At 41.2% G+C, this 118,185-nt stretch overlaps 5 protein-coding genes and 1 long non-coding RNA gene across 7 annotated transcripts; 2 read left to right on the forward strand and 4 right to left on the reverse strand.

The window, feature by feature from the left end:
* Positions 1-321: 321 nt before the first annotated feature.
* Positions 322-7,429, reverse strand: LOC117474590. The gene is made up of 2 exons (XR_004555108.1): positions 7,052-7,429; positions 322-2,060 (listed from the first exon to the last, which is right to left on the reverse strand). It is a non-coding gene; the product is annotated as an uncharacterized LOC117474590 (long non-coding RNA).
* Positions 7,430-7,888: 459 nt separating this feature from the next.
* LOC117474468 (DNA polymerase lambda-like) lies at positions 7,889-15,892 on the reverse strand. 2 transcript variants are annotated; one of them, XM_034120265.1, is made up of 9 exons: positions 15,839-15,892; positions 14,536-14,680; positions 13,819-14,116; positions 12,996-13,113; positions 11,811-12,149; positions 11,506-11,679; positions 10,257-10,385; positions 9,504-9,672; positions 7,889-8,903 (listed from the first exon to the last, which is right to left on the reverse strand). In XM_034120265.1, the coding sequence occupies exons 2-9, from the start codon at positions 14,648-14,650 to the stop codon at positions 8,548-8,550; spliced, it is 1,698 nt and encodes a 565-aa protein (XP_033976156.1). In that variant the 5' UTR covers positions 14,651-14,680; positions 15,839-15,892; the 3' UTR covers positions 7,889-8,547. The 2 variants fall into 2 exon arrangements, with proteins under 2 accessions (XP_033976156.1, XP_033976157.1); XM_034120266.1 differs by having other exon boundaries at positions 14,635-14,680; positions 15,839-15,864.
* A 209-nt stretch (positions 15,893-16,101) lies between these two features.
* Positions 16,102-18,531, forward strand: dpcd (deleted in primary ciliary dyskinesia homolog (mouse)). The gene is made up of 6 exons (XM_034120644.1): positions 16,102-16,198; positions 16,826-16,906; positions 17,013-17,137; positions 17,267-17,400; positions 17,563-17,665; positions 18,072-18,531. Exons 1-6 carry the CDS (start codon positions 16,135-16,137, stop codon positions 18,174-18,176), a joined length of 612 nt encoding a protein of 203 aa, XP_033976535.1. The 5' UTR covers positions 16,102-16,134; the 3' UTR covers positions 18,177-18,531.
* A 2,204-nt stretch (positions 18,532-20,735) lies between these two features.
* Positions 20,736-24,237, reverse strand: fgf8b (fibroblast growth factor 8 b). Its single transcript, XM_034120719.1, has 5 exons — positions 24,053-24,237; positions 23,925-23,961; positions 23,151-23,331; positions 21,307-21,413; positions 20,736-21,032 (listed from the first exon to the last, which is right to left on the reverse strand). Exons 1-5 carry the CDS (start codon positions 24,109-24,111, stop codon positions 20,736-20,738), a joined length of 681 nt encoding a protein of 226 aa, XP_033976610.1. The 5' UTR covers positions 24,112-24,237.
* Positions 24,238-50,028: 25,791 nt separating this feature from the next.
* Positions 50,029-65,562, reverse strand: slc2a15b (solute carrier family 2 member 15b). Its single transcript, XM_034120736.1, has 12 exons — positions 65,518-65,562; positions 63,561-63,659; positions 60,103-60,263; positions 59,847-59,971; positions 58,569-58,714; positions 57,968-58,100; positions 57,554-57,741; positions 55,444-55,554; positions 54,392-54,493; positions 53,531-53,606; positions 52,277-52,404; positions 50,029-50,250 (listed from the first exon to the last, which is right to left on the reverse strand). Exons 1-12 carry the CDS (start codon positions 65,560-65,562, stop codon positions 50,029-50,031), a joined length of 1,536 nt encoding a protein of 511 aa, XP_033976627.1.
* A 14,940-nt stretch (positions 65,563-80,502) lies between these two features.
* Positions 80,503-82,996, forward strand: LOC117474779 (zinc finger BED domain-containing protein 4-like). The gene is made up of 6 exons (XM_034120784.1): positions 80,503-80,833; positions 80,923-81,049; positions 81,185-81,333; positions 81,423-81,893; positions 82,003-82,594; positions 82,671-82,996. Exons 1-6 carry the CDS (start codon positions 80,666-80,668, stop codon positions 82,994-82,996), a joined length of 1,833 nt encoding a protein of 610 aa, XP_033976675.1. The 5' UTR covers positions 80,503-80,665.
* Positions 82,997-118,185: the final 35,189 nt, after the last annotated feature.

A 118,185-nucleotide genomic window follows, 5' to 3' on the forward strand; every position in this document is an offset into this window, starting at 1 on the left:
GTACAGTAAATACATGTATGCCATATTTGTGTTAACTAAGCACATAAACCCATGGTGACTTTTAAAGCAACAGGAACGTATGAAATAATCTGCGTTAAATCATCACAAGTGCATTTCTCACGCCCTTTTTTTAAAAGTCTTATCTAATAAGGTAAGTAGGGTTATCTTGTAGAAAACATGTTTCTGTAGTGTGTGTAAACAAGGATTCCAGCCCTTAAGTTAAAACCATTATATCCTGACTGCAAGTACTGCCCATATGCCATCATTAATGCCTGTTCCTAAGCCTCATGACATCAATGAAAGCCAGAAGAAACTGTCATGGAAGATTTGGAGCAGACGATTTAAAAAGGTTACAGGGTCAGGTCAGAAACATGGATGGAGCCCAGACAGACATCATGTCTGAGCATATCAAACATCTTATGTCATGCCCACCTTGTGGAAATAATGCGGCTACATTATCACAGACATTTATTGAATATTTTCCAAGCAGAATCTGTGTAAAGTAATACATTTAATACTGCATATACACGTATCATTACATTATATCACATGTAAACATTTTTCAGAGTGGAAAGGAGGTTTAGCTGAAACATAACATACCTTGAATCAAAAAGTACATTTAACATGTTTCAAAAAATGTAATAATTTCATTTACGTTACATTTTTTGTGTTTCAATAACCCAGGGACTCCTACCATCACTATTTTATGGTAATCCCAAGAAAGATATCTTTACATTATTAATTATTTTAAACTTAAGGTTCTTTACTTTTTGCACAAAAAAAACTCCAATCTAAGAAGAATTTGTAAAAAAATGAACATTTTTGGACATTTTCTACGTAGTCTTTGTCAAATTCCGGAAGCTCTGATGCTCTATCAGCTGAATCTGAAAAAAGGTAATATGACATAGCTTACAAATGGTTTAGAATGCAGGTTCACAAAATGTTGTCAAATTAGTTTGAATGTTACTAATTTATGGTTGGTATGTATTTTTCACCCGCCTGAAGGCAGTCCCCGCTGTGAGGAACATCCTGCCCTTCAGTCGAGCGTCTGATATCACCCTTTTGCCGTCTGAGAAATGTGACATTTGATCTAAAGGAGCAGTGTTGAGTCCAAATGTCCATCTGAGCTGGCCTTTAAGCGAGCGCCTTTCCAAAGTCTGCCCTTGAACCTCAGGGAAATGTTGCCAGTGAAGGTGGGGACACAAGTGTTCATTCAGAATTTTGTTAGTAGATCAGTAGTGCAGTTACTTGTTGTGCTGGCAGTCAGTCACGCCCCAGTTCTCGGCAGTCAGACTCTTGAACATCGAACATGACACCTCTCACAGGTTGGTGTTGTGGAGTCATGTAGATGACACTGGCCCGGAGAGGACTCCCTGATCTCAACATGTACTCTGTAACACAGACCAGTGTCCTGCAGGGGATGGGGTACCACAGGCACATGGGTTGTGGAATGAGGGGGAAAAAAAGAATTCCTAGAAACTGACCAATGTTGTCCAGATGAGATTTGTCCCAATGTCGGTTTGGTGAACTGGACCGATGCTTGGCTGTAACTTTTGCTGCTGCTAATATATTACACTTTTTTTCCTGGAATTTATGGATATGTTACCCTTATAATGCTAAAATGTTGTTATATTGGCCAATCCATGCCTTATCTATTCCATGTGTTTCTTTTTTTAATTATATGTACCATTTGAGGCTGTCCCAACTCCAATGTGGTTGTGCTTTCATAATAACAATAAAGTTCTTGAAAAATGTTGGAGAATCCAAAACACGCCCATACTTAAAATAAATCTAAATGTATTTGTTATTACTAATAATCCTCAGGGGTGCTGAGATGTTTCGGCAACAACAGAATTATTGAGGTAGCTAAATATCCCAGGCCTGTCAATCCCTCAATAGTGGAGGGGTTTTGCGAGAAAGTGACAAGGGGTATGTATATCTTAAGCAGGATACTTACACCAGAGCTCATAGTAGTAGCTGCAGCACAGGGACTCCCCGCAGCAGTGTCCGGACTCACAGACGTAGCTCTGGTTGTTCACACCTTCACAGTGCAGTAGGCTCTGCAAGAGAGGAGCAGTGTCCCTTTAAAAGGAAAGTGTTATCAAAATCTCTACTAAAGAAAACAACCTTAAAGAAACATAATCTTAAGTAATCTGGTTACAGTGAGCTGTGCCAATAAATTAAAAATAACAGAACCCCCCCACAATGATTCATGTTTGTATTCCTTGACACACAGTGTGAAATTACATTTGTGCCATGTTTTGCTCTGTTTGGAAAACTATTTATTGCCGAAACAAAAAGATAAAATGATCTGCATTAAGCAAGCAAAAATAAAAGATAATCTGCAGAACATTTCACCTGCTCAGAAGCTACATAAGAAGTCATGTTTGTACGTTTTTGTTGTTTGTTCTGAACTTTAAAGATACATTTCCGTTTTTTTAGACAATTTTAGAATATAGCTTCATGCAATTATATTGAAATGTGTATTCTAAGTCAAATACCTAAACCCTTGTTGCTAAGCAGCCCATGTTCCAGTTGTATAAAGAGAATGCACATTTCTAAACAGGTTTTAGGTAGTATGATGTATTTGCATACTTTCTTTTGATGTACAACACTTTCCCACACAACAATTCACTAAGGGAAAGAGAAGCAGGACTCAAAGCTGAAAGAAAGAACACAAATATTTGGGAACGGTGGTGAAAAGAACCCTGGAAAAAGCATGTCTTACATGCCTAGCCCTGATATTTGATTTAGAATGATAACACTGCAGACATATCTTGTAGCCACATTTAAACTTAGCTCTGGAGTAAACAAGGTGCTTGAATTTCACCAGTGTTTAAGATACATATCAAGTGCAAACTTCTGAACGGCAGCCAGTGAAAACCTCTCAGTATGTTGCCCAAGATCTGAGACACAAACTCAACTTGAAAAGATTTAGCTGAGGCCTAAAAGAGGCACAAGAGTCAACTTTAATCCAAAACCAATAAGGTATTTGTCTAGTGTCAATGAAATGATCAAAAGCGAACCTGACTGAGGAGGATAATCAGATCCGATGATTCCCATAGTGCCAGAAGACAAGGGAGTAATCAAAATCCGTTCAAATGGGGTTTTCCAGCTAGATCCCTCAGATGTTTTCTTCTAAATGAGCTTAATGATTAGCTAGCCCAAGATCTAGAGAAGGATAGGTTTGATCCCTGCAGATTACCAGTGCAGGTCCCAGATTGCGATGCATGCCGATGAGGATCCAGGTTCCAAAAATCCCAGACAAGTCCCTCCAACCTCATGGGTCATTATCCCTCAAAAGAAACTCACACACATACTCTCATTCTCCCAGTCCCTGCCTCCCTCTCTATCTTTTTTTCTTCCCTCTGTCCACCCCACACACACACTCCCTCACCCCAAACAATGGACAAGGATTGCTCTACGGAAATTTCCAAGCAGCAGCGGAGGGCGAGCTCCTAGCTGGGCATGATAATAAGGCGTACAGGGTGCTGAGAGGTGTGTGTTTTAAAGTGTGAGGCCTGGGGAGAACGGGCGAGAGAAAAGCAGAGTGAAATCCAGACACAGAGCGGTAGGTAACGCGGGAATGATTCGTCACACGCTGGATCAGCACAATCTAAACTGCTGACATTAAATGTGGACGCAACCTTCAAAAGTTCTCTCAACAGCTGTTTCAACCTTATCAACATGACATTTTATCAAAAAAAACACCCCCAACACGGAGGGATTTAATTGTCTGTGTAATAAACACATAATGTTCTGTTCCTCTGATAACTTCAGCTGTTTCCACTGACTCACTACTCCCCACCATATGCTCCCCACTTGGCAGGCTGAGCCCTTTTTGGAATTGGATACAGATCTAGTTTGTTTGGGTCTTCAGCCTGTGCCGCATAAAGATAGCAGAGCACTGAAGTGGGTCGGGGGGGGCTTCGTAAACAGGCCTTTCGTGGAGAAAAAGTGCTCCATCTAATCTTTGACATGCATGTCACTCAGCGCGTTAAATTGCGGGATGGGACGTCAATCAAGCCTTAACCTGAAAAAAATGCGGCTCATCTGAGACTATCCCTGTAACCTTTATCTTATAGGAGACAGTGACTGAGCAAAGAATCTGGAGAGACTAGATTCCTCTGTCTATCATCCAAACAGGCAACAATCCACTCTCTCATGCTACGCTACGCTACAAGATTAAAGTTGGATTTGGTTTCCGTCCCAGAAATGATCGCTGCGTTAGAAAATAATAATCCTTATTAATGAGAAGCTGCTGAAATGAGCAGACAGTGAGAACGGCTATCGATTACAGTCACTGGAGTTAAGAGGGTACAGTTCTGAGTTAATTCTGAGTTGATCCACTTAATACAGGCCTGTAGGGACTTGGCAAGTTAGCTGATGCACATAAAGACCTTGCCGACCCCTTATTTATTATTCTGTCTTGCAACAAAGAAATGCGCTTTTTATAGTCATCAAGGTCATGGATGTAACAACACCACTGATACGTTCCAAACAGCCTTTAAAGGGCTAGTTCAACCCAAAAATGTAAAACACCTATTTTCCCTCTTACTTAAAGAGCTATTTATCAATCTAAATTGTTTTGGAGGTATTAGTCGTAGACATTTTTACCTTCTCTAAAAGAAAAGGGAGAAAAAGGAAGTAGTACTCGACAGCAATGTCTCTTAGAAATTAAGGCCCGGTTACTCAGATAATCCAAAAGGCATGTTGTGCACAGGTTCATAGAGGAACTACTTTCTCTCTAACGAACAACACCGGCCAATGTATCAACGCGGAGAATGAAGCTAATGCTAGCTCACCTAGCCCTACTGAGTTGGCTAACGTTACAGCTGTTTACATCTGGCACTGTCACCAGCAAGAGCCTAGTTGGGAGATTTCTCAAATCCCTAAATTCTAAAAACAATCTAGATTGACAGGTAAAAGAAAAAAGTATGCATTTGTTTGTGTGAACTGTCCCTGAAATGCAATACTATCCCACATAGCTGAGGAGTTCAGTTGAACAAACAAGTAGCTACATTCTACCTACAAGTCAGAACATACTTTGCCAGGACTTTAGAATACAAGATTACACTTACTGTAGCTGGTACTATTCAAGGACTATAATCAAACTGGGACACAAACATGTTGCCGTCAACTAGAGGTGTCTCTAAGGAACATTGTTAGAAATGCACTGATGTAAAAACATGACATTTGACAATGGCTTCAGAAATGATGGTAGTATCATGATTATAAGTCTTATTTTGGTTACACAGTTAATATATTAAAGTGGCAGGTATGATAAAGTTCATGAGATTGATAACTTGCTATGTTAATACCTGCAAGTAAGTAATAATAAAAAAAGAAATTAATAACGGTCCTTTTCCCCCCAAAACAAAACACTGTATTTATACATTTAAGATGTGTGTGTGGAGGATGCTGACAAGACCCCAGCTTTTTTTTACCCCATGATGTCATGTGAAAAAAGTAACTGACAACTTTTGTTTCTTATTCTAGGTGCTATGATAAGCTGTGTAAAGAAACAAAAACACTTGTAAAGCTTTTGAGACTCCAGCTCTTGAATACATCACGTTTCAAATCGATCAGTGGAAGGTACACATTTTTGACAGATTACAGAAATGATGCAAACTAGAAGAAATCGTTTGCCTTTTTGCTGTAAACTGGTGATGAAAACAGATCTGAGTGTTAATCATAATAACTGACGATAACAGGTTACCAAAATACTGTGACAGAAAAAATATAGCTGCCTCTGTTTTTGGATGAATTCAAATAGAAGATATAGCTCAGGGCCATGTGATTGAAATGGTCTCCTAAGGGCCATGAGTCTTTCATACATGAACAAATAACATACTTCTTGAAGGCATCATTTGTACTAATGTTTGTCCTGAAATAACACTACAAATCAAACTGCTTCTCTCAGAGCAATGTCAACGCCTTTAAAATGTTTACTGAAAAGTCACAAGACCAAGGACAATTGCATGACTAAATATACTCTATGTTATATATATTGTGCATGCACAAGGGACGCCATAAGAAACACAACAATGTGTATTATTGCAACCACAGCATTTCTCCAAAACAAAAGCAGGGTAAGACTGCAAAAATTGAGAATGTAAAACAAATATCCCTCTTGGCAGGTAGGTTTGTTTTTGACAATAATCTGAAGCTCACTACTAATGTCTACCTCCTCAGAAGTTGCAATGTGAATGTACTAAACAGGAAATAACACCAGGTTACAATACAAGTTTAGCTGTAAGGAAGAAACCCTAAGAATATCGATTCAGAAGTTTAAAAAAGGTAACTCTTATCCCCTATTAATCAACATGAATTATTTAACAGCATATCATTATCTGCCTAGGTGACTATTATAATAAAAAAGACAGGAGAATGTATGGAGACTGTACTTCAAATTATGTTCTACATACGATAACACTAACACATAATAATACAGTTATTCTTGTATTTAAAACAGTTGTATAAATAATAAATCTGCTTGATGACATGACTGGGTCAACTTATTTTAACAACGTCATTGTCAACACACTGCCAATAACATATTTTATTATCTTATAAAATAAATTGCTATAATATTAGAACTATTTTCTTTTTAGATGGCAGTAATCAATACATGTACCAGTCAATGCTATTTGTTATGTCTACCTGTGTGGCCACTTCCATACCTGTAGAACTGCTTTTATTTTTATTTGGAACACACTTCTGACTGAAATGTCAAACCCTGCCTTTACCATAAACAAGACACAGCAGGGCCCTGACTCGAGCGTCCCTTCACTTTAACTATGCTAACTGGGTTAGCTATCGCAGCTAGCAGACGAAGTCAACAAGCATGCGAATATCTTTCTTGACAGCACACTATAAGTGAAAGAAAGTCAATATAGAATGAAAACAGAAACACTATGTTGCTATACTGACTTGACATGTTGTTTTATAAGCCAGTTAATATAAAGTTTTCCAGTTTGCTAAGTTAGCCGGATAACTAGCTAGCTAACAGCCCTGAGAGAGAGCCTTGTTTTTGACTGCTCAGTCTTACCCTGTCTGCTGCGGACTCGGTGGGGGTGACAGAGCCAACAGCGTGCAAAAACAATCCCATGTTGAGAGCCGGACATACGCCTCTCATTCCTCCAAAAAAAGTGGCTACAGCTCCGACAAAAATATACGCACGCAAACAGTGTTGTTCGCAAACTATGCCCGAATATGTTCAACTGTTTCGCGGCCCCTGTGGCGCTGAGAGGCCGCTGGACGCGCCGCCTCCTCTGGACATCTCACTCGGAGCTGGCGCTGGCTGTGTGGGTGCTACTGGCGGATACAGTTCAGCACAGCCACTCCGCCTCGGTCCGCTGGGTGTGGCGTGGTAACCTCGACCCGATCCATGTGCAGTGCACAACGTGATGCGCGTGCGGTTGCGTGGATCGCCACCGGTTTTGCGGACTGAATCGTGATTGGACAGCAAAGGCCAGCTGGGGAGAGACTGACCAATCAGGGACCGGTGCGTCTCCAGTGCATGGCCTTGTTGTCTTTCTGGGTGCCCCTTCTCCAGTTTATGGGGAAAGTTATTTATTTCCTCATGACTTTTTAAATGTGGTATCCCCCCTTATGAGGCCATATTCAATGTAAAAATGACTAGAGAAGTTTTTGATTGTACCAAACGCCGGTCAAGTTACATAGAATGTCACAAAAGTACAAGCCAGTAAATACTGCAGCTAGAACTGTCTTGTCGTTTCAGACTAAAGCTTGTAAACATAAAACATTCTATTGTGCAGTTCTGAAAGCAAGACACAGGAAGATATTTTCAATTCCCTTTTTTTTATTACCATAACCCACTTTTTTTATTTTTTTAAATACAAAGTATCAAGCATATATGTTAAAATGACTTTAAAAGACACATTTAATCAACTTGCAAAATCATATATATATACATTTATATTCACCTCAAGTTGTATCCAGGCCTGCACACAGCTTTTTGATTAACCTGTTGAATTGCTTATATATTCACCTTTAAAACCTTTGATGTCAGCCTTGAATAATAGAAGTTTTACAATTTAACATTGATTAAACTTCAAAGCAACATTTATTTTTCATAGTGTTCCTGTTTAGTCAGCTTAATTCAGCTACCTTCTACACTGTGAATAATACACGTAAGAAACCTTCCTTAAGAATACAATTAAAAATATTTTGGACTTTTTCTGGACCCTACAGCAAAATTCCCAATATTTGTTTGTAATGGCGTGTCAGTAGGAGTTTCAGAGATGGATATCTCAAAACTTTGGTACACATCCCTTAAACAATCTGGAAGAAAAGATACAATTAGGGTTGAGTGTAAGAAAAAAGGTAGTTCTTATGATTAAATGGTACGTATCAATTCAATTGTAGAATAAAATGGTATTTAAGTAAAACAGGGCTCATGCATGATAAGTTCAGCAGTAAAACATTCTTAAAAATAGTTGTTTGGCCATAATTGCAGTTTGTCATCATTCATCATCATGATTATTCTTTAAAAACAGACAAAACAGTGTGATTGGGGAAACCTCACCAGTCCCTTTCATGGGGCTCTCTGTATGGTATGCCTAAAATACTAAAAACATCCTTCTCTGTCTTTGTAGTGAACGGAGTGCCGCCAAACACCTTTAAGCTACCCTGACGCACCACATCTTTGTTCAGCGAGTGTTCCGATAAGCTCATTCTTTTTGTCTTTGCCATGGCTCTCATTGAGCGGTTGAAGTGTGCCGACCCGGTGAAATACATGATAGCACACGCAAACTCGTTGTAGGGCACGACGATGATGTCCAGCCTGCGATGGCGGTGGTCTGGCAAACGGCACACGCCCATGTACTTCTTCTGCTCTCCGTTGTCCTCGTGGCTCACCAGGTCGTCCGTCAAAAACCCTTAGAAATAACGTTTATTATTAAGGTTTCTCTTTAGGAAAGAAAACATCTTAGAAAGACATCAGGCGGTTTTTGAAGGTCACCTATTATGCAAAGTCCTCTTTTTCATGTCTTTTATACATAAACATGCGTCCCCTCTGCGTTAAGAGATTCTGAAAGTTTCAGGAAAAAAAGATTCTCTCTTTTTGTCCTGATCCATTTATATAAAAACCTGTCTGAAAATGAGCTGATTAGATTTTGGCCACTTTATGATGTCATAACGTTTATTTGGCTTGTGTAACCATTAGCCAATCACCAACCAAGGTAACCCCCCCCCACCTTATCACCTGAATCTCCTCCTAGAGCACCATTGTGTTTTCTTTAACCAAATATCTCTCAGAGGGGCGTGGGGAGGGGCTCCTTATTTTCATCTAAAGTAACAGACACAGAATCAGCACTTTTGAAACAGAGGGGATTATGGGATGCTACAATGCATGAACTGTTTGGTATTTGGAGCCAAACACTTCAGAGACATGTTTTGTATATATCTGAGACCTATAATATATTGATGAAAAACAGTGTAATAGGGGACCTTTAACACCTAAAGAAGATGGAGCTTACCACTGTCACGGAGGCTCTGCAACAGTTTGCTGAAAACCCCTTTGTGAGATTTGCCATCAGGGTGAGTTATAAGTACGTCAACATCTCCACACGTGGCTTTTCCCCGACGGTAGGAGCCACACGCCATCGATAACAGGCCTGGGTCTACTGCATGGACAGCATCCTTCACCTGCACATTAAAAGACAGAGAATATAGGCTATCGTCTTTCCGAGTATGATGGAGGATTTTTTTCAAATATTTGGATATGTTCTTTACTCTTACAAGTACGCTTTTTAGCCTTATCCTGGGAGGTAGGTTTGCTGAACCAGCACATCATTTTTTTGACAAGCCGGAGGGAATACACCTGCTTTAGTCATCTATCTAATGTGCACTTTCTATCTGGCAGCTTTCAAGGAAAAATAAGTAATACAATATGAAAACAACTAGTCTTGTACTCAGCGCCCTGGAGTGAACAGGTATCTGGCTAACGTAAGATGCGGCTACTTTTAAGGAGTAGTTTTCCCCTTTGGGATGCTCCACTCTGTGAGAGCACAGTCTGGTTTTCCCATTATCAAGCAGTCAAGGAAAGCTGACACAACCGTTTTTCTACTTCCAGCATCTCCTTCCAAATTACTGAGGGCTAGAGGGGGAATCTTTTTTCAGAGATATCTCACCTCATGTTACATATTCAAAGTGGTGAAAGATGCAGGCATATTTGAGTCTTTTATACAGAATGATATATGTAAATATTGCGACAGATGAAGATGCATTACCACTTTCTCTATGGCAGCTGCTTCTTCTCTGGGCATTCGGTCCAGAAAATCATCGTAGTGCTTGAGTCCTATTTTCTGAGTGGTGCTCAGGTGGGCTTTTGTGCGGATGTCCACCAGTGTGCGAAATCCCTAAAAGGAAAAAACATTTTAAATAAATCTTAAAAGAAAAAAGCATGTTATATAATAGAAATGTGTCTCCTGTGTCGTTCTTTTCTCTATTATGCACTTAATTATGATAACATATTTTAGTTCACAGCCTAACTACAATTCCTTGATGATTTTGATGAAGAACGCAAATGTTTTTCATAGTTTCTTTGTTTTTTTATAGGGATTCACAGCCCAACAAATTATATTTTTAAGGATGATACTTCAGTTGATATGTGAGAAAATCAGATAATTATATTAACATATATATTAACATATTATTCAATGCATCCGACATGTATAAACAAACATTTTAGAAAGGATAACTTATATTTTATTTAAGGTTCTCTTATGGGCGCTTTCACAAGCCATGGTCTGTTTGTCTACTCCAAATCTGAAGGAAATTGATACTCAAGGGGCATGTACATAGGAGGCGGACCAGGACATGTACTTTCAGAAGCCTTTCTTATTGGTTGAAAATGTTGCATTAGAAAATTATACACAGAAACAGTGAAAACCCTGCGTCTACAAACGTCACTATTTTTATGGAATTCATTTAGTATATTCTACATGTTATCTTCAGGCGAGATGTCAAACAAGCATTGGTTGTTAATCTGTCTTGATCTCAACAAATGCCTGCGTAGGCAGCCTATAATCCCTATGTTTTGGCAGAACCAAAAACATTGGGTCGGTGTATATTCTCATTGCATTTTAACTGCACTAGGGATTGCTTCGAAATGATGTTAAACAACTCTCACAAGGGGTTTCTAATCGGTTGGGGTTGGTCTGCTCTGGACAACGATTACTGTGTCTAAAACTGCACAAACGCAGCACACAATACAGCAACTGATTATTTATTTCAACAGACAACATTTTGGCCTGTAACAATGCCCTTGAACATTTAAGCAAGATTAGCACTAAGGGGACTTTTTAGTTAGAAAATAAACGTTTCTATTAATCCTTCATGTATGGTTTCCCTGCAGTGCAGTTTCTTGTTAATTGTCAGACAGCAGATACGCGACAAAATATGCAATAAAGTAATTTCAATATAGGGAATATAAATCAGCAAGAAGATTTTCTAAATCAGGTTATATGTCTGTCTTACCAGTTGGTACCACAGCTGTGCAGTTTTAGTCCCTGCACCCCAGATGTTAGTAAAAAGCTCCAACACTGGCACAGCATCCCCGAGGTGGTCTAGCTTCCGCAGGTGACCGCTTTCCATGATCTCATCGATTTTGTCGGCCATGCGTTTTCCAATTCCTTGGATCTGGCAAGCCTCCTAAAACAAATTAAAAAAGGTCAATCTTCCTATTGTGCATTAGAATAATATTTATACTTGCCCGTCATCAAATTAAAAGCACTTGCTACACACACAGTCCAGACACTACCAACAAAAGGCTTTCAGGCTACCTGATGGGATGTTATGGGCTTGTGGTAACTCTTCAGAGCGTTGACAGCCTTGGAGTAGCTCAGTGCCCTCCACTTGTCCCCCTGGTGAGTGTAGGCCTTGGCCAGCACTTCCAGTTTGTCCGTGATGTCCTTGTTGAAGTTATTACTTTTGGACTGAGAAGACTGGGCACAGACCCACTTCCCTGGGACGACGCTCTGAGCAGCAGAGTCTGTAGCGGGCTCCAGGCTGGGGCCAGGAGTCTCCTCTTGGGGGGTCTGACCAGTGATAAGAGCTTCCAGGTCACTCTGAGAGACCCCGTCTTCTTCTCCGCGCACTTCCTCTTGAGTGCCTAGGACTGCCTGAGAGTAAAATATGAAGGTTATGTTATCAAAATTGCAATATGGAATAGTGCAATATCCAAATGGCAATTGGTGCAATATTTGGTAAATGCTAAATATGTGAAAAATACATTCTTAATAAAGTATTGTGGTGCTGCAGAGAGGTCAATGCTAAACAGTATTCTACAGACTTAAATAGACCCTATTATACTCATTTTTAAGTTCATATTTAGTGTCTCTACTGTGACATGTCTCCATGCTTTAATGCTGCCTGTGCTGCAGCACCTCTTTTTACCCTCTGTCTGAAACCAGAGCCCAGTCTGCTCTGATTGGTTAGCTGGCTGGCTCTTTTGTACTTGGTCAATCGCTTAGAGATGACCCGCACATTAGCCCATCACGTAGAATGTGTTGGAGCCCTAGTCTATAGAAGCTTGAGTGTTACCTAGTGATGTCACTATGTTGCGGAAGAAATGAAGGACAATACTAGAGGCGTTTTCATGCCTCTGGAGGGAACTTTGGTAGTTTAGCCATTGCAGACCATTTACATGCACAAAAACTTATATAATACACTACAGGAAAGGGAAAAACCTAAAAACCATAAAATGGCCCTTTTAATAAAAAAGAATCTGTGTTTGGTAGAGATCATCTTAAAAGAAAATCACAAGATGATCTTTTTTATAATACTGAATGAAAATGAGAAAATGTTTTCAAATAAATATAATTTACTCAAAATCGTGCAGCCCTAACTATAACAAACACAGACGTGTTGTTTTTATGTATTCAATGTCAAGCTTTTGTTCCCTATGGTACAAAATGATTACAGACTGCAAAACCTGCAAAAGCTGTACACAGGAGCAGGATACCTACCATGTCTAAGGTCTCCTCTTGCTTGCTGTGATCAGACGTTGGCTCAACAATAGCGTTTGCAGTCGGCTGGACATCTGGCAGCTCTTCTTCAATGTTTTCATTCTTTGTTTCAGATTGCCTAAGTGGGGAGAACATTAAAAGAGATTTTATGACTGACAACTCGTTGCATTTTCAAACATATGTATGGCGTTTCATTTCAAAGGACTTGTGGAAATGCTTCGTTTTGAAAGGGACAGCCGAACAGTAGTAGTAGAGTAGGTCAATAGAAAGAAAATAGTTCCTATATAAAACTGCTCGCAACAAGATCTGTGGATTATCTTGAGTAAAACACTCAGAATTAATGAAATGACAAATTGTTGTTGAGTTTTCCAAATGTATTTTTTGGGCGCTTTGAAAACCACAAGCCAAATGCCAATTAATTCCATTTTATTCGAGAGAAGGCAGACATCTTTATGGCTGGAATTTAAGACTCTGCAACTTAACATATTACAATTTAGATTGATACAAAGCACTACAAGCTAAATAAAATATATGTACTTTAGAATTCTGCGCTTAATTTTCCCTTTAAGTAGTTTCAACATCTGTCCATCTGTCCAGGGACTACAGATGAAAAATAGCCTGTTGGCGCGTTTACAGTAATGTCAATCAATGTGCACTGTCCCGGTCAAATAAATAAATAAATAAATAACTGTGACGTACAATTCAAAAGTGGATTCACATTTATGGCTTTCTCTTCTGCAAAAAACGATGTATGTGATAAACTGGAAACATAGTAAAATCAAGATGCAGTTAAGCATTAAAAAAGTTCAATAAGATTATTTACCTCTTGGGTAAAAGAAGGCTGTAGCTGTCAACATCCAGCAGTTGTTTCTGAGTGATGCACGAGCTCAACCAAATGCATTTCACCAGTTGGACTCCAGAGGGCATACAATCCACTTTAAGTAATCGCAACGCCCTGTCACTGTCCATGCTGTCATCCACAACAACATGGGTGACACCGGGAGACAGCGCTCTCTCTGTCTGTCCTCCATTCTGCTCAATTTGCCTTTCAAAGATCTGGCATCTGGCATTTCCTATTCCAGCAGGCAGAATGTACACTGTGACGCCTTTAAAACTGTTTCCTGGGACAGAAAGAGGAACATGTTTCAAAGAGGGAATATGTTGAATATGTTTTTTTGGCTTCAACTTTGAGGTTTCGTCTCCTAATACATCCGTGATCACACACACACACACACACACACACACACACACACACACACACACACACACACACACACACACACACACACACACACACACACACACACACACACACACACACACACACACACACACACACACACACACACACACACACACACACACACACACACACACACACACACACACACACACACACACACACACACACACACACACACACACACACACACACACACACACACACACACACACACACACACACACACACACACACACACACACACACACACACACACACACACACACACACACACACACACACACACACACAAATAACCTTTGACATCATGTTCTTCAGGTTTCTTCTTCACTGGGGGAGCATCCTTTCCCTGTAACACTCGGGCTCTTTTAACTTTGGGAAAGGCTTTCATAATACCGTGACGAGGCTCCATTGTGTCTCTTGAAGGAGGGGTGCCAGAGGCCTGTGAAATGGTAAACAGATGTATTTATTTATTATTTAGAATTTCGTTCAGTAAAATTCATCCACAAACCTATAATAATGTCTGTGTGATACCATAAAGAGCAACCATTTTAACTATGTCTGAGTTGGCAGTAGTTACACATTGAAATATTGACTGAATACAAGTATTAAACCTTTGCAAAACGCTCCTTTTGCCTGCTAAATGTGTGATACTTATGCCATAGTTTTTACTATTTGACAGTAGCGATGTTACACTGGAAGAATGCTATATTAAAATGTAGTGCATTCTTATTTACATAATGAAGTAATGCAAGTATCCTAATCTAAATGTACTAAGCACATTTATCTTCATCTTAATTAACTAGGTAGCAAAGGTATATGCAGACTGTGTATGCAGACTGATTGCCACCTGTTAATGTTAAATTATGTAATACTACAATACATCCATAAATGTATGTGCAGCATTTTATGTTAAATCTGGTCATTGTGGAAGTAATTTTGTCTGGAGTCGGTGGAGTAGTTACATTTATATTAACAAAACGTTGTAATTATTAACATGATCAGTTATGTTGAAAGCATGAAAGTATTCATCTTCAAAGTAATATATATAATTTTAAAATCGCATTAGTAGGTCCTTAAATGTGTTTGAAGTACTTAAGTAAATGAATGAGTAAATGCTATTGCAGGACTGCCTTTTCATTGATGCCTGTTGATCTCGAATTACTTTCATTTATCTATGACAGAACAGTACACTTCTTGTACACTTGTTGCATAACATTGCTCTGCATTGTCAACATTATATATTGATTTAAACCATATACAGTCTATGATTTAAACACACTGGAATAGAAAACAGTGGGATCAGTTTTAGCTTGTACTCAGTACAGATATCCAGCTAGCTGACACAGCAGTTAATACAAAAGGCTTAATTATCAATCTGTGATAACAATATAATGTCTCACGAGATTTTTTTTAACGATAAAATCGTGTTAGCTAACTTTCTTTAGCTTGTGCTATCGGGCTCTAACCCTAAACAATCGATATTAAAACTGTTTAAACTGTTATTTTTACTCAATGTTTAATTCACTACAATACATACAAAATACAACTGTACTTTTATTTCCAAAACGCTTTTAAAAACTAATATTTGGGCTCTTACCCATTGTCAGATGGAACCATACGAACAGAACAACAGCCAAATCAATTGCTTCACTTCCGGGTCATTTACGAATATATATATTTTTTAATCTATTTCAATAATGCTTTGATGTCTTTATATTACACCATGGATTTTTAAAATTACTTTTACCACTAAACAGTTGAATTAAATTATTTTATATAGTTGAATACAATTTCTCGTTTACGTCTTTAGTTTATCAGTTGCTGTGGTTACGACCCGTAACTTACGGGTCGTGTCCGGAAGTGGCCCTTTGCACGAGAAACCTCTTTAGAAACATGGCTGTGCAAAACTGGACTGATATCCTGAAATCATCAAAGAAAACAGCTTTAATAAGCGATGGTGAGGGACTTCAAAAGAAAACGACGCTACACAAGTGTTAGATATGCTTTTGCCAACATTGCTATATTTTTGCTTATCTTTATTCATTTTCATGAACTTAGTCTGCTAGCTAGCTCTCAAGCTAACAACAATGTCACTTTGCGACAACCAGGTGGCACAACTAGCCTTGTAGCAGATTACACATGTTGTTAACAGAAATAGACCGTTAAACTCATGCTGTAAAATATGTTTTGACAATTTATTAAGCTCTTCGCCAGGAGCATGTAGCAACATTTCAGAAAAAGTTGTGTCTGACTAAAGAAGTACACTTTGACTCGCTTTTCTAAGTGCCTGTAGAGAGAAGTTATGCATTTCTACTTTTAGCATCTAGCTAATTTTGAGTCTGGTCCTGCTTCCTGTTAGCATCTCTGCTCGCTTTACATTACTCCCTGAAGTACCTTTTATTCATCCATGTTGTTGTTTTTTTACAGCTATACAAAATTAACCAATAATGCCATGTGATGTTGTGTTAGTACAGACTGTAGTTGTATAGGTTGTGCTAAACTAACATTATAGTATTCTGGTGTGTTTTGTTTTGTTGTTAAATGGTAATTTTATATGAAAAATCGTTTCAAATTCCGCCTCCAGGCAAAAGGAAAATCCACTACCTCTTTACAGATGGAAAAGAAATGTCAGAAGAGTACGACTTGAAAACAGATGAGCTCATTGGTGAGAAATACATCTTGAGTTTTGAACAGAAGCATGTAGCTACTGCCCTTCTGGTTTTTAATGGCATAAGTTTATGTATGTTATAAAAACTTTCGGTTCTTTACAGTACGAAAGTGGCGCCATAAAAGTACACTCGGAGATCAGAGCCCATGGCAGGTGGAGGTCGGGGAGCCTCTAGCGGGCCCTGACACTTCTTTGGATTCGGAGGTGATCAAGGAGAACTGCTCCAACGTAGGTTTTCTTTCTTCTACAGTTAATCCTCTTCCTTCTTTACTTTATAAGTTCTCTTTAATCTTTCAAGAGAAAACACTAGTGAATGTCATGTCTGCAACATGGATTTGAATGTTTCTGTTTCCACAGCCTGTGCTAATGCGTAAAGACACAAAGAACAGCTTTCAGTGGAGAATCCGCAACCTTCCCTTCCCTAAAGATGTTTTCAGTGTTTCTGCAGAGCCGTCTGACCGATGCATCGTCGTTAAAACGTCAAACAAAAAGTGAAAACACTGGGTTTCCCATTCTATATGTTCTTATAATTCCTGTGTTGTACACTTGTTGCATGTAATCCTCGTATCCTCCCTATAGATGGCACTGTTTACAATGCATTTGTTTACACGGGAGCGTGATAAACCTTTGACATCCTCTCTATATCTCCCCAGGTATTATAAGAAGTTCAATATTCCTGATTTGGATCGCAATGAGCTGCCATTGGATAACTCTGCCCTCAACTTCTCTCACGCAAACAACACTTTAATTATCAGCGTAAGTTCTACACAACAATCACAAATACATGAATCTTTACCAATAATGTTGTGTTACCAATTGCTTTAAATGTAAAGATGTAAGAACTAAAGGTTGATTCTTATTATTCTGACCTAAAATCTTGAGTGCAGGGAACCAATTATTTTATTCTCAGCAGTAATTTGCAAAAGTTTAATTGTGTTTTATTTAAAGCTTTTTATGGAATTATACAGTATTTGATACCAATTTTTAAACTCAAGCCTTCCCTTGGAACATCAATAACTGAAGTTTTTGACATAAATATTTTCTTTGTTTATGATTTCTTTATGTTTTGCAGGCTCTTGCAAAAAGATTTACAGTGAAGGATTTGCAGGAGGGAAATGGAGCGAATGTTTAAGTAATTTATTTTTTCTTCTCTCTCGTCCAGTACAAGAAACCCAAGGAGATCTTAACCCTGGAACAGGAGCTACTGAAGGAGCTGAAGAAACTGAAGGGGACCGACGAAGGGGATGTGGACTGCAAAACTCAGTGAATTCGGACTGTGGGAGCGAGGGGATAAATTCTGCGTTGAATTTAAAGCAGAACCTCACTGCGTCATGTTCAAGTCACATGTGAGCCCACGTTTATTTATTCCTTCTACTCGGATCCCTTCATTAAGAAAGCATTTGCACAGTGCCTTGTCAATCTGTTCCTAATTGGGATTCATTTATTACAGTTTTCAATGTTAACATTTTCTCCTTCTGGATATATTTGATACAGACATTCCAGATATTGGTGTTTCAAACCCTCACAACTAGATGTATTACCTTTTCTAGGTGAACCATAAGTGTTTTCTCTAATTATTCTTTTTGCAAAAAATAATTTACATAAAAAATTGTATCACAACAGTGTCTATTTTTTTCGCTTCTCGTTACCAAAACTACTAGGGAGCAAGTTTGATGAGGATCACATAACCTACCATCCTCCTTTCATTGATGTCCTTGTAAAACACACAATGCCTCATCCCTGTTCGTTCTGGGGTCACCGTTACCAGCACATCCCATTTGTGTTAACTGAATACCCTCATGTTCTTTGCATGTAGTAGCCCACCCTGAAAGCCATTACTGAAAGTCTGGTCAGAGAGCGAGCTTGTGTTACTGTTCCCCCTTTACAACAGAGGGTCACTCTGACTCTGTGGTCTGCAGCTCAAACTACATGCACAAAAGTTAGGAATGTTGCAGGGCTTTGTTCCATCAAATTTGATATTACTAACAAATATAAACACGGCATTACAAGCTTTTTGGATTTTTTTTATTGCTATTTATAATACAGCATGTACCAAAGATAACAAATCCTTCAGATAGAATATTTTTTGATTTGTTTACTTATTTCAGTGGACCAGACAAACACTGTCCAGTCAAAAAATACTTAGACAGTGGATACAATTTTTTGCAGAGCTGTTCAAAAGAGACAATAGCATTTAAGTATAGCTTGTTTCAACCGTGTGATTCCTAGCATTTTTTTTACCACTTGTCCAAACCCAGAGAGCAAGTGCAAAAAGCAGAGACAAAACCACAGGTCTCTCACTAGTGCTTTGTCTTCTTCCAGATGGAAAGAACAAGAGTACAAAAAAAACATAGCCTGTCTTGTTGTTTTGCAAATTCCTTTGAGGGATCTAATTTTAGAAAAAGAAATGCATACTTGATTCGTTTGTTCTCTTTTAAAATAGGTGCTGTGTTGATACTACTTTGTGCGGATAAATAGCAAGCATTCATTCAGAAGTTTAGTTATGTACTTCAATGCTTTAGTTTTGGGAGCTTGAACTGCTGTCAAAACAAATTCCTGCAGCAACAAACACCAACTAACAAATTGGACATCCAGCTCATGCACTGTGAAAGCAGCCGGGTCCCTGTGTTCGGGGTCTTCTTCCTCCCCTGTCGTTTGGCCTCTGATGGTCATGCTCAACTGCTTCTGGGAAGAGGGTTTCTTTTCTGCCTCCCTTTCATTGCCGAATGCCTCTTCCCAGCCATTCCCCCTCTTTCAGCCGATGCCACATTTTGCCACACAGGCCCCGATGCTTTTGCTGCAACCCTTCAACTCCCTCTCCGCAACCCCCCCCCCCCCCCCCCTTCAACCCCTCCCTGTGTGACTGGCTTCTTTTTGATAACTGACCCCTCCTCGTGTTATTATTCGAACCCACTATTGTATAACATGCCCTTTTATATGAGGTTTCACAAAGGGCCCATTTGATCAGAGGGTTACGGTGTGCGATCGTGAGAAATGCAACTACATGGTGGTAACCTTTGTTTGGGCCAAAATGGTGGGCTGACCTCATCGCTTTTAATGCATAGCTCGGGCCATTCAGGCCCAAGTCTCACTTGCTGAGCACATTGAATTCAGTAGCCTGTCACAGATATTGCCCCTCAGTTATCTGGGTCTCTAGCTTGAAGAAGAAGAAGAAGAAGAAACAACAGTTTTTTCGGGGGGGCAACCAACAACTTATGCTTTCCATCCCAAAACACTCAAGAGAAAAGCAGCACAGCTTGTGAATTGATTCTTTAGTGGTTTTAATATACACTCTACAATAAATATTTCCATCATTTGACGTCATTTACATTTTTACAGTAAAAATATATTCATATATGTAGAAAAAAAAAACAGGTTAAAGATTCTCCAGAATGGCCTCCTTAAGGCAGGATAGCATGTCGACTGAGACTCAGATGCTATAACCACAAGTAAATCCACAGATAGCTGCCGTGTCTAGCTTCATTGTACTAATTTCTCTTTTAAAACATTCTTTGTTGCTGAGCTGGTTTTACTTCTAACCAGAGGTTTTCATTCAAGACAATATTGTTGAGCACTTCGGTACCTTTCCTGCCCATTGATTTTATAAGTAAAAATCTGTCCTAAAATCTGTCTGCATTGGAAATAACTAACAGATTAGATAGTCAATGGTTACATACAATCCAGTACAAAGAATTACACAAAGTCCACAAAATGAGGCAAAAAGTGTATGGGCACTTGACTGTAAAAGTTAATTTCTCTGGGAGCACTTCTTTTTCCCCTTGTAGTGGTTCTTTTGTGCGGGTTCGTCCCTCAGTGGTTTCAGTCCTCAGCGGCCCCCTGAGCGCTGGTGATGCGAATGCTTAGTCCGCTTGCCTAAAGGGTTCGCAGGGACACGGAGAGGAAGGTCATCAAACGGCCTCCTTTCGCTGAGCAAGTGGCCCCTGGGTAGACGCTTCATGAAGTGGGCCTCCCTCTGGTGCTGCTTGGTCTTGGAGGCCTTCCTCGGACGGCCCTTGCGTGTGAAAGCCATGTACCAGCCCTCGTACTTGGCGTTCTGCAGCGCCGTGTAGTTGTTTTCCAGAACAATCTCGGTGAAGATGCAGTCCTTGCCTCGTCCTTTCCGCTGAGAGAGAAAAAAGACGGGGGAGAGAAGTTGAGGTATGTTGGAACACATCCAGAATGAGAAAATCGTCTTTATTTCCAGACAATCAAATACTCTTTGAAACCATGAGAGGGCTGTTAAGAAAAACTCAAAATCCAATTTGTTCTGGCTTTTGAATGCTTCTCAACAATGTGTTGCCATAAGCTGCAAATCTGGAAATGTCTAAGAAACAAAACATACTTCAAGGTGTTGCTGTAGCCATATTCAGCCACACAAACTATGAATTCCAGATTACCTTGCCGATCAGCTTCCCCCTCTTGTTCATGCATATGTAGTATCCCGTCTTCACCCCTTTGATGCGAACACGACTTCCAAAAGAGTCCGTCTCCACTTCCAGTTTAGCTGCGCAGACAAACACATCACAACTAATGAGATGACACAGTCCTGACATGGTGCAGGCATGCAGATAATGATGTTACGGTGTGTGAGACAAATGAATTCTTTATGTACGGTGGGTACTGTAATGAACTGGAATTACATCACTTCAACATTTAATGTCAACACTTAATGGTTTTTCAGGAGCAGTGAACCAGTATCATGAAGATGACATATAAATTCCCTCTCTTTACCCTTTTATGGTCCAGTAGCCACCTTTAACAAAGCATGTAAGCCTGCCAAAAAAGCACCAAATGATAGTTATTTCGCACGGGGCGATTGTTGTCGAACGTCAGTAAATGCTGTGCTGTGATGCAGCTCAGACTGTGGAGAAAGGAGAGTGAGAATACTGCGGTCAGGGACACAGCCACAAGCACAGAGCAGCGGTCAGATTTGGGCCACTTACAAAAGTGACACCCACTTAGGATGTGCAGCCAATGTGTGCATGACTGACTCTCTCTGTGTGTGTGTGTGTGTGTGTGTGTGTGTGTGTGTGTGTGTGTGTGTGTGTGTGTGTGTGTGTGTGTGTGTGTGTGTGTGTGTGTGTGTGTGTGTGTGTGTGTGTGTGTGTGTGTGTGTGTGTGTGTGTGTGTGTGTGTGTGTGTGTGTGTGTGTGTGTGTGTGTGTGTGTGTGTGTGTGTGTGTGTGTGTGTGTGTGTGTGTGTGTGTGTGTGTGTGTGCTGAAAGGTTTAAAAGACAAAAGAGCACACAGGAGAGGCAAGGAGAGGAAAAGGTATAAAGTGAAGATGCTGACTTCACCGCTCCTAATAAATTGAGTCATACATTGAGTTGTAAAGCAATGAAAATTCCTCATAAAATGAACCTCCAGAAACCAGGCAGCAGGCATAGAGAAGGGGATGGATCTTGGTGGTGGCTGGGGTGGAAAGATGGCTAGACACACCAAACTCCTTTGGTGACAAGATTTCTAGTCCCTTTAGGTTTAAGCTAGTTGTTCTGCTTGAAGCAAACTTAAGTCCATCGTTACATGTAGATGTACCGAGGACTTTATAGACTGCCAAACACACAACAATGTAGGCCTATATATCATATATATATATATATCATCTTCAAAGGCTTTAAAAGGTTGCAACACTAATGCCACTAACGATGTTTACAATTGCAAACGGTTTCTCCTGGCTCTAACATTTTCCAGCAGCCTGCCAAGAACGACATAATTTATACTTATTTTCAACAACACCCCGCGCACCATTGCATTTAAACTATTCCCGTGTTTGTAATGTGAACACGTTCACTTTTTTTATTGCTTTTCTGAGGTTTAAAATAATTGAAATGTAACAAAAGATGGCGTTTAGCTGTCAACGGTTTTGTTAATCTCGCTGTGACACACCGGGGCTTCAAGTAAAGTTTCTGCATCATTGTAAAGACAGCAAAAAAGATCTCACATTTAAAAGAAAGAAACGTGTGACATTTTTTTTTAGCTTTATATAATTGGCATAAGAGATGTTTGAATATGTATTTGTTCGCCACTTAAGGTAAGAGTTTTGCTAGGCTATAATGCTTAAAGCTAAATATTATTGTTCTCGCGATATTTTGAAAACTTCTCTCGCAAATTCACTGTCCATGTCCTGCCTATTACTAAAACGTAACATCTTTAAATAGACACTGAATTGTGTTTTTTGTAATTTGTTGTTGTATTATTATCTCTTTTAATAGTTTCTAATATACATTAGTCTTTTTTCTTACCGTGCACCGCTCCGTCGTCTCCGTTGGCGTTGACCCTCTTGTTGGCCAGGACCTGGACGTGTTTCCCGCTGGTTCGGCTGTACAGCTGGTAGGTTCGGGTCAACCTGCGACTCATCCGGTCCGACAGCCGGCTCTGCTCGGTGACATGGTGCTTGAAATTAGGTGGGGACTGCACAGTGTTCTGTCGAACAATAGAAAACACATGTCACTACATGTAAAATTACTTTTTAATGTTTTTTACTTAACAACTCGGGAAAAAAGTCAACTATGAGTGAGGAGACTAAAGCTTGCCAGTCAAAAAGCCGAGTCCCAGGCCCACAGTTCATTATGTCATTCATCACATTTAAAATAATGCCTCCTTCTTTTTTCTTCTTTCATGTAGGCCTATTTGTACATGGACATGTAGGTCTATCTTCCTTTTCGAGATGCTTTCATGGACCCTCGGGGATGACAATTCCCTCTGATAGGTTGTTTTTACCACCGATGATCTTTCACCCCTTCTTGACTTCTTTTTTTCTCCTTTCAGCCCTTCTCCATCCACATATGTTTTAACAATTACTTTATGGGCCAGAGCTTACCTCTTTTCAAGATGTTTGAATTGTTGCCAATTGCCATAGCACTCATAATAAAATGTTTTCATTGTTATTGCAGCCTATTGCAGATGTAGAGACGCTAAAGTGCGGCGCCTGCATACCTGTGTTAACTGTTATCTACTTAATTATAAAACTTCACGCAACATTAATGATTTTTTATTGAAGTGCAAATTTGAGTTACCTGTGCGTAAAAGCAAAGCGCCGTGAACTGAAGTAACCTGGGAAAAGAAAAAGCAATTAGAATATTAGACTTTATGTTCAAATTTAAATGAAGTTACAATTACAATATGATGGCAAATGTTTACTTACAGATAACCTAACCTCGATGTTCTCAGCCTCATCTTGTAATAGTTCAAATATTGCTTCATGAATACTCCACAGATTCGGTGCTGGGAGCTCTCGGAAATAAAGTTCCTCCTGGTGGGGATTTCAGGTCCGTTTTTATCCCCCTCTTGTGACACATAGAAGATGATAACCGGGACAATTAAGAGATCCAAAAACTGTCAACGTCCCATGCAGGATACAGGATCCCCTCTCCTCTCTAGTGAAATATGAATAAAGTCCAGAAGATTTAAATGCGCCTCGGTTCCAATCCAAACTGAAAGTCCGGAGAAGTGTCGCTGTCACCGAGCCACCTCCATTAAATCCTCTCCGTGTCAATCACTTGTTTTCAGTAAAGAAGCTCTTGATTAAGGTATCAAGTCGAAATAAATCCTCTCTGACATTCAATGGCAGAGCAGTGGCGATTATTTGTAGTTTTACGCACGGATCTTTACGCATCAGCGGTCAGATGCGCGCCCTGAGTTTCCTTAAAACAAGCGGTTACATTAAAAATGTTCAATGCATCCCACAAGTACCAACAAGGCTTTAATGATCTGCTGTGCAGTTGCAGCTAATTGTGTTACAGCTGTCCCTCTATAAGATGCACGGATAGTGAAAAAAACTCGAACGTCAACCTTCTTCCCACACGTGTGTTTCTTGTGGTCGCCTCTAGTCCACATACAGCATCTGTCTCCCTCTACATTTAAATACTTTAACTTGCGGGAAAGTCAATATCCTCTGCGAGAGCAGGCGGAGCGTCCGAGCTGGAGCCAATTTGAAACTGAATACTTATTAAAACGCTTTGCCTGCACGTATTTGCGCACAAATCCACAAGCACAGAATTCACCAATGAGCTGAATGTATATTTTTCAATAATATGAACATATGACAACTTCCAATTTTATATATATAAAAAAAAAAAAGACATATCAAGAGAAAAGATACCAACACACAAACACATTTAAAATCTACTTTCGGCTTCTTCCAAATGTTGAATGTATTCACAATTATACACATTCATCTAAATCATGCACATGCCATGTATCTTCATCCATGTTAAATCACAGTGTACGTCTATAAGCAGACATGTACACATGGAAAAATTCCCTGGCATGTACTTAAGAAAATCTACAGTTACATTAACTTATTCCCTGGCTGCAGGTTAGAGGTTGTTTGGTGGTCCCTCAGGACGGACCTTGATGTACTTTTTCATCCTACATATGTAAGTAATATGTATTCCATGTGAACACATGACACAGAATGGTTTTCACATAACATCTAAAGCCTTCGCCTTGGATACAAATGTTCTCCTGCTTGCAGTCACTCTTCCATAACTTTTTACAAACCTGGGTTGATTTTCAAAAGTGTCTCTGGCCTAGGTCTGCTTTACTTTCACAGCAAGACATACTGCACTATATCATGCAATTATAAGGTGATTATTCTTTACAAGTTATACTATGAACTCTGGCCTGTCACAAACTACATTGATCAATTGTGTTGACACTTTTTTTGATCAAACACAAGCAGACATTAATTATAAATGAAGATTTTGAAGTAGCTTCATTCTCTGAATGAATTATAGGTTTGATCTACACTCTCACTGCTAATAAAATAGATGAAGTACTGCCTTTGAAGTACTGGTTGTATAACTTCAGTTAATGAGGGCTTTGGTTATTCTAATTATCAATTAATTGGCCAATTGTTTTCTAGAGTAATCAATCTATTTGGTCTATAAAGTGTCAGCTAATAGTGGAAAATGTCCATCCCTGTTTCTCAATGTCTTTAAATATATGTGAAACTCCAAAACCCAAAGATATTCAGTTTAAAATGAAATAAAACAGATAAGGAGGACATCTTAACATTTGAGGGGCTGAAAACACTATTTTCTGCTTTTTTAATTCACAAATATTTACTTTAAACGATGAATTGACTATCAAAATAGTCCAAGTTAATCGATTGAATAATAATTAAAGCTCTTATCCAGATTATGTGTTACTCAAAGATGCTAAAGTTCTGTCATAAACCAGTTATATATGTATGACTAATGGATGGAACATCTTATATTGATCCCCACTGTATTCCACCTCTACTATTCTGGTTTATGCTTATGAAATCATTCACCATGTCTTTCATATGCATGAAAAAACTGTGACTGTAGGGCCAGGGACACATCAAAACTTTAGGCAACAAGATCATATGTACACGATTTGAGTCGGATAGAAGAGCCACTCTGCAGTAACTGAATTCAAGCCTCAAATCAGATTATTTGAGAAAGAATACAGTTTCTTGACGTTGACCTGTGATTGTTCTCATAAAACAGGCCGGCTTTCTCTGGATGGTCGGAAACCTTTGCACCTTTTCCAGAGCACAGCTGTACAAGAGTGGAGTATAACATATAGTATATAATTGTTATAATTTGGTCCATGTCTTAGCTGTAAATCAGTCATTTCAGCCAATGCAGGGGATTTAGAGGGTGAAAATGGACCTGCCTTATTAGTTCCAGCGGGACACTGTAACAAGTCATTTTGCCACCTGGAACAATTCAGCTCTTTGTTCTCTTATAGTTTGACCCCATATGAAGCAATGATCACACATCTTAAAGCTAATATCCACATGCATGATAATGAAAGTGATTCACTTTTTATGAAGACCACACAATGACGCATCATGTTTGACCTACGGATCAGTTCTGTCACAAATCATTTAAAGAAAATTCGATTAGGAAGAGGAAACCTGGAGAGATGGAAGGTCTCTTTTTATGTTTTGTAACAATCAACTGTTCATAACCCAACATTATATATACATACATTACAATACATTATTTTAGAGAGAAATAATGTATTTTTATTTTCTAAAGCAAATCCAAATTCCTTCAGATAAAAACATGAAACCCCTCCTCTCCATTGTTTATATCGGTCAACATGCCTTCTTCAAGCACATAGCTGAGTCTATGCAGAGAGCATGACACTACTTCATTTCAAAATGTATGTTCTCTCTGAGATTCTTAGCCTACTTCATACTCTTGTCATGGCCTTGGGTCAGTTAAGACCAGACAGAGACAAAAGTCCTATGATTGCTATGAAGCTGTCTTTCCCACATGTTCATTAATATAGTGACAGCCAGAAAGAAAAGAAAAGAAAGAAAAATCTATAGGATTTTATTGCAATAGCTGTGTGAAGATGAAAACCTGTCTACCTAAGCATTTTAATCAGTTCTTGTTTTAGACTAGATTTGCACAGAACAGTCAGCGTTTGTCAGTAAGCAGCCTTAAGAATAACATCCGTTTGTTAATTTATAGTTCTGTTAAATCATTTTTTCTTAGCAATATTTGTTGTTTACAGGGTGCCACTTGTACTGACACAGAATTTTGACATACCTTTTTGGATTTTTACGTCTTAAAGTGGACATTTCAGACAACGCTTATTTGCTTTCTTGCTGAGAGTGCAGTCAACATGTCAAAGTATCCTTGGGCAAGATACTTAACCCTGAGTGGCTCCCAATGGCATGGCCAATGGTGAATGAATGTGTGTGAATGTTATTATCCAAGAGCAATTGGCACTGCTCTGTATGAATGACTTCGCTTCGAGGGGTCGTAAAGACCTGATAAAGCGCTATATAAGTACAGTCCATTTACCATTGATCCCATCTCATTTGTCTCGCACAAATATAACAGTGAATCTAAGCACTCACTGCACCCAGCTAAGAAAGTGTCAGAAATGTTCATAACCACAAAGAGTATAATTTGTATGAATTAAAGAAACGAGGTATAACAAGTTAACTAGTGAGTTTTAAAAAAACGTGAGTTTACCCATGGCCTGTTAGCAGTTTCCCAAATGTTTCCAATCGTTATGCTAAGCTAACTGACTGTAGCGTTTCTTTCCTGAGATACATTTGCACACCAATACATTTTTTCAAACTGTTGTTTTTGTAATGATTACTTTCACACATCATTTGAATGTTGAGCAGCATAAGAGCAACAGAATGAGGTCAATTTTTCGAATAAAGGCCTCAACAAATCAAGTTTTGCGGAACGGCTTGAGTTGAGCCTATATTTATATGCATTATAAAAACAAAAACCTGCAGGCTCCGTGGTCCCAACCAAGGCATCAAACTGTATTACTCATTTCAACCCTCATATAAGCAGTGTATACTTGATCCAATGGTTCTGTGTCTTCTTAAATAAAAGGCCTATGGACATGTCATATTTTCAAGTATTTCGCATTTTTGTGTCATTATTTGTCATGTAATGCCTTCAAGTGTACACAAGAATATTTCAATCTGAGTCTCAACTAAGAAGTGTTGGACTATTCCTTTAATTTAACTATACACAACATTTGAGCTACTAATGCTTACATGCAGTATCTTCCCCACAGTTTTAACTTCTTAACAAAACTTGAGTAAGAACATTTGGTCTTGTACAGTACAGTCGATACTTCTCTTTGAGTTCACCACAGTCTACAACAGCCACTTACAATTTAGAAAGAACTCTGTCTCTGCCAATGTAAATGGCATTTGGTAAAGGTGACCTGTCAGACAGTTTGGCTACAATTCTCCAGACTGTACATGAAAGGTTCCCCTGAAACCCGATCAAAAGCTATCATTTTTTACTCTCGCTTTTACATACCTAACTGGCTGCTGCCTCACTCCTGAGATTCTCTAGTGACTAGCTTTTCTGGCCTCTTAATGAGTTTGAGAAGAGTTGACACAGGTCCAAGTTTTGCCCCAGATCCTGACTCCTTTTGTCTTTTCTCCCAGTCTCCCAATGCTGCTTTTCTCATTTGGATCACAGTTTGCTAACTAATACAAAGCCCCGGTATCAGCGAATGAGGCACAAAAACAGCAATCACGAAAAAGAGGAACTTTCTGGCAAAGACGTACATTGGTTATTCTTAGAAGAAGAGTGACTGAATGTCTGAAAAGGCCCCAGAGCAGACTACCATTCAGTGAGAGGTATTATTCCCCCTAGCTAATGTGAGACATAAAAATACACACTCTTGCACAAGGCAGAGCCAATGGAAAGGTAGACACCATAGAGGAAGAGAAACAAAAACGGAGCCAGAGAGAAAGACGGACAGAATATGAGAGGGTGTGTGTATGTTCGAGTGTGGAAAGAAAATGTGGGATGTTGGGATTCCCACTGTCATCTGGTAGCAGTGTCGCTCACCGCCCAAACCTCAGCGGCTTTTTAGAAGGAATAAACTCTTCAATCACCTGTTGTAATTATGCACTGCTGCTTTGTTGCAACAACGGGAACCACATAATATGCCAGGAACCACTTCACAACACTTACCTTGAACTGGTTCGAGAGTGTACAGTCGTTTGTTCCTGGGGCATTTTCAGGATGACATGGAGCATTAAAGGCATTTAAGCACTAATAGAATGGAACCGTTTAATTCTTTAATATATTAAAAAAATAACTGAAAGGAAAATGGAAACCCCCTTAGTAGGTTATCCTGGATAGGATTCATATGTTGTAACTGTATTAAAGGTCTCCTATTATGCTATGGTTAGGCTTATATTATGGCTCTCAGATATATACAAATATATAAAAAACATGTCTATGATGTGTTTTGCTCAAAATACCAAACAGATCATGCATTTTAGACATCCCTCATATCCCTCTGTTTTAGCCCTGTTAGAGAAGGGCTGATTCGGGGTCCTTAGCTTGAAAAAAAGCTTATGAGCTTATGACTGCTCAGAATTCTACGAGATACTCAGCTAAATGCTGCCGTGATTAAATGCCATATCATGTTCTAAACCACATCAAGGATTATTTCTGAACAGAATGGAGCTCAAATGCTTTTTCTCTCGCGGGTTCACCACAAGGTGAGTTCCTTTTTTTATGTCCTGCTTTTTTACACATACTCTCTCCAGTACAGGTTAGCTCTGAGTGTTAGCGATGCTTGCTAATGTAAACAAAGACCATATTACTTCCAAAACAGTCGGGCATTGTTTCTGATAGCAACGTTTCTGATAGTGCTGTGCCCGTTTTTAGAGATTTGGTTACGGAGGAAAAGAGAGAGGGTTTTGTTTTCTGACACTTTGTGAGTTCCATTACACACCGGGGACACATGTTTATGTATAAAAGACATCAAAAAGTGCATTTTGCATGATAGGTCCCCTTTAATGTTAATTTATTATTGACTAAGGCTGTATAACAAGAACAACTTTTGGGTTGACCTTCTGGAAAAGGGCGCTGGATCTTAACATCATTAACAACTGGAGACTTGGTTTATCGCCAGTCCTTCCTCCACTAAGAATCATCCATTTAAATCGTCTGTTAAAGCAGCTAATTTTACGACCAATATTTAATGTTTATTTTGGAGTGACTACCCCTAGTGGCCACAGTAATTATGAGAATAGCAAAGGCGGAAGCCAGGTTGCGTAGTTTAAAAAGCGACAACGACATTGTAGGGAAGAGGTTGGTCCAACAAACACACGTTCGCCCAAGTGATCACTGTTGAGATGTGATTTGAGATATACTTAACGTAGTTGAAATTGTGTACTTCAAATACATTGTAACCTTTACCATTTGCAAATGTACCATTCACTGATGTAAGTAATGTTACAAACATACTTATTCTAACCAAAACCATAATCTTTTCCTTACCTACCAACATCCTGGTCCTGGTACTTTCCCACCCCCATATAAGATGTTATATAGAGTCAATGGGAAATTATCTCTTCTGTCTATTAGACATAAGAATGTGTTTTAATCACACATAGACTTATTACAATTTAAACGTATAGATTAATTATTCCCATTTGTTGTAGGCTTATCATACAGTTTGAAATTCTTGAACTATTATTAATGACTTATGCTCATTTATAACTGCAGACTTGATGGTTTATTACCATTAAATCATTTATTTCTAGCATGGCCGCATTAAACTGTAAGGGGCCACAGGAGTAAAATAACCTTAATTTTCCCAGTCAAGTACTTGATATTTCCTATTATACCACACAACATGTAGCAATGTTCTTCACTAAGCGAATTAGAATTATGTACGCCTCGAATGCAGAGCTGTCTGCGACATATTTCAAGGATATCCATACGAACCCATTTTATTTGTATGCAAATTAATGCAGACAAGACGTTGCCTCCGCAAGGTCATTTTTCTTGTTATCTTAGAAGTGAATTCGGACTGATGGAAAGACAGCGTGAGTGGGACAGTAATTGTGCCATTACGATGAGGTAATCAGGGGGCAGCGGGGGTCTGTCTACCTTATAGCTACCCAGAGCCGCTCATTCACACGGTGGCGATGATCTGGAGAGTGGGCTGCAGTGTGTTTGATTGAGTGTGTATGTGGTGGTTCTCAGCGCCAGCGCCTGAGAAAATTGTCACGGTGAGAAAATTTGGAAAATCAAGTCGAAGTTCTCGCCACCGTATGACGTTTGAAGTACTTACTCGTGTTCAAGGGGAGCGGAACGACTTTTTAACTGGATGAAACGACTGTCTGGGAATGACCCCGGTGTGTAGAAGTGATTAAGGGGACCCGATTTTGCCATAACCCAAATGTGTTTGCGTAACGACTTTGAGCGCTGTTCCTGGTGGTATTAAATAAAGCTCTCTGTTGAACCTTTTAACAACTGTTGAGCAGAGCCGTTTTGCTTTGCTATTTCTCTTGGTGGTAGGCTTGTTTTTTAAAGTATCTCTACATCAATTTAATGATGTCAGTGAGTCTTAAATTACTCATTGCCCCCAATTAGAACAGATGGAACTGAAAGCAATGAAGACAAAGGGGCCCGCAATGGCGTCCCCATCGATTCCCTGCGAGGAAAGGTGCGTGAGGTGCAAGCGGTGAGGTAGAAAGCTGCAAAGTTGTCGTTGGCTCCGTCGAAGAGCTCTTCCTTTTTCACTACTTGGATGTTCCCCCGTACTTCACCCCCATAACCCCCCACCCCGAATGGAGCGTGATTTACTGTCTTGTAAACACATAGGAAGTAGCATTGAAAATGGTTTAACAAAGTCAATAAAAGCAGACATCATTCCTGGTATTGGGGGGGGAGGAAGAGAGGGAGGTATGGGGTGGCTGAGGGCAGGTCAGCCTCCCCCCCCTCCCCTCCATCCCTCCATCTCCATGTTTTCTCCTTGTCTGTCATCTGTGTCGTCTGTTCCTTCTCTTCCTCTTCTTTGAGGTTCTCTTTCCCCTGTTTTCATATCATCCTCTCCCCCCCTCCCCTCCCCCTCTCCTACACTCCCCACACGCTCTCTCTCTCTCTCTCTCTCTCTCTCTCTCTCTTTCTGGCTCTTTTATTTCTTGCGTTGGGCAGTGGACAGCCAGAGCAATGGCTTTAACAGACCTACCTGCAGGGCTGCTTAGGGCGGCTCTTTCATCTGGGCTCTGGAGAAAGAAGCCCCCGGCCCTGAAACAGCTGTGTAGACCTGGGAGTGAGAGGACCATGAAAAACGCAGAGAAGAAAGAAAGGAAATTCAATGGTCCTCCGGGAATCATACCTCCCCATGCTTCACTCTTTTCTACTTCCCCTCTTTCTCTCTACCTTATTCCTCCTCTCTTTATATCTTTCTCTTGCTTGCTCATTATCTTCCAAAGTGTTCTCAGTCGGTCCTTCTGTCTTCTTATTTACTTAGTTGTCTTGCAGTTACTGCTTGTCTCTATTAAACCTGAAACCACTGTGCTTCAGATTCTCATCTCTCGTTAACCAACCTCTCCTCCTGCAACAGACCTCACATGCTCCCTTTTACCACTACATTTCTGAATTGCCTTAAAACAAATTGAGACGCAGGAAGACATTTCATTGAAGGTCAACCATAGAGTGAAAGAAGACTAGGAGTAGGGCCAAACTCTTAATCAAAAGTTTAATTCAGGAAATGTAAACCTTTAAAAGACTTATTACCTGACAAAAATGAAAGAAATTAGCTATGCTAGACATTTTAATTGCAACTTTTTAAACAAATAAAACAATTAATCTTGCCCAAGTTTTGTGCTTTGCGACCATTCACAAATGTCTGTTAGTTCAAATGTTTATTGTCGAGTAGCCCATTGCTGGCAGGAATTTGAAATGCAAGTGAATGAAGTACATCAAAATAAGATTGGTGCTTATGAACCTTATGTTCTAAATGTAGTCAATATAAAGACATTCATTTATGTCAATTGGGTCTGCCCCCTAGTGAACTCCATCCACACAACCTTCTTATTGATCTCAAAACCCACAAGGAAATCTTTCTGTCAATTTCCTCCATCTCTGTACATTTATGAAATAGATTCATAAAAGGGAAAATGTTTTGCTCTTGTTGAAACCTCTTTGTCTCTGTTGCAGTTACCCCGGTGAAGTTCCAGTAAAGTGCTCACTCAGATATTTCGAATGACTCATCATGTAAGAGTGTATGGAGACCAAACGCGGTTCGGAGCTGCTGAGAGCCGTGAGACTCAACCAAACAGTCAAGCATTGGTAACTTGGTTTGTTGTTAAATATTTTGATTTTAGCAATTGAGTTTTTCTTAACTCCAATGATTTTACAGATCAAAGACTATTAACAGGTCTTGCAGAGTATGAGACAACATGTGAGAAAAGTTGTATAAAGCCTTTTACGGCTCCAGAGGGAGCTGCACATAATATATAGACTGATTATTTGCCTTAAGTGACTACAAGAAAAACCTGGGCGGTAGAGAAACAAGTGAAGTAACAAGACCTTTGCAGTGTGCTCTTCATCTTTGCTTTAGGCTAGCGCCTCAAAGCTACTTTAGCGGTTCTAGCATAACACATCAGTGCAAGGTTTTGTCAGGGAAGAGGATTATGTGTAATGAATTATAATGAATAATTAATCTATCATTTGAAATCCTTGTTCTGTCCATCCTGTGTCCTGTTTTAGGAGTGCAATGTTAAATTGATGTAGTAATCATGTTTAATCTGTATTGTGCATTGCATTAGTTGTTTCATTTCTTAATAATTCCACTCAAGATTTTAGCTTAACACAACTAGTTCAGTTTTTGCAGCAACCTTCATACAATAAACACTTTCTGCTGCTCTGATATTCACATGAACGGCAGCATGAAACAAATACCTATGGCCAAATTTCTCATCTCTAGCATAGTTCGACCTCGGCTTCTGAAAAATGAGACAGAGGAGCTGGAGTTTTGGAGCTGAACGTAATGTCCCTCATGCATCATCACCATCAGTCCACTCTGTGGTGAGATCACCGTCCTGGTTTGTAAGTTCCTCACACTCCTCCATACACACCATCCCCTTTGGTACTGCTCAAATAGCTTCTTTCTTTTAAAACTGCTCAGTTTTAGGCTTTCTAATCCTATTAATTCTCCTCCAGCCACACTGTACGCTGTCTCTATTAGTTGATGTGTTTATGTTGGACAGTGTTATGCTAGCTGGGATGTAACAATGTAGCAGCTTGGCTTCATGATTGCTTTAGATTGCTGTAAGTGTGCACTTACGGCAATCTCAAGTTTTAGTTCTTCGGCCAGGGAGTGTGTGTGGGAATAAGAGCAGTCAGAAAGCAGGTGCTCAATTGTATGTAATTGGCTTTCCTTGGTGTGCTGAACCTCCAAACTAACAATTGCCATGTGTGGTTTCTGTGGTTGCATCACTGATACATTTCCATTAATATCATGTGTGAGCAATCTGTGTTTTTCGATACATGCACAACATGTTTAGCTGTTAACAGGCACAGATACAATTGTATGGATTCAGCAGCCTCATTTATCATAAAGTTAGCTTAGCACTAACACTGGAAGCAGGGGTGAACAGCTAGCTAACAGCTTAATCATACAACACAAAGCAGGTGAGAGTTATTTGCACAGTGAAGATATAACATTAATTGGTGAGTTTTAGAAATGCTGGCAAGTAAAAAAACAAACATTTGGACAAAGCCGGGCTAGCTATTTTAACCCTTTTCCAATCTTGATGTTAAGCTAGCCAACTGGCTGCAGGCTTTAGCTTCGTATTAGCGTGCATGAGAGTAAAACTTCTCCTCAAACTCTAGACAAGAAAGCAAATGACTATATTTACCAAAATCTCAAACTATCCTTTCCAATAATCGTCAGTAAGTTTACAAATCTTTAACTGATGACATTTCAAAAGTTACCTTCCCAACAATGACTGTTCTGAATTTGAATTCAACACGTCAAATCCTAAATGTCTATTCGTTATCTTTTTCTTATTCTTTAAACTACGACAGAATTATATATAAAAAGGCATTTTCGCAGAAAATGTCAAAAATTGCAAAAACCACCGTCTTACGAGTTCTCATTCTGTCACGTTAAACCAACCTCAGAAGAACTTACAGTACCAAGAAGAATCAGTTCACACGTTTTCCATTCGCTTATTGTCAAGCGTTTTAAAGGCCACTTAACAGAGGGGACTTTAATAGTATCATAACACTTATGGATTACTAGTTAAGTATTCCAGCAGCTCTGTTTCCCCCTTCAGTTTAAAGCCAACTGTAGAAGATGTAAAAAACTGACCTGTGAATCACCTGGCCCTTCTCTCTACCTCCTACTCCCCGCCCCCCCTCCCCAGGAGAATCTGCACAGAGAGAGAGAGACGGCAAAATGGTAAACGAGAGAGGAAGATGAAAGATTGAGAATTATGGGTGGGATGGCGGCTGGTTAACACGGGGGGCTAAGTGCAGCAGGTAACAGAGTGAGAAAGCAGAGAAGGGAAGTCCACTTCGAGGCAGGGAGGGGAAAGGGATAGAGAGTGGAATGGGCTGGTGTTGAGTGCTGTTGTGTTTGTTTAGTCCCCTTCAAAGGCGGGCCTAATTATTTTACCATGCTGTGCCTGCAGAGACCGCAGGATTCATGGGCTGCTCTTAGTCCCTATCTCCTCCGACCAACTGGGGGCTTAACCCCTAAAATACTTCAAACATTCATTCCAAACCAGGTTTAGATATTTATCTCTAACAAGTAAGAGTTTTGATGAGCAGTACATGATTTAAATCCTTTTTTGTTTATTTTGTATGTTTTTAATCTCTATAATCCACTTTTGGTTATTGCAATATTTCATCCAGTCACATTGAGCCAACTGATGACTATGCACGCATTTCCTGTCCAACTCAGCAAAGCATCTACAAAAGAATGAATCCCTCTCTGCCTGCAGAATAGTTTGATTTTTGTCAGTGCGACACATTTAAGTGGAAAAACGTTACAGTGTCACAGTATGTGAGTGTAGAGTGTACAGTTTTAAAAGAATAGTTTCACATTTGGAGTATACACTTATTTGGCTTACTTGAGGGGAGTAAGATGAAACGATTGTTGCCCCTTTGTGTCTATATGGTCAATATAAATCTATAAACAGCAGCTGATTAGATTAGTTTAGCATAAAGACTGGAAACAGGGAGGAAAACTAGCCTTGATCTGTCCAAAGGTAAAACAAATATGCTGATCAGCATCTGTAAAGCTCACTGATTGTCTTAAAACAAAGGGAAAAAAACGTCAGTTTCACAGGATGTGAAACCTCCAAGTGCAGTACGATGTTTCTATCTATGTATCGCCAAAAAATGGTTCTACAAATAATCCCCCAGTAAAAACATGTGTTTTGGATTTTGATGAATTGTTATGGATTGCCAAGCTATTTGTTTGCCCTATCAGTTTTAACGGTAGCATAGAATTTAGCATGACCAGAAACCTTAGAAAAATATGGTAAGTCCCATTACACAAAGTTGTGCCAAATCGCTAATGCTGTCCTGGTTGTCATGAAAGATTTGGTATTGCCACATAAGGCCTCTGTTATTTCTGTTTCCTTCTTGAATAATGGCTGTTGTAGTTCTTTCAAGCTGTGTACAGGATGTTTTGCAGAGGGAAATGAAACCATCTTTCGCTGACATGGAGCCTGGCGCCCTGGAAAACGTAAAAAAAGCAAGACCATATTACAGATACTAGGGGGGTACTGGGGATGGAAATACCTGTGTATTATTGCTGTTTACGAGAACCAAACAAGGAAAACATACTACTGTTATCATACTGTTTGATGTGAAAAATATTGGATGCCACGTGAACTCCAAAACCTTAGTCCGGAATTTGTGGTATTCCCATATGGTCATCCTAATGAAAGTAGTATCAATCCATTCATCTAACTTTCAGAAATTATTCCTTTTCTGACCAAGCACCATAACGCGGTGTAGGAGTATTTAGTTAAAACAACCACACTGGCCTTTTCACTAATGTTTAAATCTTTGTTTCTGTTAACACAACCTGGTTGCAGAGTTGTTCTCATTACTCCGTTGAATAGCTGGATGGATTTGGGCTCTATATAAATGTGTCGGGATAGAGTCCAATAACCCGTTAAAAGTCAAGACACATAGTTGAGAAACCAGATTTTTACACTATTTCAAGTTCTTTTTAATTTAAAAGATGTGGTAAAGGCTTACATTTACTAGATATTTGACACATTCATAACACATCTATGAATACACCATTTAACATCTGTGTTGCATACTTTTCAAAACATCTGGACCATAATAGTTTATCCATGACATTACTTAACTGCAGCTGTACTGGCTGAAGGTGTCCATGCTCGGAAAACAACCCATTTAGCAGCTTTAGAGATAAGGAATTGGCAGAAAGAAGTTGACAATGTTTTTTTGTTGAATGGATGTTTTAGTAGACAAAAGCTGAGAGGAGTGCCAATTGAAGCTTTTAAATGACACGAGTACTTTTCACTCCATTTTTACAGCTGCAGTATCATGTACAAAAACACAAGGATTTGGAACATTTATACTTAGTGAATCCTACAAATAAATTGTCTAACAGGAGAAGTGTCAGTGATCTTGTTCACTCATTCCTGGCAAGCACACAGCAGATCAATTTACATAAAATGGGAATGCCAGTCACTTTAGGAATGTATATGTGTTATTACTATGGTCTAGACAGTCTAGGACAGATGTCATGGAGATGTAAAATTGGACCTGTTCCATATAAAAAAATAAACTATGCAACACGGTGACGGTGTCTGCAATAAAAAGTAGTGTATAACAGGAAAATCATATTGTTCCCAAAACATCAAGTATAACAGTCAGGTAATTCTACGTTTTCCTAGCACAGTATCAGGTGTCTCAGACATGTAGCTGAAATAAGAAACAATATAATACTATAAAACCAGCTGAATGCTCCTGTAGTATCATAAAGGTATTCTTTTAAGGACACTCTTCAAGACATTTCAAGCATTTTATGTATTTGCATTAGAAGTATGTTAAATTACTTCACCTTGTTAGATGTTTTAACCGCTTTTTTAAGGAAAATAATATTTAAAGAGCCCTAACTAGATTAAATGACTTGTAAGATTTCCTGTGGTGTGATAGCACCCAGGGTGATTTTTCTGGGAATACCATTTTCTGCTCTATAACTACCAATAATACAGACTAAAGCTCGTAGGGGTATAAAAATAAATAAATACTCTGAGGACTCACAAAGTCACTCCTTCATCTGCTGAACAGTTCCAGATTTTACTTCTCAATGGCATTACAGCTTTAAGGCTTTGTGCTGTGGTTTTCTGGCTATTGGCCTGACTCATTCTTGTCATAGGCTGAAAATTAAGAGGTAATGTAAATCTAACAAAATACAAAAAAAACACATAACAGGCAATATAGGATCACATGTGGGCTTTGCTTAGGGACGTTTTCATCTCCTTAAAGATACAAACAAATTATGAGATGTCTTTATCAGGTTAGAGTCAATAATTGAGTAAATAAGTAACTATATACTTTCTTGTAAGTAAACATCCAAAATCATACGACTTTCTGAGAAAAAACCACATTTGTTATGTAGAATTGTAGAAATATTTGAAAGAATTCCAAGTCTGCTTAGGCTTAATGGGTTTCAGACAGTGTTACCTTGAATGCAGAGGCCCATGTTCAAGCCTCCATGAATGACAACAAGTAGTTGTCCTGCTGGTGGGATGCCGCTCTGTTGCTGACCCTGCTCCCTGACCTCCTGTGGAGGGGAGCGAGTTAAAAAAACAATTTCCCCTTTTGGGATTGACATGCCGGCACAGGAACACCTCATCACCTTAACTTTTGTAACTAGACCACTAACAAGACACTACAAAAATAGACCTCTTTTCATGGATTGTAGTTTTTAAGAACTAAAAACTAATTTTTTTTTTCACAGATATTGATAATCCAAAGGTATGCAGCCTAATATCTTTGGCACCGCCATGAAATTAGCAATTGCATTACATTTCCTTCTCAGGATAAACTGTAATAATTTGGTGATCCCTTAGCTAGAACCGTCATCAAGTCAATTTGTTTGTTTTGTTTTGTCCAATACTTAGCTTTTAGACATTCCCATCCGCCTCAGCGGTAGACTACCTTGTGTTCAGTTCCTATAAGAAATGTTAGCATGCTAACAAGCTAAACTAACATAGCGCCGCACATGGCTAAGATGTTACCTGCTAAAGATGAGCATGTAAACATTGTACTGTGTGCATGTTAGGATTAGCTCAAAGTTCAGCTGTGCAGCCACACACACTGAAGATCAGTCAGCAGGGCTCCAAATAATATTACAAACATTTAGACAATTCTTTCTGTACACTACCACATAGTATGCTGTTTACACCGTTTACGTACTTATTAAATGTTTGAATAACGATGCTTTTCTCTGTGATTGAACACTGCTGTTGTGCACTTAGCTGACTGGAAATGACGATCGCAACATTTGACATCTTTCAATGGCAAATTGCAACCGGACGGAGCTTTACTGTTAACAGCGTTTGTCAGCCACTAACATTTATTTTATATTTTTCACAATTGTATTAATGTTTTCCTGTATCTACTGGAGCAACTGCAATTGCTGCAGCTTCCTCGCCCGACACCAAGTTTGTTTGTCCCTTTCCTATCTGCTATGTAACCAAGATGGCAACCATTTAGGATGGCCACTGCCCAGCGTTTAACCAATGAATCCTAATCCAGTCCAGTCCTTAACGCTCTCAGTAAAAGTCACTGCAAAACCCAACAATTGTATGTTACTATAATGTAGTTGTATGTTCTATTCCACCTCTCCATCTCTCCCTTCTTCCTCATCCCTCACTCCCCCTTCTAGCTTGATCTCTGTTCTGTGTTTTCCATCCATCTGATTTCTATCTGTGTTCTGCGTTTCCCCCCGCGGCTTGCTTTACTCTTCATGCCCGATGTCTCCTTCCTGTACCCTCCTCTTTCCTTTTTCTCTCCTCCTCCCATTTATCTGTCTCTTACTCCCTGCTGTTACTCTTCCCTCCCCCCCCCCTCTTTCACCCTCCTCTTCTGCCCCGTTCCCCTCTTTCCTCTGTAGTCTGCAACCTGTGGAACCAATTAGACCTTGTAAGCGGGGGGCTTTTGCCACTGTCGTGTGGTCGGTTTAACCTGCCGCTCCAACAAGGCCCTTGCCCCGTAGCGCGACCACCACAACCTTGCCTGCCTCAGTGGGTGGGTTTGGGACGGTGGGGTGGGGGGTGTATGCGACCGCAGGAGCCCAGGGACCACCAAGGGTCTTTTGAACCCCTGTCCTCAGTAAAAATCCCAAATGTTGGCTTGACTACCTCTTAAAGAGAAAGGATGGAAGATTGTTTGTGCCTTTCAGAATGACAGTAACATCACAGAGATGCTCAGACACAAGCTCAAATATTCATCCCTTTTTTGTCCTCCATCTTTGATCTTTTGTGTGTGATTATGTTTCAGGCCTTTGAGGATACGGTTCATCCTCTTTGGGGGTAAACAAACTCCTCTTTTAGCACCAGACCGTCTCCTTTCACCCTCTTTTCACCCTCACCCCAACTGCCAGGAATGCTTTTAACAATTCACTGTCGGACGCAGAGCAACACGGGACGGTGGGAGATTGTCGCATTCCAAAGGGGAGCATTTTTTAGTCGCTCTTCACGTGTCAATCAGCGACACTATCGCCTTGTCGCTCCTTTAAACCCCCCCCCCCCCACTCCAAGACACACAAACACACCAACTCTGTGAGCCTGCAGGCCGCTTTGCTGCGTCTCAGTTTAAGGACACAGTCGTCGATGTGTTAAGCACCTAAGAATGTGGGTCTTGTGGATGGCGTAGGACACACCAACACAGATTTCTCAGACTTCACACAAAGGACTCTTCCACCTCCAACATCTGTGATATGGGTCACAGAGGAGGAGCACCACTCCTCTGGTGAAATGCAGAGAGTAGCAGGTCTCTTTTAACAAGGACTCCCTTTAAAAAAAAAAAGTATAGCTTTCCAGCCTCGTAACTCATCTCAACTAGTCACTTTTTCTTTCCACATATGATGATTTCTTGCAGGACGGAGTCTTTCCGGGCACTTTTGTCGACAGAAGAAGAGAAACTGTAAAATCAATCAAACGGGCAGAATAATCCTATATTCTAGTGGCTTGATCTGAAATGAAAACAGGGTCAGAAAGGGCACACACACACACTCGCATAATACCGGCCAACTTTCAACAGCTCTCCTCCCAACACACACATTCCCCCCCACCTTACAGTTGGGATAACAGTCCTGGTGAAATTCCTTGGCACATTATCAGTGCGTTGAAAGCACCTGACTGGTATGTGACAGTGGCAGTTAGTGACAGTTCTCCTTTAAAGTGGGGGGCAGGCGGCGGTGGGTGGGGGGGGGGCTAAAGGGTTGATCCATTTGATACGCGCCCTGCTGGACACTTGACAGGAGCTGTCAGTGAGCCGAGGGGAGGGTGGTGCTTATCGATCAAACACCCCTGCTATCTGCCACGCTGACCTTCATGTCCTGAGGAGGGGTGTTTGGGTGGGGAGGCTGTAATGGGAGACGTGGTCTGGGGTGGGGGGGGGGTGCTGTCTTGTGATTGACATAGTAAATTCAATACAATACAAGAGCGTATAGCAGAGAAATACATATGCATAATCTATTTATCTATGTGAGTTGCTGTTTCTGACTTTTATTGGCTTTTATTGAAGGCTCTTTGAGTAATTTATTACTTCAAGTTGAGTGAAAAAGCAAAAAAGCAAATCAAAAACACAATGTAATGTAGTAACACTTCTTTAAAGGTAAAAACACTCAGAATGTATGTATAGTTTCTACAGTAAACTTTACTTGATTGTCAAAAGTAGTGACGCTTTGCATAGATTACTCCATAACATGTAATACAGTTATCCTTGCAATGCAACTGGTTTATTTTCATTATTAATTAATTGGTTGATTTTATTTTCAAATCTTCTCTTCTTTTGTTTAAAAAACACACCAGCACATTTCTATCCTTTGCTATTACTCTAGCAATACATTATATGAGTTCAGTTTGAGTAGTAGCCTTACTCTGTAAAGTTACCACAGATAGATTATAAATGTAAATATACAATAATTCTCTCTCATCAATGCATCTTTAGAAAGTATTTCAGAATATAACAACGTAATTAAAATAATAACTAGTTAATATGAAAAATGACTCAGTATTTTGAGGGTGTACACTGTACAGTATCCAAGTAAGTTTACTCTCCAACTATGTTCCCAAAACTGAGCCAATTTGGATTTAAACCAATCACAAGCCTTCCTTTCTAATCCCCAGGCTTCTGTTGCCCCTGTTCAAACACTGCATACTGAAATCCCTTCACAATTCGTGTAATTGTTGAAGGTTTTCAGAGTGAATAAAAAAACAACTTTAAGTCATTATCGAATCACTGTTTCACCACACATGACAGAATCAGCTGTGATCCTGAAAAAAATCTTTTTTAAAGTGATCTTTTTCTTCAAGAAATCTTGAATATCTGGCACAAAGCCAACGTTTATTTTTGCTGGAGAGGTGGATGCCGTGCGGCACACCAGCAGCATGCAAAAAAAAGTGAGACTGAGAGACAACCCGTCATCTTGTGGTTCACCGTAACCAGTGTTTAGCCTGGACAACCTTTGTCCCCCGGTTGTTACAGCGCCATGCGGGGCCCTGCTGTCCTGCTGTCAAAACACTGTTCCTGGCAGGGACTGCTACAGCACAATGTGACTGGATAAAATATGTGTCTAAAGCTGCTGATCTGACATGGACATTTTTGAACTTGTGAGTGACTTGCAGGTTGAGTGTCTTGTTTTAACGTGATGTCTTAAGTAGAGGACAAAAGGCAACTTTGCCCTTTTAAAAGTCAGAGTGTGTGAGGGTGAAGGAAACCCAACACATGGGGTGTGATGTGCGGTGGGCTCCCCCTGCTGTCTCCTGACTTCCTCACAACTCTATGACTCCTGTACACTCACTGACTTCATTTTACTGCAGCTAAACAGCTCAGCTTATGTTCTAACTTGCAATCAGCACTAAAGTTGATTTGATGCATTTAGATTATTTCCTCGAATATTTATATCTGTGAGCACATGTCCTCTTAAAGGAGTACTTAACCCCTAAAATGACGATGTGTTTATCCTGTGTATCCTTGAATTTGTGAAGAACATTTTGTTTTTCTATCGTGCATTCAACACTAAACAAAGAATACAAAAACTGAGAATATTCTTGAAGCATTAAAGTAAAGATTGCTATGTTTAACTACGGCAAAACTGTATCAAAACATCCACTTAAAAGTTCACTAAAACCTTAAAACACTAATTAAACAATCTAACGCTTGTGCAAGCACACTTCTAATCCATTGAAGGCAAAAGTGTTTTATAGTGAAGTCAAAGTAGTTTAATTTAAGAAGTAGTAAGAATACACCTGAATCAATGACACTTGAATTACACTTCACGAGTTGTTTGAGAGTTGGAAAACAGATAGTTTTGCTGTTGATCTATTCCCTTAAACTCATCAAGACTTTTCTCAATTTCTATCGGATTTTTCATTCACCATGGAGGCCTGCAAGAAAAACAAAGTTTTCTTCAACTCAGGGTAACACGTGGTGAGTAATCGGTATACAAATGGTCATTTTGTGGGTGAAGTATTCCTTTAAGCCACTTATCCTTCCTCTTCCTTCCTCTCTCCCTCCTGATCTATAAATACTCTCTCATCAGCAGAGGCTGGCTGCGAGAGGCGTCGACCCCGGCCTCTCTCCGTCCAGCAGAGCAGTGATTTATGGGAGCTCGGGCTGGCGCTAACCTTGCACTTGGGCCCTGGCAGTATAAATGATGGCAGGTCAGTGGCATGGCGGATGGAGGGGAGAGACTCTCTTTCTCCACCTCTCTCCCTCTCTCCTCTCTGTCCTGTTATCGTCAGCGTGATGGAGACATCATCATCGCCATCTCCCAGGAGTATAAATAGTGCTGGATCAGGTGACAGTGCCGGCCCCGGCCTTTGATGGGAGCTTTAATTTCATGCCTAATTTCTCTCGGCACAGAGAGGATCGATGCTGCCCTGCTCCTGCTCCCCATCCCTCTGCTGCAAAGACAAGAGAGCCAGGAAGGACAAATGTTGGCCGCTGAATGATGTGCCTGCACCAAGACATTTAGCTTACCTGTAAACACACATATGTGCGGACATCCTTCACAAAAGCATTGGCGAATAAATGCCAAACCTACACACACACACACACACACACACACACACACACACATGCAGAGGTCTGTTTCTGCAGCCCGATCAATACAGCTGGAACGGATAGCTTTGGAAATAAGGGCAAATATAACAGCTACCCACCTGTGTGTTGTGTGTGTTACACATTGCCATGGTGATAAATGTAAGCCCTCTGTCCCCGCTTGCAGCCCCAGGGAGGCATTGAACTCTAGCCCCTCCATAATGACTTTGTCTACCTATCGATCCGGCCATGATCCATGTACTGTAATTCTTATATCATCAGCCCCGGCCCCAGCCATAACTCCAAGTCATATTTCGGGGCCTCCCGTCCACTTGACAACTTAATGATGCAGGGGTCCTTGCCGAGTTTGTACTTTCACCCTCTTCCTCTCCCTTCCTCTCCTCCTGCGGGGCTCTAATTTCTCCTTGTTCTTTCAGACTAATATCATCAGAGGCTCACAGAGAATGTTCTCTCCAAGGACTCCTCTCTATGAGCCACATATCTTCTCCTCCTCACCTCTGAGTACTTGCAGTATTGCGCAGGGTTAGTGTCTGGGACTGCCGTGCATCTGTCTCCGATTTGGAGCACAGCCCCTGCAGGCTCCTGAGGAGACTCAGCCGTCCCTCTTTAGACCCTGTTCTTTTTCTCCCGTTGAGCCGGGGCTATATTTCATTGTCATTTCAAGCCTCTCTTCCTAGCCTGGGTGTAATAGCAGGAGATATATGGGCCCTCGTTTCTGCAGTCTTCGGAGCTTCCTCAGCCTTTTTATAAAACACTGTCAGAGTGACAAAACAGCAGCCCTTGGGTATTCGGGGCACAGATGCCCCCCACCATCCCTCGGCGATTTCTCAATATCCTGCGCTGATCCTTTTAGCAAAGAGATAACATCTGGGTCCTTGGACAGGATTAGTTGGAACAGTCATCCCGGCTCAGAGTCGTAGCTCATCTCTATAGCTCTGTCTGCCTGTAAGCCATGGGCTGTCTGTCAGCTCTGTTTTTATAAGAGCTGATTTAGGGAGCAGCCTTTGAATCCTGAGCCAATAGAGAACCACAAGAGCATGCAGGACTCTTTTTTTGTAATACTTCGATCCAGTGCTGACACACCTGATGGCTAATCAAGGAGCGTCAAGCTGTCAATGCAAAGAGAGGGAGGTGTTGTTCATTACTGTCTCTGTTTGAGGGGCTCAAATGGTGTTCCACCTGGCCGCAATGACATATTACAAACCCAACACCTCTGAGACATGGCCCTGATTGAGATGTGAGTAAAAGGGGATAGGAGGCGGGGAGCAGATGGGCTCGGCAGACAATTAAAGCTGCATCTTCTGCTGAGGCTTCCTCCACTTTGTTCCTGTCACTCGTGCCTCATCCTCGGTGACATCCAGCCTCTTCATAATGCCACTGACTGCACCCATTCCCTTCCTGCCCTCACATTTCTACCCCTACCTCACATCATGCTCCCTCTAACACTCTCATCCACACACTCTCTCTCCCTCACCCCCACCCTCCTCCTTCCCTCCCAGCCTTAATTGGGAGTCAGGGAGAGCAGTGGAAATCGCATTAACGCGGGCCCTGCCTGGGTGTGCCATCCATCTTCTTTTTTATTACGCCGCGCCGGGGCTGCCTGGGCGCTGCCGTTCGATTTGTCACCGGCCTCGTTCGCTGATAACAGGCATTTGTCATCGCCTTGCCTCCCTGTTAATGTTATCATCTCCTCCCTGACAGCCGCCCTCCGCCGGGGAGCGCTGGCGACAAAGCACATCCGTCAAGCGAATATTTCCACGGCTAAGGGGACCGCACACTGCAATAAGCCACATTAAAGCACTTATGAAGGGTGCAGGCCGAGTATGTGTGTGTGGGCACCGGTGCCACCATGCGCGCAGGAGTGTGCGCCGCGTGCGCATACACACACCCTGCGAACGCACGGCGTGTAGTGCGCTTGTCAGTGCCGTAAAAGAGGCGAGGTGGGGGCCGACAGGGAGAGGGAGAGGTAATTTGTTGCAATTAATTACGCAGTGAGTGTGGCTTTGTTGTGGGGGAGAGCATTTTATCTGTTGGAATGCTTCCTTCGCCTGGCTGTGATGCTATTTGTTTGATTTATAGCTTCTGCCTGCCCCAGGCGGAGTGAGCCTGCGTGTGTGTGTGTGTGTGTTTTCACATGTGCTTTGGCATTATCCACAGAAATGTACTGTAGTCGCAGTGACAAGGAGCCCTTTGTTTGGCAGTGAAGTTACATATGAACAGCCACACGGCCCCTGTTTGTCCTCTCTCAGGACTCTGCTGTCCATTTGTCATTCAGCAGCAAATCAACAACTCCAAAGGTTGACTCTCAATCAACCAACCTCCTTTTCCTTCCTTTGCTGTGACAGGGAGCCATGTCTGAAAGTGAAAGTGCACTCTTCCTCTGTACCAAAACAATCCAGATGGGATGTTTCCAACGATGGCCTGGTAGACCCTCCTCTCATCCTGCCTCAGTTGGGGGTTTGCAGGACTCTGACAGATGGATCAGCCAGCCTAAAGGCAGTGAGTTGAGATGAGAGAGAGAGAAGCGCCACTTCCCATCCTTGAACATACTGTATGACTCCCAGATTTACCATACAGCGTCACATGGCAAATTCACAACCCTGGCTGGCAAAGGACTGCACTCATGATGCAGTTTCACACACTGGGAGATTATTCACACCATGATCAAACTACACAGTTTGACGTGAAGGTCAAACATATCAGAGATGGTCACAACCTCCCTAAGATTCCAAAACGCAGGGCAGAATTCTTGGTAGGAAAAGAAGCAGAGACTATGTTAAAGGTCACCTATTATGCAAAGTCCTCTTTTTCATGTCTTTTATACATAAACATGTGTCCCCTCTGCGTTAAGAGATTCTGAAAGTTTCAGGAAAAAAGATTCTCTCTTTTTGTCCTGATCCATTTATATAAAAACCTGTCTGAAAATGAGCTGATCAGATTTTGGCCAATTTATGATGTCATAACGATCTTTTGGCTTGTGTAACCATTAGCCAATCACCAACCAAGGTAACCCCCCCCCCCACCTTATCACCTGAATCTCCTTCTAGAGCACCATTGGGTTCTTTTTAACCAAATATCTCTCAGAGGGGCATGGGGAGGGGCTCCTTATTTTCATCTAAAGTAACAGACAGACAGCCCTTGAAACAGGGCTGAAACAGAGGGGTTTATGGGATGCTGCAATACCAACTGTTTGGTATTTCGAGGCCAAACACTTCAGAGACATGTTTTGTATCTGAGACCTATAATATATTGATGAAAAACAGTATAATAAGGGACCTTTAAGATTATGTTAAATGTACACTATTATAGATCCATATTAGTAAGAAAGAAGTGTGTTGGTTGGTTTTAGTGTAAGTAGTTTAAATGTTTCTTTTTCTTATTGGTGCTATATTAATATTTAATGGCACTTGCTTTGTGTTTTTGGCTGGAAATACTACAATAAAGAGGTGCAGAGCATCTGAAATACCCCTTTTAAGCTGATATGGTGGACTAGTATAGAATGATTTAATATATATAGCCACTTCACCAATCACAGACACAAACTGATTATTTTTGAAAGCCTTATATTAACAGCCGCGACATCAACGCTGGAATATTCTTGTCACGTCAGGACTCTGTGTGTGTCATGATGGCAAAATGAAATGTGCTCCTCTCCAGTAGGTGTCTATCTCTCTGTGGACAGATTGTGTCACTGCGTACAGATTAGCAACCGTGCACGTCAGTAGGTAGTTGGGAAGGGGCCAGTCCATTGCTCCCCTTCTATACGCCCATGTTCCATTTTGCGTGAAGGCCGGCGTGATACCATCGCAAGTTGGACTATAAATAACCGTGGCTCGACTGAATAATTACCAAGTACAATGGATGAAACCCAGCCAAATGGATTTTCTGTAACTAGTTGTTCTTATTATCAGCTTTGAACTGAATTCAATTCAATGAGCTTCTGTTCATATCCTATAATCCTCATCAGCAATGACTTTTGCTACATTTGCATGGAATTGTAAATATTGAAATGTCAATTTCTTCAGAACACCTTAAGGACTTATTGTTCACGTTGGAGAGTCAATGGCAGCTAGGCACACTGGGTCTGCTGATGATGATCATGTGATATGATACATGCTCCAGATCATACCACTACATTGACCTTCATGGGGGCGTTTATTTTCTAAACTGCTGTTTTTAAGGTCAACACGATTTTGCACATAACTTTTAAATCATGTAATAATCATTAATAAAGCTCTTAGTTACAACTGATCTGTCCAAGACAGAGTCAAGGGTGTCTTATTACTGCCTTTTAGGCAACCTCATAGGGGTTCAGTGTTTTCTAACGATACTTTCTATTAGGTCAACATTAGGAATCATTTTGGCTTTGTGGGAAGATCAGATCTGTCTGTTTGTATTTTCACTTTATGTATTACATTCTATATATGGACACAATCTCCAGTTAAAGGTCGCCGAAACAGCTAAAGTAATGTGATTTAAACATTTGCCCTAAAATAATTGTTTTGGTAGCAGAGAACCGCTGCGCTACATATTGGTGGTTGGTAAGTAAATTACTTTATTGCATATACATTACATTATATTTTTTTGCTCTTACAGCGAAAAACTAAAAAGTGAGACATTTAAATAAGCCATTTTTCGAACAGCCTTCATTTTATTTCCACTGTATTTTAAACACAGAGTTCTTGTAAAACAGACCAGTTCAAAAAGAGAAAACTAAATGTTGTTTTGATATATTGTTATATAAGTTATAGCTCTTTAACAAGCTTTAAATATATGTGCGTATCTTTGGACAATATCAATGAAATGGCTACGACAGCAGCCACAATATCCAGCTCTCATAAAATAGACATCAAATTGACAAAGTGAACAGAAGAAGAAACAAACACCAGCTCAAGTTCTTGGAGGAAACGTTCACCTTGAGCTGAACACTGTGAACACACAGTTAAATATAATGTTATATCATTCTCACGATGTCTTGTGACTTATTTAACCGCTGTATGAAACATTGGAGAAATTATATATCTTCCTTTAGTGTGTGCTGTTATTGCTGTGTCACTAAATGAACATATTTCAGTGTCAATTGAGCAACAAAGACAGCATTCAACACTGACTGTGAACAATGAAGTGATCATGGGATGTGTTTGAACAAAGTGAAGCTAATGCGGAGATTAAAACTTCTCAGAGCACTGTGAGAAACCAACTCGGCTCCTGTAAAATGCTTTAAGATGCGGAGAAACTGATTAAAATGTCAGTGATGCTTGATTTGAAAAGCATTACCGCGTGACTTCTGTCTCACGTTATGTACAGGAGCTGCGCTTTGACTGGAGATTAACTGTTGAAACATAAATTATTCTATGTGCGTGTGTGTGTGTGTGTGTGTGTGAGTGTGTGTGTGTTGGCATGGGTCTTTGTAGTTTTAAATTTGAAGCAGCAGATCTCGTCTTGGTCACAGAAGTTCCCCCTTTTACCTCTACTACGTTAACTTCAGTCATTACATACTAAGAAGATCATCTTTAAATGTAGGTATGTCTCCTCGCCCCTCTGATCTTTAGCTGTGGAGGCCAAGCGTTCCATAGCCGTTCATCTCAGCCATTTTGAGATGCCCATTGGAGGTCAGCTCTTCTTCCAGGATGTTGTTCTTGGCGGCAAACATCTGGCTGATCTCCATAAAAGTTTTGTTCTTGGTCTCAGGAATAACGAAGATGGTGTAGAGGGCCACTCCCAAGCAGATGGTACAGAAAATCAGGTAACAGTAAGGGCCCATAGTCATCTGCAGTGGGGGGACACACAGTGTCACAGTGAATACAAGATTACAAATGTCTAATCAAGGAAAACAAATGTTCTGGCAAGTTGCTTATTTACACATACAGTAGATTCGGAGTAACATGATCGTTCATTTGGAATCATGTTCATGTAATATTCATTCTCCTTCTATTTCCCCATAGGGTTTTCACCAACATCTTCAGGAAATATGTCTCTTTAGCTGCTAAATGCACCCACCGCTATGTTCACCAGCTAGCGGCTAACTCATACCTTAAAGTGGACCTATCGTGCTATATTTGAATAATATATTGTAGGGCCATACCTATATAAAACATGTCTGTGAAGGTTTTTTTTTCAAAATACCAAACAAATCATGCATTTTAGCCATGCCTCATTTCGCTCTATTTGCTCTTTTCCAGCCCTGTTTTTGCAAGGGCTGATTCTGTGAGAAGTCTTCTTCGCTGCTTTTGTGGCAGACTACAGCGCCACTTACAGGCCTGGCATATGTACTACAGCGTCTCCAGCGCTTTCGAGCAGCAATGGCCGTGGCCGTGGCCCAACCCCCCATTCCCCTGATAGGTGGAGAGTTGCCCATATAGGCGGAGCTCCCTGTTTCTGACGTCAGAACAATTTCAAATCTGTATCAGCTCCGTTGCAGCCCCGTTTTTAGAGATTTGGGTATGGAGGAAAAGAGAGAGGGTTGTGTTTTCTGACACTTGGTGAGTTCCCTGACACACCGGGGACACATATTCATGTACAAAAGACGTACAAAAGTGCATTTTGCATGATAGGCCCCCTTTAAGTTACACATATCATACAATGTATTGCCTAGTGTGTTCATAAACCTTACTGGATATATATTCTATTCCTTTCTTTTACCATGTACATTTCTCCACCTTTTACACTTCTTTTAGATGCTAAACTGCATTTTGTTGCGCCTTGTTGAGCTAAGGGACTGCAAAGTTAGCGGATACTAATCTTCGGATTCATCACTTACATCACACATAAGTATTTGACTAGCTGCTAGCATAAGTCCAAGTGGAAAGTATGGCTTTGGAAAGCTCTGAAGCTGTTCGATTCATTTTGTTTCTCTAAATTAAATTAAAGATGACAGATCAAACCCTTTCCACAAGACAGATCAGCGTCCTCCTTACTTTGTGCCTTTTTACTAGACAAGTCTTTTGCTAAACTTTAAGCCACAGCAAGGTCGCTTTTAATTAGTAATTGTATTGCTTTGTGGGGAGTCGCCTCTATTCAAACAAAACCAGACAGCCCATATCATAATTGTCTGGCACTGTGAGTGAAGCCACATCAGATCCTTGGTGCAATGTCAAGATGAACTTGAGTGTTTCAATATCAACTGGACTTAAGATACAAAATATTAGAAATCATTACAAGATGATGATTTTACAACGAACCTTAGTGGTGAGTGATGCAGGGATGACATATTTTTGTAGGCCGACCAAGATGTTAGCATCACAAGGGCTCCCTCGACAATATGCTAATAGGATTTTTACATTGGCTTTTAGATTATAGAAAAACAACAAGCTCTGTGGCAAACAAACAGTTATGACACGTTTTTTTAAGCTGGATAATCTCCACATATTAACACCGCTTTATGGTTAAGCAATACAAATCTAACGTTAGGCTTTAAAGGAACTAGATGACTGTCCCAAGGCTGCGCATCACCACCGCTAAGATAAAGGCTACGTAACAACGTGCCATTAGGTCACTTGTTAACAACCAACATTTTTACTGATGTAATTATTGTTGTAGAACTTAAGCTTCTGTTAACCACATATGGGATTTCAGGCATCTAACTAAAAACATATATATATATACTAAAAGTATATTGACTTCCACACGAGCGATTCAACCTGAAGTGCCAGAAGGTTAACTCATTTCTGGGTTTTAGGACTCATTCCTGCACCACTTTATTTAAGACAGTTAACCCATGAGATGTGTATCACCGTTTTGTAGGGTCGTATATTTCAAAATACAAAGCCAACAGAAGAATTGAAAGTTTTTCTGACCTCTAGGAAGGGAAAGACGAAGCCGATGGTGAAGTTGGACATCCAGTTGAGGACACCAGCCACCGTGTAGGCAGCTGGTCGGTGAGACTGCTTAAAAAGCTCTGCAGTGATCAGGAAGGGCACACCAGCTACGTAAGGAGAGAAGAAAACATATATGTTTTATGTAAAAGGACAGGTTTTGACAACATGTTCCCTGTAGTTCATCTATTGGTCTGATCTTACAAGGCATCCATGTGTAGCTATATGAATCTATTGGGTAAAAATAACACCCGCATCTTCATTTATCAATTAGTTTATCAATATCCCACACAGAACCTTTTGGCAGTCATTCAAAATAAACAGAACAATGATGAAACCAATTTAATTCACATTTGCTATTTTATTACACTCCCTTTTTCTGTGTGTAGTTCATAATGTGTTCATTATTACTCTGTGATCATAGATTGAAAGAGAGAAGGATGTTTTCAACTTGGAGAAAGTCCAACTCAGCACCACAAGAAACAGAAAAGCTTAGCCAGGACTTGTGCAGGTCATTAATTTGATATGCAGAGATGTTGTCCTATCTTTAAAACGCATAATTCCTCATTGTTAAAAGTGAAAGCCATGAAGGAGAAATATGCATTAGTAAAAGCTCTAATGATGAGCTTTTCCCAACGACGTCCTCATTAACTGTTCACGATAATTGCATGGAGGAAGGTTTAATATCGTCAAACCAATAACGAGGCCGTAATTTGTCAACATCTGCGGTATGTATGGGGGGCGTCATTGTGCATGCAAGGTTTCGTCTGAAAGGAAACCGTATTCATCACGGCTAGCTTATGAACAATGAGCCATTAAAAGTCTAATTGCAGCAACAGAAATCCTCGTCCGCATGCCGAGGTATGGATTTTTGTCGGTTTGACGAATGACGCTATGTAAACCAGTTTTGTTCTAATTCATCATCCTCGCAGGTCCACTCAACGGGGCTCCCAAAGTTGTAAACTATTGCCTCTTAATTCACTTCACTCAACTCATCCCGTGTACAAATGGCTGTGGGAATGGATGTAGTGTGGCAGTTATGATTTCCTAATTTACAAGACTAATGAAATACAATATCTCTTCACAGTCACAGGAGGAGGAGGGAGGGGTGCTGCTGTTGCGTGAGCTTCCAGCAGGGAGCAGTGTTATCTTACACACAGGGCAGCAGTGCAAGTATGTATGGAGTGGATTTTTTTTTAAAGAGTTCCAAGTAGAGAGAGTTACTAAAGTGTTTACCTGGACCTATGCAGAAGCCAGCGATGATCCCAACAACACAGCCGACACTGATGTAGCGCATGAAGGCCATCTGCGCCTGTGATTGGTCAAACACAAGTCAGGAGTCAGAGGTCAGGAGTTGTAAACATACGTAAAACAATGTATAGTTATAGTGTAATAGTTTTTCACAATTAAACATTTGACTATTTTTCTTACAACTTAAAAACAAATGAGTTCCATGATATGAACCATGTGGGGTTCCTGACATTTGTTACTTATGATCTAATAATTCAAATTATTCACCTTTTTATTTATTTTACAAATAATTTAAAACAATTAATCAGTCAACGTTTTTCAAATGTGTCACATGACACACTCCTGCTCATTTGGGCTATTCTCAATTTTCTTTATTCTCTAGGTTATTTTCTTATCCCAATGTAATTTAATGTAAGCGAGACTAGACAAATGAAGTGGATATCTTCCAAATTGAATAGCCTTTTAAGTACAAAATTCACTTTTTCATTATGATTCTTCCATTGTAACTACAAAGGGAAACAAAAAGGGAAATTATTACTAAACAGACTTTAGTTTGGAAGAATTACATTTGATTAGTTATTTGGGATCTTAGACTGCTGAACCCTCAAGCATATAATACACTTTATTTGAAATAGTTATATGGGCAACCCCCTTATATGGTGTTCTTACTGTATGCCAAAAACAACAACCATAACTTAGAACCAGATTTTGGTTAAGTAAATGATTATGTAAATGTGGTTATGCCCTTGGTGCCATCTAAAACAATGTACTGTATGCTCTAAGCTTCAATCTGCAAGGTGCTGTTAATATATTCTTTGCTTAGCACAGGATCAGATGACACATTACCTGGAAGAGGACAGACAATGTGATCCCAGCACAGCAGATACCCATGAAGAGGAAGCCGCCAATGATGAGAGGCCTTCTGCCCACACGCTCGATAGTGAAGCACTGCAAACAGACACAGAGGAGAAAACGGTTGTGATTGGCTGAATATTTACCTATGTTTCCATAAAACATAAGGTATCTATGATTAGCCGTTTAGCTAATCTGGCACATTACATTGCATTAAAGTTAAATAATGTGAAAAGTAAGTAAAGGTAGAGTTCTGAAGATAAAAGTCAATGATTTGTGCTTTCGCAGTTTTTTCTGTTATCAATTAGTTTAATTGTCAGGGTGAGTATATGGACCAGTATCAACAGACCTATTGCAGCAGATATTTATTTGTTTTTAATGATTTCACTACAACTACGGCTGTAATAAATGTCTATAAAATAATCTAGTTTGCAAAACTATGCCCTAAATGGACCTTTGTACAGTGAATAGAAGAAAAAGAAAATCCCGCAGGTGCAATTGTGTGACTAATTTAAAATGTTCTTAGGACAAATTAGCAAATGACTAACAACAAATGATTAGAACTAAAATGAACACTTATAATCTGATTGGTTAATCTCCCAAATACTTTTTTCAATTTGGCAATTAACTTTCAATCTATAAAATGAAATTAAAATACCGTTTTCAATTATAAACTACAAGAGCAAATTAAAAATGTGCAATTTGCTTAATGTTTTTACAAAAATGTAATTTTTATTTGGCTGCTTAAGCTAATAAACAGTATTCAGCCGGCAATCAATGACTATTACCATTATGAATAAGTCAATATTTGGGATAAATCAATTGTTTAGGTGATTATTTGATTAACTGTCAAGTCTATAAATACACTCATCACAAGTTCACAGAGCCAGAGGTGGCACGGCTTGTTATGCTAGATATTTACTAAAGAATGGTATAAAATGGAGCAACAAATCCCCACAATGGATCCACTATATAAACACCAAACAAGATAGTGTTATATAATATGTCATCTTTATGGTGTTTGAAGTGTGGTAATGTCTACTCACCCCCAGCATCCCAGAGAGGACCTCAATGGCACCAGTTCCCACAGTTACGTACTGAATATTAAGATCAGGGATTCCTGCGTCCCTAAATATGTCATTTGTATAGAACCAAATCTGAAAATTGAAAGTGAAAAGAAGTCAATTACACAATAAATATGTAGGACCAACCCTTGATGCCCACCCAGACAGATGCTATGAAACTTATTTTTTAAAGAAAAGCCAAAAAGTCGCTATGTTTATTTGCTGTGTCCACGTGATTCATCATCGTGATCATTATCATCACACCGACCATCACTCATGCATTTGAGATACAGCGTTTCATCAGCATGGACGTCTGACAACTGCTCCCTCTGAAATTAATTTGTGTGTTCTCATTAATCACACTTTGCTGATGCTACATCCATCATTGATGAGGTGTGGACAAGATCCTGATTGGTGCGGTTAAATGCTGTCTTGTTGATTTAGTAACCGTACATATGCTTTTTTATCACCATTGCGGCTTTGAAGTTCTCATACACATAACTGTATTAAATCAGAAAACATACATGAACTGGAGGAAATCAAGTTAGAGCATTTGGACCAGTTACATTGTTTTAAACACAAGGATTGTCTATATTCATTTTAAATCGAACGTAACGTGTGTTATCTCTATTAGATCACATAAGCTGCAATACAGAACATGTAAGACTGGCCACTCGATAGACTCAAAGGATTGTTGTTTGACGGTTTATATCTATGCTAAATCAATCATCTTCTTTTCTTCCAGTGGTCTTCTTCATCGATCTGTCCAAACTCATCTCCCACATTAGCAGAGCAGCGCTGGCATGTTTCCCTCTGAGACTTCCTCCTGCTCTTCCAGGGCCAGACCCAAGGTGTTCCTGGGTCAGCTGTCTGGTGTAGTCCCTCTGGTGCATCTGGTTGTTCAAGGTCTTCTTCCACAATTACACAGCCAGAGGGAGGCACCTTAGGAGAACTCTGCACCTGTCTCAACCGTCTAATTTGAATCCTCTAAGGCGAGGTCTTCCTCAATCATTTAGCTCCTCGTCCTGTTTGAGAGTGAGCTTTAAAATTAGATAGAAATTAGTTCTTTAGGTCACTACCGTGGTAATATGCAGAAAGAAGATTGACCTTTACATCCAGAGTCTTACAGTGTGGGGCCTCTTTCTGTTAGGTGTTGCGGTCGTCCCTGCAGTTAATGGTCTATGTGTCTATGGGCAAGATTCTTAACCACAAATTGCTCCCAATCGCCAATGGTGTGCAAATGTGTGGGAATGTTAGGTCCTTGAGCGGCTGGCACCTTGAATAGCATCCCGTAACTCTGAATGAACCGCTGGGTGGTGTCTTGTAATATGTAAAAGTTCTTTAAGGGATCTATTAATTTATTGTGGTTGCCATTTTTCCTTTTCTCCTTTGTTTACCCATTTTTTTTATTCATTTTTAATAATAAAATAAATGTATTTATTGTTTCATTGTCTAGATGTTGTTGAAATATTCCGTCCATGGTTGAGTTGTTCCAGATCTGCAGATCTCCATAACAACTCCACAAAGTAAAATAACCAGATTTTATCATAAATACAATTATAAATGTCCAAGATCTTCAGTCTACAAGAACATGTTCATTCACTTAGCATTTTCTGTCGCTGATTTATTTCATGCAGCGTTTGGACACATGAATTCTGGATGTTTCAATCCTCCAGTGTTCCTGGGACAGTTGGACACAGAGGGGGGGTACCCCTGCTGGGAAATGGTACTAGCATGTGCGCCAGCATGCATCGAGCCTCCATCCACATGGAGCAATGAGTGCAAAGATGTGTCTGACTTGGTGTGCAGACGGGCAGACCTTCTAATGTGGGGTAGCGCTAACATAGAGGACCAGGAGATAATGAGGCGTGGTCCTGTTACCCCCTGCTTAGTCGCTCAGTGGCTGCATGTGGGTCTGTGATGTATGGGTCTGTGATGTATGGACAGGAGGAGGTGCAGATGGGTGGAGCACAGCTGGGAACTGTGGCAATATGAGCTCTCACTCTCATATAATAACGCTCAGAGCCTTTGCACATTAAAATTGTGAGGACACACAAATACAGACGGAGCACACAACGCTTTTCACGCTCACCGCATCGATGCCAGACAGCTGCATGCCGATGTTCAGCACCATGATGGTGATGACCTGCCAGCGAACACAGCGGTCCCTGAGCAGGCCCCAAACGGAGATGGTGTGGATAGAGGACAGAGAGCGCTGCTCCTCCTGCATCTCATCCACCTCCGCCTGGATGTTTCCTTTAGGGCGGTACCACTTCAGAGCTACAGGACAGAGAAGAGAGAAGAACAAAAACACCACTGACAACAAATTCAAGAGGAAACAGTAAATGGCAACATGAACAGGTTCACGGGAACTTCCTTTTTGATCATTTTAAAGAAGACAAACAAGAAATGTAGTTTTTTTAAATCATGACACAGTCTTTACTCCATACAATCAAATATAAAAAAACTAATTTAGAAGAATAAAATGCAAAATCTAGTTTCGAACCTTCTATGGTGGCGTGAATATTTCCCTTCTCTATCAACAGGTACCGTGGACTCTCTGGAAACCATGGCAACAGCATCAGTTGGATCATGGTGGGGAACACTATGAGGGACAGGAGCAGAGGCCAGTGCTCTTCCTGTGTGGGGAAACAAAAAACATGTCACCTTACTTAATGCAGCAATCTGAATTTTGTTTATCACCCAATTATCTTTTCTACTGGACATGTCGTACAAATGACTGGCATCTAATTATAGAGTAACAGCTTGTTCATATATTAACTAAAAAAGTGTACTTAAAATAGTTTCAATCTCAGGTCTTTCAATCTGAGGGAAATAAGGCATGTGATGTGTATTTCTTACGCAATATCAAGACTAGATGGATAGAGAATAGAAGACAGGACTAGCAGTACTTGAGTAATTCAGTACTTTGACAACAATTGCTGGATAGATTAAAAATGATGCTGTTCCCACTGGTACACCATTAATCCAGAGAGTGGAGAAGATAGTAACAAACAGAAAGAAAACAAACTTTAGACATTTGAAGTGTTTCCAGCAGTACACAGTGACATAACACCTGTGTGGCGTTTAAAGGCTAAGATGTATACCTTTCCCAGCAGTTCATGGAGTCCCAGGACCTGAGCGATGAAGACTCCCAGACAGATGTGGATGCTGGGAACGAGGCCCAGGAAGCCTCGCAGGCTCTTGGGGGCGATCTCACCGAGGTACATCGGCACCACACTTAGGCAGATACCTGTGGTAAAAAAACACGTATTAGCATGGGCTCAAGATTAAGAACATTCAAATGTTTTTTTGCATGAAAGAAAATGGCTGTTTGCTTAGTCATATGATAACATGTTCTACCATCAGTGAACATTTAAAGAAATTGTCAGACATTAGATGCCTGTCTCCAACAAGATAAAGTGTATTTGTCCATGAAAATACAGGGCACGGATTAAATGACTTTCTTGACTTAAAGGTGGGGTAGGTAAGTTTGAGAAACCGGCTCGAGATACACTTTTTGTTATATTCCATGGAATGCTCTTAACATCCCGATAGCAATGAATATCTTAAGTGCTTTGACAAAAAATCCATAAATTCATCTGTGGAAGCCGTAGTACTGTAAAAAGCACGACCAATCATTTTAGCCGGCCCGGCTAAAATAATTGGATGGCCTACCTGCCTGTCAGCCTTCCATCTGTGCACAAACTTATCTCGTGCCCTCATTGGTCATGTGCGCGTTCGTGTGTGTTGGAGGAGGGGCTCTGTAAGGAAGTGGCAGATTTTTTCCGGCTGTGTATTTTCAAATTCTAGCGCACTCGAGCTGGTTTCTCCAAAATTACCTACCCCACCTTTAACTGGACTATCCCTGAAAAAGTCTGGTATGTTGTATTACATATTTAGTAATGTGTAAATTCACCGTACTAAACCAAAACCTTACTTTAAAACTTTTTTCCAAGTACAATTTTGTATGGCAAGCTTAATATTCAGTAGTTGAATACAAAAATACTAAACTATCAGAAAAAAAGGACTAGATAGCATATGGACTCAGTGAAAAAGATCTAAACATTAGAAGCACTTCCGAGATCAATCAACAACAAAATATGTTTTTTTAATTACTTTTACTACTCAAGTACAAGATCTGAAGTATTTCTCCCACCTCTGTCTATGAGACAGTTATTGTTTAGGTAAAGGACCTGACCTTCTTCAACACTGCCAGAGGCACTAGTGCGTGAGTACATCTCAAACGTAAACTATTTTATGACACATTAAGTTAACACACAAAGCAAGTGATGGATTTACAAGGGTGCTCTGGAATAAACATCACAAAAGGTTAGGTAATTAGTGTAAACAATGTTGTGCTTTCATTTGAATAATCAGCCTACCTGAGTGTACTCCTGTGATGAATCGTCCCAAAATGACCATCGCAGGCATCCGGCAGCTTCTGCTGAAGCCCATAAGAGCTCCTCCTATAAACACCAGCACAGTCGCTCTCACCAGCGTCCCTTTCCTGTTCGGACACACAGTCATCCCCCTTTACTTAATGCACTCACAGAAAAAGATGTTTAAAACTGTTGATTGTTTATAACAAAGACATACATGCCTTGTTACACCCCAAAAATCATCCACACACACACTTACCTTCCAAATTTGGTTACGAGTTTGCCCACCAGCAGGGCCCCCGTCATCCCACCGATAGCGAAGATGGACACGGTGACGGAGTACAGGATGGTGAGGAGCCTCTCATCGGGAATCCAGTTGTAACTTTCTGTCAGCGTCTCATTGTAGAAGTTTTTGATGTACTGCCGGAAGAAAGAATGAATGTCGTTCATTTGACACTGTCCAGCAGGGGAAACCATAAAACAATTCGTTACCGTGTGGAGTTTCAAGATATGTCCCAAATATTATATCATGTTTTTCCACTATGTCACATTTTTCTATTACAAAAGGCAAACATTTCCTTGACATCTCACATGAGGAACTATTTCCCACTGTTCCAAATGTCAATATTGGTCTTGCTTTTTCAAAAGTGTTAGGTGCAATGGGATGAATAGATGTTTTGAAACAGTGTGAGGGGCAGCCATATTGAGTCTAAAGAAGCTCATCAAGCCCCCACAGTCAGATTTAAATCAGATCAGATTGAACTGCATGCTTGATAAAATGACAGCGGTAGTTTCTTCGGTTTGACAAACATTTACTGCGAGAGCCAACAAGATCCGTCAGATTCCATTCAGGTTTATCTGACAGTGAAGACTCCGCAGAGATCAGGCTGTCCTGGAGAACCCATTACATTTAATCCAATTCATCTCAAGAGACACAATTCAGTCACTCTGTGCGAGAAGAAACATCAGAAAACAGGAGACGGAAAAAGTTCATTTGAATTTGTGTGAGTAGTTTTAGTACTTACACTGCTCAACAGATTAAAAGACAAATTATTTAGTTTATTAAAATATCATTTTAAAGAATGGATGACGCTGTGGGGGCTCAGTAATGAAAGGAGGGGAGTTTTAATTGGTCAATTTGTCATGAAACTCTGGACAACGTGCGTCCAATTTGTCCCAAGAATGTCTCCAACACATGCAGGGAACTTTATAAAGTGGCAGTCTGTGTACAGTGCTAGAAGACAACTAATGTTTTCAGTTATTACCTTGCACCAGCCTGGTGCTGATTGAGCAAGAATTAATTGAGGTAACGAACAGATCTCACGTGTGTAATCAACATACCTGCTGTTCGGAAGGAAAGGCCTTCATACAACATGGAGGCAGTTGTGGATGACAGATGCTGGTAATAATCACACATGAATCTTTACTCAGCCTTGTTGGCCTTATTGCCAAATACTTCTCCCGTTCGTTAGATGATGAGCTGGATAAGGTTTTGGCTTTTAGGTATTGTTATTTTTGTCTGTTTGTCAGCAGTGTAAAGAGGAAAAACAACCGGCCTGTTTTTTATGAAACTTTGTGGAAGGTTGTAGCATTGGTCAAGAAAAAATAGAAACCGCATTATGAAACAGATCGGAATCACGGGTGGACACAAACATTGTTTTTCACTTATGGAAATGGCCTTGGTGGCAGTCTACGCTCTTTAAATGCCCTTCTAGTTCTATCATATCCTGCCGTATTGACAGGCCAAATGATATTTGAGCATCACAGCAATCCTTGGTTCATAATATTACATTGGTATAACCAGAAGTACATATTCTCAGGTTTAATTTGATAAAAAATGATTTGTCTAGCTAACAAAGCACTGAATGGTCAGGCACCATCCTATCAAAAAAATCCCCTATTGCACCACTAGGGCATTACGATCCCAGTTTGTTGGTGGTTCCTCGGGTCTGCAAAAGTAGATACGGAACGTACCGAACTCCCATTCTTTGGAACCAGCTTCCTGTTTTGATTAGTAAGGAATACAGCATCCCCACATTCAAGAATAAGCTAAAGACCTTCCTTTTGAATAAAGCCTCATGTTTGAGCTGGTTTCAGTCTTCCCCAGAACGTCCTCCTGGGTCCTACATTTTATTGTATTTTTCTCTTATTCCATTTAATTTAATTTTACTCTATTTCATTTCTATTTCACATTTTATCATGTCATTTTTATTGTATTTTTGTAATTTCATTATGTCTTTTTATATAATTATTTGTTGATCTTTGAAGCCAACTAAATGGGTTTTGTGACACTCGGCTATATAAATACAATCTGATTTTGATTCTGTCACTTGAAATCTCACAGCAGGAGCCCCTTTGTTTTCGGTTCTGCCCTGTTCATTAGTTGCATGTGTTAACATGTCATTTTCCAGTACATTCAAAGGGAAATTAGTTTGAATCTCATGTTACATGACTCAAAGTAAAAATATCACAATAGCTGAAGGGCACATGATCCACATGGAAAGTCAGCAAAATACCCTTCAAAAAATACAGAGTGGAGGAAGTCAGAAATGACTTTTCTGATAATGTCATACTTTTAAGACATACAAACCCAGGTAGTTAGTTCTTTAGGTATCCTGGAAAAACATCTTTCAACCATTTCCTCTCAGCTCAACGTCAACTGATCTCCCTGCCCCACCAAGTTATATTTGGAGCACACTGGAGTAACTAATGTCAGATGACACACAGCGGTGAATCCTACAACACTGAAGTCACATGGAGCATGGTCAAAGGTTTGACCTCACATCGGTAGCAATTTGGGAAATGTGTGACGATGAGCACTTATCTCCAATCTAACAAAGTAAATACTGCATCATTCAAGTTTGGTAAAATATTCATGTTAAAAAATGAGAGGTTGGAACAATGGAGAGCCGTAAGCAAGGGGTCGGATCTAGACAGGATTATCACCCAAATGTTGGTTCCCCTCACCCTAATGGAACGTTTCAACTCCTTGTTCTGCTGTTAACAACTGTTTTGGTTTACACTCAAAGCTTTGCCGGTATTTGAAGTTCAAAAAGCTCTAAAAACCCACTGTAGTCTAAACTTTCATAGCATTTAGTGGCTAATGAGACAGATGTCATCCCGTAGAGACTGGTGGAGACCAAAAAGAATAGGAAATATTTGACTTAATCAGAAGGTGGATACAAACAGGGCTCTAAATGAATGTGACTCTTAACCTGTTTTTTGTTTCAATATTCAACTGCTTGTTAAAAGCCTCGCCATATTGATGGAAATGGTGTTCGTCATGTGCTGATATGCTGGAGTTCCATGCATCTCCTTCATAGGAAAGTAGCCCTGACTGGTAGTAAGAAATGTGGCACTGAAGCTCACATGCTTCAATGTGATGAGGGGGGGACAGGAATGGTTCCCAGCCTAGTCACTACACCACGGCAAATCACAATTCGAAGTGCAGAAGGTGGATATAAACAACATGACATCAATGACACATTGAGGCTCTCAGCCGCCTCTCCATTTGATACACACCCACATGACTTCACATGACAATAAAATGCAATCTTATCTTTGCTGTCTCCATTAACATCTAAAAGTCATCCGTAGCATAGATAAAGATTGAGTCTCCAAGATTCAGTCTGGAAACATTTGGGGTGAAAACTACTTGAACACTCAGGTGGATGATGACTGACAGCAGTAAGAATGACAATGGGAATGATGGCTAACCTGTGCTGGTGAGTTGACGACCGCCAAGTTGAAGCCATAGAGCATGGAGCTGCCGAACGAGGCCAGGAAAGCCACCGCCAGCAGAGGCTTTGTGAGATGCTGAGAATGGGAAGATAAAACAAGTCAGATGCCAACAAAAGTTACATAGTAAACTATCTCAGTAGTGAAGTATTAACACGACTTAGGTATTAGCAAAAATGTTTGTCTTTGATGGGTGTTTTTGTTAAAACGTGACTCCAACTTTTGATTTTCCCATAAAGGACAAAGAGAGCATTAGCCACCTTCAATGTAGCCTTCATGTCAGAATAAACAGCTTTACAGTCCATAATTGTAAATGTCTATGTGCATACACAGTGGATATTTATAGAGTATGTGTGTTTAGTATAAATAATAACTGTTGTTGTTAATTTTGGTGTATTTTAGATCATTAACGATACTGTAGCTTGTGCATTTTCTTTATTAAGATAAGATAAGATAAGATAAGATAAGATGGAACTTTATTTATCCCCTTGGGGAAATTCAGGCGTTAATAGCAGCAACAGTGTCAGAATGAAAAACAGGATTCACACAGGGTAAAAATTAAGATAAAATAGAATACAAATTAAAATAATAATACAGCTAAATTAAAGTGATAAAGTATTGTAATTGTCTCTGCTGTGTACTTAAACATATGTCATGCACATTGGGTCTATTCTCTGGACTGGTCTGCAGCCTGCAAAGAGATTAGCTCCCTCTGCATGAGTATGTAACAGCATTATTGTAAAGGGTATATGTTGCATGTGTGATCTTTGGACTTTGGGGCAAAGCTGAAACGGCCCCTAGTGGAACCTGGTGGATTCAGAAGAAGTAAAACAAACACACGGATACAGGACACATTCAAAACGTTTACCTCTGGGAGAGACTTTGAATTAGAACTGGTTTGTAGGAAAAAGAGGTTTTATGAAGCTACAACATTTCTCAGGTAAACTTGTGTAGCAGTCTGAGAAAAGAGGACAACTTAAGCTTGGTGTTGCATATTAATAACATCAGCCTGGTAGAGTACTTGTGTGGACCACGCCAAAGTCACATGAGCCCCTACTCTGTCTTTAAAGAGGGAGGGGGGCGGTCTACTGTATTTTCATTAGGAGCGGGTTGCAGCTACTCTCTTGGCTGCCATCCGAAATTCCAGCAAACAAAGCTTAGCTGACCTCTAATAGGTCAGCAGGATTATAACGTTATTTTGAGTGTCTATACCTCAGGTTGGAGAAAATTACACCACACAGTAAGCCCACCCTCCAACCACTCTGTCATGGTTATATAATACTAAATAAAATCAGGGTTTATTCAACCCCACTATTCTTTTATATCAGCGAGCCCAAAAGGAATCTGCTAATGTGTAAGATGTTAGTACAAGGAGCAGACTGAGGAGGCTCTCTGCTCTGTGGCTGAACAATAACAGCATAGATGCCTTCAAGAAAACTAATTTAGCCGCTTAATAGACTGAAGGATGGAGTCAGACGACTACACGTGAAAATAGCTAACTGGAGACAATGCTGCCCAGTCTGCACTTAAATTAGGTTGATTATCTGTCGGATGTGCAGCTCTTCACATGTTGCAGTTTAGTCAAAGCAAATATTTGACTATTCTTAGCTGGGATTTTCTTAGTTTGATTTATGATTGATTTTAAATAAATTAAAGCCTGTTTTAGATCATTTTATAGTGAAATCTAAATTGTAGCAGCTGATATGATGATCCTTATTCAAATCTGGAGATTTGTATAAACATACAGTATTTCCATTTATAGGCCACATAAACATGTCTGTGTTGACAGTATGAAGAGCTGATGGTTAAAACGCCAAATCCAAATCAGGAAAATCTCACAAAATAATCCAAATACTGTATAATGCAACAGAAAAACATGATATTTGACTACATGTCAATCAACCCTCCATAATAAAAGTCACATTTGAACACTCACCGTGCCGTGTTTTCCATCGCTTTCCAGAAGTATTTCCTCCGCCATTTAAATCATCTATAATTACTCCCCTTGTGTGCTCTGCTCGTTTTTAGATTAGAAATAATCTCATCCGCACAACTTTGTCCAACTCTTCACTCCCCAATTTGTAGTTTTCAGACATGCTCCTGGGACCAGAGGAGGCGTGTCGTGTTGATGGGCGGAATTAACCAGCCTGTCAAACTCCGGATCTCCAATCCTCGCAGCGCAGCGCATCGCAGAGCAGGCCCACCCCAGGCGTGAGGTCGTTTTCCCCGGTCCATCAGCGATCACATGAGCCAAGTGGCTTCATCCTGCGTCCCAAAGCGCGCACAGTTGTTATTAAACAGCCTATGACTAACGTGACTAACAGGGGCGTGTTCAGGATTAGTAAACACTAGGGGCCTGGCTCAGACCCAGTATAAATGTTGGGATCCCCCCTTATGCCCAACACTTATACAGATTTAAGCATGAGCTTTGAAGTCACATCAATTACTTGACTGTATAAGATTAGACTGGGGCCCCAAGCGACATTGTGAGATGAGGCCCCCCCCCCCCCAACCGACAGGAGTGAAACTTTTTTTTTGGAAACAAAGTACTTTGCAAATATAATTCCTGTTTATTATTATTATCAACAAAGTTACTTTTTTATACAGTGAGGTAAATGGTAAATGTGCATGTATGTCGTTCAGTATGCGTTTACAGGTGAATACGTCTGCATTTCCTGCCAAATACTAGCCTCAAAAAGATTAAAATATAATTAATGCAAATAAACTACTTCTACTAATAATAATAATCATAATCATAATCAATTCAATAATATAAATACTATATTATTTTATTATAATATAGTTGTAATATAGTCAAGACAAAACATGCTTATTACATGCTCAAAAACTGATATTTCTTAAATCTGTATTCAAATGTAGTTCCCTCTGTCAGCAATGTATCAACAACTACACACACATTTCTATCAGTATTTCTCTGTGTTGTGGTTGACATGATGACTGTTAGGAGTTAAGGGAAAGGGGAAAAAATGCTCCATGTTTTTTAGGCTGTAAACTTTAACTGTTATGTAAGCCAACTAGACAGACAGTTTATCACTCTTCCTCCTGTAGCCTACATTAGCAGATAAAAGGCATAAAATACTTGAATGAATGGTAAATAAAGAATGCTGGAAATAACTGCATCTCCATTAGCCTATATGCTATGCAGAGACTGCCTTCTTCATGTCATGAATTGCAGCTGATGTTTTAATATGGCAATTGGCAAAGGTTTGACATTTGACTTATACAACATTCGCAAGTTGTACATTTGACTCATACAATAACCCACCATCGAGTGATGCTCTTAGTTTCTAGTTTTTTGTTTTTTTTTCCTCTTGCTTGCGCCGGACTGAAACTGTCTTTTCGCCGACATCTCTTCACCTGCACTAGTGCAGGCCGTCATTGGTCAGATGTCGATTCATTGCAACGGTGTCGGCAGGGCCGTCCCTCCCTACAGGCCGATCATGCAGACTGCGTGGGGCCTCACCTTGCGGAGGGGGCCTCAACTGAGCCGAAAATGCGGTGCACCTATGCGCTGCAATTAGTGTGGCGCGGCACGGTTTCGCCGCTGCGAGGCTCCACTATATAACTATGCGTGGGGCCTCCTGTTGGCCAGGGACGGCCCTGGGTGTCGGGTTACAGACGTGCTCCCCTTGTCACCTCTCACTCTCGCGTGTCAGCCGGGGGGGGACTGCGCACAAGCCGAGCTCATAAGCCGAGGCCCCTCTGCGCGAGGCCCCCCTGCGCGAGGCCCCCTGCGCAATGTGAGGCCCCATGCAGCCTGCATGATCGGCCTGTAGGGAGGGACGGCCCTGCGCCCATGACATAACCGACGGACCTGTGAAGCTTTGCAGGAGGCAGAGGCTTAGATCACTGGACGACAGAGTTGTTCACCGTGTGCACAGGCAGGGTTAACGTCGGTATGAACAACAGAATTGTGCCAAAACTCCGCCAACTGGCTGCAGTGGGAGACTCACCTGTGCACATTCTGTGCCCCGCGCACACACTGGAGAACTGCGAAAAATCAGCTGATCACAACGTTCACGCTCAGTGGTCAAGCTGCTGCAGTTTTATTTACAACAAAGTGGAGTAAAACACACAGTTGCAAACTTACTCAGGGTGTTTGAGTTTGAAATCAGACAGAGTTGAAAGAAGTACTCAGATCTTGTACTTGAGTAAAAGTAGAAGTACCAGAGTGTAGGAATACTCTGTTACAGTAAAAGTCCTGCATTCAAAATGTTACTCAAGTAAAAGTAAAGTATCAGCATCAAAATATAGTTAAAGTAGCGACAGTAAAAGTAGTCATTGTGCAGATTGGTCCATTTCAGAATAATATATATGATATGTTTTATAATTATTGATCATTAAAGTGTTCTCAAAGCTGGTAAAGGTGCAGCTAGTTTGAATGACTTTGTATACTGCAGGGTAGCTTGTGAATTTACTCCAGGTGGAACTAAAGTCTGATTTAACACTTGATTATATTTCACATCATTCATCCACATCTGTAAAGTAACTAAAGGGATTAAATACATGTAGTGGAGTAAAAGTACACCATTTACCTCTGAACTGTAGTGGAGTAGAAGTACTGTACAAAGCATCAAAGTCAAGTAAAGTACAAATATCTCAAAATTGTACTTAAAGGTGGGGTACGTAATTTATTTCAGAAACACTTTTTGTTATATTCCATGGAATGCTCTTAACATCCCGATAGCAATGAATATATGAAATGCTTTGACAATAAATACATAAAAAAAGGTCATTTGTGGAAGCCGTAGCGCTGTAAAAAGCACGACCAATGATTTTAGCCGGCCCGGCTAAAATAACTGGATGGCCTACCTGCCTGTCAGCCTTCCATCTGTGCACAAACTTATCTCGTGCCCTCATTGGTCATGTGCGCGTTTGTGTGTGTTGGAGGAGGGGCTCTGTAAGGAAGTCTGAAGGAAGAGGCAGATTTTTTTCGGCTGCGTAGTTTCAAATTCTAGCGCACTCGAGCTGGTTTCTCCAAAATTACATACCCCACCTTTGAGTACAGTACTTGAATAAGTGTACTTAGTAACTTCCCACATCTGAAATCAGATATGACTTCAAGTCATGTGATAATTTCTTAGTATTTGATCCTTCAACTTGGCCTCAGGAAATGCAAGGACTTCACAGTTTTGGCAACAAGTTTTGGAGAAAGCAAATCGGAGGCTTAAAAAGAGACAGGGAAGTGCATCTTCATCATCTAGCATGCAATAAGTGTAAATAGAGGACAGTGAAGGAGACACTGAGGAGCAGGGCCGTATCCACCATTGAGATCACTGAGGTCCGGACCTCGGTAATATTTTCCGAGCTGTGTATATATAACAGAGGTGGGGACTCGAGTCACATGACTTGACTCGAGTCAGACTCGAGTCGCATATTTTTTGACTTGAGACTTGCTTGACTAACATTGATAAAAGACTTGACTTGACTTTGACTTGGTTTTCATGACTTGAGACTTGACTTAAAGCTCCCATGTCATGCTTTTCCGGTTATTACCCGTCCCCTTGTGTGTTATGAAGGTTTTTATGCATGTAAACGGTGTGCAGAGTCAAAACCCTCAAAGTACACCCTGTAGCGAGTAAAACTCTAACACAGAAAATACCTCCCCAAAACGCCTCGTTGGAGATACGTCACTGCCCATTTGATTCTTCCGGGTACCGCCTGATGTCATGCGGTACCCGGAACGAAATGGACCAATCCCGAAGAGCTATGGCCACACCAGCAGCGGCGTGTTCCTCCTCCAGAGGTTCGAAGAACCGGCATTTCACAGACGAAAGCTTCCAAAACATTGCCCAGTTTGAGGCCGGATATGCACAGCTTGTTTGGACCGTTTGGAGCAGGGGAAGATCCGGGTACACAACCTGTAAGTTTGCATTGTTATTTGTGTATTTATCAAACAAGACTGTTTAAATGTGTAAACTGTGTTGGACTGCTAAGCCATTGACACAGTGCTAACTGTGCTAACTAAGTTGCTAGAGTTTCCATATATCAACTCTAATATCAGCAGATGGCCTTGCATACATGTATCTCATAGCAGGAGAATGTCTGCATTCACACACAAAATACCTATTGACAGTATACTCCGGGTGATTTGCCGTGCGGTCAGTCGCGAAACGTAATTACATTATAGCTGGCGTAGCGTGTATGCAACCATCTAACACACGGAGCTAGAGCTAGGTTTGGTCGGAAAAACATTTTTGTGATGCTACGTTGCTCGCGTTTAAATATATCAACTACAATGTCAGCAGATGGCCTTACATGTTTGTCATGGCAGGAGAATGTCTGCAGTCACACACACGGAATACTCATACAGTATACTCCGGGTGATTTACCGTACATTGTGACAGTACATATACTGCATGTATAGCTAACGAGGCTAGCTGTATGCTAGCGCAAAACAATGTATTCATGCAAGTTACATTGTATGGTAGCAGAATACCCGTATACGATTGCAATTATAAACACGTTATTGCTAGCCTAATATGAACCACTAGCTTTTGTTCATAGTAGTTTTATTACACTGCATTATAGTTGCCTTTCCTCCAAGCTAACGTTCATATCGTGTTAGCTACCAAGGTAAACAAAGCTAGGTTAGCATATTAGCAGGCAAGCTGTTCATTACACTCCTAGCACAACTACTACTAACGAATCTAAAACAACTAAGTTTCTCTAATATTTTGTGATTTGCATTTGATTTCGTCCAGCCAGATCCTGGCGGACAATCCATGACGGGGACGGGACTTCTACTACTACTGAGGCCTCGTGCTAAAAGGCACCGCACCGGCTGTGCGCAGGCAAGATGCGAGGAGGAATGGATGATATACCGTGTGTATGTATATTTATGTTCATTTTGTACATTTCTAAAAATAAAGTTTAATGGAAATACTTAGTAGGCCTATCCTTTCTTCCCTGAATTCATATATAGCAAACCATGATTTGATTTCTCATCAAACAGTAGTAGTTTATTACAGATAAAAATAACTTACTCTTTGTTATGACCGGCTCGTAGGCCACAACGGAAAGGCAAGGAGACATACACAAGTTTACAAAACCACGGCACATTTATTGTGGTAAATGCAGAGATAGGTGGTCGAGGGGAGAGGGTGGCTGAGTTCGTCCTTCTGCAGCCGCTTTGGAGAGAGACTCCGGGCCGCTGGGATTAATAGCACCGGCTACGGAGGTGTTCGTGATCGCGCTGATTACCCTCTTCAGCTCCACCCCACCGTAAGCCCTGCAACACACCTGCACAAAGGCCCTGGGGCCGTCACACTCTTCTATAACAACAGTTGTAGGTTCAGTTCGGTTAGTTAGTATAAAATATCAGCTGTACCGACGCCATTATTACACTGATGTTCCCCGAAAAAAGCGGGCGGAGCCTCTCTGGTGGTTGACTAATCAGAACAGAGTGGCCGAGCTGACCAATCGGAGCACACTAGGCTCACAGGGAGGGGGGGGGCAAGAGCTCCAACGAGTCGTTTAGTGGAGAAAGTGAATACTGCTGAATACACATGCTTGACAGAGATGCTGTATGCGAAACCAATGTGAGTTTGGAAAATTGCACAGTATAAATCTATTTTAGTATACCTCAACAATGTAATTATGATCAGTGGAAATGGCCATGACATGGGCCCTTTAAGCTTGAGACAGATGACTTGAAAGGACTTGTCTGTTTAAAATTAAATATTTGCGTTTGTTTTTGTAGTGAGATATTACGTTTAGCTTTTTCGAAAAACGTGATTGGGTGATTATCGCGCCATGCGCGCAAACCTGGCAACCCACTAGACGGCAGGAGTGTCAGTTAACATGGCAGCGACTAGCGTTACTCCAAAAATAGTGAAGTTTGGATTCAAGGATTATGTTGTCGATGACGCTAATAAGAAGAGAACAGCGGTATGCAGGGTCTGCAGCATAAAGATCAGTGACACGACCACCAAAACATCCAACTTCATTCGTCACTACAAAAAAACCCACAGAGAAAGGTGCGTGAATGTGTTGTGTTAGCTAGGAAGCTAACGTTAAGTTTAAGCTACGTTAGACTTGGTTTCAAATCGATTAAGCATTGCAAAGAGAGGACAAAACGGTAAATGAACACTAGAACCGCCAAGGGATTCATTTTGACTAACCCCGATACTGACGGGCTGTCAGGAGAGGGAGAGAGAGAGGAAAAGAGATGCCTCGTTTATTTCCCCTGTGTTATTATCAGAAGTTACTGTAAACTTTTGAATAATGTAGTTCATCTACTTTTAGTAGTTTGTTTAAATGTTTTAATTATGTTGTTTTTGTTTGTAGAAGTGTATCGTTCCTTGATTTATTGTAAAATGAATCTGAACTTTTTGATCTGTTATGATGATAAACTGAAGCAATTTCTAAATTTACCCAATTAACTGAGTTTCAAATCGTCCTACTTAGTTTATAAGGAAATTATGAAGAGGAACAAATTAAATGATTTGAAAATGATATCTATGTAGGTGCTGATGCTGTTGGCGGTTCTAGTGTTAACAGACATTTAAATTAAATATGTGTAATGGCAAATGCCATATATGATTTTCTTACCTGGAATTCTGCCTTTTTGAACAGACTTTTTGATTGAGTCCTAGCTATATTGTCTGCAGTTCTAGGGTTAATATGAATCTAATATGATTGTCATCGGTCTAAATTAGATTTCAAATGATTAACTGTGTATGTAATGAAGATCATAGTGTGGGTTAAATCCATTTTCATAACCACTGTCTTTTAACTGATTTAAATGCGGAAACTGGGCTTATTCATCAGAATTTCGTATGACTTGACTTGACTTGACTTGACCTGAGCAATGACTTGACTTGACTTGCTTGACTCTCACCACAGTGACTTGGGACTTGCTTGATACTTGTAGGTCAATACTTGAGACTTGCTCATGACTTGCACATGTAGGACTTACTCCCACCTCTGATATATAACAAAACTTGTGAAATAATTGCACTAAACGGGGTTCTTTGTAATAATAATAATACATTATATTTATATAGCGCTTTTCTACAACTCAAAGACGCTTTACAGTATGAGGGAGGGTAGACAAACAAGGACAGGCAAACAAATGAATATAGTAAAATAAAATAAACAGAAAAAGCAGTCAAGAGGTAGTTGATTGAGAGGGGGGGAGGGGGGCTTATGGGTAGACAGAGTTGAAAAGATGTGTTTTGAGGCGGGACTGAAAGACTGTGAGGGACTCAGAGTCACGAAGATCTTGGGGGAGGGAATTCCAGAGCCTAGGAGCTGCCACTGAGAAGGCTCTGTCCCCAAAGCTGCAGAGTGTGGATGTGGGAATGGATAGGAGTCCGGCTGCGGTGGATCTGAGGGACCGTGGGGGTTGATAAGGGGTGAGAAGGTTTGTGAGATAAGGGGGGGCCAGATGGTGGAGTGCTTTAGGTGAGGACCAGAATGTTGTAGTTGATGCGATGGGAGACAGGAAGCCTGTGAAGGTCTTTGAGGACTGGGGTGATGTGATGCCATGATTTGGTATGCGCGAGGAGACGTGCAGCTGCATTTTGAACCCGTTGGAGTCTGTTGAGGGATGTAGTGCTGATGCCGTAAGTGAGTTGCAGTAGTCAAGGCGGGAGGAAATGAAGGCGTGGATTAATCGTTCGGCTGCAGGGCGGGTAAGAGAGGGTCGGATTTTTGCAATATTGCGGAGGTGGAAAAATGTGGTTTTGACTGTTTGGCGAATGTGAGGTTCGAGGGAGAGGGTGGGGTCAAAGATTACGCCAAGGTTGCGTGCCTGATTGGAGGGGGAAACAATGGTGCCATTGATGGTGAGTGTTATGTTAGTGACCTTGCTGAGGGTGGATTTGGAGCCGATTAGGAGGAGTTCTGTTTTGTTGCTGTTCAGTTTGAGGAGGTTATGTTGCATCCAAGTTTTTATAGCTGTCAGACAGGAATCGATGTGAGTAAGGGTTGGGTTATGGGATTTGGTGCTGAGGTAGATCTGAGTGTCATCAGCATAGCAGTGGAAGTCCAGGTTGAAGTGGCGGAGTATCTGACCGAGGGGGAGGATGTAAATGATGAAGAGGAGGGGGCCAAGTACTGATCCTTGAGGAACGCCTTGGGTGACTGAGGCTGTGGCAGAGGAGTGGTTGGGGAGGGAGATGAATTGGGATCGTTCAGTGAGGTAGGACTGGAGCCATCTGAGTGCAATACCTTCGATACCAATGTCCCTGAGTCGGGTGAGCAGGATGTTGTGGCTCACGGTATCGAAGGCTGCACTCAGGTCGAGGAGGATGAGAATATTGAGGGAACCAGTGTCAGCAGAGGTGAGGAGGTCGTTGAGGACTTTGACGAGTGCAGTTTCTATACTGTGGTGAGGACGAAATCCAGACTGAAGGGGTTCGTAGAGCTGGTTGCTTTGGAGATGGCAGTGGATTTGTTTGGCTACAATGCGTTCGAGAGTTTTTGAGAGGAATGGTAGGTTGGAGATGGGGCGGTAATTAGTGAGGGAGGAGGGATCAAGACCGGGTTTTTTTGAGGATTGGAGTAACGGCAGCAGTTTTGAAGGCAGAAGGGACGGTTCCATGGGACAGCGAGGAGTTGAAAAGGTTAGCAAGATAGGGGCAGAGGATGGGGAGGCAGGACTTCAGGAGAGGAGTGGGTAGTAGTAGGTTGTAGTACTTCCATTTACTGACGATGGGGGCGCTGCATAACTACGTAGCCTCGATTAAAGCAAACAGAAGAAGACGACATGTATCAACAAACCACCGCCGCCCGGGGCCTTTCTCATTTCACTAATTTCCCCTCCTCGACTCCTATCCTCGTGTCTTAGTCCCGCCCACAGGAGATGCGAGCGGAGGAGCCGAGGAAGGGAACCGAGGATTCGAGGAGTCGAGGAGGGGAAATTAGTGAAATGAGTAAGGCCCCCGGACTTGTATCGGAGCAGCGGAGGAGGGATGAGGTATCTAGAGATCTGAGTTTCTGTTCATCGGGACATCATATGACCAGCAGATCCTGTGTGAACGCTCTACGTTAGTCAGTGGACGTCCGACAACATGCACACTAACTTATATTGAAGCTATAGGCTATACTTTGGTTTAAATTGCGTGAATAAACTAGCTAGAGAGCTTAAGTTAATTACATTCATCCAATGTCAGAAGGATTATCTTTTAACAAACGTTGTAATGCTTTTCTTTCATTTCAATTTGAGTAAAACATTGAAGATATAACATTATATTGTTTTCTTTTTACACTGACTCAGATATAATGAAAATACTACATCAGTCGAAGCTCAGCTTTGGTAAGGAAGAGACAGGACAGGCAGAGAGAAAGAGAGAGAGAAAGTGATGGAAATCAGGGAGGAACTGCAGGTACAGTCACACAAAAGAATGTAGGCTTAATAACCCCATCTAACTATCTATCTATCTATCTATCTATTTATCTATAACAAAATAGTCTTCATTTACAATAAAGACAATAGGCATACTTTTAAAACAACATACATCTCTTGCAGTTATGATGTCATAATAACATACAATTGTATAAAACACAATTTGCTTACATCTTTGTTCTCTTTTAAGAATCAAACAAAACAGATTTAAAAAAAAAAAATGCAAACAAACAAGTGAAATGAACTAAATTGCTGAATTGCTTTTAATTCACTGGCAGGAGCGACAAGTGAGGAGGAGCAACAAGTGAACAACGAGGGAGAGATTGAACAAAGAGAAAGAGTAGAGGACAGAGAGAGTAATGAACAGGAAGAAGACAGAGAGACTAAAGAAGATGGAAGAGAGGGTGCAGGTTATGGAAAGGACAGAGACATGGAAAATGAATGTTGACAATGTTTTGTGATCATTTTAGCCTCTTCTGCATGTCCAGATCATTCATATGTAACAATCAACTGATTCTTATGCATTACACTTTCAAAATAATGTATGCTGCAGCCTACTTACATGGTTTGAAATCAATATATTATCCAATCTGTGACCCCCCACAGGACTTAAAAAGCACCTAACTAGATCATGAAAATCCCAACAATCCCGGGGGGGGGGGTTATACCCCTGAACCCCCCTAGCATGTTTGGACCTCGGTATTTAGGAAATCCTGGATTCGGCCCTGCTAAGGAGGACCACGCTTCGTGTGGGGTGAGTACCAAACGCTGTCTCCTGGTACTCATCTGAGTAACTCACTAAAAAAATGTGCACCCCTGGTTATGTAGCTTTTTATGCATGTAAACAAAGTCACAAACCCTCAAAGTACACCCTGTAGCAATTAAAACTCTAACACAGAAAATACCTGTCTATGCTGCCCCAGAACGCCTCGTTGGAGATTTTTCTTTTTCCATTTTTTTCTTCCTGGTCTAAGTGACGTAACGACGACCAAATGGACCAATCCGTGGAGCTCCTCACACACACACACACACACACACTCACTCAGCCTTATCTTTTCTCAGCCGCGCTACTCAGCAGAGTTTCGCCGGCACACACACTCACTCAGCCTTATCTTTTATCAGGCTGTGAGTGTGTGGCGAACTGTGTGGCGAACTGTGTGGCGAACTGTGTGGCGAACTGTGTGGCGAACAGCCTGGCTGTGAGTGTATGTGTGTGCTCAGGCTGAGTTCCGCGATGTCTCGCTGTCTCACAGACCCCACGCAGCAACCAGCAGAAGCTCCAACAAGCCGTTTAGGACAGAGAGTGAATCCGGAAGTTTTTCCTTGTACGATGTGAGGGTCTAAGGACAGAGGGTGTCGTATTGTCATACTGATATTCTGTACAAACTGTGAAGTTGTCACAATCTTATGAAGGACCCAAATGCAGCACTCGAGAAACCAAGGGATCAGCCGGATGATGTGCAGGCAAACGAACCAGAGGACAGCGGGCAGAAGGTGAGGCAGGGTCAGACAGCAGGCAAGGCAGGATAGTCCAAGGACAGGCAGGATCAGGGAACAGAGCGTCAGCCTTAATGTTCCGAGAACCAGGGCGGTAGGAGAGGGAGAAATTGAACCGAGTGAAAAAGAGGGCCTATCTAGCCTGTCGGGAATTCAGTCTGCGGGCCGACCGGATGTATTCCAAATTCTTGTGGTCGGTCCACACCAGGAAAGGTTGACTGGTCCCCTCGAGCCAGTGACGCCACTCCTCCAGAGCCAACTTCACTGCTAGCAGCTCCCGGTTTCCTATATCATAGTTTATTTCCGCTGGTGTCAAACGCCTCGAAAAGAAAGCACAGGGATGGAGTTTTTGGCTGTTCGTTGCTCGCTGAGACAGGATGGCCCCCACCCCCATATCAGAAGCATCCACCTCCAAAACAAATTGTCTTTCAGGATCGGGTACTCGGAGGATGGGGGCGGAGGTGAACCTGGCCTTAAGGTTCTGGAACGCTTCCTCAGCCGAGGAGGACCACTGGAACATAACCTTAGAGGAGGTCAGGGCTGTGAGTGGAACGGCCAAGGTGCTGTATCCACGAATGAACCTCCGGTAGAAGTTGGCGAACCTGAGGAACTGTTGTAGCCGCTTCCAGGAGTCTGGAACCGGCCAGGAAGTGACTGCATCAACCTTGGAGGGATCCATCCCAATGCACCCCTGTCCCACGATGTATCCCAGAAAAGAGACAGAGGATGTGTGAAACTCACACTTCTCCATTTTAACAAACAGCGAGTTCTCCAGCAATCTCTTGAGAACTGCCTGGACGTGGTGCACGTGTTCTTTCAGAGTCTTGGAAAAGATCAGGATGTCATCCAAGTAAATAAATACGTGCCGGTCCAACATGTCACGGAGCACGTCATTTACCAACGCCTGGAATACTGCAGGGGCGTTTGTAAGTCCAAAAGGCATCACCAGATACTCGTAGTGCCCCGAGGCGGTGTTGAAGGCGGTCTTCCACTCATCCCCCTCGCGAATACGTACCAAGTGGTACGCGTTACGCAAGTCCAGCTTGGTGAATATGGTTCCTCCCTGCAGCAACTTGAATGCAGAGGAGATAAGAGGCAGTGGGTATCGATTCTTTATAGTAATGTCATTAAGACCCCGAAAGTCGATACAGGGCCTTAGGGTCTTGTCTTTCTTCTCCACAAAGAAGAACCCCGCTCCAGCGGGTGATGAGGAAGGGCGAATAATCCCAGCCGCCAGAGAGTTATTGATATAAGTCTCCATGGAAACTCTTTACGGAGCAGACAGGGAGTACAATCGACCCCTGGGAGGGCTGGTGCCGGGATGCAGGTCGATGGCACAGTCGTAAGGCCGGTGTGGTGGTAGGGAAGTAGCCCTCGTCTTGCTGAATACTTCCTTGAAGTCCAGATATTCCGGTGGAACCCCTGTAACATCCGGAACTTGGCTGGGGTTCACCGAACGCTGAGGCGCGGCAGCCTGTTTCAGACAGATCTGATGACAAGAGGGGCTCCACCCCAAAATGGCTCCCGTCTCCCAGTCAATGTTAGGGTTGTGGCGGCGGAGCCATGGATAACCCAGGATAAGCGGGATATGTGGAGACCGGAGAACATGAAACTGAATAGTTTCGTTATGGTTCCCGGACAGGAGCATGTGAACGGGTACAGTCTGATGAGTCACTGTCCCCAGCAAGTGACCGTCTAAGGTGCTGGCTGGAACTGGGCGAGATAAGGGAACCCGGTCTATTCCCAACTGCAGCATAAGCTCTTCGTCCATTATACTCACGTCCGAACCAGAGTCAATAAAAACGGCAAGAGCCTGAGAGCTATCCGGTAATAGCAACCTGGCGTGGCTCAATGGTCTCTGAGCGGGAACAAATCCAGGGGTTTGGCTCACCAGTATGTTCCCCATTACTGCGGAGCCTTGCCTTTTACCGGGCAGCGAGAAACAAAATGGCCGGCCCGGCCGCAGTAGAGACATAGGTTACCTCGTCTGCGATGTTCACGTTCCTCCAAGGTGAGGCTGGTGCGACCCACCTGCATGGGCTCATCACCCCCTGGTTGCGGCTCTGGAGTGAAGGGAGGAGTCCCAGTCGAACCCGGATGTCGGGGCGCCCAGGCATGTTGAACTCCCTCCGATCGTCGCTCCCGTCTCCGTGTCTGGATGCGCCGATCCATGCGGGAAGTCAGCTCAATCAGCCCATCCAGTGAGTTGGGCAGATCAAAAGACACCAGCTCGTCTTTAATGTAAGCCGCCAAGCCACGCAGATAGGCGTCACACTGGGCTGCAGAATTCCAGTTGCTGAGGCGGCTCCTGGTGCGAAACCCAATAGCATAATCCACCACAGATCCATTACCCTGGCTCAGGCTCAGTAGTCCTCCTGCAGCGTCTGGACCCACAGACACGGGTCCAAACACCTTACGCAGCTCCGCGGAAAAAGCGGGGAAAGAAGAGCAGGCGGGTGTCTGCTGCTCCCATTCAGCTGTGCCCCACAGTCGGGCTTTCCCAGTCAGATGATTGACCGTGAACGCCACACGAGTTGCTTCAGAAGCGAAAGTGTGTGGCTGCAGCGCGAACAGGATAGAACAGTTAGTAAGAAACGGGCTGCAGCCCTCCGGTTCCCCGGCGTAGCGCTCCGGAGTTCCCACCTGAGGCTCTGGGGTAAATCCAGTGGCGAGCCGTGAGCTTTATACCTAGGCCCTCTGACCCCCACCCCTTCCCTCGAAAAAAAGAAAAAAAAATAGTTATTACGTCACAGCGTATACTTCAGCGGAATATCAAAACAACGGCCCAGGGTGCAAAACGCATCAATGACAGCGACCCTCTACCACACAAAACAACACCTGTGAACCCAATTTGTGTTCTTTGACATTGAAAAGGATATTGCATTGTGTTTGTTACTTTCGTTGCAGTTGTATGTCTTAAGTGTAATTTGGCATGCTTTTATTTTGAAGGCGAGTTCACGCTGTTGACAGGAAGTTGTTGTTGCTATGGAAACAAGAAAAGTTTCACAGCGGGCGGAACTTGTCATAAAGTCCGCGATAATAAAACCCACCCATTTAGAGGGAAGATATGATTGGTCAATTGTACTGTCATTTGACATTACTCTCTCGTTCAGTTACTATAGCGGGCCCTCTGTGAATCGCAGAGAGGGCCAGACGAGCTTCTTTCATGTAACCCTTCACATTCAAACAGAGACTGAACAGGCAGATTCGAAGGATTTATTTCTTTGGAAATGTTATTTTAAATACAATTAAATCAAGTTTTTTTTCGGTAAAACGAATGAAAAATATAACAAAAATAATATTAAAAAAATATATATTTAAAAAATATATATATTTTTAAAATGTTTTTAAATATTATTTTTTGGAATATCTTAGGCCCTCACAGAGGGCCTAGAGGGCCCTGACGGCTCGCCACTGGGTAAATCCCATCGGAGAGGATGCAGAAGCGGGTGCCGGCGGCATGGGAAGAGGCGCTGGAGCAGCCACTACTGCCGCTAGCTGCTGCACAGTAGCCGTTAGCTGCTGTAGCTGCGCAGCTAAATAGGTTAGCGTCTGGTCGTGTGTGGAGTTTGCATGATGAGCCTCGGTGGCCAGGGAGGCTATCGAGGCTTCCTGCCTCTGGAGAGCGTCCTCAACTCTCTCGAAACGGTCTCTAGGTGAAGAGGAGTGCGCTGGTTCCATGTTCTGGCCAGATCGTTCTGTCACAATCTTATGAAGGACCCAAATGCAGCACTCGAGAAACCAAGGAGTATTGGTAATGTACTTTATTGGTAATAATACCAGAGCAGAGGGATACCAGCAGAACAGTATCAGCCGGATGATGTGCAGGCAAACGAACCAGAGGACAGCGGGCAGAAGGTGAGTCAGGGCCGGTCAGGGAGCAGGCGAGGCGGTCAACGTAGGTACAGGCAGGGTCAGACAGCAGGCAAGGCAGGATAGTCCAAGGACAGGCAGGATCAGGGAACAGGCAGGTCAGGGACAGGCAGGGTCGGAACCGGGTAGGCAATCTGGTAGTGATGACGAGATGAAGCCGAGGCTTTGGAGCGTGTGTCGAGTAATCGCCGAAGCTTTCTGTGAAGCCTGTGTCGAGGCTTGTATCATTTGGGGGCCAGTGACGTCATCGATGACAAACGAAGCCTCGTTTGTCGATACCACGTGACTGCTTCAGGAAGCGATTCAGATCTTGGCGCGAGCTTCTGACAGATAAAAAGCCATGGGATTCGATTCAAGATGTGTGATCCTTGTGAGAGGAAAACACTTGTCGTTTTGCCAGTTTTGGTTGTACGATATTTTTGCTACTTGCAAAGTTAGAATGGAGCCAGCTAAGAAGAGAAAGACTTCCCCTATGTGGGAATACTTTGATCAGATTTCACACAATAAGGTAAGGTTTGCATACATGGTTTATTACAACAATGTATTATGTTAGATTTTGTATGGTTCATTTTTTTACTTTTTCTATTTCATTCAAAGGTGAAGTGTTTATTGTGCTCCAGGGAACTGGGGTACAGTAACAATACTTCATCCATGCTAAGGCATTATCGTGCCATGCATGAGATGAAGGAGGGACATGCAGGTGATGCAGGTGGACCTGCTCAAGGTTTGTCATTTAATATTTTGGAATAATATACTATAATATACTATAATTTAACCATGTTAACTTCACTTTATCATGCAAATAAAAGAAAGTTACAAGATACTCATTCTTAACACAGCTTACCCCCCCCCCCCCCAGGTACCAGGCCTACCAGAAAACAGGATCTGGATGAGGCCTTGGTCAACCTGATTGTGAAGGATACACAGCCATTCAGTGTTGTGGAGGATGTGGGATTCAGGGCATTTGTGGCCTTATTGGATCCAAACTATGTCATCCCCAAGCGACAGGTGTGTAAGACTTCATGTATAGAGCAAAATTGTTTATTTTTTCATGGCATTTGACAATTAACCAGTGAATTAACCATCCCCTCTTTTAGGCTGTTAAGGCTATGGTGGAGGCCAAGTATGCTCTAGAAAGGAGCAAGGCCATAGCTGACATGCAGAAGGTGGTTGCAGTGAGCTTGACCTCTGACATGTGGACCTCCATCAATATGGATGCCTATCTGGCTGTAACCTGCCACTTTGTTGACGACAACACACGTCTTAATTCTGTGTTGTTAGGGGTCCAACAATTTCCCCAAACACACACTGCTGAAAACCTGGCCAGAGTGAAAACCTCCCTCATGGAGGAATGGGGAATCACAGACAAGGTCACTTGCCTTGTGACGGATGGTGCAGCCAATATGATCTCCTGTGGCAAACACTTAAAGCTACGTCATGCAATATGCATTGCACATACACTGAATTTGATTGTCAAAAAATCTCTTGACATGACCCCTGTGCTGAGTGATATCCGGGCCAAGTCAAGAAAACTGGTGGGATTTTTCAGGAGCAGCACCCTTGCTAAGGTATGTGCTTTGACCTTTCTTAAATTGGTTAATAATTAATAATAATCATAATGCTATGTTTGTTACTGCTACTTTGACAATTAAATAAATCTTTAATTGTGTGTTAAAGGAGAAGCTTGTATCGGTGCAAAGGCAAATGGGAAGGCCCACACTGAAGCTCCTGCAAGAGGTGGAGACCCGCTGGAACAGCACATATCACATGCTGCAACGTCTGGTGGACCTCAGAGAGCCAGTTGGTGCGGCATTAGCCAGCTTGAACACTGACATCACCACACTGACCTCTGCCGAGTTCACCACCATAAGTGGGTGCCTCTCTCTGCTGTCCGGATTCAATGATGCCACCATTGAGCTGTCTGAGGAGAAAAATGTATCCGGGTCCAAGGTTGTGCCCCTCCTCAAAATGCTGGAGCAAATGCTTCAAGAGGAGATGGCAAAAACTGCAGAAGCAGTGGCAAAAGAAATGGGAGAACACCTATTAAGGCAGCTAAGAGAGAGGCTCCACACACTCCAATCAATGAGCATAATGTCATTGGCAACACTACTGGACCCTAGGTTCAAATTGATCGGGTTTTTTAGCCCTTCAAAAGCTGCAGAAGCCACAAAAAGGCTTGTGGCTGAATGTGGTGCACTGATCCGAACACCTGAAGATGTGCAGCCAGAAGAAAATCCATCCACATCTCAACCTGAACAAGAAATCCCAGGTAATTTTATTAATTTTAAATCAATTTGAAGTAATTACTACAACATCCACTGACACTCTCTGTGTATACTTTTCAGGAAACAAACTCTGGCAAAAATTGGATCGGACTGTAAAGCTGTCCAGAAAGACCAAGAATCCAACAGCTGACGCAACTGTTGAAGTCCAGCGGTACCTGGCTGAACCAAATATCGGACGCTTGGAGGACCCTCTGAACTACTGGCAGACACAAAGACATGTGTATCCAAACTTATATACACTTGCTGTCACTTTCTTGTGCACACCTGCTTCCTCAGTCCCGTGTGAAAGGGTATTTTCAAAGGCAGGAGAAGTTGTGTCCAAGAAAAGAAATCGCCTAAGCCCGAAAAGTGTGGAAAAAATATTGTTTTTAAACAAAAACCAATAAAATTGTTCCATGTATCACAAGCATTTTCACTGGCCTCTGCAAAGTCACACAAGCACATTCACTGGCCTCTGCAAAGTCACACAAGCACATTCACTGGCCTCTGCAAGTTACACAAGCATATTCACTGCCCTCTGGCAAGTTAAACCCTTGTTCTTTTCCAGTTTTCGAACATATATTGCTTCTTTTGTCTTTATAGAAGGCAGCAGACATTTACATTTATTTATGTATAGATGTAACAACAAGATACTATATTGACACATTGTTTTTATTATTATATACAGTCATTTTAAAACACTTACTGGTGTAAAATTCTGTTCATACAGGATGACAAATACATTTGACATCTTTTACCTTTTTGTATCATTATTTCCAGTATTTTTAGTATGTCAAAGATTACAAATAATATGTGGCTGTTTTACACCTGTTCACCAACAGGGGGTCTTGTGAGCACATGAAGCCCATGATGAAGCTTCATGAGATGAACCTTTTAGCGAACCGATTTGCTGGAAAGCTTCAAAGCTTCATGAGGCTTCATCTCGTCATCACTACAATCTGGTAACAAACGCGTGAAAGACTAGCATGAAGGCAAAGTACGATCTGGCAACGGGTGTGTGTCTGGTGAGGGTTTAAATACTGGTAGTAAAGCTAATGGGTGCAGAAGAGAAAGAGAGTGAGCAAAAACGTGGGTGGTTAACAGGTGAGACAGGTGAATGGAAAACTACTGGTGAATGATGGCGCAGACTGTGACAGAAGTCCACTGAGACAAATGTAACATTTGTGATATTGGGCTATATAAATAAACATTGATTGATTGATGATTGATACACATACAGAGATGCTGTATGAGAAACCAATGGGATTTTGGAACATTGAACAATCTAAATCTATTCTAGTAGACCTCAACAATGGAATTATGATCAGTAGAAAAGGCCATGTCATGGGACCTTTAATACTCTTAACTGGTTTTCTTAGAGAAAAAGAAAAAAGAGCAGCATTAAACATCCTATTCAAAGCTACTGTAAATCCCTCCCAATTCATGTCGCCCCAAGAACTCAACATTTAAGAAATAATAATAATAGCAAGGATAATAATAAAAATATTAATATGAATTAATACAAAAATGTGTAATTATTATTATCATTATAGTAGTAGTAATAGTAGTATACTACACAGTATTGTAGTAGAAAATATAACACCTACTGATTTTTAAATGTCCAATAGGTAGTATCTTTTAGTTAGGACTGTATTGCTATTATTATAATTTGTTGTCATTTAAAAGGATGGTTCAGATTGTGTTGAATTAAGTTATAAGAGTTACTTTTTAATAGAGAAAAAAAAAAAGAAGCAGTGTACTTCTGTGCACAGGGGCAGCAGCGAAATGTTTTAATTGTCATCCAAAGTGTACACTGTATTTTATGGCTTTAGATAACAGTGAGACAGTCCCTTCTGACGGGGAACAGAAGCTGTAACCACCATAATATGCCCCTTTTCCACCAAACCGGCTCCAGGGCCGGTTCTGGGCTACAGCCTGAATTAGCTCTGGTTCTTCCTGTTTCCACCGCAGCGGAGCCGGCTCTAAGCACCGAAAACCGGTTCTTAGCTGACCCCACTCGGCTGCCCGGCAAGAACCAAGAACCAATACGTAACACTTACAGTAGAGGGGGGCGAGATTAACCTGAGCAATAACAGTTAATGGCGAGTACGGCAAATGAAAGTTGTAACAAGCTGTAGCGCTGAGCAAAGTGACTAGAAAGTGATCACACACTTGTAAAAAAATACACACTTTAGAAAGTCAGGCAACACTAACCAGGCTTAGTGTGATTCGGTTTATTTTTGTCTTACTTTGACCATCCGTTCGCTGTTATTGATCATTGTGGAGAGCAGGCAAACGTTTTCCTGTTGTTTTGTATTATAGCAGCTATCGGATGGAATCAATACATGGGCTACACAGGTTGCCATGTCCGACTATCACAAGTAGAATCATAATGAAAAATACGCCTGTAAAATGTGCCATAACAGCTTATGCCACAATAGGATAGCAACAAGTAGTCAAGATAGTCAGATCAGCTTCGGTTGTTATGCTAACATCAGCCATCTTATACCAGAGAAACTTTCATAACAGCGTTGTGATGCCAAACAGTGTCAATTCATACTGAAACACATTCACTTATGGGGATGGGGGATATTTATCAGCTGCTTGTGTGACAGTCAGACAGTGAATACATTCCAGCGGTCGGTAAATGCCGCTGAACCACATTAATAATGTGTCTGTGCTTTCACTTTGATCTGACTCTGTAAACTGGGGGCTTGCCAATCGATGTGTCATTTACTTACTATGGTTAGGTACAAGCCCTCTTAAAAACATCGGAATAATCCCTTAAAGATCCGATGTTATGTATTTTGTGAATGAATTCACAAAACGGATATGCTCTGCATAACCTCCTCACACATGACTGTTTTGCATGTGGTTCACTGCCTGGTCACCTCTTAATCTGCTTTGGTCACAGTGTCTCCTGCCTCACATATGATTTCAAAGTTTAAAAAATGAATTTTCGCGACAGCAAACTAAGATGTATCATATAAGGTGAAAGGGTTGAATTCAATGAAAGCAATAAAGGTAGTACATACATATTTGTAAATCAGTGGCAGATAATGCTTCATGTTATCATCACTAAGGTGCTGAACAATACTTTAGAATATACAGTATATGTTTTTGTATAATTTCACCTGCTTTACCTGCCTCCATCAAACGTATCCTTCCTGCTGTGATTTCCTTGTTCATACAGTATCCTCTGATACAAAATCAACGAACATTCTGCTCCCAACTTTAACCCAACAAGCCAAGTTCAGACTATCATGCAAGTCAAATGCTTGTGTCATATGACTTTTATCACTGTCAAACATCTGTGGCATCATGCTGTGCTTATGTAACAAATCAATTATGATGGTGAAGAGGGACACAACTCACAGGGCTGACAGTGTCTATTGTATGTGTCTTCTTTTATGGTGTCAGGCTGACACCATAAAAGAAGACACATACAATAGACAAATCCCTCCTGTAAAATAGCATAACATATTCTTAGATCAGGAACAACAGGAACAGAGGAAAGACACTGTTTCGTAAATGATGACGAAGTTCATTAGGTAAAGTCGTACAATGACATGCTTATCTAACCAAACGTTTGGTAATAATGGGAGCTAAAGATTAGAAAAAAACATATTCACAAATTATGACCTAAACATTTGAGCAATCAACCAGACAGAGGGAGCTTCACTCCGGAAAAGTTATTTCAGGTGTATTACAATTAGTTTTGTCTGAAAATCTGTGCGAGTTACAGTTGATTTTTGTACTTTTGTGGGATGTTGTTGCTGTTAAGCCATGTGCAATATGAAGTAGTTGAATACATTTAAGTAAACCTTACTGCATTGTAGTGTTTCAGTTTAGGAGTATAGACATGGAAACCACAAATCCACTGCATGGATTACGGTTTTACCTTACAGTACATGTCACTTGTCACTTGTTGATGCCACAATTTGCAGCGATCCATTTGCATCATTTATCTTTAACTTTTGCCAGTATGTTTAAATATAGCTATAAATGATTGTTAAATATATATGTACTTCTTTCTCACATTATCTACTGTATTTCCCATGTTACATGCTTTTTGTTTTCAGGACATTCAGTGACATTTTCAGTGACGCCACGAACATACCATTTATTGAGTCCTAAATGGGACTAGCCTTTAAATTCCGCTCTGCATACCATAATATCTCGCTCAATGAGTATTGTCTACCTTTTCTATTTGCCTGCTTCATAAAGCCAAACCGCGCGGAAACCCCTCACAGCTCACACCGACAACAACAACAATGGCCGATTGTGTTGAAGCGCTACTCGTTTTGGTTTTGCTCTGTCGAAACGAAATGGAAGACCAGTAGGTAGCTGGTCTCTTCAGTGGACCACTGCTGCTTGTTAAGTTTCTCCATTGTTGTGTACAAACTGGATACAACGCGGGCTTTTTGTTGTTGTTCAGGAGTTGATCCCGCCCCTGCCCCCGCCTCGACGTAAGCGTGATGTATGCAGTGCTTTTGCTCTAGCCGGACACTTTTTTGGTGCTTGAAACAAACCGGATTCCGGAGCTAAGAGGCTGCTCCGCTGCGGTGTGAACAGGAAAACCCGGTGCTTTTCAAGCTCCAGCTCCGAACCGGCCCTGAAACACCGTTGGTGTGAATGAGGTATCAGAGAATTGCTTTTCTTTACAGCTTTAAACACAACATTGACACATTATCAACACATAAAGATTGGTTGTGTCTAAATAGGAACTCTAGATGTGGGATAACTTAAGAATCTAGCTGTCCAATTACCAATATTACGTACTTTTTGTTGTTTTGAGGTGTATAGTTCAGACTTTCAACAAAAGCAATACTCAAATCTCCGTCCATTCCACCCAAAAGCATAATACAGGTTTAACCAGTCAATCACTTACCTCAATAATCGCTCAGGTGTTCCAGAAATCAAGGGTTACCATTTAGACATGACTATAAAGTTGTTGTTGGGGAGCGTGCTCGCACCATTTGTCAATTTAGACATCCTGCAGACATCTATCTAGCATTGTAGGATCAACCGACTCCTGAGTATATCTTGCTGTTTAGCTAATAAATGTCCCACTATGTTTACCAGTTAATGGCCAACTTTGTCTGATTTAGTGCTGGACATGTAGGGTGGTTATCTTAGTGTTCTTCTTTTGAGTTTTGTTAATCTGTCCCGGCCTCAAAACCAAAACAACAAGCTGAAAGAGGCTAAAATGTTAGATAGGAAACATGAATCATTAGAGAGTCAGCCAAGGATAAGATAACTAGTTTTGCTTCAAAAAAATGCCACTGTTGCTCGTGAGGTGGTTGCATGCTGTCATATAGAATTGTAAAGAATTTCACCTTTAGTCTAGCTTTTCTTATGCATACTTTATAATTGTTTCCCTTACGGCCCGTCCACACAGCAGCGTTAAAAAATCTTGAAACGCTTCTGCCCATTCACTTTGAATGGGGTGACGTCACTTTCCCTCACTTTTCGCCGAACTGCATTGTGGGCAGGCGAGCGGAGATTTTCAGGATTTTCAGGATTCAAAGTTGAACAATGTTCAACTTTTGAGGCTGAGGTGGAAGCGTCAGCCAATCAAATCCCGTGTATGCAAATCTGACCGTTCAAGCTCTCGCCAATCAAACGGCGTGTATGCTGGGAGAGACATACCGCAGGTCATTTCCTCATATTCCAAAAAATGGAGGAGAAATTAGCGGTAGGGAATCACCCGGTGCTTTATGACCAGTCCCTATTTACCTACCGGGATATAAACCGGAGGAGCCAGGCATGGAGGGAGGTGGCAGAGACAGTGGTATGTTTTCGCCTGTTTGGGGAGTTTATATCCAGTTTACTTCAAACTTTTTTGCTTCGTATGTCGGGGGCGGGAGATTCATGTGATTGGTTGTTGGTGCCTTGCTCGCAAAAAATCCCCAAGCTTCAGATACGCCCACCTCCAAGATTTTTTTAACGCTGCTGTGTGGACGGTCCGTTACTGTAACAGATGACCTCATTCCACTTCCCCACTCAAATGAACATCTCACTGACATAAGAGGGACATCTCATGATCATGATCAGGATCTGGAACAAGATGATTTAATTTCCTCTCAACAGTGAATGAGTTGCCATTTGATAAATTACCCATCAATTTCAGACAGTTTGGGGATTCTTGGTGCTGGGAAACTGGGTCTGTGCATGTGTGTGAAAACCAGACTACGTGTTTTCTTGAGTTCATTTTGGAAAAACATGTTGCCACAATGAGTATCCTCACAAGCGTTTGTGTGTGTGCTCCGGAATAACCTCACATTAGCAGCCCCATTATTTCAATAAACCTCCTCTTGCATCCTTGTGACAGATCATCTGCCTAGAAAAGCAGATATTGTGGCCTTTAATCAGTCAGCCCCCTCTGAGACGCTGTAGTCTCTTGTGCAGTATTTAAATTCCTCATTTACTCAGTTGCAGGCGGGACGTGCCTGTCCCCCATTGTTCGCTCTGAATGAACTGGGGAGCTGATCGTGTTAAGTGCGGCCATGATTGATGGCTGCTGATGAAATCTAATATACTCGCCCCATGCCATCGTTTGGCAGAAATAGCATTAGAGAGAAAGACTCCAACATGGGCTGATAAAAGGCGAAAATGAACTTAATGTTGCTTTTCAGATTTTTTAAAATTGTGGAGTTTTGGCTGCGGTCGAGTTGCTCCAACAGGATTCTGGGACATTAGCCATTGAGCGATGGCTGTGCTTCTTGGTGTGTGTGATGAAGGGTGGTTTAGGGAAATTAAGTGTGTGTGAGGTCACTCATCACAGTTTACACATTTAAAAGCATGAAGAGGAGTGACTGTCCTCAATGAAGCCTCCATGTCATGCTTATTATTTCACAATTGCTAGAACAGCTTATCGTTACCTCCTTGTGATCGGGATAAGGTCAGCATTCAATGGCAAAGAATTGATCATTTAACATGTTCTCATGCGCCTTGATGCACTGTTTTTATTCTGCGTCATTGCAAATGGCGCATGATTCTTTAATACAACTGTGTCATTGTTACTGATCAGTAGTGTACTTATTACAGTGTAAAAACTCTATGTAAGAAAGTGTTAGCATCAAAATGTAATTAAAGCACACAAAATAAAGTATTCCTTAAACAGAATGGCCCATTTCAGAACAATATATATAACACAAATGATTGATGCATTCATGTGTTCAATACATTAATGTTGCAGCTGAAGAAGGAGACACCTTATTTTTTATTTTTTTTACTATATCTATTCTCGTGTAGCTTGAGAATTTCACCAGGGGTTCAAATTATGTTTTGTGTTTGAATAGAATAATACAATTTAATTACTTGTTACTGAAAAAAAAGCCGTCGAATAAATGCAGTAAATATTTGTCTTTGATATGTAATGGAATAGAAATGTACAATAGCAGGATATGAAAATACTCAAGTACAAATACCAAAAATAAATTCTTGAGTCAATGTCCTTAGTTATTGTCCACAACTGCTGCCGCTGAACATTTAAGAGCTCCGGAGGATTGCTGGGAGATTTAGTGACCCCTTGTGGGACACGAGCTGCAGTTCATGGCTGTGATTATTTCTATGTCTTTTTTATTTAGTGCTATACTGGGTTCTTTGTCAAATACCTGGGATTCTAACTCAAGGATTTACGGACACACTGGCAGGTAAATAGACACATCCTTGGGCAAAACACACACACACACTCTTAAGAGCCCACTTGAACCCGTCATAAGTCTCAGCGTCATTCCCTCTCTCCTCCTCTGCTCCTTTACCCACTTCACAGCTACATTAGGACTTGATTTGGGTGTAATGGACCCCCCCTCCTTCCCGCCCGCTCCCATTGGCTGCGGCTGGCCTCCAGCCCGGCCCACCTGCTCCACAGCGCTCTCCTTAATGTGACTGGCCGAGGATGATGGATCACCCCTTGTCACTTCCACCTCCTCCTCCAATCAACAACCAGCCATGGAAATTGATTGTTCTAATTTGCTCTCATTATTATTATGATATTAAGCACAATATACAGACACAGCTCACTGTCAGATCTGGGCAACGGCGTCATTAGTTACAGGGGCTGGAGAATACGCCTCGCTGGGGTTTTCTCCCACGTACGCCAAGATGTAAAGGAATCAGCGAGCGTTGGAGAAACACACTGCTTTTTCTTAATAAGATTTGCCACGCAGCCCCTCACTGAGGTGATGTAGCATCTAATTAAGTTCAATTCGGTGCATCTGGGAAAGAGAGAAAGGAAGATATGATTAAGTTCCTGCGAGTCAGAAGCGGCACCATCTCGTGCAGCTGCCTGATGCGAGGATGTGCAAGGTGCCATTGTGAAGAAACACTTGTCCTTACATTCGCAAATGGTGCAAACATACAGTTATTAAATGCTGCTTAGAAATGCAATTAAGATGCACGACTGTACATTTATACGAGGAATGGGGCTGAATGACAATGAGGGCACGCAATCGGCACAAAAAAACTGAGACGTTGACTTTAATTAAATGTATTATGTCGATAGATTTCACATAACTGGATTAGGTCAGTTGAAAGCTAATAACATAATATTAAATAAAAGAAAAGAAAAAAGATTAGGTTCAACTTAATATTGTTGCTTCTAACTAACCTAATACAGTTATGTGAAATGTGTTGATATAATACATTTAATTAAACTGTCAAATGTTCAGTCTTTTCAGTGAGGGAACCCTCCCATTTAGTTTTCTGGGGTCTACGTGCATTCTTGTGCCAGTGAACAAAGCTAACCCATACTGTCACATGCCCTAGTGTCTGTTCAAGGACATTGTGGGTGACCTTTTTCATTCTTCCTCTCCTAAAACCTCTTTTGTCTTCGTCATCATGCCCGAAGAAGAACAACCAAAGGTCAGCTGTATTATCATTCTGAGAGGCCTTCCCCCCCCCACACCCCCCCCACCCCCCCCCCCTTCACTGCTGTATTCTCAAGCCTAGTTTGAGATGACATCCTGATATTACTGCAGCAGCCCTCCAGCTGTATAATACTCTGTGTACCATGGACCAAAGTGTATCCCCAGTCATGCTGTTACCAGCCCAGAGTATATTGGATAGTGCTTACATTAACACACAGTGTCTAACAAACCGCTTACGCTCCTTTAATTGGATTACAAGGAGTGCTGCATTCCCATTGGTGAGATTAGGAGGGTCCGGGCACAGAGCCGACTCCCCTCCTCCCCGGTGCGAACGAGGCATCTGATTCGCCATCTTCCCTAACGACCCGCAAAATGCCAGGTGTTTGATTGGTGGAGCGGTGCTGGCACGGGTGTTTATTGGTCCATGACAGTGTAATAAGGGGGGATGCCAAGTCGACTGTCAGGGCGTTAAAGTGTCGACTCTGATCTAGCGGTGATTAATGAGCCTATTTATTTATTTAGTGGCCTTAAATACAGTTTGTGGGGATACTTTTCTCTAAGTAGATTTAAAGGTCATCTTTGAAATCAAGTTGAAAAGGATTCAACAACAACTGCGCTTGGTTCTTATTTAACTTTACACATTTTAGAAAAAGCAACAAAAACCTGCAGAAATGGTCCTCTTACTTGAGCTTGTGGATGCATTGTAAAATAAAATACATCATTATTTGATCTGAATTTGTTGAGGACATTTTGGGAATTTAAGCAGCAGAGGGGGGCTTTATTTACTGTCCTAAAGTTTGACATCATTTTGATTCCATATATTTAGATTTACCACATTTAGGGCCAACATAATGTACAAATTGAAATTATTCAAGTTTGTTCTGCTTTCTAATAATTTACAAGAAAGCACGTAGCACTTTTTTTCCGAATGATGTACAGGATACAAATTAAACATTTAGATTAAACATTATCAAGCAAGTCAAAAATATTCGAAATATAACAAACATTATTGATTAAAATTGGGGTGATGGTAGTTTGGACCAGAATATTAACTGGTGAATAGTTTTGGTTTTATTTGACAATGTTTTAGTAAGGTTTCTGCCTGCACCCCAATAAAAGGATTGAACTGTATTTGTGATGCTCATACCATTACAAATTCATGGTATGAGTTTCCTTTGGATACAAAAGGCCTCACTGTGAACAATTATTTAAAGGTGGGGTAGGTAATTCTGGAGAAACCAGCTCGAGTGCGCTAGAATTTGAAAATACACAGCCGGAAAAAATCTGCCACTTCCTTACAGAGCCCCTCCTCCAACACACACGAACGCGCACATGACCAATGAGGGCTCGAGATAAGTTAAGCCGGGCCGGCTTAAAATGATTGGTCGTGCTTTTTACAGTACTACGGCTTCCACAGATGACATTTTTTTATGGATTTTTTGTCAAAGCACTTAAGATATTCATTGCTATCGGGATGTTAAGAGCATTCCATGGAATATAACAAAAAGTGTATCTCGAGCCGGTTTCTCAAACTTACCTACCCCACCTTTAAGTAATTCTCCTTATTATAAATAAATGTGGTAAAAAATCAAAACTCTCCATAATTACACAAAGCACAGATAAGTGTGTCTTTTTGTCGATTGGGTGAACTCACACTCACACTTACATTACAGCATTGTTTCACATTAGCTTTCATGAGCGCGTATGGGTGTGCGCGAGACAAAAAGAGAGAAAGTGCTCCTTTTGACCTTCCACACTTTGAACTCCGACCTCTGAACTTCCGCTGTAAATCTTGTGTTTTTGGGCCTTTTCACCTCACATTTCCCCAAACCTCTGACCACTAACTTATGTGGAGTCCTCGGCACAAGCTGCTGAAAACCTGGGCAGCTGCTGGCCTCCTGTGAGGAGGACCTCTCCATCATGGTGGTGACACCTTAACTGTCCTGCTCGCGCTCAGTGAGGAAGGCCCCCTGCCACCACACACACACACACACACACTACACACACACACACAACACACACACACACACACACCACACACACACACACACACACACACACACACACACACACACACACACACACACACACCACACACACACAACACACACACACACACACACACACACACACACACACACACACACACCGTTTAAAAAAACACACACAGCAAACACACACACTTTCTCTTGTGGCGGTGAAAGGACAAACACAATGACACAAAGTTCATGCAGTCACTTTCTTTTCTTGCACAGGTGCAAAAGTGTGTTCTTTGGGGCACAACCCTGGCAAACACACACACACACACACACACACGAACACACACACACACACACACACACACCACACACACACACACACACACACACACACATGCTCACAAACAGTTATCCACAAGAGATGTCATTGAATCTTAGTTCCCACACCACACACTATCTAGAATAGCACCAGAAACAATTCTCCTTTGACTGCCTCTTTCACACACACACATGAATACACTCACACACTGGAACTCCACCATTATGCCTTAATGTACTCTGGCCTGTCCCTGCAGGTGACCTGACCCTTACTGTCCTGTCTGTCAGAGAGAGAGGAGCCAATTCAGCCAGATGGCAGCAGAGCAGAATAGCAGCGAACAACAGGCCGAGTTAATATGTAGCTTAACCATTGTCTCCTCCGCCTGACAATGGAGCGAGCTGGGAGGGCGGAGCGCTCGCTGGAGCTGCGGCTAAAGATGGACTCTGCTTGTATTCTTTGAGGAGTTCATAAAAACAGAGCTTAAACCCACTTGATTCATCACTGTCTCATTTGGGCAGGAAAGCAAATGGACACAAGGGGTGGGTGCACTGTGGAGTCAGCAGTGAAAAGTACAAAAACACACCTCTGTTTACTTGGTATTAAATCCATTTATCACAGCTAAGAAGAAGTTTGCATTCAGGGGTCCATTTCGTGGAATGCATCGCAATCAGATCTGCTAATCACGCTACTGCAGTCGAGTTAAATACAAAAAAAACAGACATCAAAGTGCTTTTCTTTCCCTCAATAACGCTAACAACAACGCCCGCTAACATCCCCACTGCCAGCCTCTGTTCCTTGGCTCTATCACTTTCCTAAAGATGAGGGTAATTTTCTATGCAAATGGGCCGCCGTCATTGTCCCCGCCTCGTTAATCTGGGCCTGGGCTCCTTTGACAAACCCCTCTCTGATTGATGAGGCCCTGACAGCTCCAATGTGTGCGTGCATTTTCACAGATTGACATCATCATTAAGGAGCGAGAGCAGGGCCTGAATCACTGCAGATTTACTCCCCCCCACCACCACCACCACCATGTCCTCCCCTCCCACTCACACACACACACACACCTCGCCTTTGCACGCAAAAGCTTGTGTGCATGCAGGAAGACACACAAAAGCAGCCCACCATCCGTCTAACAGCTGAGGTTTCCCTTCTGTACCCACAGAGTCAGGCAGGCGGCAGAATGCAGAGCGCTCACTCATTGGCTGCCTGAATCTGTCATGTTGAAGTTAATTGGTGTAGGCTTTAAGCAAATTTCCAGCAGCAGTCACCATTGATGGGTGAGCCACTGTCATATGGCACCTATTGATTCACCCAGGGGATGAGATGACTCCCATACTGCTCGCTATGTCAGTGTCACCCACTCAGAGAGAGGCCGATAGCCCCTTCTCTAAGCCGTCTGTTGATGTAGATGTGAGACGAGAGTATTTTAAATCATGCTTTATTCATATTCATTCAATCTGGAGGGGATCCACAGGCTGGATTTTTAGTGTTTCAATCGGCTAAAGTCCATTTTGGAGTTCATTTGAAAATGGAAAAATCGTTACCTAATCCTATTGCTTTGGCCTCGAGCTACGACATAAGAACCATTGGCGTGTGCTTGCAGAGCAGAAAAAAAGAAAAGAAGACAAGAGACACAAACCCTGACTGAGTGGAGGCAGCTGCAGATGAGCAAATAAAGCATTCAATATTTATGACTGAAATTAAAACCAGATAAAGATGTCACATATTACCGCGTCCCCGCCCTCCACTCCTCCCTCCCCCTCCCTCCCTCCCAGGCCCCTGGCCCTGACTCGGTGCTCACAAACTCTCTGTTCGCTCTCAGCGCGAGTGAAAGGGAAGCATTATTTCCTTCCCAGCCCAATGTCTTCAAAGACAGTAATGAATGCAATGCAGGGACCCCAGAAAATGGACTTAGAGAAGGAGAGGGAGAAAAAAAAAAAGCAATCTTGCGTTTGTGGCGGAGCATTATCACTTTACTCCCCTCCCCTCGTCCACTTCCCCCTCCCAGGCGGGTGTGTGTGCGTTACTCTGTGTGTGTGTTTGTGTGTGTGTGCACCTGCCATTACGTGCGTCTCCAAGGGCCTATGTTCCTGGGTGTGTTCCTGTGAATTTGTATGAGTGTGCACACTTGCCTCAAACTGTGTGTGTGTGCATGCATATATATGTGTGTGTGCTGAAGTCTCCATCAAGAGGGAATGGGCACGGGCTGACAGGCAGGCCCATTGTGGGGTTAATTAAACACTTCAGGTTTAACACCCCGTCCCTGTCGTTAACCCAAACACTGGCTCATCACTCATTCCCGCCACACTTCAGTTAGAGAGCAGGGGGGGGGGGGGACAATGGAGATGTCACTGCGGCTGTGGATGTGTTGGGTGACGTGAGGGTATCAGAGGAGTGGAGGCGCTGAGAGTTTGTATCAGAAAGAGACTTTTTTTTTAAAGTGTTTTGACAGGAATAAAAGGGCCCATTGTAAAAGTGATATGGTGGTCCAACTAACCAGGATGTAATTTACCTCGCAGCAAAACCACCAAAGAAGAAATCTGGTATGAGTGTTCCATTAAAGAGCTTCAGTGATTGCAGTATCTTCAGGGATGGAGCTCCTGTTCCAGATGTTTCATCAAACAAACCCACAAAATTTTAGAAGCAGGAGCATGTGTGAGGTGTGATGGGTTTTCCATGCCAGTGGTAGTTGTTCCTGGTGGCAGAAAATACAGATGGGTTACAGAACCATTGTCATAAAAAGGTTTTAGACCGCAAGGAGTCACCAGAACAGCCTAAGTGCTCTTTGGCAGATTCTCCAAATCTCAACGACATGCTGTGTCTCAATTCGTATTCCTCTATACAATTGCTATCTTGAGAGCTCTTTGATTCCTGGATGACAAAATGGTACATTTCCGAAAAGTTTATTGAGAAATGCTGGACACTTCTTACCACTATTGGCTACCATCTTGGCTATGTTGCGGAATAGGCGATCAAACTTGTAAAAACAGCAGCCGAAGAAGTGTGGTTGCACCTAAATATTTATGAATGTATTATATTTTGGAAGACAATATTGTCAAACGTCAGCCGTATATATCAATTGGTGACAATTAGCCTTTCAAAAGAAGAAGAAGCAGTCAATTGTTGCATTTGTCCTTCCTGGTTACTTGCACAACAGCAGAATTTGATTAAAAGCAACACTACCCTGTCAAAAAAAATGCAGGTTGCAAGTATGCACACAATGTGCTATATAGAAGTGTATTAACGGAAGTTTTCAAATTAAGTCACATCAACAATGTCAGAAATGTAGGACCCAACCCAACTCATTAATACTTATCGAATATATATTTTTTTTTACACAGAATGCGATTAAAGATGACCAAACCTACACAAAGTTATTGTTGTTACGCGTTAACATGTTTGTCCTAAATCGTCAATCAGTGTTAAATTGAGTGTGTTCTGTAAAGGCCATGACATGTGATTCATTTGAAATACCTTTCAGTGACACCTCATATCAGAAACCTGCCTTACCTACCTTTTATTTCACTGGTTTGATGCTCAGATTGTATCTCCTTGCACCAATTAGACTTTAGCAATTAGCTCTTAATAGATATTAAAGTAAACTTTGATTGCTGCTTATTCAGTCATTAATATTTAATTTCAGAAATGTTACATAAGGTTTAAAAAAAAAAATGTTTTTCAGGGGATCTTATATTCATTTCTTGATTGTTTTCCCCTTTAATTTGCCCCCTGTCTGTACTGTGTTTAATAATTACATCCAGAAGCATTTATTGAACTGGTCATCTGAGGGAGAAACTGCTCCTGCCTGCAGTGTAATGGATCCTCACACCACTAGGTAGCAGTAGTTTACACCACTGACAAGTTAACCAGTCCACTCAGCTAGTAGAGAGCAGACCACATCAACCCCTCAATACATGAATAACTCAATATATTTTGTATTAAAGGGGAAAATTAGGTTAACGCAATTTGATCCATTGTTGTAGTTGTATGTTTGCAGTTACTATGAAAGTGCAAAAACTTTTTATTATATTCTATGATAGAGAAGCTCATGAGCTCAAACTCATTCAAAGATAACATATTAGTTAATTGAGGGGTTTATAATAGTTGTATCACTTTATACATTGGTTATTTTTAGAATATATTTACTGTTAGGGTCAGGGTTTGAGACATCTAATGGGGAAGGGTTCATCCTTTTTTGTGTGGATTAACTCTGATATAAATTGTGGTAATTCTTAAATAAGTATTATATGAAATGGGTTTCTGACTTTTTTTAAACGCCATTACGCCTGCAGTAAAAATGTTCTTAACTTGTTAATAAAGGGATTTTGGATCCAGTGTCAGTCCCTTCTCTAGAATTACGTAGTAAAAATTGAAATAGGCATAGTCCTTGCAACCTGGCAACCCTTAAGTTGATGGTTTAATTGTGTATAACTGATATGAAGATTAGAACATCCTTTATTAATGATTAATAAAGATATGTGTTACAAATTACATTATAAAAGTGTCTAATTAGAGTTTGATGTCAGATATTGCATTTCAGATAAATGCTAGCCAATGCAGGGAAATAGCAACAAAGCTGTACAAAAGCTAGCTTATTTTTCACCACAAACACCACACATGTTAGCCATGTCCTTTAGCAGGTTTACAGGTTGCTCAGCTAGTGAAGCAATAATAAAGTAATCTGGTGACTGTAAACAAGTCGATTAATCAAGAGCCACATTGCAATGTTCTTTCTCTGGCGTAATTAAAATGTGCGGACAGATGTTAGCAAAACAGGTTTACACGGCTAATTCTGGTATTCCCACAGATTCATTAATGATAGCGCAGTTTTTGTGGCCATGTTGTCGTGTGTCTGTATTAGGTTTGGTGAGACGGAGCCTGCGCCTGTGATGCAGTCTTTCCATTAGCCATTAGCCCATTAGCCCGTTAGCGCTCAGGCTGTTGGAACAGCTTGAATGTGTGATGCTAATGCTTCAGGGATCCAACCCAAACTGGAGCTTTGGCAAGAGGCCAAACAGGGAGGAGTGTTGAAACAACTTCCTGTACCTATCCCCCCTTTCCCCCCTCTCTCTATTTCTCATATTATCACCTCACACTCTTTTGCCATTGTTTTGTCTTGTTTGTCTAATGTGAATTCCTATAAGATGCAAGTGCTTTAGCATCTTTAAGCTACATTTTTCATTGGACGAGCAGCTCAGTTTCATCCATGCCATATGTTAGTAAGCAAGACTAATGAACATGTCTATCCAAATGCGGTGGAGATATTTTTCTCCTTCAGTTCACTCGCCGTTGCCCACCGCAGTTTATCCTCAGTTTGTTTTCCGAGCATTTCTCATAAAAGTGATTTATCAAAAACACTTAATACCGTACTGTCGATGTTTCATCCTGAATGATTCCAAAGGCTGCCGAAGCTGGTGGTTTTTATGGCTCGGGCTGAAAAGGGTACCTCTCGGGGGCATGTTGTGTTAGCTTCTTGTAAAGTAGTAAGACACACATACATACACTCTACCCCCATTGGTGTTGACTGGGGATGGGCGGTGGGGAAATGTCAGAAGGGATAGAGGTCATTGCCTTCCAAAGGGATAAACACACATTTCACATAGCTCCCCACTGAGTTATCATTTACTGCCCTATCGGACACGTTTTGCCGCCTCCGAATGTATTTATATTTATAAACATATTCTTTATTTATTTTGTCCTAGGCCACTGGGCGGAGGAAATGATACTGATATCTAACATTTGGAGAGCTATCGTGCCTGCCAGGATGCAATTTGTGTTCCATCTCCATGGAAGAAAGGGGGCCGTGATGCCCTGGGGCGGCCATTTCGTTCCCTGCAGTGACATTTTTAACAGGGTGCCTGCAGGACACTGGGGCGCAGCCTGAGCCACGCGCTCCTCGTCATGGCAGACGGCCTGCGCAGCGCACCGTGGACACACTGACTGTCTTTCTGTAGTCTGACTCAATATGCCGGACCAAAGTTGGCTTTGAAAAAGGCTACGAATGCAGCAAAGAATCTCTATGGGTTCAAAGGATTTACAGGTCTGTGTGTGTGTGTGGGGGGGTGCATTTACACTGTAAAACATTTTGGTTTTGTTGTAGAAACAGGCAACAGTGGTGGAAATACGTTTAAACTTCTTCTACCATTACATTAAAAGGATATGCTGATTTTACGGTTAATGTTGAAGCTTGATTCCACATTTATCCTGTAAATACACCACAGCAAGACACTCTGTTTTTTCATATAATTGCCATGAAAATACCAGGAAGTGCGAATGTTTAGAGAGTAAATTAATTTCTATGGAGTCCTGTTTAGGTCAAAAACTCACTCAATCCTGGAATTCGATCTCCCTCTGATGCCATGTTTGATGTTCTCCGCAGCTCAAGACGCTTCATTTGTTTTCTTCTTCACCTCTCCGTGTTCCCCCCCGTCTGTAAACAGACCTCCATCATCAGCCAGGAGACTATAATGGCAACGGTTGCTTCTTTTCATTAACAATGATATATACCAGTTTTGTGTGAGTTCCCTGTTCCTGCCTATATTTATCAAAGCAACATTAGGAGTGTATCAGCATCAATTTGCCATCATGAAGCATGGAGCTGCATTCCGCTCATGTGTGACCATTATACTAATGAGGTTAATGGTTCAGCTGTGCTTACCATAAGATGGATGCCCCCCAGTGGAACCTGCCCCCTTTGTACGCGTGTGTGTTGTGTGCATCTGTGAGCTTGTCGGGTGTGTGTCCCTGCTTTCACGTAGAACTGGACTGAAAGAAAGTTTTTATTCTTTCCTCAACAAACAGGTTTGTGCGTTTCATCTCCATGGACCGCTCTCTTAGTCTGAGCTTTGTCAGTCAGAGCGATGTATGGATCTCTCCGTCGCCCAGAATTATCTTTGAACTTTAGAAACTAATGTGATGAACTAATGACTTCTGGTAGGCTATTACAAGAGGGCGAATTACTGGTGTCTATTTTTTGCTAATTACAAATGGTAAAACCAGCGAAGCCTTTTATAAGCTAGGATACTGTTTATGTCCTGCCACATGCTATTCAGTCTAAAAGTGAAACAACCCTCAGGATTGAAATTGCACCATTTCTTTAACAGATGGGATACCCCAGCCATCTGTATTGTTGTTGTTTTTTTCCCCCTGTGTTTTAAATGTGTTTAGGTTGAGAAATGCTCTATCTGACTCTATAACAGTCTACCTGCTAACTCTACCTCAGCTGCTTAAAAACAACACATCCAGAGATATGAGCTCCACAATTCAAACAAAGTGAGTGGAAAGTGATTAAACGAATAAACACCCTAGTTATTGATTTTAACGTCTTGACATAAACAATTACGAGGGCTTAGATTTGTTTGTTTTACTTTGTTTCTAATTTCAATTTCTACATGCACAATGGTACTGTGGGCCAACACTTGTTTGCAACACAACACCAAAACCACAGTATTGCTTCTTAATTAGATTTACAGGATATTAAAAACACAGTAGGTGCTCCTAAACGATGATCATTGGAGACAGCGCTGAAATAGCAGGCTCTCATACATCTTTTTTATATTGCTAGTCCAACCGTAACAATATCTGTTTTTGTTTTTATAAATGTATTCAATTACCACCACCAATCTCCCAAAATATGAAAAACGTCAAATTAAGAGCGCAAATTTGGAAATACACGCCGCTGACTGTTATCAATTTAATCATCTTCAGAATGGCGCTTTAATGAACAAAAGGAACAAAACGTTGGCCTCATTTACTGTTAATGCAGTCAAATGCTTTTTCTCAGTGGGTGCTGCCCAATAAGCTGAGGAGAGGAAGGGCATCGGGTCTCTGGAGGGGTACAACTTTAATTGGATGATCTGAAAGTCCTTTTTGCCAATTTGAAATGTAAACAAGGCGTGTCATGGCACATCTAACACCAAATGAAGAAACCTCATGAAAATGCCTCCGGAAGTTTAATAGTTTCTCTTTGTTTGTGTGGCGACACAAATCACTCTGATGTGTCTCCCGTCTGAAACATGGTAAACCAGAATGAGAGCAGCTAAAGAACCTGTCCTCAACATGTTTATTCTGATCATCCCATAGGGCCAAATGCAAGGGGATGTTTTCAATGTATTTGTTTTGCCTATAGTTCAAACCCAAAAGTTCAGTTCACATGAAGGAAAGCTTTAAATCATCTCTCATAGGAAGCTGGAACAAGCAACAGTTTTGACATCTTTGCTTAACAACTACGTTTATTTAATAAATAAACAAATAACTAATCAACTCATTTTTTTATCACTAATCGTATTTAAACTATTTAATTTTTTTTCTTCTTCCTCTTGTGGAAAGGCTTGGACCATTATATTGGCATTCTGTTTTAACCACAGAATATATTGTTTGATTCATTATTCAAAAAGCAATACATTGCAAAATCATTTGGTGTTTATTAAGATTAACATTATTTTAACTAAATTAAAGAGTGTCTCTGTGGAAGATTTAAAAATGTAGATGTACATACACGACTGAGGTTGACATTATATTCATAAGAACAAAGACAATGTTTTAATAAGTGGTCATGTTGGGTCTACTGCACTGACAAAACTGAAAGGTTGACTTTAATTAAATGTATTAAGTCAACAAATGTCATAACTGTATTAGTTACTTTTCATTTAAACGTAATGTTATTGCTTTCAGCTAACCTAATACAGGTATGTCAAATGTGTTGACATAATAAATTCAATTAAAGTCAATGTGTGGCTTGCATTATCATGTACATTTAAAATAACTATCTTCTATAGTGTCAAAATATTTTTCGAAAAAAAAAAATAGGTTGTAGAAACACATCTTTTATGTTTTTCTAATTTCATTTTTCTTTCCTGCAAACGGTATAGGCTCAATTTAAGAATGTATATTTTGACATTTACATGTATACAAGATACATACGGGGCAAAGTGCTCCAGTATTATACAGAAGAGAGAGAAAAAGCTTATTTGTAACCTCCATGACCTATGAAGAAAATGTGTTCAAATGTCTTCATAGGTTTTGTAATGGAAGTCATGAAAGGGCTAACACATCTTGACAATTGACTGGTTGTGTCTTTATGAATCCCACTCACACAATCCTCATTGCTAGTGCCTTATTAACTGAACTGTCTATTCTTACTATTTTCATATAAAACTTATCCACTTATGGCAGGCAAGACTTTAATGGCAAAAAAATATATCTCCATAATCTGTTAACCACCAGCCAGAGGTTATATTATCCTGGAAGCATTTAACAGCAATGATGTTGAATTTTATGTTTTTTTTGTTGTGATTTTAGACATTGTTTTTTTCTCCTCTTAATTTCATGCAGATTGAACACTTATTTGAGCAAGTAAAGCTTTTAAAAATATATAAATTACATATATAATGCAAGCCATACACTCCTCCGGCTTCTCAAGCCTCAAACTGACAAAACATCAAACTGAATAAACTATATCACAACGTATACATATTATTTCCCCCTGAAATTCATTCACAAACACACAATACAAACATTGCAAAAAGCTACATGTTCAGAACGCTATGCTATGAGTCTACAAGTACCTATTTGTGTAGCAGCAGATCTGTCAGCTTGCAGAAAACACTAGTTACACTGAGGATAACAACAAATGTCTCCCGTGCCGTTGTGTTGCTCTCCTCGTCTACATATGGGTGATAATATTGGGCCTTTAAGTTTGTTTCCCAGTGCCTCAGCGAATGTGTTGAGGAGCTGAAGAGTGCTGAGGCAGTGAGTTAGCTTAGCCGACCCTTGGGCCTTTAAAGCTGCTGAGCACAGCACAGCACTTCTCTCTCTCACACACACACACACACACACACACACATCACACACACACACACACACACACACACACACACACACACACACACACACACACACACACACACACACACACACACACACACACACACACACACACACACACACACACACACACGGCCCTGATAGCACATAAAAAGTTTTCAACCCCTGAAAACACTCGTGTATGCACAGCTCCATCTCAGCTGAGTAATTTAACAAGACTTATATCAACGTCTCAAGGATGTGAAATATGCAATCGACAGACAACCAATTGTACAGGAAGAAAAGTGTTCCATAAAGTTCACGCTGGTGCCTGCTTTATTGGCTCTTTTAGGATCAGTGAAACTCATAGCCAATGGGAGCGCCTGAACACAGACGGCATATTAATTCATCGCTATTCGTTAGGACCTCGGCATGTGCTAAAGATGGTAATCTTAAGTAATTTGTTAGTGCTGCATCGGCGCTTTGACTTTTTAGAGAGCTACTTGACAGCAGCGTTAGCCCCTGGGCTCCCGTCTCGGAAAAAAAGGAAACGATGCTCCAATTTGCAATTCATACACATTGGGGAAATGTTTAATTCCATGGCCGTTATTCAACTCAGTTCATTAATTAAAGAAAAAACGCGACCATTCTCGTCTCTGCTTTCCCGCCATCTTTTTGATGAGCTTTCTTCAGGAGTAATTGAGTCCGTTAATTAGACAGAATTAGGCTCTAATTATTCCAAAGGCCCAGTGCCGGGGGAGAGAAGAAACCAAATGTGCCATATTTCACCGCCTTGCCACTCCAGCAGCTCTCACTGAATCCCCTTTAACTCTCTTTGATGTCCTCTACACCGCCGGTTTCACAGGAAATGGATTAGATATCAGGCCTCTTAATTCTGCCGCTCTGCTCAACAGGAGAGCTCTTTTGACATTTGTGCTCACTTCTGCCTGATTTCAAGCCGGTGCTGCAGTAAATGCATTTCATTACAATGAGCTGTTTTATTTTCTCCAGCTCAGTCTTTATGTTATATTAAAGGGGACGGGCATCCGTCTTGTTTATGTCCTCGCTCAGCCTCTCAGTCAGTGGCAGTCCTTTGCTATATCACATTTTTATGGCCTCACCTTTAAGCAGCTCTTTGTCACGCAGAGCCTTAGATTTAAAGATAGTGAAATAGTCCTTTGCAGTCATTTTCAAAAGATGGCTTGCATTGCTTATAAATGCTGCCGTAAGAGAACCTGGTGAGTCTGCTTTAAAAGTTTACTCAAGCACAGTTTCTTCTTTATTTAAGAATTGTTCTGCAAGATTTGCGTTGACCTCTACAGTGAAATAAAATCACAGACAGACACACATTCTGGGGTCTGCAGTGGCCTTACAGACTAACACAACTTATTGTACCCTCCTGTCTTAGCGGCATGACTGCTAAGCTAAAAAGCAGCTTTTTATTTTAATTTGTAAATATTTGTAAATATCTGACATGTTTTTGTATTCTTATGTAATTTGTTCTAAATGTTCACACCTTATTACAGGATGCTAACACACTAAATAAAACTGAGTCCAGATGCTTTAAAATGCATCCACACAAGCCTTGCAGTCAATCAGCCTTTGCTCTAATGTAACTATTGATTTTCAACATTACAAATTGAAAGATAATAGAAAAACAAGACATTGCAGTCTTCACTCCCTCCTCCCTCCCTCACTCTTGGGCTAATCTAAGCAATTCTTTGTTAATGGTGTAATATTGTCTCTCTCCGTTCAGAGGCCAGACAGTAACAATGCAGCACTTTCACATCAAAACAACACAACACATGAGCAGCCGCAAAATACATCTGCGCTGCCGGAGTCTCTCATGCAGATGTTGAATTGGACAGACCACCCTGAAGCACAGGGGCGTACAGTTCCACGAGTCACACTGTCGCCAAACCTGCCGTGATGGATCGCCCCGCTCTCATGCCAACTACGAAGAGTGAGAGATGGCTGGCTCCCATTGGTCCAAACTCCAAAGCGTTAATGGTTGTTCCCAGATTGTAGCGTGAAAAGGCCCTTTAGCTGCTCTCATAAATATGGTAAAGAGGCAAAAAAACATAAAGACTGATCCATCACAGGAGTTATGAAGGTTCGCACACGCATCCGCTCAGAATATAACCGCTGGTGATGTTGTAAAAAAGGGAGAATACAGTAATAATAGTTTAATATCTACAACCACAGTTTTCTGATTAAAAAATGATACAAGTTTCCATTTAGAGTCAAAAGATAACAGTGAAGCTTGTATATCAGCCTTTTTTTAGTGCTTTGATCCCAGGCTTCCCTTATGTTCAAGGGTAAAACTGTCGCCTAGTATGAAAACAGTCAAAACCAAGCATTGTTCAGAGGTATTTTCCTCTATTTCTGATGCCAGATGCTGCATGTTATATGAAATGCCCCCGTCGTATTTTTCACCGTGACAGCGCCATAGCTTACTCTAAGGGGACTGGGGTTAGTTTATCCTCAACTGGTGTATTACTCTTTGAATGTCTCTAAGTTAAACTGTCAGTGACAGCTTATCAGTCAATGTAATGCACAATGCCTCTATGTGTGCGGAGCAGGGGAGTAATTCAATATCCCTATATGATTCAAGGCAAAAAGAGGGAAAAAGAGATTTATGCCTCCAACGGTGGCAAGGGACATTAATGTTGGCGGAGTCTGAACTTCCCGCAAGAAAAATCTATCCCATGCATCAGTCTTCCATTTGTAATTTATTCTAATATTAAATTGTGTTTACCAGCAAAGACAAATGGAGAGCTCAAAGACATGCAAATGTGAGGGAGAACAGGGATGGGGAAATAAGGACAGTAAATAAAATTGGCTTTTTTTTTGGAGGCGTTTTGCCTGTTGAGATTTCTCAGTTTGTTTGTACTCCAGGACTTTTCCTACACTTTCTCTTGTCTCTGGCAGGTTGTGCGATGTTATTCTTCTCTGTTTGTCTAGTGTGCTCCTTTGGTCTTCTCTTTGTTTTTGCACCTCTGTGGGGCCACGCTCTTTCACAAGTGGCCCAATCTCTTATTTAACCATGAAATCCCACCGTCACGACCTCTGACCTGCAACTTAACCCTTTTCCCAACAGCAGCCGGATAATAAACAGTGTGTTTCAGGGAACACATCACCGTGGGCTGGTATGTTCTTGTGCTGGGACATGCCAACATAACTTTACATGTCTCTGTATGTATTTTCTCTGTTCCGATGCATGTAATTGGATTCTAAACTTTGCGTGTGCGTCCACCAAAAAAACAGACTGCCGACTGAATCGGCACATGGAGGCCGATCCCACATACCGGCACACAGCAGACTTCTCCATCACTTCCAAACGTGAATTTCTGACTTTTTTTCATCCGCGGCACCTCACAGTTTACGAGCAGGGTCAAGATTGTTCGTCTCATTGGAACGACCTTCTACCCTCTCACGATTTCTGACTCAGAGGGAGAAGCGATAAGAATGGGCCGCTCTCGTTTGGAAAGCTGCACCTGTTCCACAACATGCATGAACATAAAAGCCTGATTATCTATTTTTACATGCTACTTAGGCATAATTGGAATAGCAGTGCAGGAATACCAAGCATATGATGTTTTTCTTTTACATGAAGCATCCAATGAGTTTTAAACCTGACCTAGGAAGGAGTTGGTCGGTTTACGATTGTTTGCAGATGATAATGTCTTAAATCTTTCTATTTTATTCATTCATTTCATCAAGGGAATAGTAAAAAAGTTACAAATAAAATAATCAATTTTAATGATATCTATTATACCTGATGGCTTATAAGACATTATCCCAACGAAAAACCACCAATAAATGTAATATTCATGTCTTTAAATATCTTATTTCTCTGTACCAAAGAAATACATAGTTACTATAAACACATCAACACAGTTACACTAGGTGATATTTTCCTTCGTTACAATAAGCATGGGAAGTTTATTGTCAGTCATCCCACTTGAACACTATGTACACTAATCTGCAGCTGAAAATAGTTCCCAAAAAAAGCATAATAAACTCTAGTTTGAGTATATTTCGCTTAAAACTAAAGGGCCCAGGAAATTATTTTGTCCTATAAAATATGTTTTGTGAACAATGTTTAAAGATTCAGTAGAGATGATTGAGTGCAGTGCCCTAAGTTAGAAATGCATTTCGATACAAATAGATTGTTGGTTTCAGACTTTTCATGACATATGTTTGCGATATGAAAAACAAAAAACGTTGCCAGCCCTAACCATGATATCTTAATAAGGGGTGCCAAAACAAAAAAGATACGTCAAATCCGTAGTTTTGGTTACAATGCACCACAGCTTTTCTCAAGAAGGTAAGTGGTCTTCCTTTTCAAACCAAGGAATGTTTTCACAACCCTTAAACCCAAGGTCTCTGCTAACTTAATTCATAGAGAATTGTTCATAATAATGACTAATAAAACCGTAAATTATTTGCAATGTGGTGTCTTGAGAACACTAAAAAATAACAGTTGGATAAAGAAAGTAGTTGAGGTATCGGCATGTGTAGCAGCAAGACACACAAACTCACACATGCACGCACACACACACGCACACACACACACAAAACCCATGCTGTGAGTATGCAGGTGTTTGTAAGCACAGCGACACAAGCTGTGCGGTGCCTCTCAGCAGCTGATGAAACACAGCCACCCTCCACGTTTTAGACTCAGTGATGAACTCCACATAATCCGATTAGCTAGCTTCCCTTATCTAAACATCTACAAGTGTTACTGACTAAACTAATGCCAACCTTATAGCCTGAGAAAAAGCACCCGGCTCAAGTGGCCATTGTCCATTAAAGGCCATTTAAAATAATCACAGTTAATACACATTGGGTGGCAAAGGACTTTTTTGGAGAGCATGCCTGGAAGGAAAGCAGATACTCTCTTAATCCAGCTGCCACAGAAGCATCATTAATTCCCTTAATGAACCTGTAACCTAAGAGTAACCCTGTGAACTTGTCTCCTGAACACACTTTTGTGGTGAATCACATAAAACAGGCTTATCTCTCAATCGTAAGGAACTGGCAGTGGAGCGGCTTTGTTTTTCCGGGGGGATATGAGCGCGGTGCGGTCACGGCCATTAGTGAAGGCATTAGCAGAGTGCTGCAGCCAGGCCTCTTCCTGCCACGCAGGGTTACGTTTGTCACGCCTTGAGCTCTGATGTGAGTTACAGTCCGGAGAGAGAAGGTCACGGTGCCTCCCCAACACGGCTGCCACTCACATTGGCTCGGACTCCAGAGGTACAAACACTCTCATATGTGGAAATTACACACACACCTTACACATTCTCGAGGAAACCTGAGGTCATTTTAAACTGCTGTGTGTATAAGATGTTTGTTTGGGGGTGTTTTACAATTGTGCCATGTAAGATCGGAGTGGAGTTGGAGTTTTTCAGATTATCAGACCTCAATACATTTTGGAGTCCATAGCGTCTACGAAGTATCTACTACTAACCTTTTTTAAATAACTTCAACGTATAACCAGATATGCGGTCTTGTATACTTTTCTGATCAGAATGTTTCAGATTTAAAGTAAAACTCTAAATGTGAAAAGGAGGAGAATTAAAATACTCACAGTTTGTAGTCTGTAGTGGCTCCGTTAAGTTTGCAGCTATCTCCTTTTGCTGGAAAGCAGCTGTAAGTTAGCTCGGATTCACAAAAATGTCAATGATTACAAAGAACCTGACAGTGAACAGAGTTAAAGGACAATTTCCACACAACCGTATCAATTCAAATGAACATTTCTGTAGTAACTGTAGTTTGTATCAAAATATCGCATTCAGATCATGTGAGATTCAAAGTTTGACAGTTTCGCCATTGCTCTGACAGACACATTATTACTGACCCGCGAAAGTCAATATTCGGGTGAACCCCTTTTTCGGAGGAACAAATGCCCAAATCTGTTTATTTAACTTGGTTCACAAAAAGACTGCTAAGATTAAATGTTAGCTGAAAGGACATTTTATTTACCTTCAGGAATATGTTTACAGTGTATACAATTACAGGATGATTGGACTTCGGGGCTATGGGCTTCCAAAGCAACAAATCGGTGGCAATATGGCTGCAAAGTCTCTACATGCAGTTGCATTTAAAAAGAAAATCCCAAATAAACCCTCACAGAATCAGGTTGGTTCATTTAAAAGCAGCTTAAAGGTGGGGTAGGTAAGTTTGAGAAACCGGCTCGAGATACACTTGTTGTTATATTCCATGGAATGCTCTTAACATCCCGATAGCAATGAATATCTTAAGTGCTTTGACAAAAAATCCATAAAAAGATTTAATCTGTGGAAGCCGTAGCACTGTAAAAAGCACGACCAATCATTTTAGCTGGCCCGGCTAAAATAACTGGATGGCCTACCTGCCTGTCAGCCTTCCATCTGTGCACAAACTTATCTCGTGCCCTCATTGGTCATGTGCGCGTTCGTGTGTGTTGGAGGAGGGGCTCTGTAAGGAAGTGGCAGATTTTCTCCGGCTGTGTATTTTCAAATTCTAGCGCACTCGAGCTGGTTTCTCCAAAATGACTTACCCCACCTTTAACTATTTGTTCGTATGGTTTCACTCGTTAGCGAATAGCTACAACTACGTAACCTAACACATAAGATAATTCAGGCTATTAAATGATGTGACCACAATGTGAGCAGCTGTGTTAAACATCTTCAATTATTGCATTAACAATCCCAAGCTATAATAATGAGAGGTTTTCCTGTTCTACCCATCCTGCCCCAATTTGAGTAAATGCAGCTTACAGCTTCAGTTAAGGCAAGCACTTTTAACTGATGTTAGCTAACATTGATTGTGAGAGCTAACGTCTGTAGCTAGACAAACACACTTAATGAAACCATATGGAGATGGGCAGAGAAGAAGTGAGTAATGCTGTTGTAGAGGTTTGAAAAGTCACTGTGAACATTTTGTTATTCTTTTAAACCGTGAAATCAGGTCCGTAAGCCAGACTCTATGGAGCCACCTTTTTAGCCTAAGACAGCCAATGTGGATGCCAATGATTAAGTAAGTAATCACTTAAATGATAGACGGAAGCACATTTCTGGTGTGGCTGCTTCCATAATTGCACAACATTTGCATTTTAAAGGATGACTTCTTTTTTTTTTTTTAATAAACGAAAAAAAGTAGGTCTCGTAGAAAAAGCACACAAATACTGTATACTGCTTAAAGTAAGATATTTAAAAAATATATATTGTAGCATCATATTTTATCACCCAGCTGTACAGCATGGGGATAAAAGCTCCAGTTTAGCTACTGTTACCGATGTCTGTAGAAGCAAAGCTGGAAGAAGTGGTTCTTCTCTTAACCGAATGACCCCCATGTTTCCCTTATTTTTCACAATGATCAGAAAGCATCATGTGAATAATTTCCCCAAAGATTGTTTCATGTGAGGTCTTACATGCTATAAAAAAAAGCCATCAGCAAACAACTTTTCATTCTGCACTCAAACAAACATCTGCTTATATTCACACAGGAAGGAGCTTGCAAATGCTCACACTTGTGAAATTGTACCATGCGCATGCTCACACACACAAATACTCACACACACACACAATCAGATGATTGAGTTCTCTCCCTTTAATAAACCACTGATTCAGCACAAATATAACCATTGATTGGTGTGACTTAATTCCCAATTCAAATTATCATCATGGGTCCTATCCAAGGTTGACATGAGACTTGAGCTTTGGTGGGGCTAAATTAGAATCTGAGTGCCGGCTAACCACCCAAGGAGCGAGATGAGAGCAGAGGAGAGATAGAGCGCGGCGCTATCGAGCATTATAGCTCTTGCTCTCTATCGATCTAGCTCGATGTATCGCTACCGCTGAGCTCTCTCGCTCTCTCTCTCTCTCTCTCTCTCTCTCGCTCGCTCGCTCGCTCTCACACACACACACACACACACACACACACACACACACACACACACACAGTCTCCCAGTTTCCCCATCTTTCTCCCCTGTATACCTCTCTCTCAGTGCAGCCCAGGTGCTGATACAAGCAGAAATCCTCCACGCCCCATCGCTCCCAGAACGCATACGCACTTACAGACACACACAAACACACGTACAAAGTAAGCACACACAAACACACTCACACACACATCCACACACCTCCGTTCAATACACCTCTTCAGAAAAGCCGAGGGGAGGCAGCATTCTTCTCCTCTGTATTTGCTGTGTTAGCATGGACACGATATGAAACACAGGCACACTGTAGTTTTTATGTTGAGGGTGTGTGTGTGTGTGTGTGTGTGTGTGTGTGTGTGTGTGTGTGTGTGTGTGTGTGTGTGTGTGTGTGTGTGTGTGTGTGTGTGGAAGGAAGGAAGAAAATAAGAGATTATCACTGTGATGCATTGGCGGTTGTAGTCTTGAGTCACCCAAGGTTGTGGCCCTTCCTTCCCTATGAGGATGTAGTGGCCAGTAACGGTGCTTTGTCAGTCTGAAGACAGAGAGAGTTGAAGGAGACAGAAGAGGAAAGACAAGTCGAGGAAGAGTGAAAAGTAGTAAACAAGAGAAAGGATGGCGAAGGAGGAAGAGGAGGAGTGGATGGAGTCTGCTATTGTCTCTGCTTCATCAATATCCTCTTATATAAATGTCAGCTGTACCATTTCCCTCATCACTGTTTCACCACCCCACTGGCTTTATCCTCTGGTACAAGGGGAGGGACATCACTCTCTCTCATCTCTCTTTATCGTTTTTCTCCCTCCCCACTCCTTCAATCGCTTCACTCTTTCTCCCCTTTTTTCTCCCCTCTTTTCTCTCCGCCTTGTTCCTTTCCCCCTCCCTCCCTTTCTCTTTGCCTCTCATGGCGATGCGTCACTAGCCTGCCCCCATGAAACAAGTCAATTTTCTGCCAGCTCGGCGGATGAATAAATCTCCCTGGCTCTGCTCAGAGCGATGGGGATATTTATCTAAGTGGAGTGTGTCCTCCTCGGCTCAACGCCACCGACTTCTCGTCTAAGAACCCCCACCCCCCCCACCACCCACCACCCACCTTTTTATATGTTATTTTACAGGAGGTGAAGGAGATGGAGAAAGCCAAAGGAGGGATGTGAGAGGTAAATGAAAGCACAAGGGTAAGAGGTGATGAGAGGTGATGAGAGGACAGAAACAAAGAGATCACGACAAGGTGCAGAGAATTAGGAGGTGAAAAATATGAAGAAGGTTGATGGGGGGGGGGGGGGGGGGAGCAATAAAGGAGCTGCTTCGAACAAAGCCTATAAAGCAGCAGCGTGGAGGAGAAGTGAGGCAGGGGCATTAGTCGAGCCTGCTCGGGTTTAAACGGCAGGAACAGGCACAGATCTGGATGAATGGCAGCCCTCTTCCTTCAGGCCACACTCATCTGTTGGAGGGGGGGGGGGGGAGAAGAGAGGAGCAGCTTATTGTGCTCGCCTGTGAGAAATACTGCACGGTGAGATGAAGAAGAGGACACAAAAAAAACGTAGAAGAGACAGGATTCATAATCATGATTGATGGATGAGGATGTGCTTTTCCCTCCATTATGATATGAAGTGTGTCAGGTAGCGGCAGTAGAAAGCAGACGCTGTGTTGCGCTGATTAGCAGGATAATCAGCAAGAGGTGAATTCGTCTGGGCTCGACTCGTACCTCTTACATTTTTAATGCAACGTTGTGTTTTGCCAGTGTAACAAGTCTGAAGATTTAAAAAGCTCTGGGCAGCAGCGGGGGTGTTTGCAGGAAGGAGGGGGGTCATGCTTGCTACTTGCCACAGCATTAAAGCAAAGTAAATAGCTGTTGTGTCTCATTACCATTCATTTTTAAAGGGGGACTGTTAGTATAATGAATGCCCGTGCTATCTTCTCGGGGCCCTCCTCCTCCCTCAATATTAAGAAGAGTAATACTATCTTTCACGCTAGATAAAGTGCAAGCTAATATTTCCTTTGCAATTAAAATGGTCATTTTTGCTTATGCACAACGGGCATCGTATACCACCAAGTTTTGGACTTAATTACCCACAATAACAGTGTGATATATTGGGTTTGTGTTTTTTTGCTGGGAGAGCATGATACAAAACAAGCCTGGGCCCTGTGGAGCATATGATGTGAGTGTGTGTGGGAGTGTGCAGTCTTTCATTTTTCTTACACACAAAGACAAGCACCTGCATGTAGAAACACACACACAAAAAGTCACAGAAAGGGATTTGTGACTGTGAAACAAGCTCTCAGTTCTGCATGTTCATGTGTCATTTTTTATATTTTATTGTAACGTTAAACAAACCACTTTGAATTCTTGTGTAACCAACCAAAACGGACATGTTTTTCAATTATATCAAGGTTAAAGGTCGAGGACCCGCCTCAGACTTCTTGCCCCAGGTTTTCTGTTGTTTATGTTCTAACCGTTGATTATTACCATCAACACGTTTATGGAGGATGCCATCAAATCTATTTTAAATTGGTTGTAAAATTAGTGCTGATTCTGTTGAATTTGTTGATGGAAAATACAGAATTAAGCTGTCATTTCACAAATCAGATATTTGTTTTATTTCATTTTAAATGAGAAATGATATAAGTATACTTCCCTTGAATTGTTTGCAGGGCCAGATCCACCCAAATTAAAACAAAAAACATATGTTTTCTAGGGTAATCTCTCTATGCAGAATTTATTTTGTACAGGTTTGGAAATATAAGTCGGATAGCTCTGAGAAAATTCCTCCACACCAATACAATTAAGATGTAAGGAATTCATGATGGTGTGCTTACAGCATTGAAAGGTGACATTGAATATTTTTACCAGCAATGTGTCTTTACAGAAACAATTCATGAAGTTTCTTTTGAACTCCCTTTGACCAAGGAAATAGTCGCTCTATGAAAAATGCTCACAGTGTAAATGAGATATTGTTTTTGTATTTTTAATGCAATTTCATATTATTATGCTCCATTCAACTCCAATTCTTGGATGATGGCATAACATATTTCTAAAAACCTGGAACGATATAACCTGCAGGGCTAGATGCCACTATAGTAAAAGTAGGGATATCACAGTATACACCAATATTGACGATAACCGCAATTTTTTGTTGTTGTTGTTATCAATATCACATTATTTAAACACATGATACAATGTTTTCAATGATCCAACTTCTATTAAATATTTTTCTTTTTTTCTGTTCTTGACCCATATCACACACACATAATTCATTTACCAACATTTGTTAATGGTGGTAAAAACATTATTTAAAAAAGTATTCTATAAATATTGTGGAAGTAGGGTTACGGTGAATTCCTTCTGCAAATATAACAGGGCATTACAAATTCTGATAGTGTGACAGCCTTAAGTGAGAAAATATGTGTTTTGTAATTTGGTTAATTTTTTCCCATTAAAGTGAAATTAAGTGATTTACTCTCACTGGGGCACAAGCAGCTGCACATATGTTTGTGGCACGTTTGAAATGCTACATGTCTAGGAAAGCTCTATATGTTGCCATGTGTAATATTTATGCTTTCACAGCATTAGCATGATGAATGCAGACACTTTTCATTACAGACAAATGAAAGCTATTCTGACACAATTATGGCAAAAACAATAACGGCGCTGTGTGAGCCACGCCATGATTGATAATACTGCAGGGGGGGGGGGATTCAATGGTGTTGGGCTTAACCAGGCTTTCCCTGAGGGGTTTTCCCTTGGCATTAGTCAGACAAATCCCTTTGTCAACCTCTCCCCTCGCCATTTTTATTCATAAGCATTTGGCCCTAAGAAAGACATCAAACCAAGAATACAACGAGAGGTCAACATCGTCTTTGCGCAATGTTAACCTCTGCATTGATGAAGCTAATTCACATTTCCTCAGTCCAGCCTACGGGGGTTCAGGAGAGGAGGGGGAGAGGGAGCAGAGGGACGCAGGAGCAGTGTGTGTGTGTGTGTTTAAATGCATGCATGTGTGTGTGTGTGCCTCCCTGTGTGTCAGCGGCCACTTTGTAGTGAGTCTTCCTCTTGACCCGGGCCCCTCCACATGGGGTTTGCATTGATAGCGTTTGCTGAAAGGAGGGGAAAGTGAATGTTGTCCGAGCTCATTGGAATGACAATGGGGGCATATGGTTGTGTGTGTGTCAGAGTATGGTCATGGCAGCCACCATATTCCTCTGTGCAGGGTTGCCAGGTGCTTCATGAACAGACCCACTGAGAGTCGACAAATCATACACAAACGCAACAGCCTGGCTCGTGGCTCTTCTGCCCACCAGGGGGTTTTCTGCGGCTCTTTTCTGCTGTCTCCTCCCAGGGATCAGAAATCATACAGCAAACCATAACAACGCAACAATAAAAACACTTCAGTTGACTGTCAAGCAGAGACACTATTCATTATCTGTTTATCCTCCTAATTAGAGCCTCCTAGTTACAACACACAAAAAAAAACACAGAGAACAAGAGAATAAAGATAACCTGATGTAGTAGCAACCCCTCCCACACAAAGCCACTTCTTCTGTCATGAATAGTCAGCTCCACCCTAATGACTATTCAATACAGTCTGCAGGCTGCAGATGAACGGCCAATCCACAGCAGCATCTGCTGCGGGCCTAACTCGCCAGACGCCAGCCTTGTAAGAGGGCCATTGCAGGCTAATTGAAAGACAGAGGCCATCTCTCAAAGACAATGTTTGTGTGTATGTGTGAGTGTTTGTGTAAGTTGGGAGGGGAGATCTGACAGAGAGAAGAGGGAAAAGAAAAGGGAGGAAAATAATTGACAAAGGATGGAGAGAGTGAAGAAGAGGGAGCGAGGAGGAGAAAGGGAGACATTCCTCTCCTCACAGAGAGAACAGCTGACCTGTCAGCGTTTGTTCCCATGCGGCCATATTGGAAAAACCCCTATGGGCATTGAATGAACACAACCCAAAGCCACTTCATGTAATTAGAGTGGCCTGGTGGTCTTATCTTATTTTAAGTACATGTTTGAATTAAATAAGCTGGAATTTGATTTAAAAAAGCAGACATACCTTCATGGCACAGTTGATAATGCAAAATGATTGTAGCTTAAACTGATAAGATATCACATTGCAGCTTTAAATAAACAGTAAGTAATAAGTAATAAAATCCAGTCTGATCTATAATTATACGTACGAGTAATCAACAGAATTGCAGATGGTGTTTACACTTCTGAAAGTGACAAATCTGATCTTCTGTTTCCCACCTCGAGGTCTCTTTATCCTTGTTGCATCAAAAAACAAAAAAAACAGCCTTCACAAATGTGAAAAAAGAAGGATTGCCATCATAATTCTCCCCAGTTCTCCTCCGGCAGTTTTTATTACCAATGGCGGTGAATAATTTGTTCCCACCCTGGCCATCCCAAATAACACAATCCTTCAGCTTCACTGCTTACTGTGTTTTATGGGGAAGTGTAGATGAGAAAGGAAGAACATTCAAATGAAGCACTATCTAGTGCTGCGCTGTGACATTCATAGTGCAGGGGAGGGATTCATCAGAGGAAGCAAAGGGGAAACTGAGAGCATGTGGAGGTAGCTCCTGAGCAGATTGTGAATGGGTCAGTACAAAAAGCGAGGTGAAACATGTTTTGGGAGATGGGTTTAATGGGCATGCACCGACCAGTAACCGATGGTCACATATGTGCCGTTTTGCTTTCTGTAAATTAGGAACTGCATATGTTCAGGCTGCTCCAACAACAAGTGTACAGGCCCCAAACCACACCAGTATGATGGGGTGTGTGCAGCCAGTCTGTTACTGGCAGGCAGAAGAGTGTGAGCGGAACAACTGCTCCACCAGGTAAGACCCAGGAAACTGTTCTGCGGTTCAGCTTTATCGCCATCATAAGGAGAGAAAACCATGTTTGCACCCTCTTAAACATTGGTGTCAAACTATTTATTGAGTGAGTGGTTCTTTATAGCGTCCATTGCAGTGAGAGTAATATTTTGTATTACTTGAGTCAGAGACCCATGAAAAGGGTCCTTTAAGCAGAGGAACTCTGCATTATATACACCCCATGGGGTAACTCCTTGTATTTCCTGGGAGACTGTGCACCTGTTTCTGCTGTTGCTGCATGGGGATAATGTCATGACTTGTTCATTTATTGACTGTTTTGTTCGACTCAATTTTTATGTTTCTTTTTGTTTATTTTGCAGTTCCTGAGTGTTAGAAGCATTGAACTTTATGAAAGAAAACACATATTTTAAAGTTTGGTTTAAGAGTGTAGATGTTCTCTTATTTTGAAAGGGTTAGTTCATAAAAAAGTTATATATTTTTCAACTGCTAAAAAAGTACACATAATTAGCGTGCTTAAGTATAATTTTGGGGCACTTAACATTAAGGGTTCTATTTCTTTCTGCTCTACACCCATTCCGCTATATTTGCAGATTAATATTGTGTTGAGTATATTAATAATGCTGACTACTTTAAATAATTGTAGTATAATTACTGATAACATTTAGTAGTACATTAATGTTAGTTCGGAATTTTTTTTAGTACATGAAAGATTCTTTGTTATATTGGAGTATTTTTTGCATTGTGGCATTTATACGTTTAACACCTAAAGAGTTATCCAGCTGTCCTTATAGTTTTAATTGTATCTTTTAATATTGGCTTACTGCAACTTACTCAATTAAATAGAAGTAAAAAACTTTGGTTTCATAATATTGA

This window comes from Trematomus bernacchii, unplaced genomic scaffold (assembly GCF_902827165.1).
Source record: "Trematomus bernacchii unplaced genomic scaffold, fTreBer1.1, whole genome shotgun sequence".
Taxonomy (NCBI): Eukaryota; Metazoa; Chordata; class Actinopteri; order Perciformes; family Nototheniidae; genus Trematomus; species Trematomus bernacchii.

Bases quoted from the DNA above. Each gene is read 5' to 3' on its own strand.
- slc2a15b (XM_034120736.1), bottom strand. From the start codon at position 65,562: ATGGCGGAGGAAATACTTCTGGAAAGCGATGGAAAACACGGCACG. The intron at 58,101-58,568 runs GTATACATCTTA...TTCCCCACACAG, and splicing joins TCCATGAACTGCTGGGAAAG to GAAGAGCACTGGCCTCTGCT. The intron at 55,555-57,553 runs GTGAGCGTGAAA...TTCAATTTTCAG, and splicing joins AGCTGTCTGGCATCGATGCG to ATTTGGTTCTATACAAATGA.
- LOC117474468 (XM_034120265.1), bottom strand. From the start codon at position 14,650: ATGGAGCCTCGTCACGGTATTATGAAAGCCTTTCCCAAAGTTAAAAGA. The intron at 11,680-11,810 runs GTAGCCTGAAAG...AATTTGTTTTAG, and splicing joins AGCCCATAACATCCCATCAG to GAGGCTTGCCAGATCCAAGG. The intron at 9,673-10,256 runs GTAATGCATCTT...TTTAATGTGCAG, and splicing joins CAGCTGCCATAGAGAAAGTG to GTGAAGGATGCTGTCCATGC.
- LOC117474779 (XM_034120784.1), top strand. From the start codon at position 80,666: ATGGGATTCGATTCAAGATGTGTGATCCTTGTGAGAGGAAAACACTTG. The intron at 80,834-80,922 runs GTAAGGTTTGCA...TTTCATTCAAAG, and splicing joins ATCAGATTTCACACAATAAG to GTGAAGTGTTTATTGTGCTC. The intron at 81,894-82,002 runs GTATGTGCTTTG...TGTGTGTTAAAG, and splicing joins GGAGCAGCACCCTTGCTAAG to GAGAAGCTTGTATCGGTGCA.
- dpcd (XM_034120644.1), top strand. From the start codon at position 16,135: ATGGCTGTGCAAAACTGGACTGATATCCTGAAATCATCAAAGAAAACA. The intron at 17,401-17,562 runs GTGAAAACACTG...ATATCTCCCCAG, and splicing joins GTTAAAACGTCAAACAAAAA to GTATTATAAGAAGTTCAATA. The intron at 17,666-18,071 runs GTAAGTTCTACA...TCTCTCGTCCAG, and splicing joins ACAACACTTTAATTATCAGC to TACAAGAAACCCAAGGAGAT.
- fgf8b (XM_034120719.1), bottom strand. From the start codon at position 24,111: ATGAAGCAATATTTGAACTATTACAAGATGAGGCTGAGAACATCGAGG. The intron at 23,962-24,052 runs GTAAGTAAACAT...TTCTTTTCCCAG, and splicing joins ACATCGAGGTTAGGTTATCT to GTTACTTCAGTTCACGGCGC. The intron at 21,033-21,306 runs GTAATCTGGAAT...TTTCTCTCTCAG, and splicing joins GGGGGAAGCTGATCGGCAAG to CGGAAAGGACGAGGCAAGGA.